The sequence below is a fragment of the Hyalella azteca genome, unplaced genomic scaffold (assembly GCF_000764305.2).
Source record: "Hyalella azteca isolate HAZT.00-mixed unplaced genomic scaffold, Hazt_2.0.2 contig4353, whole genome shotgun sequence".
Classification (NCBI taxonomy): domain Eukaryota; kingdom Metazoa; phylum Arthropoda; class Malacostraca; order Amphipoda; family Hyalellidae; genus Hyalella; species Hyalella azteca.
Window position 1 is genome coordinate 1397 of NW_025934572.1, and position 126417 is coordinate 127813.

The 126417-nt window shown below is 37.7% G+C and overlaps 4 protein-coding genes and 1 long non-coding RNA gene across 7 annotated transcripts in view; 3 read left to right on the forward strand and 2 right to left on the reverse strand.

The window, feature by feature from the left end:
• LOC108682162 overlaps positions 1 to 369 on the forward strand; it is a 1153-nt gene extending 784 nt beyond the window's left edge. Inside the window, exon 3 of the long non-coding RNA XR_001931552.2 lies at positions 305 to 369. This is a non-coding gene — a long non-coding RNA (uncharacterized LOC108682162). The remainder of the gene's footprint in view (positions 1 to 304) is intronic.
• Positions 370 to 6927: 6558 nt separating this feature from the next.
• Positions 6928 to 53545, forward strand: LOC108682148 (ras-related protein Rap-2b). Its single transcript, XM_018171265.2, has 7 exons — positions 6928 to 7002; positions 40917 to 40988; positions 49443 to 50169; positions 50472 to 50771; positions 51998 to 52138; positions 52700 to 52923; positions 53348 to 53545. The coding sequence occupies exons 3-7, from the start codon at positions 50074 to 50076 to the stop codon at positions 53487 to 53489; spliced, it is 903 nt and encodes a 300-aa protein (XP_018026754.1). The 5' UTR covers positions 6928 to 7002; positions 40917 to 40988; positions 49443 to 50073; the 3' UTR covers positions 53490 to 53545.
• Positions 53546 to 68548: 15003 nt separating this feature from the next.
• LOC108682165 lies at positions 68549 to 72982 on the forward strand. 2 transcript variants are annotated; one of them, XM_018171283.1, is made up of 4 exons: positions 68549 to 68841; positions 69542 to 69615; positions 69914 to 70462; positions 70826 to 72982. In XM_018171283.1, exons 1-4 carry the CDS (start codon positions 68674 to 68676, stop codon positions 72045 to 72047), a joined length of 2013 nt encoding a protein of 670 aa, XP_018026772.1. In that variant the 5' UTR covers positions 68549 to 68673; the 3' UTR covers positions 72048 to 72982. The 2 variants fall into 2 exon arrangements, with proteins under 2 accessions (XP_018026772.1, XP_018026773.1); XM_018171284.1 differs by having other exon boundaries at positions 69545 to 69615.
• A 958-nt stretch (positions 72983 to 73940) lies between these two features.
• Positions 73941 to 83065, reverse strand: LOC108682166 (actin-histidine N-methyltransferase-like). Its single transcript, XM_018171285.2, has 11 exons — positions 82538 to 83065; positions 80526 to 80627; positions 80232 to 80308; positions 79645 to 79786; positions 78923 to 79114; positions 78407 to 78530; positions 77884 to 77995; positions 76566 to 76707; positions 76106 to 76291; positions 75817 to 75968; positions 73941 to 75071 (listed from the first exon to the last, which is right to left on the reverse strand). Exons 1-11 carry the CDS (start codon positions 82641 to 82643, stop codon positions 74946 to 74948), a joined length of 1461 nt encoding a protein of 486 aa, XP_018026774.1. The 5' UTR covers positions 82644 to 83065; the 3' UTR covers positions 73941 to 74945.
• Positions 83066 to 84011: 946 nt separating this feature from the next.
• Positions 84012 to 90636, reverse strand: LOC108682178 (nuclear pore complex protein DDB_G0274915). 2 transcript variants are annotated; one of them, XM_018171301.1, is made up of 7 exons: positions 90265 to 90636; positions 89394 to 89991; positions 88932 to 89062; positions 88032 to 88227; positions 87173 to 87393; positions 86440 to 86696; positions 84012 to 85830 (listed from the first exon to the last, which is right to left on the reverse strand). In XM_018171301.1, the coding sequence occupies exons 1-7, from the start codon at positions 90569 to 90571 to the stop codon at positions 84844 to 84846; spliced, it is 2697 nt and encodes an 898-aa protein (XP_018026790.1). In that variant the 5' UTR covers positions 90572 to 90636; the 3' UTR covers positions 84012 to 84843. The 2 variants fall into 2 exon arrangements, with proteins under 2 accessions (XP_018026790.1, XP_018026791.1); XM_018171302.2 differs by having other exon boundaries at positions 85268 to 85813.
• Between the last annotated feature and the right edge of the window lie 35781 nt (positions 90637 to 126417).

Below are 126417 nucleotides of genomic sequence, written 5' to 3' on the forward strand. Positions count from 1 at the left end.
ACAATCACTATGACAGTGATTTTTTATTAAAATTTTGTAGATAAATCTTGAAGTGGATTCTTAAAATATTAATAAATTTTTGTGTATGTGTCGAGAAAAACTACTAAGTCAGATTAGTTTGACGGTATAGTCCCGTTCTGCTTACGCCATTGAACTCACTCATATCTCATCAAAACGAGGCATGTTACCATGAAGTTATTATTTGAACTGAGGAGAATTTCTTTTTAGGTCTGCATGTGATGGATAGATATCAGGAATGTGTGATGCATTACGGTTGTCCGTTTCTTATTCGTGTTATTTGCAGTTCCTTAATTTCTATGATCCGAACAAGACCAGCGTTGCCTTCTTCTTCACCTGCATTGTACGACATTATGAAAAAGATGTCGAGGTAAGCGAAACGGTTATTTATTTTGATAATATTTATACCATCAATGTATGAACTGATTACCTGATCTCTATTATCTACTCTCACGAAATTGGTCTTTAATAATTGCGTTGGTTAATCTTATCACTTCGAATCTGTGAAAAGGTTTGGAGTCAGTGCGTTGAGTATCGTAGATCTTAATAAATATTTAGCGTTTGATTCTTTTCAGTTCGTGTTGTCCATGTTCCGAATCTTCGTTTCGTAATTTAGTCGCGTTTTAATTGCAATATTTTTTGTTCCCAAATAACTGTCCACAATTTCGGCATATGCTTTTGCTGCTAGAGTATATTTTATGACGCGCTAAATTTCATTTGCGTTAAACTGGAGCAATTGCTGCTGCCGGCATAATATAACACTGATTGTGTCTGATAATTTACTGATATTGTTCATACGAAGACAAATGGGCGCTGAAGGCAGTTTTTTGCCAGTCATTTCTCGCAGTCATAATTTACTTGTGATTGCTTGTCCATAGGAGGATCAAAATCATCGCGGGCCTTCGTATGAGGTGGAGATGTTCAGAAAGATGTACCCCACTACCCCAGTGTTTGGTGCCTTCGTCTACGGCGAGATTTGCTTCGAGTTTATGCCTCATCCTCCCGGTGAGAATTTAGGGGCTATGTTTTTTTCCAATCAGTCTCAGTTATGCTTGGATTTTCAGTTATACTGTCAGCAATTTGTGATAGACTCGGCGGCAATTGGCAAATTTAAATTTAATTTCTAAACTTGATTTGTTTCTTTGTTGCAGGCAGCGTCGAATGGCAATTACAGCAAGAAAAAAAACAAAAAAAATTTGGCTATGTCAACTGATAGTCTACGAAATGTAATCGAGTACGACTTCTCAACTTGCATTTTATTTCTGCAGTTCGAGTGACTGCAATAAAAGTAGCTGGCGACGTCCACATTTCCATTAAGTTGGGTGTTTTATCCTGTTGCTTTTGAAGTTTGCTTTTTGTTGCTGAAGTTTGCTTTTGTTGAAATATTTCGGTTAAATAAATTTTTTTCAAGCCAAATCAGTCTTTTTTTCTTTTGGTAATCTTTTGATGGTTTACCTTATATCAGAAAATTTGCATCTAGAAAGAGTTGCAATGATACGTCCAAAATCCCAATTTTTTTCTCTCAAAATAAAGGTTCATCGGCTACTGTTATCAGGGCCCATTTCATTTCATTTTAGGAAAGTATAGAAGTGCCCTCATATTACAAACTGCAGAGGATTTATAAATGTCCACCTTTTACCGAATAACCTGGCAGGTAAATTTGCAATTTCAGATAATTGGGAATCTACCGTCTGAACCATGGCTGCAATGCTATGCGATTCCGCAGTTCAGTGCCACGCTTTTGCTCAGAGTCCATACAGAACATTGTTGCACCACTACTTGCAAGTTGCATCAAACCGTCTATATCTGTCCTGTAAAAGTTGCATCACTTGCATGGGCATGAGTCTTCCCCGCGGCCCAACTTTTGCGAATATTTTTATGTGTTTTTACGAGGTTGCTTGCTCTAGAGTTTGAATCAATATTCTATATAGTCAGATGGGGTAAGACAGGACCAAAATCACTAACAAGCATGTAGCATCTATACCATGAATAACTAAAAAACCCTAAACCTATCACAAGGTGTAGTTATGCAATGGGCTTCTAAGCTACAACTCACACGTTTCGCATATTTTCCTGTACAGATTAAAAAATGTGAGCTGGTCCCATCTTACCCCATTGGGGTAAGATGGGACCAGGCTGGGGTAAGAAAGGACCAACTGGTAATTCTTATGTTACAAGGTTTTTAATAAAAGTACAAATCTGATATTCAATATTATCCATCTAGAAACACATTATTTGATTAAACAACCACTTGTTACTGTTTTGTGTTGCGGGAAGTCAACTCTAATATCAGGCACATTGGAGTTTTTGTCATGAGAAAACTTTATTAAGCATAGTAATAGTGGGTTGGCAGCGTTGGCTTTGGTTCATTGTAGAGCACTGCTATATGCTTCATGTATATTCCATTAGTGTCATTGTCTGAAAATTTGTTCAAATTGTTAATAAAACCAATGGATAATAACTTAAGTGTCAGACGTCATGTGTTTTCTTGCTAACTGTATTGTGGTGCACTTCTTCAAACATAGCTCATGCCCTCACAGAGTTGTGATCATAATTATTTTTCATGTTTCACACAGTGATTTTTTCCCCAGACAATCTTGCACATAGTTCTGCAGCTCACTACTGGGAATAGACATTCCTATTTTCTATATCCCTTTGATGCAATTTAAAATAGTGCACTAAATTTCTCTTAATTAAAAAAGCTAACAAGTTATAATGAAGTTTGAGCAAAAGATAAAAATTTTGACCAAAATACTCAATGTACTACACAATAATATATTATTTTAAAAACTATTCTTGATAAACTGTGGGATAAGACAGGACCATTTGTGGGGCAAGACAGGACCATTTGTGGGGTAAGATAGGTCAACTTGTGTGGTAAAACAGGATCATTTAGTGGTCCCATCTTACCCCATGTCCGGTCCTTTTTTACCCCATTTTAGAATACATGTCAGGCAGTGATGGAGCAGGTAGGAATGCCTAGTATGTCTAAAAAGTTGCCTATTACTTGAGGTTAGCTGCCTACATCCACAAACCTGGCCAAAAAATTTTTTGTCATTAGACAGAGCTTATTTCCCAAACAATGTTAACTATTTTGTGACCCTTCTTTACATAGGTTTTCTTTAAAAATTAGCCAGGAATTCATTATTTGCAGAAGAGGGTTGCCACAAACACTAAAATGACAGGCAATGATTGTTCTAACATATTCTTTTGTCAAATTAAATTCAGTGCAATTAGAATGCACACCATGGGCTGGTCCTTTCTTACCCCATGAAGGCTGTGATCCTGTCTTACCCCATTTGACTATAACAGATACGTCGTTGACACCTAATCTTATTTTCAAGCATCCATCGTTCCCACTAATATTAAACATTTATTAGATTACTCAAAATTGCAGCATTATTCTATTGAATTTATGATGGAACTTTAATGTAACAATAGTTTGTCCTTTCTTGACTGCAATATTACTAATTTATTACTAGGATTCAGTGCGGTGCGAACTTTCTCTAAAAGGCAGGGATAGCATCTTCATTGGGGTCCTTCATAGATCACCTAACGATTCCTCTGGCTCCAGCCCCGTCATCGTCCTCAGTAACCTCTTGTGCCGTCATCGTCCTCAGTAACCTCTTGTGCCGTCATCGTCCTCAGTAACCTCCAGCGCCGCGCCCATGCGGCCGGCGTTCGTGCCAAGTTTCCACGCCCGGGCGCTGCGAATCTTCTTTGGAAATTTGCCCTGCGTTTCGGTGGCCTGCAAATAGAGGACGTCAGATGCCAAAAACACAACTATATTATTCACGAGTGAAGCCAAATACATCTAGATCCAAGTTAATGCATTCGCTTTATTTGACAGCCATTGCACGGCATTGCGCATCTGCAGTAGTGTGGAAGTCAGAGACAAAATTAGACTTATTATTTAGAATGGCTACTGGAACGGGAAAGAAAATTACTTGGCTGATTACCAAGCTTGTATGGCTGCCAGACTTTTCAAGTCTCACTAGTTAGTGTAACAAAATTGCTGTGAACACTAAAAATATTCAAGATTCCTTATCTTGCCATGTTTTACCGGATCCTGTTATAAATCCCATTTTTTGGCTGGCAGACCTTTAAATGCGTAAAATTTTTATTGTTGTTAGTTCAATTTTACGCATCGAAAGTTCAACATGTCTGGATGTGTACCCATAGATTCACAGTACTTAAATTTGTACTCATTCATCCTAGATCGCCTTCGTCAATATTCTTTAACGTCGTATCTATCGTGCTTTCTTTCCTTGTTTTTCTCATGTGTTCAATAATTTGTGATTAACACTTTAAAGTTATTAGGAGTTAAACTGCCTTCTTCGTTTCTGCTATCCAATTACCTAAGAAGAAAATCAATAAGCATTCTATATCCGGTAATGAATTTTAATTGTGAGATATTGCCACACCCTAATTTCATTTAAATTTTAATCATATTAATTCTAGAGCAAGATAATAATGTAGCCTATAGACTGTCATTTCATGCAGAGTCCGCTAGCAGTGTGGAATATAGCGTAATTAGTAGTGCATTCCCAATTTTTCCCACGCGGTGACATAATAAGGTTCCCAATCTTCTAATTAATTTTAAGGATCCAAGGGAGAATTTTCAGTAAAATCTAATAAGAGCTTTTACATCTCGCCCAGTAAATGAGATCATCAGTCTCTGCAGCTTAGCTCGCCACCATTATTGCCGAAACGCTAATTCTGGGCGCGGCGGCTGGCATGAATGCAGCATTTCACTTTCAACAGTACGAATATACGGAAATTTTAGGCATGCAATGTCTTACTTTGATCGTCTGTACTCGGCTCAGGGCACATTTAACATTTATATGCGTCCAATTAACCCTCTATGACATAATGTACCTTATATTCTAATGTAACCAATGCTGGAATGAAGAAGCAGATTTGATACGATTTAAAGTGATGGTGTATTATAGTTTGTATGGTGTATTGGATGGTGTATTATAGTGTATTATTACCACAAGTATATTTTCTTCCCTTCATTGACAATGCATTGAATTTAATAAAATCTTGATATTGAATTAACAAATTACTGAAATGCCTTTCATTTGAATAGTTTTGAGCTCTGCTTTGCTGCAGACGTGTAAAATGAAGTTGACGAAGGAGATAGTTCAAAGAAACGTTCTATTGCAGAGTAGAGGTCAGAATGAGACTTGCAACAAAGTTTGGAGTAAAATGCAGCCGCATTTCCCATATTTACTGGAATTTGCAGCAATAGAATCAGCCTCCTGCCATGATGGCGCGTCTTGAAATAGCTTAGCAAACGTTCCCAAAGCCCTAGCCTACAAGAAAGTCCTTTACACAAAAATACAATTGGGACCCATGATAAGTTTAAAGTTTGTTAAAAGCAATAATTTGAAAGCAAATTCAGTAAAACTCCCAAATTTAGTTCCGAGAACTCCACCGTCGACGAAGTTAACGATGTATGGAGAGATTCGCCCAGCTGATAGGAGCGGTACAATGATGCCTGAACCTGTCGAGATAACGAAGATAAGTCATGAATCAAGGGCGATAGCGACGGACGCCTCCGCTGTATGTCGCGCTTATGTTTTCATATCACATCATCATCCCAAGGAAATTTAATATTTAATTTTCATCCCGTTTTACCGTGTAAATGGGTTAATGCGCTGTGATGAAACTAAAATTTATCAAGGTATTCCTCGATATTATCTATTCATAGTGATGTATCACCTCGATACTTACAATATAAGCAATAATTCTTTGATAATTACGGAAAAATGAGCCTTCGTAAAATAAAAGCTTGATAGTCAACGTGTATAAATTTTTGGCCACGATTCATCCCTGCTGCGGCACATCATATTCCCATCGAACGTGCGCGCCTAACTCGCCCTCTTTTAAGAGGGAGAGGTTAGGTACTTTATTATTAATAATGTATGATATTCGTAGAGTATTACGTCTGCACGGAAAGTAGATCGACTACAGCGCAGCTGGCGCTAAAAACGTTGTCTTGTGACCGCCTGCCGGGCCCTGCAGGAGTCTGGGGTCCATGCAAAACATTAACGCTTCCACTCACTACACCACAACAGTTTTGTGGTGTATAGAAATGTGGTGCATAGAAACTTATTTTGTGGTGTATATGAAAATAAGTTTTTATATAAATGTGGTGTATAGAAACTTATTGTGGTGTTTTGTGGTGTATAGAAACTTGTTTTCATGATTATGATTCAATATTAGAAAGAGTAAATGAGGATGTAGATACTTTTGGAACTCTGCTCTGAAGCGACTATTATGCTATTTGTAGGGCAAAATCGGAGGTAGATCAATAATCATGTATCCATTTTGACGTGAAGACCTATTCCTAAAAAAATGAGATCTGCTGAGCTGTTGAAATCTACAAAAATCCTAAACTTTATTCTAGCCTAAATTTCTTGAATGTTTGTTAAGCTCCTACATGTTGGATGCTCAATGATCGGTTTCACGAAATTAGATTTCAACTCTTGTTATGCGTTGGTCATGAACAGCAAATTTGCACTTAAACGCTTTCCGTATTTCCGAAAATCGATGTGTATAAACTCGTCAAAACTTGCATCGTGTCACAAGCCAGAAGTCTTACGGTCCTCCATGCGAACGAGTCTCATTTTTCTGAAAATAATGTACAATTTTCACGGAAGTGAATCTCAGGCAAATATTTTCAACGATAAACGCGGAAGATACTTCCTGCTTCGCGATTTGCATCGACTAGCAAGAAAGCTACAATGCCTGAGAACTTGAGGTTCTCAGTAGCGGTCCAGTCACACTCTCACAGATCGCAGATAAGCTGTTCCAGTTCCCGCAACTCCCGCGTCACATCTTCCCTCGGAACCCAGGACGAAGATCAGCTGTGCTGTGGCGCCAGTTGCAAGTTGGCTGTGATTGAGTGTGGTAACGCAGACATCTGCTTCCTGAACTCTCTCTGTGAACCTTGTCCTGCCTTCTGACCGTTTAAGGGTAAGTGAGCATGTTTTTACTTATAACCAAGGATTTTTGTTTCTCATTTATATATGTTTAAATATCTCCTAAATTGAGAAATAAATGTCGAGATTTAAACGTTCTTATAAGCTATTGTAGCATTTACAATACTCAGCAATCAACATTGTCATGAGTGTAATTTTCATTGGGTTGAAAACATAGAGAATTTAATCATTGCGCTTCGTTAAAGTATCTTCACAGTCTTCTAATTAAAACTAAGGCCAACCCTTGCGAACGGCTGTGGGCGAGGTCTTTGTCAGCCTTGCTGGAAGTGAATTAAAATGATGAAACGTTGATCTGCGGCTGTTCCTAGTTTTATATACAAAACATTTTTTAAAATTCAGACAAATGCATGCCTCCACCTGACTGCATGCCACAGTGAATGATCTCCGTTGACATCAGGTGATTGTTTTTATTTTTCAAAATATTTAGAAATTTTATCCATTATAATTAGAAAATTTTCGTATTTCAAGACTAAACATTGTTGCTATGGATATTGCATGAATATCCTGCAAGCGTAATAGGGAGCAACATACTGTAAGTACCATCTTTTCAGATGCTTATTATATTTGAAACATTGGTCAACTATAAATGAGCAACTCTGTTATTAACATTCGCGTAGACCTCGACGCAATTTCAAAATAAAATTTCAAATGGTTCAATGACTCACGGCGGACTGTTTTATTCCGGCGTTTGAAGTTACGCACTTATTTACAGTAAAGTATAGGAAGAATATGCAATGGGAACAAAATGAAGAACAAGCGCCAGCAGGGCCTCCGTCAAGCGTGATTCCATGTCCTTAGAGCACAAACAAAATTCACGACTTCTTGTAGAGATCGGATTTTACGTTTACAAAAAATTCATGAGTTTTAATTAAACGATGTATGGATAAAAATGAATTTAAAAGCGATTATGGAACTGAACAAATGCGGTATTAATGAAGCGAAGCAGTAGATACGATCGAAAATTGAATGGCATAGTTACTACAATGAAGAGTCAAATACATAACATTCCAAAGCTAGGTGAAATGTTGTCGGACTACGACAGCACATTTTTGCTGTGAAATTCTAAGTTGGCATTCTTTTTCTTTAATATTAAAGGAATTACTCCTTCGTTCAGGTCTCATAGAAAATATCATAAGCTCGGGATGAATTTTCTGTGACTCATGATAGCCATGCACATATATCGGCGGAAGCTTTAGGGTCTGTGATCTATAATTGCATGAGAGGGTAAGAAGTCGTACTTGTACTGTGAATGGAAGGGAGAATTAAAAATCGTAATATGAATTGATGTGAAGAATTCAATAGTGTATAGTACGGCGGAAGAGAAGAAGAATGTCTTGATTATGAGTGGATAGGGAAATGATATTATTGTGAGCGTAGGGGTAGAAATCATAAGTGTATTATTATGACTTGATAGGAAGAGGTAAAAAAATTGTAATAGAAGGTAAAACTAGGATCCACTTTGCTCGATCCACTCTGAGGCGGGCACTATGAGGCATGAAAATAACTTGGCTCAAGTTAAGGCTGAGCTGGAAAACAACTTTATTGTGGAATGAGTTCATAATGAGGCCGCTAATAGCTGCCAACTTTTAACGATTGCCTCTGAAGTGACCTTGATCGCCTACCGAAAAGTTAATGAGCTCAGAAAATCCCCTCTGAGTTCATAGCATAATTTCGAAACATTTTTCGTAATTAATATTCACTATAAGTATTCGAATACCGTTGTTATTATCTACTTTTCCTGGTAATTTTTTTTTTCAAGTCCTCGCTTCATGAATTCTTTCATTAAGTAAGGAATCGAATAAAATTTACCTTTTCGATGAAGTTTTTTTTTTAATTTCAATTAATGACATCTTAATCATCAATGAAATACTGGTAAAATTTCAAGTAAAAAAGAGGAACAATAAAATAAATGATCACATAAATGAAGAATCCACGTTACATGTTGTGCATTCCCCATTGGATTTACATAGACTTTTTTTCTGACGCATTTCAAACGGCGTCCTGGCCGACAGTCAATTTAAAATGCGTTACAGATTTAAATATGAATATTAAGAATTGATTGTTTGGTAGCGACTTCCTCCCACTCAAAGCGGCCACTTTTCAATGAGCTGACCTCGGACAGCGGCGCGCCAGTCAGAAGTCATTCATTTAGGTTTTTCCATCAAGGCACTGATTACTGTTTTGTTAGGACAATATGGCGTCCGATATATACAACAGCTACGCTTACTCGTCCGGCTTCTTCATCAACACGTCAAGGCTCTTTAATTACTTTAGGGCAATGTTCATTTTAATTACTGCTATGTACGACCAAGTTAAGGTCTGAATTTGATTTTCGCTAAGCACTAAGCAGATTTTCACTTAGCAGAAAACTTCAGTGTTCTGCACACTTATGCCTTCTTTTTGAAGCGACAAGCGAGACAGCGCTGGAGCTACGCAGTATTATGTCGGGTGCCGAGGCTGGAGGTGAAGTGACAGCTAAATTAAAGCTGCGCCCGGGGACTGGAAGTGGACGCTCTTTGGTTGCTCGTGCGAAAAGCTCGGCGAAACTGAGGAAATAGTTCACTTAGTTCAGCTTAAATGTAAATACGGCGTTCGCGGTGCACGCCTTGGATGATGGAGGATTGACTTGTAATCAACAACACGATCGATAATGATGAATAAGTCGAATCATCTTCTTCATGCTTCACATGCTTGATTTCTTTAAGATCAATTATTTATCTACTCATTAAAAGCTCAAATTGTTGTTGTTCAAAAGAGATTTCTTACTTTTTTAGACCAAACGTGATTTTCAAGGAGTTTTCCGTAGATTTTTCGCGAAAACAACACAGCGGCGAGCCTGATAGGCAATCCCTGCACTATGTTATCCAAGCAAGACCTGAGACAGCCTGGCGACAGCGCGCGTGTTTCCCTGCCTCTGCATCGCAGCTAAAAGCAATCTGCATTTTTTCTTTCCACACGACTGAAGCGCTGTGATTCGATCCCCGGTCATCAACAACTTTGCGTACGTCCGCGTTTTTGGGGCGCATAGTGAAAACACCTCCTCGGCGCGTGTACTTGGTCCCCGGAAACAGCTCATAAATTGCCGGAGTTGTCCAAGCCAAACTTCCCTTACGGATCTTTTTAATTAGTTCGCGGCAACTGCGTAGAATTTGTGAATTGTGAATTCCTTATTTACAGTGGAAGCATTTAAATTTAGAAAGCATTTAGAGACATGTTGAATGTCTCTACCGATAATTCGTAACTTATTATTTACGTCGAAAGTCGGCCCATTCACCATGATTGAATCTTCAATAATTTTTGCCTAACTCAATTTTAATTAACCCGGAGTTTCAAGATGACTATCGACATCCTAATTTCTTTATCAACTGATCTTTCTGATTTCTTTTACTGTATCAAAAAGCGGCTGTTGAAATGGCAAAATCTAAAAAATGTTCATAATTGCTTTTATGACAAAGTTTCAAAGGGGACTATACTTTGCAGGATCTTTGTCCCGTATCCGGAGTTCAAAAATGTCGAGCTGCAGTCTTCTAGGCGAGTTGCCTGAAGACAAAGTCCTTGCTTATTACAGCGCTGCAACAAAAGGTCCTGACTGCTGAGTCAGGAGATAATGACTCCTCTTCCTGAATTGTATTTCAAATCCAAAATATTTTGTGATGAAGGCGAAGTGTATTCACAAATGACATAAAATTCGGCATTTATGCTTTGAATTTTTTTGAATTACTTGCATTTTTTTTAATTACATTTTTGTCGTTTGCGTTCCTATAATCAAGCGGAAACACACGATGCGTAAACGTTGCCTTCCAGTTGCGGTTGATCGAGCCTCTCCTTCAAAGACAAGTATTTGGTATGAAATATCGCCTTTAATAATAAAATAATAATAGCGGATTCAGCGTTTAGTAGGCCGTAGGCCTGTCGCCGATTCTTAACATCGCAGAACATTCTCATCATTTTGCGGTCTCGAACTCGCAACTCACTGCTATAATTTTGCTTTGCTTTACCGCCCGGCATCCTCGCCGATTCTGACCAGAAACTGGCGCACAGAGCTGGGATCGAACCCGCGCCTCTCTGCGCCAATCTTGGTACTCTGAACTTCTGGTAACAACAGTCGTGCGGATGCTTGAAATTCTTGCTAATTAGACGCGCGTTGCTGACATCGCATGAACGAATTTCCATAAAAAAGCGAAGCAATAGCTATGGCAGTTATTGCTCTAAAAGTAAGGCAGCGGCAGAATTTAAGTTTCTTGAATTATGCTCACAATTTGAATCACCAAAAGAGTGCGTTTGAACGGTCGGAAATGTAAATGAATTTGAAAATCTTACAAAATAGGTCAGATTTCTAAGTTAAAAATTTATATAAATAAATAATAAAAAATAATGTTAGTAGAAACTGAAAATCCACTAAATTCTTAAGGAAGATTTCATAAATAGATAACAACCAACGATATGATCGTTGTAATTTTTAGTGTAAACTTGATTTTAATTTATTATTTATTAGATTGTTTTAATTAAATTTTAAAACTCAAACGTATGAAGAAAATAAAAAATTTTAATATATCTCATGGGTAGCATTTGTTAACATCATTGCACTAACGATGGCCGTTAAGCTCTCGGCGCACTGCAGCGACGAGGTCTACATCGCTGCAACGTGGGCTGCGCAGCACAAGAAACTGACTTGCTAAATTGAATCCGCTCTCATGTCCGCTTCCGGTCGTTATTTCCCAATTCTTCTTAGCAAACAATTTCTCATTTAAGCTTTTACTTATATTAAACTGGGGATGTTTATAATTTTCTTGAACAAAAAAAAGGTTATTTTTGAATTTTATTGCATGGGAACCAATCACACATTTATTTCTTATTTGTGGAATGTGGAATACTGGAAATTAACTCATTATTTTTATTTCGCATGTAAACTGGCCGCATCATCATTATATGCGCGACTGTTTCACACCTGCCACCGCTGTTTTGACTGCAAATGTTCATAAATGTTATTTGTTCCCAAGGATATTCATTTGTTTCCGTGTGCATCGGAGTAAATCGTTCTCCTTACACAGGGAGTTCAGAATACAGTCTATGCCCACGAGGTGCCGAGAAACTCAAAACAAGCTCTTTTAGCGAGCTGTACATGCATGTTGAAAACTTCGAAAATACTGCAATATAAATTACAGAACGTCAATGCTGTGATGACAGCAATTTAGTTAAAGTCGTTCTCAAATATTGAACTAAATCACAATCTGGTCATTGATACGAGTTTCCGGTTGGGCAAATGCTAAATCGATTGCATTTTTCACGTGTTGTTCACGTGAAATAATTTTTTAGAACATTACTATCGTGCTGGTTAAATCAAAATCAAAGCAGAATTCTCAGAGTATAATTTTGTGGGCAAATTCTCGAGCAGTGTTTATCAAGCGTTTTATCCTCTTGTATCAAGAATACGAATCACGATGTTTATATTTAGTGACTTATGAGAAGAAAATTATTGGCAGGTGTGAAGGCTCCTTATCTCTTGTAAACTTATCCCGTCAAAACAAAACTTTAATAAATTTTATAAAAATCAGCAAGTCGTGCAAATGTCTTATTTATTTTTACGTCACCTAACTGCGCTACTTTTTTACCCGCTTGCAAGACGTAGTTTTGAGCAGATATACATGGCTTCAGAAATACACTGAGAAATAGGGTAGAGACCGAGAAATTATGTAGTAATGCACATGTGCACTATGCCAAGTAGCAATAGCTTTTTAGATTGCTTTAAACAATAGACTTGAACACAAATATATTGAATTTTTTTAAGGGTTTCTTAACTTTTCATTTATTTTTTTCCTTGCGTCTCGTAATTCCCCTTCCCGTATCGCACAATTGCATGCGTTAGATAAAGATTATCCAATTGAGTGCAGTTCGCCTCGCATTTGTGGACGATGCGTTTGGTTTCGACCTTCTCTGATACCGCAACTTAATTCAAACACGGTTCAAAGAAATGTTCCATGTTTTTCTCTGTTGTTGTTTGTGCAGTCTGGAAATATCGCCTGTGATCCAGGTAATGCCTCAGACACTTTATCAGAGCTTCATTTGAATATCGGATCGCTGGACCCTTCTATCGTTGGTATAGATGAATAAAATGAAGTAAAGATGAATAAAAATGCCAAATGAATACTATAATAAACAAACGACCAATACTAATAAAGTCAAGAATATAACCGTGTGTTCTCTTTGCTCTAGTACTTATTTTGGACCCAAGGTCGGAGCCTCTCTGGAATGAACAAACAAGAATTTATAACTTGCAACAAGAAAAAGCAGAATATAATGCAAACAAGACAAATAAATTTTAGGCTGATAATCACAATCATGAACCCCTCTAAATATCGCCACTGAATTCGCACAGAAAATTATCACAAAAATAAACAGACTAAATGTTAGAGTAACACGTACCTCCGTGGTGGATCACAGCAATGAATAAGTGCAGAGCATATCTATAATAAAACACCACTGCACTGCTTCTCCTAACACTTCCTTCGTAACCACCTCGATCAAGTGCTTCATTTTGAATTCAATTCAAGCATGTCAAATAATTATGGATAAATTCATAACAATCCATTCAAATGTGACAAACCAAGTGCCTGATTTCTGTGATTTTTAATAAATAATTCGAATGTGACGGAATATTCGAGGAATCGGTCGTTATTAATTTTGTGTTATAATTTAAAAAGTAAGCGGTCATGCGATGAAGTGTGGTCAGAGTGCAGCACTCAATTTTGCATAATGTGAATGTAAGCGCAGCGTGTAAGTTTAAATACTCATGCAAGACCTTCTTTAAACTGAAAACTTCAATGAACTCTCCTCAAGGTGAATCCTTTAAGTCGAGTAGATACTTTTGCAAGATAAACTGTTTTTTTCATAGTACCTTTCGAGACCGTCTATCTAAGACAATCTAAACTTTTTGCAAGGGTATACGAGATAACTCCAAGGCCAAGCTCTTGCGTCATTTCAAAGACGATTATCCGAAAACTTTTATGGCTTGAAGACATAACAAATCCTCACACTGTGAATATTATTTTGGGAAAACTACACTTTTAATCGTAACAGATTTTTCGTAATAATGTGCACGAATTTTATCTCACCAGGAAACTGAAAAAGCATCGGTTTTGCGAGTTTCTACTTTTTTTGTTTAAAAACATTTAAGAAAGTGGAGCTGTCAGACTAGTTCGCAGATTTGTTTCACTCAGGAAGTACCGGAAAATTATATCCGGAGTGAATGCGAAATAATCGTAGTAATTTCAAAATTAACCTTAGTGACACTTGAGACTTAATTGATTTACGTGAATTATGTTTCCAGCGAAGATTTTCAGTTGTCAGCAGGGAGCAGGTGAAAGATTTGGGCATGAAGCACTTATTTAATTTCCTAATGCGGATTGAAAAGCCGATGTTTTGTATCTAACAATATCGTAAGAATAACAGAAAGTCCGCCATAACTTGTAGATCTGGTCGAGTGACCGAAGCTTCAAGTTAGAAATTAAAACAACGATCTCGACGGCCAGTGATTGATTTTGGTCGATCGCGCGCTAGTTTTATGTTTACCGATATAATTCACAAAACGGAATATTCAATTATTATAACAAATTGAAATAGTTGTTGAAGCTTCTAAAAACACAGAAATTATAGTTTGTGTACATCGTATGGCATCGCCGCAAATGAGGGTGCAACTAATCTTCGAGGTTATCGGTGGATCGTTCTTAAATATCCTCGAGTGCTTCTCTGGCGACTGACTTTTTGCTTGAGAAATTAATTCTGCATGTAGTCGTACAGTTGGATGAGGTAACTGCGAGCGATATGGTTGCCGAAATTTCTGCTGGCAAGACTTGGCATGTTTTAAGGATTGTTGTGCAGCCTTTTCAGTTTCTCCATTACGCTAGAATTTGTATCGTTACATGCAAGGAGCTATAAATAATAAGACAGACGACTAACCTTCAGCTAACAGCAAGCACTGATGCCCAGTATAATATCGTAGACTGATCAACGAAGGCTGTCCGTAAGCCATTCAAAATTTTTTCCGTGATTTTCATTGGGGCTAGCACGGCGATATTTCCAACAGCTCCGGACCATATCCTACCCACCCACAGCTGGCGGACGAGAGAAGCGATCTTGTTTGCGAATTTTACGGAGCTCGTGTGGTCGGATGTTTTCTTTGGCAGCCTTTCCGGAGCTTTTTCTGTCAAGCTGGAAGCCTTGAGACGGTGATGGATTTAGGATGAAAGGCGTGGGATTGGAGGTTATAAGGTTTGGAAGCTTCTTGAGCTGCACATCAGCTCAGTTACGTTCAAGAGCCCCAAATTGTGCGAGATCATTGGGCGAGGATTTCCGCTGGTACGCTGACAACCTAAAAAATACGGAAAAGGCGCTAAGAAATTGAAGAAATGTCACGAAAAATCCTTTGGTTTTTGCTCACTTTATAATTTTTGCTTTCTCATAAACATTTGTCGTTCGTGTTATGCATAAACATACATTTATGTAAAATTAATGTTTACTTCTTACAGTACTACAATGCAGGGAAACTAGCACGCAACTGATGCGTTCTAAGCACGCAAAACCCGACAATGCGGACCACAGCAAATGCGTTTCTTAAGACCTGCGTGCATGTGAACGTTTCGAGCGTCGCATCTGTGCACTTTAAGGGAGGCATACACGGAGAGAACTATGCAGATCTAACTTGGATGCCATTGACTGTACATTGGAGTGGGTTGACTGAAGATCGACTCCGTCGCTCCCTATCGACTCCCATCACTTTTTATTGTTATTCTTGTCCATAGCAAGCCAGGAATTGCCTGTGGCCATTACCTGAACAAATACCTTACGGCTCATACCTACAGCATTCAATAAAATTTGCAAGTTATATTATTCGTGCTACGAGATTCTCCTTTGCTGAACGAAACCTGTAACCAAGAGCTAAGGTCTAAATTATTTTCCAGTCGATCGACGCTGTATTGAAATCCTATTGAAATATTGAAGCCTTCGAAAGCTCAACTCGATCGTAAAGAAAACTAGTGACCATTTATTTCCCTTGAGAATATAATCTATATTACCTCCCTATTATGTTTTTTACGGATAACAGAAGCTTCAAGAGTTCGAGACAATGAAGTTCATAAATTTTTGCAATGAGAGTACACGCATGACGATGAATTACAAAATGAGCCTTCTTTGTTATCGATCATTAATTTTTTTGCATCAATAAACAAACTTTTGCGCTTTTGCAAAATGATTTATTACTCTGAACAGTTCGGAATACGAGGCCCGACATTGATGACCTGCCATATAACTGTGAGAGTAGACGCCCTCAAATGCAGTCATGTCGAATAGCAGGAAAAATAAAACTTCATGTAGACTATAACTAGACATCGCATAAATAGAATTGCTTCATCTTGTCCTTCAATTATTCAGAAAGATTGACTAACGTCCTTAAAAAAATCCTGTTTGGGCATAAGCTGCTTGGAAACTTTGAACATAAGCTGCTTTGAAAATCATGAGCGCGGTCTCGATAGCTCATCGGAGGCCCTGTAAAATGCCTCGCGTCACCAGACAACTCGAAAATTTCCGTCATTGTTCATGGACTTTTTTTCCTCTGCCTGACATTTGCATAGGTAGCTTCAAAATTATGCAATAAATTCAAGTCAAGAAAAATGCCATAACAATTTGCAACGGAACATAATCTGTTACGACTTGATTATATAAGAACTTTACAAGTAACATTGTGAGCAGCTTCTGTAAAAAGAAAAACAATACACGTAAAAAATTCACATATTTCTTTATGTTATCTCGCAAGTTCATCCTCTCATAGCTTTATTTTCGGCCATAGCTATTTTTATTTCAACAGCTCCTGAAATTTCCCAAATTCTAAACAATCTACGAGTATTATGTGTCAAACTATATCTAATTGAACTGAAAGTTGCCATTTTAAAATCTGTCTGGAATTTTTATGATGCTGAACCGTATTCACGAATGAAAAATTTCGTCGGCTCTCTCTAATCTCCATTCTTTACTAGGGCTTGAAAACCTTTACTTTATCTGCTCAGCCGAAGAGCAAATATCTATAACAATACAGAATGAGTGCATTGATCGAAACGTTATAATGCTTCCATGTATATGTTTCGAGACGTCATTCAGAAAGTTCTAACCTGCGCAACGTTCTAATTAATTTACCAGTTAATCTTCCACTACGGGTTAACCTGCTACACTGGGTTAATGTCACCTCGTGCTAGCCAGCTACGTCGAGAAAACTGCTGCTGTTGATCAACCTGCATCATATTACACTTGCACCCCTCGAACAGCAAACAGCCAACATATAGTAACTCACGTAATCGTAATTAATTGTTAAGATGAATAAATTTTAATTTAGGTTAGATTTTAGATTAGATTGAAATATGTAATGAAATTAGGCTTACGTTTGTTTTTAATAGTTACAAGAATATCATCCCGACGTCGATCTATGGAGTTATTACTCGGGATTTGAGACTCCTTTCATCAAATCGTTTTTCCAGCAGTCAAATGATATAAACAGGTAATTTACCTACATGACTGACACGCCCTCGAATTACAGTTATATTTACATCATGGGGCTTCAAACATATAAACGCATAAAAAATTGTAAAATACGCAAACTATTGTTCACAATATAAAATTTCAAACATACAAACGCATAAAAATTATAAAATACGTAAAATATTGTTCACAATATAAAATTTCAAACATAAAAACGCATAAAAAATTATAAAATACGTAAAATATTGTTCACAACATAAAATTTCAAACATGCAAACACATAAAAAATTATAAAATATGTAAAATATTTGTTCACAATATAAAATAACAGACTGAATTCCTAGTACGATTAATGGACTTGCGGTGCATCGCGTCGTCAGTAAAATCAAGCAGGCGCAGGTGCTGCTTTCTTTGCACAACTGACCGGCGACCGCTCTAGAAAGTCACATAAAAAGTTCCTTCGCATGCCATGAGCATGCGAATGAAGAAATATATTTGTTGTCCCGGCCTCGTATATAATAACAAGATATCGCGGACATGAAGAAATCAATAATATTTCGAACGTTTCTCTTGTCTGTCGATATCTGAATTCACGTTAAATTATGATGAACTTTCCCGGTTTGCTGCAGTTAAGTAGACCTTTCTTTGACCATCGAAATACTCTTATCATTCAGACGAATCATTCATCTTTACTAACAGTGTTATATAGAATAAAAGTTTAGAGCAGCAGTTATTTCAGGACAGTCACGAACATAATGGATTATTCTTTATTTGTTCTGAAATCTAACTTAATAACATACGTACGTACGTATGTCATATTCATGGTGATACGAATTAAGGTTGAGTAAACAAACCTATTTGTACTAAGCCAAGGGAACGTATTTTTATGACCAGAATCTAATTCACTTTCATGGTAATAACGAATCATTAGAATACGATTGTAGATTTAGAACTGGGATCATCGAGTAAATTTAGAACTGGGATGATCGGCAAGTAAATGCAAGAATATTTTTTTTACAATTCAGTTCAGAATCTAAAGCCGTGCATAGCTCTGGCTCCGTCGTAGCAATTTTAATGTTCCAGAAGGCATGTATATTACTGATAACATATTACCGGCGTATCAAAGCTACTAACCCCAAATTAAGGGTTTTTCGGCAGCTCTCTCGATGCTCGCCATGATATTAACTTGAAGAAATAATTTCTGTACTTATTTCAGTAGTTCCTGCAATGCAACGAGCTGCTTGCTAAGTTGCGGCACCTGCTGCTCTGAAAGATACTCCAAGCCAATAAACTTAAATGACAACATTGTTAATTTTTTATTCAGAATTTTCGTTTTGTTACCACATAAGTGAAAGTAACAGTCTTGGAAAATACGTGTACGTTTGATAATTTTTGAACGGAATATCTGACTTTTAATGAAATGATAAAATTCAATTAACGTACATATGTACAATCCAACAATCATATTCATTTCCATTGACGTTATTAAATGCCTAAATCGCTGCGGTTGACCTGTACCAGGACATGTAACAATTGATATTTGTAATGTTCAAGGTAAGAAAACGAAAAATAACACAGGAAATATAGCTCGTAATTGCCAACGGATTGCACCAACGTACTTGATTTTACATTATAACGATGCTATCTAGTAAATTTGCGAGTGCAATGCAGGTGTTTTATGCTCATAAAGCTGCCAGACTCTCTTTCAGCCATGAATGAGATGATAGTGAGTAATCTTTTGAATGAGTAAACACGAGATCAAAACGTGATCGACTCTGTGCTGAAATAAATTGTGACTAAAACGTGAAGTTAAAACATTCGTGCTCGGATGAAGGAGTTTCCTGATGTAGGTTTCATTTCGCTATCAAGTATTTAATATTTGAAATAAAACTGCTTAAAATTGGCATTGCCTTATAAAAAATATTATAACTGCTCATGGTGTTGTATAAGTATTTCTCATTAGCAAGGAATTTCTGTGTAGCTATAATAATATATCCCTACTAAGTTATCTTCAGTTTTTAAATCAAAACACAATTCCTGTGACGCATTGTATAGAACAGGAATCAAAGGAAACAAGTAGCATCATGTTACTAAGGTTGCCGTAAATGCATTACATATTAAGATGCTCCTTTAATTTTATTCTACAGAAGCGCCGCTTCATATTGTTATCTCAATGTAGATAATAAATTCAGAGTATCTCGCTTGTGGGCTTCTGAAAGGACGCGCGATGGAGTAAATTTTTTAAGCATTATAAATATTTTTTCGAGGTTTGTGTTCATAAAGGGAATAAATATTCAGCTGGATTTGCTATCAATTAGCGTGATGTAGTGATGCAATAAATGTGACCCGAGTGACCTTATTACACCAGCGTGAAGATAAGGTTACGACAATAAAGGTGCGAGCAGCTGTTAGCACGGAACACACCGCCTCAATTTACTAGGCCTATCTTGTTCAAACATCGCCTGCAAACACGGCAATTGAACAACGATGTTGTGCTCGCCACGCTTAATTGACTGCCTCTCTCTTAGATTGCCATCCCTTCTCTTACATTGCCAGCATCTCTCTTAGATTACCAGCTTATTTCTTAAATTGCCAGCTTCTCTTAGATTACCAGCCCCTCTCTTACTTTGCCAGCATCTCTCTTAGATTACCAGCCCCTTTCTTACGTTGCCAGCATCTCTCTTAGATTACCAGCTTCTCTTAGATTACCATTACCTCTTAGATTTCCATCTTCTAGGATTGCAACTCACTCTTGCTCTTAACCGCGCAATTAATTCCGCAGCGCTCCCCTAGGAACGACATCAGGCTGGCATCCTACAGAAGTTAGTGGGGAATTCGGCGGCATGAATGTCCCTTGCAAAATAAATTTGCTCAAATAGCAAGCAATTCAGGCTACATTTCCGCATTCTTGAACTATACGTTACTAGATTACACATAAGAGAGAAATGTCAATAAATAATACTTTAAGCACTGGTTTCCAAAGTTTAATTGATGCGGAGTCTTAAGCGATTCGATATAGAGACATTTAAATATATACATATATTAATATTACATTAACTAATACCAAAATAACTAATTATTAAATGCAAAATAAGTAATTATTATTATTGATCAAAAATTTATTCAATAATTCGTGCTCAATTATGCCAAAAAGTATTTTAAATGTGTATGAAAAAAAAAACACAGAACGAGATTAACTTTAATATTTTTTTTTTGTTACCTTATGAAGCGTTAGAACTTCATTGCTCATTCGACATATGTAAGAAAATATTAAGAAATTTAGCCACAGATATGAAATTATTCAATAGCATGAGATTGTAAGATAAGAAAATGAAATTATACTATAGAGATGAAATTATGCCATAGAAATAAAAAATATAACATTAGTACTCACTGCAGTGAGTGACAGAGAGTGCATTTTCTCGTCGACAAAAACGTGAAGTCACGGACAGACAGACGGACGGACGGACGAGCAGACGGACAGACATGACGAGCACAATGGGGTATTTTTTCCATATATGAGAAAATGCGCTAAAAAGACATGTCATATGCAAATTTTCCAAGTTCGCGGTTCGACTACGTATGAAAAAGTTTGCGATTGAACCATGAATGGAAACTATTGCCATGCGACCGTAAAATGAGACAAGTTTACAGCGTGACCACACGTAGACAAAGCTTGTGAGCCAGACGATAAAGAAATTTAAATTTTCCGCTCGTGAATGAAACGCCAGCTTCATAAAATTTATCAAATTAATGATAATTGGCAGAAGACGTGAGTGTAAAAATCGACAATCCAATAAAATATAGATTAATAAAAATCAAAAGCTCCTGGGATATGAAAGAGCATAAATATCAATAAATATATCATTATGCATATGGGATAAATTTGTTACAATGACTAGTAACTTGAAAAATTCTTACTTTATTGGCAAATTCATGTGTTATTGATTAAGTATGACACACAGTATTATACAAGTTGCACGGCATGATTGGTAAAGGTTATCTTGCCCCCCCGAAAGCAATACCACTTTTAATATTTGAATAAAATTGCTTCCAATATTGGTTCGTTTTCGAGAAAAGCCATATTGGACACATGCTAAAATAAATATAAATCTAGGTTAGTGGTGCCCATGATTGAGTTGGAACGCATTAAGCTGCTTCTGGCACGAGCTTTACCATTCACTTTGAAGTCGCTCTTTTGAGAACACATCAAAGTATTCGGCGAAAAGGACCTAAAAGGCTTTGTTGCGTGGGTGACTTGGCAGGTTTTCTGCAGTGCGTTATCGGCAAATATTTAGCTTCTGAGTCAAGCTCAGTGGCGGATAAATAACTCGTTAGGCTCGGCATAATTGCGTCTGGTGGAGGCCGCTCTTCGCTGCGAATCATTACGAACCGTGCGAGATTTCAGTCAATGCAGAGCGGTAGAAATCCACTTATCAAATCCACAAATGTATCCACTTTCCTTATATTTGGCTAGTTGTCGTTGAATTGAAATCTATAATTCTCAATTGTAGCATACAATATTTTAAATCCAAATCTAATCGTGCCTAAAACTTGAAATCATGTTTCCAAACTCGATTGCCTAATTTGGATTGGGTTAGCTTCTATTATATCCACAGCAAATCTCGATCGGTCTGGAACGGATTCATGCGTGGCTGGTGACGCATAAGAAGTTGTGAATTGTGAAGGTTGCGTGATATTCCATTGATATCAACTGGCACCTGAGTACATTAAGTTGCAGAGTTGACTATCAATTTTTCTTCAGTCAGGCGATTAAACTGTTGATGCATCTATTGCCATTCAGTACACGTGGGTTGACCGTCACTGACTCACGCCCAATTTAAAACACTCACTACGAACGAATTTGATGGATAATATTTAATAAAACAAATTGCAGTCGTTATGGCACAAATCAGCTTTTTTTTAATCACTTAAGGGGAGCGTCTGGGTCAAAAACTAACTTTTTCATTTACGGACGGATTTCTTTGAAACTTGGTACACATATGTAAAACAAAAATTTAAGACTTTTTTGTTCGTGTCAATTTTCCACAAAAATTGATAGAAAACGTGAAATTCATAGAAAACGGCAAAAAAGGGGGTCCTCAAGAAATCTATCTCCTCCTAGGATTTTCAAGCTACAACATTGAGAGCCATATCATTCGATGCGTAAAGACCATATCTATAAAATTGCGTATACGTTTTTCGAAATTCTAATTTTTGTGGATGTGGGGTCATTTTTCGTAAAATTTTTTATTTTTCCCCCCTTCCCCCCCCCCCTTTTTGCCAAATATTTCTCAAACTATAACGAAATAACAAAAATCCATACGCAATTCTGTAGATCTCTCCTATGCAAATCGAATGATATATGTCTCATTGTTGTAGCTTCAAAACTCTAGGAGGAGATAGGTTTTCCGTTACAAAAAGTTGAACTTTTCAGGACAGCGCGACAAAGTTCCGCGCGCCTTGAAATAGTCACTCAATGTAGCATAGAGACCAAACTACAGGCTTTTGCAGCTTAATTCCACTCAAGGATGCTAGCAGCGACTTGCAGCACACCTCTCCGTACGAAGCGAACAGGGTAACTGAGCCTTGATGCCAGATACGCCGATATATGTAGTCTTAGCGAGTGAATTACCTCCCATCTATTTTGTGAAGGAACTCCACCCCCCACCCCTCTTTAAAGAGAAGCCGTGTAGGTAAAAATTCACGTACATTGATCGCAGTAGTATCGTTGAAAAGCTCAGAATGTCAGCTTTAGGACGAGACTAAGCAAATAACTGCAGTACAACTCAAGTAAAAACTATATTTAAAATGCTCAGCAGGTAATTACCTTGTATCTAATTAGTGAAGGAACTCCCCCACCCGCCCCCCGTTAAAGAGCCGTCATGTAAGTAAAAATTCACGTACAGAGATGGCAGTGGTACCGTTGGATAGGGCAGAATGCCAGCTTTAAAATGAGTAGAAAAACCGAAAAAGTGAAATTTTTCAATTTTAGGGTAGACGCTCCCCTTAAAGACGCTTCAGGGTAGCAGGTGTAAGATTTATAACGTAGCGATATAATCTTAAATTAAATAATTCAATATTCTATGAAAATTCTTGTGATCATTCCTTATGTGCGCCGTTCATTTTTCCCTAGAAGGGTGAATGGAAAACGAATTGTATGTTTTAGAATGCCATTCAAATTCAGTTTTTACGATATTTAAGATATTTATCTATTAATTTTATGGCTATAGTTTTAGGATTAGATGGCGTTATAGCTATGTCTGTTTTTTTTAAATATGATAAACAATAATTAAACTGATAAAATGTCTTTTTCCCTAATAGCGACTTTTTAATGCCATATATGTATAAAAATGATCGTCATTCATTGACCTCTACATTCATGATTCAATGACTTTAATAATTGCTACTAAATTTTTTATTAATATTAATTTTAATTACGTTAAAAATTTGCTGGGATATGCGGTTTTTTTAATTGTAACAATCATTAAATAAATCTTAATTATTGAGGTTCGTTGACTGAACGAAAATTTAAATATTTTATCAACACAGATTGCAAGAAAATTGGCATGTGTTAATTCAAATTCAGTTTATTGCAATTCATAGTGGTGCAAAGTGATTTACTAAAAAATTAAAAAAGTGACTGGCCTAACATTGTTAAAAATTCCAGAAAATTTTTGCTGGCGTACTTATAACGATTGCATCTAATTTAGAAAAACGTTTTGAGCGCTGTTTACCTCATGCAATAGCCGCTCTCCACATTTAGCCTCATTTCAGCATTTGGCGTCGTTTTCAATTATCTTCAATTTTACGCCAGATCTCTGTTTACTTGTTGCAGGTTTCCTCTCGAATATTAAACGCGAGGCTTGCCCTCTCAGTTTCTGGCGCGTAGGAAGCACAGTGATATCCCTGTGAATTGCAACTCAAATCTAGGCTGGAGAAAGAAAATTTTATTGTGTGTATATTGATTATATATTATATTATATATGATAAATTATATATAATTATAATATTATATTATATTATACATATAGTATATTTATATAATGCGCAAATATACAACTATCGAATCTTCAATGAACGCCTAGGTGATATACAATGAATGGTCTGCTGACTAAATAGTTCTGTGACTTTGACTATTCATTGTTCTTTTAATGTGAACTCAACCCATTTCACGAAAAAAATAAAAAATATCCCTTTCATTGCAAATTGATCTTGAGATGTTGTTGGTTTTTGTACTCCACGGGCGTTTTTAACTTGATTAGAAGAACTATAGATCAAGTAAACCGTACCCCATGCACTTGAAACGAATTTTTTACCTGACTTAAAAAAATTTGACGAAATTTGCCTATTTCAATCTGAGCACAGTTATCCACGTTATGATACGACGTTGACTCCTATATTAGCGGATGTTTTAGTGAATTGCAGTTTTTTCTTCGATTATGAAGTATTCCCGTTACCATGATGAAGAATGAGACTAGCTAGTGCTGTCACTCACTAGAACTAAACTCTGCCATGGAGAGATACCCCTTACGTAATGGGGCATGGGTCAATCCATCGCCAAAGATGGAATTGGCAAAGAGGTGTGAAATAAACACATGGCCGAATGGGTATACAGTTGATAAAGCAAATAAGTGAGCGCTTATACTAATGGACTTATTTCGTAGCTCTGTGTTAACCTGGCGCGGACTAATTACAGCCCACGCATTATTCCTGCTGAGCCAGCAATTACCGAGAGATTAGCTCAACTGCGATCATGCGGGGATTTCAAATGTTAGTTTCTATGATATTGTTCATCATCACATACCCTGTGCGGCCAACATTAGTGGAACAATTGCATCGATCAGGTGGGAAATTATGGTTTGCATGCGATGTGTTTTTTTGCGGAGCTTTACAGCGAAGATCAGCCAGTCTTGCATCGTAAAATATTCTATTCTGGTCGCCTTTGCTGTGCAGGTCTGCGAATAAAAAAAATTGTTCGTATTTTCTTCGATTTAAATTGGATTGGCTTAGCAAAACTGACCTACAAACGATCTCAAAAATTAAAACTCGTTAATAAAAATGAACGTATATATTATTTGTGTTGACGAAAGCCCGAGTTGTTCAACTTGAAGCTAGAGTTGTTCCGTTGAAGCGATGTAAAATATGAAAGTCTGATAAAATTACTCTGTAGCACCTAAGCTAGTGTGGTTTGGGTGGACAGTTATTGAGATTTGAGAATCCCGCTTTCCTTAATCTCATTAAAAATATTTAAAGTAAAGGGTTTTTAAAGAAAGACAAGCGCAAACTAGACTCTTATGTAAATTCAAGTGCAAACAAGTGCGAACTCTAATTCAACTCCCGTTGCGAAATTAGAAGGAAAGATGAAATTTTTATATCCCAATAAAATTGCGCGGAACAAATCAGAAATCTATTTTGTTTTCAAATAACTAATGATTCAGAAGTTTGAAATAGTATTACAAATCCATTTCGTTAATGTATTTTCCTAATCAAACTTTAAGCAAACGCACAACGAAAACCATTCAAAAATATATGACTGAAAACTGAAGTAATGCTAGAGCTCACAGCGAAGAAGATTTATGTATCTTATTTTATGCCCAATTTATCCCTTTAATTCATTTACAAACTTCCATCTCATTAACTAAGTTTTAAGTGATTTTAAAGTTTTAGAAGGAAATTATTTCATTTTTAACTCGATTGCTCATTTATTTTTCTCAGTTCAATGCACCCTGAGGCGCGCTTACCAATTTATTGAACACCGGATGCGCGGCAAGATAATGTAGAATCTTTTCCTTAGAACCGTTAGACTTATTAGGCGTCGCTTCTTGTCTTCATGCTCTGAACTCCTCAACAAATACTCAGGCTACTAAACGTAAGTAATACTCAGTCTACTACTCAACGTAAGTTATACTCAGGCTACTACTTAACTTGATTAATACTCAGGCTACTACTTAACTTGATTAATACTCAGGTTACTACTTAACCTGATTAATATTCAGCCTACTACTTAACTTGATTAATTCTCAGGCTACTACTTAATTTGATTAATACTCAGGCTACTGCTTAACTTGATTAATTCTCAGGCTACTACTTAATTTGATTAATACTCAGGCTACTACTAAATGTAAATAATACTCAGGCTATTGTTTACTGGAAGAGACCACGCAGAGTGAGAAACACGTACATACATATATACGTAGTACTGGCCTTGTACAATCAGAACCACTATAGATTCCTGGAATAAATTTATTTAGATTTCAGTTGCATTGTGAAATTGCATTAGCAGCAGTGAGAAGCCTCTCCTCTCTTTATATAATAAAACATGGCATACTTTCCCTGCTTTCAAACAAAAATAATTGAAAATTCAATCGTAATTCTCTAACAAAATTGATTGTCGAGGCCCATGCAATAACACTCTTCTTATCCTAGAAATAAGACCTGGACAATTCTAAATTACGTGCGGTCTATAACAGCACATTTCTATTCAATAGATTTCTTCCGGGTGTCGGTCCGTTATCAATTTTTCAGCAACATCTTCCTGGAAAATGGCATTCTTAGCATCGGATTGGATTACACAGCAACAATGGCCTCAAAGAGAATTGGAAATTAACGATAAAACTATTTTTGAAACGAAACAATAAATACAATTTTATTCTGAATCTAATGCAGCGAGTATGACGCGCTTTGACATCATTTGAGCTTCAGGTTTCTTCATTGATATCTTATGTTACGTTATTTATTTAAAATTTTACCGTAAATATTGACAAAATCAGCACTTGCTGCTGGTGATATTATAGATAGTGCTTATGAAAAATACTTTTATTTATTAAAACTTCTTTTATTTGACTTTGTTAGTGCTTATCCAACTTTTGAGCAGAACCACTGCGCCAACATTTATTGTAGAGCAATGAAAACAACCTTTTTAAATGTGAAATAATTCGCCCAGCACATTTACGATATTAATTAATATAGAAAGTCAAATATTTGCCTCGAAACGCGGCTGTTACCATCGCAATTATATTATCCCGGAACTATAATATATATAACATGTTGATCTCACTCACGGCTCTGCCCTATACTCAAGCAAAATGAGTAAGGTGAAAGGTGAAAGTGAGTCAATATTTAGACAATATGCCATAAATTTTTCTTAGTGCAGAGTTCAGCTGATCTCCAGCAAAGTATACATGAAGCATGGCAGCCAACAACATCATTCACAATTCAAAGAGTGAAGCAGATTGGATTGGATTGAGATTGGATTGAGAAATTGAAGCAGATTGGATCAAATACTGTGTAACAAACTCGTTTCGAAGTCTTTTCTCCACCGCATCTATTAATTTAGCGTTTGTCTAGGCACTCCGAAAGGTATTTTGAAATATAATTCTGTAAGGAACAATATTGTGCAATCTAAAATAAAGTGAACACTCGTTGGACAAAACCATATACATCAGATTAAAAAACCGTACGATACGGAGCAAATGAAACAAAGAATAGAGCAATTAGACCTGACTGCCAGAATGTTTTTAGTATTTCATAAGACGATATTAGTAGCACGACTATTAGACTATTGCAGAGCACGACTGCCTGCTTATCAGTCGTGGCAGCAGACCAGATGAAGCACTCCAACCGACGGCTGGACGCCAGCCGGCAGCAGCGTCGCAACACATGCGACGATCGATAATGTAATAATAATACAATAATATAATAATACAATAATATATTAATACAATAATGTAATAATGTAATGTTTGATTTAAACGAGTTTCTCCACTGCAGCCTAATGATAGTCGCGCAGTTAACTCGATCATCAAAAACCTGCATCATTTCAATGTTACAAGTCGAAGGTACCCTGACACGCTTATGCTTCGTAGGAAGGCTGTATTAATACGGAATGACATCGTGTGTTCGATTTTAATAAATAAACTAATACCAGCGCGTGAAATAACGAACTTCCCACGTAGTTGGCTTCGGCTGTCCAATGTATTTAGTAACAGGAAATACGATTGGTAACAAGTTGAGTTTGCTCTTAGTAACAGTTTGCTCTTAGTAACAGGTTGAGTTTGCTGCTGAATTGCTGACTTCTTTCCTCTCACTGATTTTTTAATGCACTTTCTGCATCTACAAGCCACACATTGGATGAAATTAACTAAACTTGAGATAAAAAATAAAGTTTCTAAGAAAAAGCTTGCACGTGTTGATTCCGACGACTAACCACTTATGGTATCGCGTTAACTTGACAGTTTGTTGTCGAACTAATTAGGCGAGGGTGAAACAAAGGCGCTCTGTCGCTCGATGCTTTCAACGATATCAATCGATTGTGTTAGGACAATATTGAAGACCTATGGCCTCTATCAACTTATTTCTAACTAACAAGCTTATGTTTACTGACTGATTCCATACAGAGCTTTTAAATTTCAAGAAAATTTCCTAAATTCTATTCATGAGTATTGTTATGGAAATAATTGGCATAGCAATGAATCTATACTTAGGTCTCGTGTAAACAGATTGATACGAATGTATTTTTCATTAAGAATCCATGCCATGATAAATTGAAATGTACTCACTCTCATGTACCGCATGACTACATGGGCACTAAGCTTTTTACTCGCAAATTCACTTTAAGTTTATGCCAAGAAATACATTTTGGCAAGAATATCTCGCCAAAGTTAACCATCCGACGCCTCATTTATAAATAATATATTTTCTGAAGCTCAGTGCTGCTGAAAAAATATACGTTTAATTTTTCAGTCTGCCATCGCTAGAAGCATCTGCGTTGACACTCGCACTAGAAATAGAGAATTTTTCTGGAATTTGGAGATTTTAACTATAAAGTGAACTTTTCACTGGAAAATTCTGATAATTAAAATTATCAGATTGACAACAGGTCGAGAATTAGTCGGGCATTTCTTGTCTCTATTGCACGGCATTTTAGGGAAATGTTTTATGGTAAATTTTGTATAGGAAATGTTCTAATAGTAGCTCAAACACGGCACACGAGACGTTATCAGGTGATGCGTGTTTGTCTCCATTACGTCGACGCCATTGATGTTTTACTTGAAATTAACTTTCGTAAGTAGGCAAGATAAAAATGTGTTCTAGGGATCTCAGCATGACTGATGTAACATGCAGTATATACCATATGCTTCAACATGACTGACAAGCTTTTATCAGATGCTGTATGATGTTTATGCACTCGCAAAATACCCATTATGATATGTTTGTTCCTGGTCACGATATTAACATATGCGAGGCATAGATATTGAGTGATATGTTTAAGGCAAGTTATCACCTCAGTCTAAACTAAATTCCTATCAAACATTGATCATATTAGCAGATGAAGTAGTTATTAGTGTATTAAGTAATGCCAGGCTCTCTTGACTGGTAGTATTAGTGCCATGCATTTCGTTGTTGATAGTAGAGATCGAACATCAACGAACTCGACTGGGTTTTCTGCGAAAAGGTTTTGTACACTCGTATCTTCTTGATCAAATGACTCAATACATCGTTTTTATTTTCTGCACTAATTATAAGGAAAATATATGCAATTTTAAATATTAAAAAAAAGAATTTACAAATTATTTTCTCACACGTACACAATACGTCAATTATTTAAATTTTTTCATAAAAGACATTGAGGCGGATAAATGGATCTCAACGAAAATCCATCATTTCATTGCCCCGTGCGTTTAAATATCGTCTAAATAATATTTTCTATCTACTATAAAATAAAAATTAGAGTTCCTGTTGAGCATATATATAGATTAAGGGCTAAGTGAACCAAGTTTGCTCGTCTCTCGTTAGTGACACGCGACGCTGGTGACGTACAGTTGACGATATCGAATAATTGATAACGGCTCTCAGGACGCCTATATGAAGCGAACGTCTGCGCAGCTGGCATTGCTAGAACCAACGCGGCCGCGAACACAACCTTAACCATTGTAACGCTGTCGTCAACTTAATTTATAAAACATTGCCAACAAGCGACGCAAAGACTTTTTAAGATGATCAATTCTGGAAATTAATGGTCTTGGCCGGGAAACTGGTCTGGTAAACATTGTTATCTATTTTTTTAGCAGGCTGTATTGGGATCTCTCACTAGCGAATATTAACTCAATTAAGTCGCTCAAAGCTTCAATATTCTCGAAAGTCTGCTATATTTCCACCGTTGTCCGTAATTTCCTGCGTTGAATTCCGTAATTGTAGGCGAAAAAATCGCGTAAATCCTTCCTTCGCTCCTTCCCTGGAAAATGCGATTCAAGGATTTCAGAATTTCATTTCTGCGCTCCGACAACGAGATGCAAACGACGATGAATTTAATTGCCAAAACTGCCAAAAGTTTGGTAGTTTTTCACGGCCTTTCACCAGGAGGGCGAGTGGCCATGTTTAACAGACGCCGGGACTCGCCGTGCCATCAGGTGAGCTCTGCTTTGATACATCCTTATTAATTATAAAGTGTTTCGAACGTAGCAGCCCCAGGCCACGCTATCTTTGATAATCACTTTTCTACTGAGCGATGACTTCTTGTGTACCCCGCGCTTTGTTCAAGGGAGCTCCAAGTGTTTGGAATTTAGTGGCTAACTTTTGGTTTCGCTTAACTTATTTTTGAGAAAATGCTATTATTTGGTATTTTGCTTAAACGATTACAGGTTGTCATATTGGCATGTACTCATATTAACGCGTATATAACGAAGGGATTTTATCATAAACAATTATAATCATACAAAATCTCAACAACAAACGTCTTAATGCTGCCGTTTCTTGACGTGATGATGTCTCAATTCGAATTTCCCATCAATAGCGTATGTTGTGAGATTAAATAGCGAGCTTGTTTTACAGATAAAAGTTATTCTACGCGAAACGAATTGTTCCTATAACAGTCAGCTTGATAAACAACAAATTCACACGTCCGGTTACCATATGATTTTGAAATAAAATCGTATTGCAGAGGTAGTTACGAAGGATCATTAAGTAAGCAAATTATAGCGCGTTTAATTAGTAGCGTATCGCTCAACTCGTCGCTTTGATCCGCCACTCAATCTGCTGCAAATAACATTGAATTATCAACTTAGCGTGCGGAAAATCGAACATTAAATATTGCTAGTAATTACTAGAAATATCAATGAGCTTGTCCCTCACGCTTGTCAGCTGTCATCTTCAAAGCTTCCGCTATCCCTTTGAGCTTCTGTCGTACCCGGAGCAGGTCAAATATAAAGCTAAACTCAAATAAACTTCTATAAAAACCTCAAAAAATTAATTTAGAAGTGAGCACTACCGTATTTACCCGAGGTTTCGTTCATTGAGAAATTATTATCTGGAATTTTAGAAAGGTTTCAAAATGAATTGTGGTAGCTAATCGCACCTATATTCGAATTTTGAAATTAATTGACGAGAAAAATTTGAAAACAGAAAGTTTATAAACCAGCTTAGGAAAATTGTCCCGGAAATTATTGTTTACTCATTTGAGATTGCTCAAAAGATGATCGTTTTTTAAGTATAAATACAAAATGGGAACCTTTTGCATATTTTATGCCAAGAAAAAAAAACACAAGGAAACTGCACTGAACTTATTACGAAAGATTGATGTGTTTCAACGGAAAATATCTTCTGCATCTAAATGCCGGAGAAATAGAACGAGATTAACTGGCTAATCCCTACTCAATGAACTCTGTAGAAAAGAGGAAGAGAAGACGACGGAAAAATATGAATATAAAGATAAAAACTTTTATTATTCACGAGATGAGAGCGTCAGTGGATGCAGGGGAGAGAAAGCAGCACTGCATGCAGAGTCATTGTCACTGCTGTGGCGATGCAGGCTACCCGCATGTTCATTATACTGACATTCACACAGTGTCAACCATGCATAATGTACAGTGTATGTTATGCACAGCTGGCCAGTCAATGATCGGCGTTTGGTGGCCAATGTTTTGCTCAGAATTTCTTTTGGAAGACGGCCTCTGCAAAACGTAAGGCAATATCGCTACATTTGTGCACAGGATTGCCTCCACCGGCACAATTGTCGGCATTTGCATTTAGCGCAAATTGCGGCGTTCGTGGCAGAGAGCTGCAGCGTGTACCACAACTACTAGTATACGGCAATGGCAGTGACTGTTCTTGTCATCAGTATTTATTTATCTAGTCCTTTTATTGGCCGAGAGGAATATACTGTAACTGTTCAGTATTAATGTATTAAGCCCTCGAGAACAGAATTAATATTAGCGATAAAAGCTACATGCACAGCGCGGTCTCTGTTTACAGTGCGACCAGACACTGGCAGTCATCCTCTCATTAACTTTATAATCAAAAATAGTCGGCAAGCGCAATAAATTCGCTTTAAAATCACTTTTAAATTATATGAGCAAAATGGCTGTTCACGTCTGATTTTTTGTAATTCTCTAAATTTTTTGTGTAAAATTTGCGTATTAATAGTTAAATTAAAATTTTTGCTTCATTAAGTAATAAACTAACTCGCAATAGATATATACTAAAGATCTTCAATCTCATACTCGATTCATTGCTTATTTCATATCCTAAGCGATGGTTTTGCTTTTATATTTTGAGCGCAGTATTGAATGGCTAAACAACTGCGTACATCACGACTGCGGCGTAGGTGCAGCAACTGCGCCTCTCAGAAGTACTTGCTCTTTGAAATAACTCGCGTCATATATATTTTTTATATATTACTGCGGTTGGCAAGTCGTTCACGTGAGCTTACATCAATATAGTGCGATATAGTCTGTTTAATATCTGAGAATAATTTTTTATTAGGAATCAGTTTAATATTATATTGGTTTTCTATTAAGAATATCAACATTTGAATTTACATGCGAAATTTCTTCAGCACCGTTTAACAAAATAATGGAAAGAGGTTAGCAAAACCTCTGAATACTACAGTATCCAGAGTTACAACAAATTCGATACCGACGAAAGCTCTTTTCAATTTAAAGTTCCTCCGAGGCTAGCGAATGTGGCTACCAAAAAACTCTAACTTTATTACTAGAAAGAATTCCATGAATCAGCAGATCAATGCTTTAGTTACGGAATGCTTTGTTGTTTCGTGGACCATGGAAACATTCTTTGCTGTCAATGCAAACATTCCCTAAAACTTTCCCTCCCCCTTACTTGTTCTTAGATGCGTTGCCGCATGAATTGCATTTGAAATTTTTCCTTCGAAATGATCGAGAAAAATGAGTTGCATGTTAAGTACAGTAATGAATTAGAAATTCTTGCTTTTTATTTAATCAGCTAAAATATACAGCCAAAATGCCTTGCGATGATTGCAATTCCGTCATGGACTTCATTTATTCCAACGGCGAAAAAGTTAACAGTTATTGACAGAGGAAAAATCGCCGCAAAAATATCCATCGCAACTCGGCAGCAAGCCAAACCAGCGAACCTTGTTCATAGATTCTGAAAAACTCCGACATTTGACTGGGAAAAAGCATTCTTAATCCATAATCCTCCGATCTTCCGTTTTGTTTCAAGTTTGAGTCAAGTCAAGCCTCTCATTTTTCCCTAGCAATGCTCCAGAAACAAACATCCAATGCATACCGAAGCTGCTGTGTGCTAGGGTAATGTGATGAAATTCAGTCGTGGAGCAATAGGCGGGGAGTTTCCATCTAATAAAAAGCATCTTTCGTCGATAAATAATTATTATTTTTTGCTTGTGGAGAGCTGCACGTGGAGCTATAAGGCAGAGTGGCAGGCACCAAGTATGTATCGACTAGTCGAGTTCGAAGCAATTTAATGAATTTTGATGTAGAGAGCACAAACAGCGATTCTCATTGAAGGGGCACGCATTGTCTAGCAGTAAGCGCAATATTGATTTGGGAAAATTTTCATGGCCAATAACATTAATTCGTGCAATTTAATTTCATTCATTTATTTGTTGGGCGCAACGCAATACCAGAGAAGCAAATATTATTATCGCTGTGGCGAAGCCCGCATGCAAACTCACCCAATTGTTTCTATATCCACAAGCCATGATGACCTACGGGACCTGCTAACACAGAAATCAACCCGCAAAGCTCATGGCCGCACAAATATTAAAGATGCGGTATAAAAATAGTAGAAATTTTTAAATAACACACACCTAGGAAGATGAATTTATAGGCCAGTTATTTATTGCGGTCTCCATTTCTGGGTCTCGAGCGCCTGTTATAATTAGCACAAGACTTGGTCCTAAGTTTATGCTTTTTATTTATAATAATATAATTATCGCGCAGCATCTTTAGAAATTCTTACTCAGTTATGATGATGAATCACCAAAGCATTAAAATATCGACTCGAGAATAAAGTGACGAGAAAGACGATCTGAGGTAAGAGTTCCTCCAAAAATTACGGACTCAAAGTCAATAATTTAGGAAAGAACATGAATTATATATCAAAATGAAAGTATTAAAATATCGATATGAGAAAAAACAATCCAAGTCATAAATATTGGATGCCAAAGTCATTGCATAAAATTTTAATTTTATGCAATGGGTTACTAGAATTTGAAACAAGAAGGGTCTAGAAGGGTTACTAGAATTTGAAACAAGAACCAACACCAGGGGCCACGGCTATAAGCTAAAAAAATTGCGCTGCAACTTCTCCACGCGACAAAATTTCTTCTCGCTTCGAATCACCGACATGTGGAACAGCCTTCCCGATGACATCGTTGGCGCTCCAAGTATGAACGCGTTCAAGAACAGACTAGATAAAGCTATGGAAAAATATATGTTCAGATTTGAAATGCCTAGCTCCTTATCGAACCCGGTGGAAGTCTAGTAGCTTCTTCAAACTATCGCCAGTCATGAAAAGATCCGGTCAAATGACACGAGTTTAGATTTATGAACAAGGCACGAAATGGAAAAGAATCGGCGACAGGCCACATCAGGCCTACACTTCAGAGCCGACATCACTATGTTATGTTATGTTATGTTATAACATTTTATCTTTAAATGCTCATATTAATACGTACAAATCAATACAATATACGGATTATTTCACGTAAATCAAGATAAATATAAGAATATTTTATTATTATCCTCTTTTTAGTTAATTGTTATCGCTTTTCTCTGCAGTTTTGTTGTGTATACCTAATACACACGATCGATGGATCTGACTTTCATTACCTTGCGACCTGCGATCGTCTGATGAATGATGGAGCTCGGCATAGAATATCGGTCTAAAATGAATGCCTGACTCACCATAAACATGGATATTGAAGCTCTTCGACATCCTATATTCCTTATATATAGTAATCATATATATTGTGGTTAGTATTCATTCGAACTCGGTATTGATTTTAAACTACTCTCGACCTTAATAAAAAGAAGATTGATTTTACATCGCAAACTCGTCTGCTGTGTTAATCTTGCCTTTGCAATTGTTAAACTGGTCTGCCTGGGATCTATCGCCCATTGAAAAAATGCGGGATCTCATCGTTCATTATTTCATATGAGTAACATGTCACGTAGCTCATGCGTGTGTGAGGAACATGTCACGTAGCTCATGCGTGTGTGAATAACATGTCACGTAGCTCATGCGTGTGTGAGGAACATGTCACGTAGCTCATGCGTGTGTGAATAACATGTCACGTAGCTTATGCGTGTATGAGTGACATGTCGCGCAGCTGATGCCCATGGCTGCTTCTGGTTCTGTCTGCTACTCCATAGAATGATAAAAAGGGATATATTTAAAGCCTAACAAAATTTATGCATATTTTCAGTCTAAAAGCGATCTTGTTTGAGTAGCATGAGTAGCACGTACATTTTACTATCAGTAGATTATGTTCAAACTCGTCATTTCAAAATTGAACTTAGATATCATTAAGACAAGTTTATTTTTGGCTGCTTTACGTATTAATTCTTTGATGATCAGTATTTCCAGCCACTTGCACCGAAAAGTTAATTGATTTACCCACATTAATGTGCATGTCGCAGGTGTTGAGGTTATTATGCGGTAATTAAGAATCGAAATAAAAACAAACCTATAATACCAATAAGCGAAATACTGCCATGACAAAAACCTCAGGTAATTTACTAATTGAGATCCGAGTAATTTCTCCCAGTTATGATAATTTACCATGTAATGGTATCCTCACCGCGATGACATTTCCCTTATTAATGGACAAGATATCTCAACAAGATACTATGTTTCCACGTATTGATATTCTCCCCATGCTGCTATTTTCCCTCAGAACAGCACATCCACTCATGCAATTGCACTCACAATGCAATTCGCCCTCTTGGCAGCATAATCCGTCGCAAGATGATGTAATGATATTGGCGTGAAATGATATAGTCACCATAGTGACATTTTCCCTCTGAAATAATACATCCATTCACAGCACAATTTGTCCTCTCAGCAACATCATCCGTCGCAAAACGAGTTCACCAGGTCACTTCCAACTAACTTCTTCAGGTCATTTCCTCACAGCTGTTTTCTCCGCATAAGTCACCACCCTCGCTTGTGTTTCGGACGACCCTCTAATTTTTTATTCCAGGCTGGAACGTCATGTCCGAGGGCAGCCGACGAGCGGACATATCGAAACTTCAGTTCAGCGGTTAGGAATTTAGAACTGCAAAAGTTTTATATTACGTAGCATGTTTCCTACGTTGTTTCTAGGTCTAATTAAAGGTCGAATTTCTAACGCTTTAACTATTTAGCTACAAAAGTTATTCTCTAAAACACTTATCCGAACTAAAATAATTCCTAAATTAGTGATATTCTGCAGTAAATATGGTATTATATCATAAAAATCATTTTTCTGTAAACCTCTTTAATTTATCCTGACTCGGAAATAACATCAGAAATAGCAATGGTTCCCATGGTAACCTTGAACTTGGTCGTTCCAACGGCAGATTAAATTCCGGTTCCAGTCTGACTCTACCTCCATTCAACATTTACAGGCAATTTATATTTCCAGGTATACCTGGTCTTGAAATGCGAGGCACTTCCGGTACCACTTTAGGCTAGAATTCCAAGTTTGTTTCCATTTCATTCTTTGACTCGTTCAACTTAGTTGAAACAGTTGTTGAACTCCGTTAAAACAGTTGAATTAAGTATTTTAGTATTTTCATCTCATTCATAGTCTCGTAGAACTCCGTTGAAACAGTTGAATAAGTCATTTTATGTTGCCTCTCTTTGCAATCGAAACAAAAACTGCCAACTGCACGATATACGCGACGCTCTATCATGCAATGAAACAAAAAGTGTCAGCCGTACAGCATTTGACTTACATAATTTTCATCGCAGTTTAAATAAAAATGGGAAGGGAGTCTTTGAACTGTCGGGAAGGAGTCGATTTTTTTAACTTTATTGCTATTTTCCGACATAAAATATGTCTAAAATTTAGTATTTATCAGTCAGCCAATAGTATGTCGTTTGTAGATGAAATAGTGCAGTATTGCACCGGTGCTAGTATTGTGCCTAGCACCATGCCTAGCACTACGCTTAGCACTGCCGCGTCTCCCGCACAAGGTGCAATATATAGTGAAAGCAATTGTGCATGAGAGAGCGAGGCCGAGGCTGACAGTGTCGGTGGCAGGGAGTGCCACAAGTTACGCTTTCTCAGGCCGCAGCTCGCACCAATAACATGTTTAATCACCGAGCAATCGCAACACAGGAAATATAAAGGTAATTGAATATTTGGCCCCAAAGCTCCTTGTTACTATATCCATAAAACTTTTTTGGTGAAAATATAATTTATTTATATATTTTGGTAAGTTTAGGGTGACTTGTTCAACGTAACATTGTCTGTGTTGGCATTGCGTTTCTCGGAACTTGGGTTCCATTCTATTTACGATTGACCAAGGAAGACATGAGTGGTTTACCGTGTTAATTGGAGTTTAGAAAGCCAGCTCTGCAGAATAAACATTAGAAGCTACAGGCGCACTTGCATGTGGGTAGAAAATATTTTGCTGAAGCAATAAAAAAATTGGATATGTGGTAAATTGATGATCAATTGCTGCGACTAAAATCTCTTTAAAATTAGATCATTTGACACCATACATTGATTTCCAAGATCTGAAAATTTTGACTATTTTTCGAGACATAACAATCAATTTCTGCCAATCTCCGGCCTGATTCTATGAATCAATCGAAGCCTGAGCCACGGGGATTGCCAGAAATGGATGCTTTCGAGTGGGATTTGAGCGGCGTCGAGAAAGGCTGGTCCACATCACTGAGCCTTTCATCTGTAAAAGCCAGCATCAGCTCGCTGTTTCTACTCGTAGCAGCGGACTATTTTGATCCATGTATTGTCGAAATATTCGTAAGACTAACGAATCAGAATTTGTCGTTAATGTCTTTGTTAACTCACTCGTGTGAGTTGTCTGCAAATGACTAATTCAGCGAACCTATTGCGCAGCGAACATTGAAAGGAGAGAGTGGGGAAAAGGAAAGATGTAGGGGGAGAGTTGAAACGGAATAAATGCAAGAAGAGAGTTGAATGGGAAGAGTTGAATGAGTAGAGTTCAAATGAGAGAGTTGAAAGGGGAGAATTTAAAGAAGAGAGTTAAAAGGGGAGATTTGAGAAGGGAGATTTACAGGGAAAAGTTGAAAGGGCAAAGTTTAAAGAGGAGAATTAACAGAGGAGATTTGAAAGGAAATGATTGAAAGGGAAGATTTACAAGGGAGAGAGCTGATTAAGACTACCGTAGTCTAAAGGTGAGAGGTGACGGAAGAGAGTTGACAGGGGAGACGTGCTGGAGAACAGTTGAAAGAGGAGAGTTGAAAAGGAAGATTTGTTGAAGAGATGCAACGCTGCGAGCGGCTTTGATGCAGCCTGAGCAGCTGCCCGGCTAAGCCGAGGACTTTGCATGGCTCCAATTAAAATAAATTTAAAGAAACAGTTGCGACGAGAAGCTGAAATTCGCAGAAACATTTTATTTCCCGTCATCATAAATGTACACTGCACAGTGTAGATAAAAGCAGACGTTGCAGCGCTTACATGAAATAAAATAAAGTGCTTGTTTTGGTATTTATTGTTGTTGCATTTTTATTGTTTGAATATTTTTCAATTATAAGTTATTTCTGGAATATATGCGGAATATATTCAACGGAATTGAGTTACCGTTAAAGCAAACTAATTTTAATTTGAGGAATGTCAACGTTAGATTTCTGTACACTTCTAGCTTAACGTTTATTGGCAAGTTTCTTCCGTAAGAATTGTATTGAGTTTGTCAGGAATAAGATTTGTGTGCATCTAGGCCAAATGGATTGAATTTTAATTAATAGATTCAAATTTACGTACTTGAGCAAGACTAGAGCTGTATATAGATAAAAAATTTCCATTGAGATTGTTTTAAAAACGTGCGTTTGACAGCAAAATTTCCGATATCGTGTGGCTGGCAAATGAATTGCCAAGCCTCTGGCCAAGAACTCTGGTCAGTTTCTATGTATACGGGATATATATCGATCAACTGAGAGCCATCGATTGTCTACAACTTTTGATTTGTTTTGCAATAAAATAATTTTGGTGCTCATGATTTAAATTACGAAGAGTGAAGAAATAACGCCATTTTGCATCTTGTAAAATAAAGATCAAGGGTACAGCTTTTTTGTGTATTACTTTGCATGTATATATAAAAATGTTTTGATATATACAAAAAAAAATTATCTACAAAAAGTAATAATCACTCGCTTTATTTGTTAAGGTTTTAAAGCATATTCCTTGAACAGATGTTCTCTGAAAAACATCGCTGACGATGTAACTACTTATTACTTGTGTATTCAGTAATGATACTTTTGAAAGCTCCTATTGACGAAATAACTATTAATTATTAATCGAAATAATGCACGTATCGAAATACAGTGATGGATTTTCATTTCTTCCGTCTGTATTTCCCATCAAAACATAATGTTGGTTTTCTCATAAATTGCTCCGATCAAATGCCGACCTTTTCACACCGTGAACAATTCCCTTCAGTTGAAGTAACAAGTGTAATTTTCCGCTGTAACGACCATTGTTTCTTTCAATAGAATTTTTAATGCAACTCGACTCGCAGAGCATTTTTGTTGTGAATGCAACTCCCCCTACGTAAATAATTTCATCGAGTACAGCAGTACTTGCCTCTACAACAGACGTGAGCGGGAGCCAGTATAGTGACGGTGATAGTGTGGGCCTCAGGATAGTGCATATAACTTCTAAATCTTGCGTGATTTCATAAAGACAATTTTTAGATAATAACGCACTGTCTCATGGTGACCAAAGTAATGTAATTTTCGCAAAATTGTTTTGGAGGTAAAGTTATAATTTTTTCATGTTTTTGAATGTCGTTCGTTATAAATATCTGAAGGCAATTAAATCATTTAATTTTAGGGATTCCCTTATTTTAACGAAAATAATCATAAACGATTATTTATATAAGATTCTCTGTGCAGGTCGTGTTGGGAAAGCACCTGGTAATATTACACAGCATCTTCTTTCCTTCATGACGCAGGACGCTGTTTAATGTAAGTAAATCAAGCCAATATTGCTGTAAATTAAACGATAAAGCAGGTAATCTTAACCTATGTTGTTCATAGGAAGCTCTTGACGCGGAAAATCGGCTAGCTTTCAATATAAATTTGACCTTTGCTTTCATCATGAATAATTTGTGTGATATTGACAGCATGACAGAGCCAATATCGACCAACAATAATGAAACAATGAATGCATTTTAAGATTAAGTAACATAATCGGTTTTGCCGCGGACGCGGACTGCTACGCTCTTAACACACGCATGAAGTGCCGCTGCAACCCCATGTTTCTATCCGTTGTTTTTTTCCTCAGCACATATACGATGAATAGGAAAATTCTTCTTATGTAAAGACATAACTGATACTAGAAATTACAATCAAATATATTTTTCTGGAATTATTTTGACCGGAAGGTGACGAACATTAGTCCAATATTGCACCCTACCTCCGCGAACCCTTGAACTGAAGTCCCATGGTTCCCACCAATGAATTATTCGATCGTTTAATTTATACACCGATTTTTAGCTACCAGACTCGGTCATTTTGTGACGTTAAACTCAACCATTCAGAAAACCTGCTGCAAGAAAATACAATCACTAATCATTAGAATCGAAAACTAGTAGCTGTGAAAAACAACGAATATCTTCCAATTTTGGTATGACTGCCATCAAAGGTAGTGCACTTCGCATTTCATGATATTAGCAACTCTATTTTGCTCCTTTGTGCCACACGACGCACATTTTCCTTTCAAATTCTTGGCGTTTAGGAGGGTATTGCGAGGCAAAGATAATGCGGTTCCTCCAATGGCCAACAATAAGTTTTTCAGCCACGCGCGTTATTGCTCAACCGAGTCTGAATTATCAGCAGGCCTATCATTTGTTTTATGGATCGATTCAGTCATCGTCAGCAGCCACCAATTGTCGGCGCGGGAGCCCCGACGCACAGAAAAATGACTGCGCCTCAGAGCCTCGATCATCTTGCTCCCACTGGGCCAGGTTCTTCCTCTTTTATATCGGGTGTCAATGAATGATATTCTTCGCGATTTATGGCAGATTATCATTCTTTGGCGTCCGGAATCGAAGAGAGTTTTCGACTCACCGACCGCCCCACCTCTGGAAACCTCCTTCCCGTGACCTTAATTTGGACGATCATCGGTACAATTGGACGTGGATATTTGGAGACATCGGCTGCGCATTGGCGTTTCCAGCCAATACGACCAATACGAGGCGTTGGCTGTAGGAACGCAGCTTGATTGACTGGTCGAAAGACGATCCGTATTCTGGAAATCATCCCTGCGGGCATCTTTAGCGCAAATGGATGTAAATAAGCCAAGTGCAAGAGAATCGTTTGGTTCGGGAGAAGACCACTGCCAACAATTTTGCAGTCACAAAAATGTTAGATATTGTTAGAAATAATTAATGGGATGGCATTACCAATATAGGCATTGTCGACTCATTTGCAGTTATGACCATTTCTTTCGAACAATGCATATTTTTACTACCAATTTCATTGAAATGAATGTAAACAACTTCATGCACAAGAATTCATCTCGAACGATTCAATTTTCAAAAGGATTTTAAATTTCGTATGCGATATCTAGCTGTGCTTTTCAGTCCTTAATTTGTTCAGCGCTGACAACGCTCATGCACTCCCGCCACCTACGTAGTTCACCTCCAGCTATCACGAGTCAAGTTAACTTTGTGTTGAATTCTCTAGCAGTACTTCACACGCTTTACAACTAATTCAAGAGTTTTTTTATTTTTTATTATTAAGTAATCTATATTCTACATTTATTACATAATTAAATTTATTGATTAGAATTAATAAAATATAATTTATATATGATATTATTTCCTTATTATTATAATATCGAATGTTTTGCAAGATAAATTTGGCTGGGATTTTTGCATTAAATCAAACTATAACATCAAATGAACACATGAGTGATATTAGATATCAGTGGTCTGAAATCAGCATTGTTTGGAGCTGAGAAGATGATACAGAGCTGCATTATCGACGGCTACACGAGCGCCAGTAGCCACGAGTCTTCGTCAGTATCTACGTACAGGAGAGCTCCACATGAAGGATGAATATGTAAGAAAGGATTAAATGCAGTAAATGCTCAGAAAAATGAGCCTGTCATAGTTCAAATAGTGACACACTTTTACCCACTACTCGAGGTTTGAGCTGACGTAGCACTGATACGCCTTTTTCCGCGCCAAACTGAATCAGCTTGACCCGCATAATGGACAAAAGTTCATAGCTATTTGCAATAAGAAAATATTTTTATTTGCAGAATGAAGCATTCAATTATATTTATAAATTTTAAGTACTGCGATGCGGATGTAATAAATTTGTTGTTAATTTTAAGCAGTATGACGCCTTGTAACGACAGGATTTTATGTGCACCTAAAATGTTCACCCATATACAAAGAGGTTCAAATATGAGTTATTATCAAATATTACCAAAGCTGATATATTGGTTTTCACTCTACCTTTATTGGACGAGAAATTACCCCAAGTTATGACTAGAGAATATATGCTGTTTTACGATGCGACTAGTCGTTGATATAAAGTGATGAAACTACAGAATTCTTTGATCGTACTTATAACGTCGCTGCTAAAATAAAAAATACTAGGACATTTTGTCGCATGTTATATTTATTAGCAGACAATTGCCTGCTATATATTTGTTAGCCGTTACGAAGTTTCGAACAATTTAAGTTTTCTTGTGCAGAGCAACTTCTTAGAAAGACAATGGCTAAACGTACCTACAACTTGGTAGCTCAAGTTAGATGCAAAGCTCGGCTAATAATAAATTTTTTGTTGCATAACTTCAATATTAATAATGGGAAGATGACATTTCCTGATAATATCGGATCGCATGTATCGGCTCCCAATTATTGCTATAAGGCCAGAATATTTTCGAATTGAGATGCTGCCTTCAGTTTCGGTGTTGTCTCCGCATTATACGACTATCTCAAGACAGGGAATCCTTAAGTTGAGAAATTCATCATCCTAGTTTTTTCATAAAATGTTCAAACTCAGCTGTTTTCAAATAACCGAATATCTTCTTTTTTCATTGATATATGAAATTCATATATAATCATATTTGAAATCATATCATTCATATACGAAATCATTTAAATTGTGAGTGTCGTTACAATTTTGAAAACTGCTACTCCAGTTCAACGCCGCGAATCTCTGGAGCATCGCACGGCAGTTATTTTCTGAATATGCGCCTTCTGTTGAAATTCTAGCCCGACTCCGAGACGGCCATCACCGCCAGATATACGAGTACAGTCCACCAATACCCAATGGGTATTTTTTTAACAGGGATCCAGACAAGGTTTATTCGAAACCCTCTTCGATTGATGGCTGAAAAACTAGACTTGCGAGTCAACCTTGAACTTCTTTGCGTCTTTCTTTCATCTCTTCTGAAGCCCACATTGATTCAAGTTCAGTTCCTGTAGCTGCATTTTTCAACGCTTCTGAAATTTTTGGCACCTTATGTTATGGTGGATTGTGACTATGAGAGGTTTCTGTCGCCGTCGTAATTGATCTAGCTATTCGATGAATAAACTTTTATATATAATGAAGAATTTTCTCTTCCATAGAAAGATGAACAAAATCGAATACAAGGCATCGATCATTAATCTATTGACATCAATGATTAATCTGCCATCGTCTATCAAATGCGTCCAAAACTCTTACTAATCAATATCCCTCTTGATCCCGAAGCTAACTCACTGGCTCCACAGAGAGGACAACAGTGCATGAGAGGCTCTGATAATATAGGCAAACATAACACCGTTACTACAATCTGGCGTAATTGGCAACTCCCTTGCATAAATCTTGGACGATTACGGGCGGCAAACGGTCGGCTACTATATAATAAGGTCAAGGTCAGATCGATGCTTGCTAAATTGACAAAATTCTGCACGGAGACTGCATGGTTTGCATAACAATGAGATGCGAGCCGCTGCCGCGCTCCCCATACCTAGATTTCCTCTTCAAAGCAACAGGTATAGAGTGCATCCAGAACTTCATATACGAACATTCGGATCTCAACGAAATCGTGATTGGGATCATTTGTATGTCCACTTTGAAAGTCATGGTTTGTTTGAAACATTACTGGTACTTTGATTAGTTTTTCAATGTGTTCGCATTTATTGAAATTTACTATATGAACTTAACCTTAACGATTAATTAAAGACATTATTCCTTAAAAATTGATTTTCTTCCTTATTATCCACCAAATATTGTTATGTCGGACTAATCAGGAAGCTCATTCGCACGACCGCGACCCAGAAGTTATCCGTCGGCGATGTCAGGACAACGAATGGCCACTTCGCCGCACCAGGAATGTTTAATACAAAGCAACGAATGTTAGCCTTCAAATGGCTGAAAGAGTACAAGCTATACGGGATTATATATTACTAAAAATAAATTAGCTCGTACCGTTTATTATATTTTTCAGTTTCAATTTTTTGCGAATGATCCAAACCTTCATGGTTGACTTAATAAATCAGGAAAATATCGCTTAGTGAATGCCCACGGCAATATTAGCATATCTTTATTGCTGTAAATCGCATGCATCATTTCTGTAAATTCCATGTTTTTTTGCATTAAATCACATCCACTATGCACAGGTCTAAGCAGAATAACCTGAAAAATTACGCTTGAAATTAGGAAGCTCTCTTCTATGTTACCATGCAGTCAAGTTGCCGTGCGTGTCCGGCATGCAATACCTACCCAAAAGGCGATACACGATCTGGAAACATGGACGGTATTTACGATATGCATCTCATTATTTTAGGTGGCGCATTATACATCAGACTTGATTGATCACACTCCATGAAGACGTTCGATATGAAGACAACAAAGCAGAAGTGTAACAAAACAGTAATAGTGAGGAGCAGTAGGCGTTCATTGTTGATTATTTCTCTGCGAATCACTTATATTCTTCTCGCTGAAAATATTTTTTTTCCAGTTTTGGTTATAGCCATTGCCTATCTGAAAATTGCATTCTCAATATACAAAAATGCTGAGTAATATATAATGGTAATTCAAAGACAATTTAACTATATTACAAGACCTCTCAAGAAATCGTGAAGAAGGCTGTGAGAAGTATTTATTTCTTCACTCCGAACCCTTCATTAGGCTAGGCAGGTCAAATTAAAAAATTTGCATCCTTTGTATTGTGCAGCAAGGAATAAATGGCATATTTTCAATAATTAAACCTGTTTTAAAATCTCGAAATAATTAACTTATTTGTCTTCGAGGGTGAGGCTTTAATATAGATCAGTTAAAAGGTGGCATGAAATCAAATAGTTTTGCTCAAAGTTTTGAGTGACACTGCTATTTCTTATTAACGTTATTATATTCTAAAACTTCTTGATTTTTAACCTCGCTAGACCAGCATTAAATCGAATCATTGAGTTAGATCTGTTCTATACAGATTGCTTCACCGAATACTCGTGTATATTATATATGGTCTAACAGAAGCCTTTTATTTACAATCGATGAAATAATTAATGAACTATCGTTCATTCTCAAATTTATTATCTAACAGGCGTTGCTAATGACTTCTGTATTTAAAATCGAGTTAAAAAAACTCGCTTAATCTGTAATTAATCGAGTTGAAATGATGTGAATCAATTTGAACGTGTTTCTTTAAACACTCATTCGTGTGCTCTATTTGCAATGTTAAAGACTAGAAGAAATATGAAGCCTAAACCAACACAATTTCAAAGACGATGCTCTGCACGCTATTGAATGCTGCCATCCTTCTAACTTCAAAAGAATTTTAAATTGATATTCATCATTGATTTCTTATCTACCACTTGTATGTTCAATAGACCCATGATGTGTACAAGTGTTTCGTCGATCCTTTAGATGATAGGAACGCGTTCAGGTGCAGAATCAACACTGACATCTGCAAAAGTACTGAGAGTAATCTCTTATTGTCGAATTTAATCGTTCCAATTACGAAGTTTTCATTGTGTGTTTTCTTTTGTATGTTATGCATTGTTCTGAAATCCAATGCCAATGAGCTTTCTAATGCAGTGTAGTTATTTTCCTACGAAAATTTTTTGTTGTTATGTTTCTCCGACTCCGGCTACGGTGTCGAGTATTTTCTCACAAGATCAGTATTGACCACTTATTTAATGAAATAATTATTAGTTAGATGATTACTGTGGGAATGTAAAGCGGCCGTACTATCGAAACTTGTTTGAATGCACATAGCAACATAGGTAAACATAGCGACCACTTTCTCGTCAGTGATTGGTGGGTTTAGCTTGAAAAGCCCTCAGTGATTGGATGGTGGAGTCACAAACTCGGAACTATTTCTGAGATTACGGTCACAGTATTACAATTAATGTCAACTCACGTTGCGTTCCATTAAGGCATTTGAACTTTAGACCTCGGAAGCTTACGTCACCGAAGGATTGGTTGTTTGTGGCGTACGGATTCGAATTTGGATTCAAAATGATAAACTCGTCAGAATTTTTGTTTGCTGTTCTCAGACTTCAACAAACCGATTTATTTGCAACGAAGGGCAAAATTCAAATTTTGCTCAAAGTTGAACTTGAGTCATGATTGTAAAATGAACTAACCTCACTATAAAGTTATTGGCCCCTTGTCCCACACATATCACTTACTCGTTGATGATTTATTAATCATGACTTAAATCTTTTTTAGTCATGACTTAAAAAATTCAAGCGTCCCAGCAAAATTCATGGAAAAATATTAATTCTTTAAATGTATGTATTTTGCTGTTTATTCATTATAAATAATTCGTATGCAAAATGTACAAGTCAGTCAGGATGCATATACTGCAATGGCCTCAGTAAATTGTACCTTATTGGTGTGAATTTTTCCGACCATTCTGGCAAAGAGAGGAAAACATTTGAAAGAAAATTGGTTATAGCCATTGCCTACCTGAGAATTGCATTCTCAATATACAAAAATTCTGAACAATATATAATGGTAAATTGATTGTACTTAATTGATTACCTAAATGGCTTCATAGAATAAACTTAAATGCTCAATGCGTGTTTTTAATCTACGCGATTATATAAATATAAAACCTGCTTATTCGCAGGTAAATGGTACATCGTTTCGCATCTTATAATTATAAATTCAATTAAATCAAGAAGAATCCGAAGTAATATTTAATTAGAGCTTTGAGTGACGAATCGCCCGTCAGACCAAAACCTTCCAATGGCAACAGCAAACAAATATTTCTAGTTCATCCATCAACGTCATAAAGGCTTGGCGAAACAAATTGAAAAGCCATCAATTGAACTCTGCTCGAGTAATGTCACGATAAAAATATAGCGAAGGCATGTGCAAACCATCACGTATTTGTACAAGTAAATTAACGATTGCAAGGACAAGTAAAAATGGCACAAAATTCATTAAAATTCCACCATTTATTAGGACTGCAGGCACGTCTTCTAGTCTCAGTTAATCAGGCTAGGCTCCTTCAGAGTTGAATGTCTTCCCAGCATTTTAATACACTCAGCTTTGCAAGTACATGCGTTGCGGTTTCAGTCCGTACATTAAATTTCATAATTTTCTTTTTCCTTTGTTTTATGACTAAGTTATAATATTTATTTAGTTGCTTGAAAATATTATAATGATGTTCTACTCAAAATGCCCTTTAAAACTTCGATGAACTCAAGGCAGACAAAAGTCTACGGATATTCAAGCAAACAATCCACTATCTCATCATTTAAATTATAATTTATTATCGTCAATTAAGCTAACAGGGTTCACTAGTGGCTGAGACATTAGCGTATAATGTGTAGTAATTATTCATATATGAAATTTAAATAATGAAATAGGCATTATCTTATTTCAACAAAAGGTCATGTGAACAGTAATTATTGAATAATTAACCAGGAAAAATTCAACAAATCGATGCCTTCAAAAATTCAACAAATGGCATCGATTATACAATACTACTGTGCTTAGGAAAGCGGATTTTAATGTTGCTAACATGCACTACAATGTACTCAAATATATCCAATCTGGTCCAGTGCATAACCAATGCCAATCTAGCGGCATGTGTATCATTACACCAACTTTGTCTGCTATTTATTATTCTCTGAAAGACCCTGCATGTGCTAAGATATTGTCACTTAAAGATAAAGTTATATTTACCAGCATCCTCATGAGTGGCGGCGCAGGATAAAATTTGGTCTGACAATTTGTCTGCTGAGAAATCAAATATTTTAAGCAATACTTTTCAAAAGGCGAAATTGAACGTAATACGTCTCGATTTATAGTAATATTCGTTTAATATTGCGAGACATTTTTGCGCATTTGATCCATAAAGCTTAATTCTTAACATTACAATTTGCAGAGTGTGTTATTCTTTTATGCATCACTATATATTCCCTCGTATTCATAAAATATTTTAATTTATTTTGTCTCCAGGTGAACTTACGGACCAGCCTCCAGCTTCCTATCTACGAGGAGGAGGCTTCAGTTTGTCTTTAAAAAAAATTGTTGGAAATTTGATGCAGGATCCAAATATCTACTGTCGGAAACAGAACTTCATAGTACGTGAAATATCTGCGTAGTAATCACCCCTACAGAAACCATTTTACCAGACAGTGATAGATTGATTGCAGAAAATAATTAGTGCCAGTCTTTTCGCAAAGCAATTTTTGGAACTTGTTTGATAATTTCTTATCAATTTCACTTGAGAAATAAGAGCGTAGAATTTTTAATTTGTCGCAAATAGCCCCTTTAATTTGGATTATTATTTTTATAAGGAAACTAAGGTTGAATTAAAAACCTGTCTACGAAAATTCTACGGTATTGGAAGCGCTTATTTTCTAAGTAATAATTCTAAAATTACTATCTTCCTCAAGTTTATTTAATTCCCTTTTTCTCGATCTGGTGTCTCACATCTTGTCTCTCCTTCAACGTCTGTTTACAAATTCCAGTTGTGGTATTTTATAGTTTCTATTCAACCATATTTTATTCGTTTAAATTATTTGGTGGGCGTCCCGGAAACTATTCACTGATTTTGCTGCTGAGAACTGAAGTCATCCACACTTGCATGGCCCTGAACTGCGGCGGCTGCTTCGCACTGCATGGCGTCAGAGCTCCCGTAGGCATGAAGGCGCGACACTTCGCTAGAAGATTTTCTCTACAGGCAAGTAAACATTGGAGTATTTTGCCAAATGACTGTGAAAGATCAAAAATATACAGGAAACAATTATGAAGTGACGTAGTTAACTTTGATTCGCAATGTGGAATTTATACAGATTTTTATCGTATGTAAATTAGTTGAAGAAAATTGTCGTATATCAAGCCTTTGAGTTAAGCGATCAAGCCTAATCCTGGCACTATGCAGTTCATCATGCTTCTAATTAGTAATGCTATGAGCGTAGAAGCAATATTGCATGGTTAAAAATAATCTTCATATTAATATATAATGTAATATATTTCTTCCAGCCGTTATCGCTGCCACGCGAAAACAGCACCGAAAGTTCCAATAAAGATGACAAGCCCGACCGCTCCTCAGGCGACCGACACACCAGCCATCCTCAGCGGGGCGACCGCCGCCACGCCAGCGGCAGCGCAGCGTGCATTGAGAGCACCAAAGACTGCGAGAAGTTCAAGAAGAAGTACAGGGTCGTGGTCATGGGCCCAGCCAGAGTCGGCAAGACGGCTATTATAAATCAGTTCCTTTACGACACCTTCAATCCCAAGTACATCAAAACTATAGAAGAGATGCATCATGGAGAATATGAGGTGACTGCATTTCGTTCACATTCATTATGAACGTTTCAGGTAAAATCATCTTTAATTGAACCTCTACGCTCATTATTGCATTGCAATTCTTGTTACTTTCGGTAACGTAAATTGTTTTGTTTCGATTACGCCTGGTGAAGTTATGTCCGGATTTCAGTCACCAAATCAAGTGCCGGGCTCAAACCATTGCTAAATTGCACAATTTTGATTCAGGTCTCTTTCTGTCTAATTCCTGGTTACATCTTCCTAATACGTCCCCTTGCCCTGCAACAACATTCGCTTACAAGAAAGATATCAACAATATTAACGTACGTGTGATATTCCGCATTGAAACGATTCCAGACACTGGAATATCTCTGAGCATACGAGAGCTATCATTTGAATCCAAGGTCTTCTGAAAACGCCGGGCTTTCATTATCAGAGACACAGCCTCGACACTTTCTCCTCCATTGCACAAATGGAGCTCGCCCAACAGACATGTCCTGATCCTTACAGACTGCCTTGAGAAAGAAAAATGGGGAGGGCAGCTGAATAATTATAGGCGTCACTGGATCAAATCTTTAAATGGATTCATTTAATGAGATGAATTAGACTCCATCGATTAATAATGTTCAGAGGCTCTTATGAATCAGACTGATATCCCAGATAATGATTCTTACATGTCGTTCTTCATCTCCCGCGGATCTTCACAATGACAGGCATTTTTTGTGTGGGATATTTTCTCTCCTTGAAATTTTATTTTAACAACGAATGTATCTAAATCCTGTATTTTTACAGTGGTTTTGTCAGTATCCTAAGTATTGACAGTGATCATTTCAATATCGTAATTAAATAACATATTGGATAAACTACATGCCTATTATTTATATAGGCGCCTCAGGTGATAAATTTCAAATACACTAACAAATAAAAAATATGCAGCCTCCATAACCGGTGCAAATTTATTTCAGATAACTGCCCAAAACACTATGTATCGTTAAAATTTCTGATGAAAATCTTGTAAATCTTGTTTTAACTAATCTCAATTACATGGGGTATTTATTATCTTTACAATTATTTGCATTATCTTTACATTTTTGCATTATCCTATCGACTATTTGCTCTATTTTTGAAGTTGCTTGCATTATCTTTGCAATTCTTTGCATTATTCATGTAATTATTATCATTTGTTCTAAAAATTCTTGTCTATCTACCATGAATGTAACTTCATCGCTCATTTACCGCAGATCTCCAGCATGTGCCTGACGCTCGAGATCCTAGATACGTCAGGATCGTACGAGTTTCCCGCGATGAGGGATCTGTCCGTGAAGTGTGCGGACGCCTTCATCCTCGTCTACTCCATCACTGACGCTGAATCTTTCGAGGAAGTGAGTGCCCACACATTCGAGGAGGATCCGCTCGTCCTGTCACACTCAATCATTAGTATTTTCAGAAGAAATTCGTACCTTCGTATCGTTCCTGTTGGCCAGTAAAGCATTTCTTTCAGTTTAAGGCACATAAAGAGAAATATTCAGGACTAAATAGTAAATTTTCAATATAAAATATTTGTACAATAATTTCCTTGATTGGATGGTTTTTTCAAATGAATTTCTTTGAACTTTATTTTGATATAATTACGAATGAACAACACATGCTTACAAGAATGATTTTCAATATCTATCTTCGACCTACTATACAGTTGTAGCTTTGCATCGAACCTCAGATAGACTTTCTGTGAATTATTGTGACCAGGATTCTTAAAAGCTCATATCATGTGTTCTATACATGAGTCACAATTGGAACTGCATGGTATGATATTGTTCGGTTGTACACGGTAAATATTTTCTCGACGCTGACACAATAGCTCCGCGTGCACAATGTAAACTGTTTAGGTAATTAAATGCAAACACATTAGATATTTTCCCGATACTCAAGTATACACACGACAGGTACGCCGTATTCGCGAGTATATCTTAGCGCTGAAGAAGAGCCCCGTGCCGATGGTGGTCGTGGGGAACAAGACGGACTGCGAGGAGGACCGCTGCATCGCCCTGGAGACCGCCGAGACCACGGTGCTCATGGACTGGGAGAACGGCTTTATTGAGGCCAGCGCCAAGAACAACCATAACGTCCTGCAGATATTCAAGGAGCTTCTTAACCAGGCGAAGATCAAGTGAGTGACCGTTCTGCAATTGCGATTGTGATCGGCAAAGCGAAATTTCGTTACTGTATTGATTTGGCTATTTTCAAAGATAAATTCAATGCTCGATGATTAGGAATAGAAGATACGATAGATGCAACTCCATTCATCTAGTTGTCCTAATACGTTGCAAATGTCTTAATATCAAAGTATTTTGAGTTTCCCATGAACTGACACTTTCTCCTTTTAAAGGTGCAAAACTCGCCCGTCACCTCTCTTCCAATTACAATTTTAACCGCTGAATCATTATCCATGTTAGCTATTTTAAAATATTTTCCCGTCAGAAAGCATATAATTTAGTTAAATTCTTCGAGATAACATTTAGACAACTCAATTTTTAGCAACATTCCCCCAATGCTGTTTCGTAAATTAAATGCAGGTGTGGTTACCTCTACAGATACGCGCTGAGTCCCGCAGTCAAGAGGCGCCGCCAGTCTATGCCTAACGTAGGCCTACAGGTGACGCCGGCACAACTCAACCACCTCAACCTCATCAAACTGAAGACCAGCAGCAAGCGCAACTCTTGTGCCATACAATAACTTGCCACCATTTGTCTTCCCGAGCAATTTAAATGAAAAAATGTAAATTTAAATTTTTAATTAAATTTTTTTTAATTTAAATTTAAATTTTTACACTATGCACTCAAAGAAATGAGCATGACTGGCCCGTCAAAAGCGTGCATCAGTGAATATGTGTCATTATCTGGTGAATATGACCAATTAATTCTTCAGAGCGTAAGTAAGATGATAAGAATTATAGATTTTACGCCAGATAATTTTTAGTTGATTTCTGTGAGTAAATAAGTCAGGGCAGAAACAGAATTGAAACAGCGAACGCAGATCCTGCGACATATAATAATCATGCTTCACTTATCCTTTATCTTATTACTTCTTCACGGTTAAAATATTAATAAAAATTCGTTCATCGGCTGTCCAATGAAGTGAATAAACAATTAAAAACTGCTCGATTCATTGAACAGCTCGAATTAATTCACTGCTCGATTTCAAGATATTTTTAAATAAACAAAATAATTCAAAATTCAGTGATTTATTCGCTTGTAGTTTTCCTTTTGCAATTTTTTCAGTTATAACGAAGTTTTAATTTAATTGCACTCTATATGCTCTTTATGGGATGATATCGATTCGGTTGCTTGGCAAGTTATGCGGAGAAATTTTTTTCCAGCGAGTGATACTCACCAGCCATTCAAGAGTATTTTGGGTCAAGACAGTATCATCCTTCCAAAACTCTTCCTGTTCCGTAAAACTTTAATTTAATATACCTCAACTTTAATTTAATACACCTCAACTTTAATTTAATACACCTCAACTTTAATTTATTACACCTCTCTATCTCTCTCCCTCAACCCCTCTATCTCTCTCACCCTTTTACTAGTCATTCATGTTGATAATTAGTTTCCTCACAAGCCGCTTCAAGGGGGAGACGAGGTTTACGATGACCTTAGCACGATCGTTACGATGACCGTAACGCTATCGTTACGATGACCGTAGAGCTCATCGTGCGGTTCACCCTGTGTACATATTTTTATGAGAATACTTTGTGGGTTTGCGAAAAGCTTAGGAGCATCTATAGCGGTTGTTGTTGATAAAGAATAAGTGTTTCTTATTAAATTATAAGTGACGAGCGTAGAAATCTAGTACCGCGTAGTATGTGATCAGTCTACTTCTTAAGGGTCACGGCCGTCCAAATTTATAGCTAAATTTTGAAACTTGCACTTCCAACGGTGATCAATTTTATACCTAAAAGAAATATATCAGGAAATTTACAACTTCTAAAAACTTCTTCAATATATCTGAAACGCACTAATCAAATATTTGCATTTAAATAAAAAACTATTTGCTTTGGAAAATGCCACAAGCCACTTCGCAGTTTTTCACGTCAAGTAAACGGAGAAAATTCCCCTCTTATCGCATTCCAGATCATCTTTGCAAATATAATCACAAATCGAGAACACAAGTAATATAATACTGTATATGAATTATTTATATGCACAGTGCAAGGCTAAAAATATATTTTCTATAGCAGAGCACTTGAAATAACAGGACTATTACTAAGCAGAATTTATTATCTTTGTCCACCAATGACAGTTCATGCATGTAGATTTATTCATGCAATAAGGTAGCTCTTTCCTCCATCTGGTTCATGAACAAAATGGTGGCCAACATCGCAAAATTGTTTTCCCGATTGTCATCATCAGACATAAGCACAGCTCATATTTATTCCTTATCCTGAACTGCTTACTAGCTAAGAATAGCTCGCTTGTCTTACGCGCCTTAATTAACAATATGAATGAAAGTAATTTTATGCGACTGTAACTGTTTAATGAGTCTCGTTTAAATGTTTAATATTATAATCACATGATAAGCTTAGGAGTTCCAGCTTGACCTTGAGTTAAATAAAGGATACGTGCATGGTAAATTCGATATGTGAGATCCGCCTAAGGATATCTAAGTTTTCTCCGTAAAGCCTCAATGCGATTTCGTCATTGCAGCAATGAAGTAACTAATGAATTGAAAGAACAAATCGTTAAAATTTGTAATTTTTTATCGTCAGATTTTGTATTGATTATATTCTAAATTCAGAGGACGCATTGAAACACGAGGTTCAGTGAGGTCATAATGTAAGCAGTTGGTTATTTGCCAATAATTGCTTCAGTGTTAAATCAAAACAGACTTTCAAGATTTCATAGAGTGAAATATCTGTACGAACTTACCAATATCGGATCTATGCTTGGACCACAAAATCTCTTGCCCACTGAACATCACGCGACGAAACGTGTTGCTGTGTACATAACCAATCTTCATACCAGGAATGTCTAATAAATATTTAAGTTACTTGTGTTTCCTTCCTACATCAGAAATTTGGGCAGTATTTCCTTCAACAACTCCCGCTGATAAATAGAAACATTGTTTCAACTGCGAGTGTTTCTCTTAACCCACTAAAGTACTCTTATCATTGAAGGATCCTAAGGACTCGTTGAAGAATACAGATACAACATTCACAAGAATACAGAATGCATCAACATTCCTCCATGTTTCCTAGCCACCTTAAGGTGGTGCTTGAGAGCCGCGAGCCCTCAGGCAGGCTTGGCTGGATCCCTATGGGAATCCATCACTACGTATAGTCATTATAATTCCGCTCGTAAATAAAATATCAATCTGAATTTTGTCATGCTCATTCAGCTATTTATTTACAAGTTCTCTACAGGAACAAAAAATATGTAAATTTTGTCTAACATTAGTTATGATAGAGGAAAAGGTTGTACATCGATCAATCAATGTTCATTATACTATATGCGACTTACCTAATTTTGTGAGACACAAGGATGTAGTACTATTTATTACACCTATGAGACGGCCGTAGCCCTAAGATGGGTGCTGGCTCAGGTATCATATTACAAAGGCAACAAGCTCGAGCGCAGCAACTTGCCGATCTGAACACAGAACAAGGGTTCCACATCCTTGTCGCGAATTTCTCGCTCACGGACTTCGCCGCACTGTGACGACTGGCCTTAACAGCGCCTCAATTTGTAAATGTTTAACATTGCCTCCAAAATCCATAAACTGTGGAATTCCATCTTGAATGGATTGAGAAACTTATTGGTATTAACGTGTTGTTTTGTGCCTAACGCGCTGGCATATAGAGTAAAGTTAATTTTCCTGACCAAAGCGAAGTTGCGTGTGCCCATAGATGGCGTGCATGAGTCGCTTCCATCATGTTCACTAATTCCATTAGCCGGCAACCAGAGCCCAGCTTTACTGTAGCTTAAAATCAGTTTAGTGCTCACGCCCTCACAGTAAGTAACTCAGAGCATCCCCAACAGGAAACAAATTTGAAGCGAGACAAATAAATGATAATTTTTCATGATGGTTTACAAGATCAGTGTAAAGTGCGATGCCCTGTTGGTGGACCCAGGGGTGGGTCGACGAGCCGAGCATCGAGATCATCTTACACTCTCACAATATAATTATTGCAGAGGCTGATATCCAATAAAACTTTCAATAATAAAATAACTTTAAATAATAGATAAAATAGTAGAATATGGCACGAATACCAACTATAAAAATTTAATATAATTTAGAAATAATCCTAAATATTTAGTTTTATTTGCATAAACCTCAAAAATCCCGTATAAAATTCATCATTAAAACATTAACAATCAAATTTCTTTTACTAGACGGTTAAACTTTGACGAACACATACGGTATGAGTGGTCAATAAAAAATGTGTATGTAACGTTTCCAGATATTGCGTACAATATCTACATCAATGTTACAATTCCGCAGCAAAATGCCCATATTAAAGTAGGACAACCTTGAATCACAGCCATCAGCTCCAGAGGTGCAGCGAAGTGAACGCATCAAGAAACGATACTCGAGAAGCGAGGCCATCGATTCACACACGCGGCGGTCAAAGGATCGTCGAGCCTACGATCGTTTGAAGAAGCAGATTGAATTCCGTTCCCTGTAAGGAATGCTTCTGTGCATATCTACACCTGCTTACAGACTCAACATCGATCATGTGATGACTGACGTGACGGCATCTTGTGTTGTGAATGTAGTGTTTTAGCTGCAACGCAATTGCTGTAGTTGTTGTCAGAGTTAATCTTTTGGTATATCGGAGTCATCTTCGAATCAGTTACTTTAGTTTAGCCTGCTTTATGGTTCTAATGCGTCAACTGCGAAGCATCATTTTTTTTCGAGCGTAATTTTAGGAACATATGTATCCTAACTAGCATTTGATCATGACAAAAATAGAAGGCATCCATGACAGTCTTCCTTTTTAAGACCATCAAACATCAGTTAATGGCATTGCTTCAGCCCGCACTCATAATAAAAGCCCTCTGCTTGTATCGGCTGAGCTGTAGTGAACTGAGCACGCGCATGATTGCATTCCAACGAAACAACGACTCGCAATTATCTGAAGAAAAGAAGTATCTGAAGACTTGTCTTACTCGCTTGAATGTTATAAACTTTAGCCGACAGGTGTGATTGTTAAGATATTGATCTATTCTGAACCTCTCGATTCATTTTAGCAAAAAATTCAACTCTCTTTATTATTAAACTGAATCAAATTGAAAGCATTTGGGCGCTTTGAGACACGTAAAATGTGTCAAATTAACTATTTTAATGAGATTATTTGAAGCAATTTAGAAACCGTTTTCAGAAAAAATTGTTTACGAAATAACGTAATTATTCATCTCTGCAAAATAACTCCACAGTGAGAAATGCTGCATATAATCCTAATGATTCACGTGTCCTATTTGGGTTTCCGTAAAACAAACAGACTTCAACGGTGGCCACAGAACTCGCGGGTTCACCCATCACGACCTGACGACGGCTGTGCGGCGTCAGCCAATCAGCGTTCAGCGCCTGAGTCCGTTGGCCGGTAGGACTCTGTCCCTCAGTTGGTCGCTGACCGTGGCGAGGTGAAGGTGTGTTGTGCGTTCATTACTGCACATTTCAATCCGAGACTAACGGTTCATCTCTTATTTTCGCCAGAACAATGATATAAAAGTGATGCTTGAATTTTCATGCGAAAGCATATACTATCTACCCAGAAAGCACACCGGAAAAAATGTAATATAGACCAAAATTTGATATTTCTTATGAGCCAGGAAAAATTGCTCAAAGGAATTAATTAAAATGTATTTTTTTGATAAATAAAATCATTTATTATGAACAAAATTTGACCACACTTCTAAACAAATACAGTGCTCTAGTAGACAATTATATTATATGCTTAATTTTACGAGTTTTTTAAACAAGATAATGATGAATCTAATTTAACAAACATTATCGCAAAGCGTTCCACATTCACTGAGACAACAGCGTAGGTGGATTTATTTCCGTTGGAGCTGTGAGGTATATACGATGTTTTATTATTGCTTAACAACGATTATTTACAGAAGTGAAGCAAACACATCAAGTTCCGTTACATTTCCGGCACTACGTTGTTCTGATTAATATTGCACCAGCGCTTCAAGCGTAGTATGCATCAAAAAAATTTTCAGAGGGTAGAGTTTGTTATGAGAGTCATGTGAGAGAGTGTGAGGGAGTGTGGCACCGCAGTGTGGTAACCGACACTCATGTGTGCGTGTGATTGTATATGAGGGGCACTGCAGTGTGGTCACTCATCACTCATGCGTGCGTGTGATTGTATACGTGGACACTGCAGTGTGGTCACTCATCACTCATGCGTGCGTGTGATTGCATACGTGGGGCACTGCAGTGTCTGTCTCTTATACACATCTAGATGTGTATAAGAGACAGGTGCTACGTGCTGTGCTAGGGAGTGCCGTGCTGTGCTAGGGAGTGTCGTGCTGTGCTAGGGAGTGCCGTGCTGCCTATGCTAACAGTTTGCACAGTCGTGAGGCTGTCATAGTGGTCGTGACGGACGCGCTCGTTACAGCATTAAGGATACGGCGGCACAGCTGCGAGCTGCCGTGCATTATTAACGCAGGAGTCGAGTGTAGGATATAAAATATAGATTTTATTATAGTGTTTGGGATCATTATAATTTCATGAATATTTTGGAACTTTTTTGCGTCGTAACAACTATGATGAAGTCATGTATGGCACAAGTCTCCTTCGTAACTATGACTGGAGTTACATGTGAGTTAGCTCCAGTCACATTTTACACGTGGCTTATCTAAATTTGTGAAATAAAAAGAAGTAGTACTATTAATTCTCTATTGATCGGTGTTAAATACCTATCGGAACCGACCTTCATTTTGCAGATATTTGCAGGCAAAATTTATTTATGTACGAGCATACTCTCATGTGGAGTGAAAATCCCGTATAGTAATTGCTCAATTGCAGGCGTTTTGTATATTGTGAGGGGAAAGAGACACCGTATGACTCACCTGGCAGTTCACGACGCACGGTGAAGGCGAACTAAATGAGGGGCGAGGAATAATACATGGCCAGTGGTCGGCCGAGGCCACTTAGTTCTAGCCGACCGCTGGCCATTCCCTGGCCACTTGAAAGCCACCAGTTGCCGCAAAAATGGGGTTGGGTAGGATATCATATTACAAAGACTACAAGCTTGAGAGTAGCGACCGATCGAGGATTTCACACGATGGTCGGGAATTCCTCGCTCTCAGATTTCGCAGCACTTTGACTACCAGTCTTAAAGTTAAGGTGGCCGAGCGGGCCACAATAACGAGCGGCTTTCAGGTGGCAATGGAATGGCCTGCGGTCTGCTAGAACTAATTGTCCTCGGTCGACCATTGACCATCTATTATTGAAAAAATTCTCCGATTTAGCTGTGATGAAAAAATTTTTGCCTGCTAATATCTACAAAATGGAGGTTGATTCAGATATGTGTTCACTACCGATCAGTAGAGAACAAATAGTACCAGGTCCTGATTTCTTAGAAATTTGGGTAAGTCACATATAAAATGAACAGCAATCCACTAGATTTTCCTCTATCATAACTGATGTTATACAAAGTTTACAAAGTTTTTGTTTCTGTAAAGAAATTGCAAATGAATAGCTGACTAAGCATGAAAAAATTCAGATTGATATTTCATTATGAACGAATTTATAATGAGACAAAGTAGTGATGAAATCCTATGGGGCACCAGCCGAGCCTGCCTGAGGGTTCGCGGTTCTCACATCTGAGCCTTATAAGTCTTTCTAGGAATAATAGTGTGAGATAAGCCGTACTGAGGGCAAGTCTTTAAAGTTAATGGTGCGCAAGATTTCAACTTTAGCTATAAAAACGTTTCGTCTATAGCTACAAAAAGATGCGTTTTATCACAAGCATCTTTTACCGAGTTCAGTTTAGCCTTACTGAGCTCAGAGTGCGTTATAATAACTTACTTTATTTTCCCTCACTGAGGTCGAGTTTTACCGGGAATTTATGGAATTAATTTCGCATGCCACGTAAAATTCTGTTCTAATTGCCACCAACACAAATTAAGTCCCGAACAGAATAACTTCAGACAGTCAAGCGGAAAAACTGACAGTCGCTCAAGATACTAATCATGATTAGCATCAGAGCAGATAAAATTTATGAAATGATCTATCGAAATAACGAAGAAAAAATAATTCAACCAAATTGGAAAAGTAGGGCTGGGGAACTGTGATTTTTTCTCGTATATCTATCTCACTAACTAGGAAGGGAGAGATTTACATAAATAGAAAAATACGAGAAAGAATATCCTAACGAATGAATCGCTATCATTGTGATTCTAGCAATGATCATATTATATATTAATCTTAATCACTATTAGACATAAGTGAAACGAAATTATCTTAACGTATTAAAAATCATCATTGCTGCAAAAATCATCATTGCTGCATGCGGTTTCAAATAAATTTGAGTTCATGAACATTTATCATGAAAACATAAATGAAAATTGCATGCAAATTAACGAAGCAAGTTGCGACATTTTTCCTCGCTTCTTCATCGCTATCTGGCAAAACCGGACCAGTGTTGCTACTGTAGCGACCGTGTAGCGGCTTGACCAGTGTTGCAACTGTAGCGACCACGACCGTGTAGCGACCGGACCAGTGTTGCAGCTGTAGCGACCATGTAGCGACCGGACCAGTGTTGCAGCTGTAGCGACCGTGTAGCGACCGGACCTGTGTTGCAGCTGTAGCGACCGTGTAGCGTCTGGACCAGTGTTGCAGCTGTAGCGACCGTGTAGCAACCGGACCAGTGTTGCAGCTGTAGCGACCGTGTAGCGTCTGGACCAGTGATGCAGCTGTAGCGACCGTGTAGCGACCGAACCAGTGTTGCAGCTGTAGCGACCATGTAGCGACCGGACCTGTGTTGCAGCTGTAGCGACCGTGTAGCGACCGGACCTGTGTTGCAGCTGTAGCGACCATGTAGCGCACAAAGCCTCATTTTACAGTGGCTCGTTGAGAACATAACGAGCTTTCTCGGACGGTCGTATAAGTTCATGTGGCGGCCGCAGCCCGGCCTCTGCACTCTACCGATGATGCGATGACCGTATTAAACGTAGAGAGCTGCTGCATCGGCATAGATGCCGCATTAGCATGGACTCATAGGACGCCTATAAACACTAATTGCTTTCAATGGCTTTAAGAACAAATATAAAGTATGCATACAATGAATTTGAAAAAAAAATTACCGGTGCCTCTAAGCTATCTCTATGAAAGTCCTCTATTTTCCTTAAGGGAGGTATAGATTTTGATTTGTTCTATCGTTGAATCAAAATTGAGGAAGCACGGGAATCAAATAAAAGGACAGTAAACGAAGCTAAAGCCCCTTCCTTGACAATTTACTCAAACTGAGTCCCCGTTGCACAGTGAATGTCTTCGAAAACCGTGCAAGCTTCAGTCACTGTTTGGTCATAATACCGTTAATTATCCTAGGAAGATAATTAAATGAGCGGCAAATGAAAGACGTGAGGCTACGGGCTTGGATTCACCGCAATCTGTGCGAGCACTCATCGTGGCGTGAGGGCGTGAGAAGCTCTGTTGCAGCAAATATACCGATTGTTTTTCGGCGTTTGCTGGGACTAAACAAAGCTGAGCAACAGCCAATGCACCGAAACTCATTCAGCTGAGAAGGGCACAGGAAAATTGAGAACACCTGTGTGTTGGTAAGACCAGTTAACATTTTATTCAAAAGTAGTGATGTAAATTCATTTATACGAATTAATACAAATAGCGTCACTAAAGTTCTTCAAATACTTCTCATAAAATCACACGCCGTAATAAAACGAAGACTTTACTACATTTCTTATCATTACTAGAGTCGAAACAAGAATGTGAATATGAGCGAGAGAGATGCCATTAACTCCGGATCAACGTACCTCGCAGCAACAAATAAAGTGCCCATTGACTGGAAAATATACCGGAACATATTGCAATTCTTATTTCAGAGTATCGCAAAGTAAATATATCGCATTGCGCACGTAAATGCACAGCAATCATTTCAAATAACAATATAAAAGGCCAGACTGTAGACGCTTAACAATGCAGGGTATCTGATCGCGACAACGCTCGCACAAAAGAACCGTAACTGGAGCTCTAACCCCTTTGTCTTCTTCAAAGACCTGCGACCAACGCAGGCCTTTGAGAACTAAACCTAAACAACACCATGCAACCCTGAACAAAACTATATTGCAAGCTATTGGCAATGTACGTAACAGCAATGATGGTACAACCTTAATTAAAATAGGCCCACCTATATAAATATGCCCTTAGTTAATTAACGTTAATTTTACTGAAGTCTTTTACTAGAGATTTTTTGCACGGGTCAGAATTTCAAGTTTTTGTCATATTTTTCAGGACTAAAATAATGTAACGCATGCAGGTTTGGTCCGAATGCCTGCGTAGGGAACTTTGAAAACTAATTGACAGTTTATCTATCAGGAAATAATAGCGAAATTATCTTTTAAAGGCAGATATTTCTAAATTTATTGTTATAGCTCATTGATCTGGATTTTTGGAATTTTGAAATTATAATTAATTAATTAAGATAAATTTCATTTACATTCTAATTCAATTGTATTTATGATTTTATTACTTTGATAAACAGTAAATCAAGGAATCAACTTGATTTCCTAATGAATCGTACTTTTTGAGAAACGCTATGCAGATAATCGATAGAAAAGCTTCTTAGACAATTTTTCTCATCATCAAGTTCAATTACCGTAACATCCAGTTTTAAGTGTCGTATAGAGTTTTAAAAACTATTTAAACTCGTACGTGTAACAGCGTGAAACATCCTTCGACTGGAGAGAAACTACTTGTTCGCACTACAATAAATATGAATTAGATATATTATATCGATTTCTTAACAATTAAACGTCAAAAAAATAATTTATTCTTTTAACGGCTCAGAAAATATTTTCGGCTCGGAATAAGTGTAGGCACAAGCGCAAAATATGGATCCTCTCGCGTCTTGGCCAGAGGACGAACAAGGCAGCTTTTGATGCGCCAGCACAGACAACTCCTTCTCTATTTTGCTACGCGGACCAGGCGAGCGGCTCCCAATTCTTGTACTTAGCAGTCACTACACTCTTAATGAACCCTTCACTTCTCCTGCTCGTCCACACCAATGAAAGACACCTAAAAAAATGAAACCGCCATCCGAAACCACACAGGAAGTTGTGTATATTCCCGAAACTGGTGAGGGTTGTTTGCAAATTGCGTTGTTATCAAAGTTTGGCTTATTACGAATTTGAATTCCTATTTATATAGTTTTCTTCTTACAATTACGTAGAATATTTCTACAAATAAATGAAATTTGTACATAATGCTTGATCTGGAATAAAATATTGTATCATTCCACTCGTGCTCTGGTTACAACTTACAAATGAAACAAGTTGCATAATTTGTAAAACATGTTTCATGAAGCACACAAATATTCAATAAAATTATCAAATTTTAAACAAATTTATTCTAAAGTTAACAGTCAGTTCACTTTGCACTTCTCTACTTAAATAACAAAACATGGTACAAAGACAAAAAGACTAAAAAATTTAATTATTGTTAATAAATACAACGATAATTCAATACCAGCAATATTAGTTAATACACTTCTTTAGAGACACCATATTAACTTTCCGTAAAAATTTTCATGACAAATAGTACCTCTATTTTCAATATTTCTATCTGAAAATCAATGGCAAGTTTTTTATCTTAAAATCCTAAAGTAGCCACTCATCCTGAAATTCTAATTTATTTCTCCATGTCTCTATAGTTTTCAAAAAATCGTTCCTAAATCAGTTTAATATATACACGTTATCTTATTTAACTTTTATCTTATTTATCTTTATCTTTATATTATCTTTATATTATCTTTATCTGATGGCCGCTGAAAAAAAAAAACAGAAAAATTGCATATCATCATAGAATCAAATCTTTCCAGCAGTGGATTTATCCTCATAAATTTTCTCTCTTACAGCACAGAAAATGCTTTAAAGTTCTCGATGCACATAATTCATAAAATGTTCCTCAAGTTGAGTTAAAATTACGCACAAGACGATGAAACGCACAGCAGACCAAACAAACAAGCAGCGGCTGCCTTCTTGTAACGGTGAACATTTTCTCCGGAGATTTGCAAGCGCAGCAAAATATCTTAGAGCTAATTCAACTCAAAATAATACACTATCTTAACATATAGTATTTTTCGTTGTTGTTAAATCATAGCTGATACCATCTTCATTATTTGATGAATCAATTTTATCCGTGAATTTCTGCAACAATTTATAATAAAATTATTTAAACCTAAAATAAAACAAAAACAATAATCTCACTAGCATCAAGGCAAGGTTATAGATATATTTGATGGGCACATATCAGTAATATGTACATAAAATTTTTTCTAACATTTCAAGGTAAATCACTTGAAGAATTTAGTGATAAAAGAACGTACAATATTTTTGGTGCACTGCAGAAAGCTCAAGGACAGCTGAGCCATAATTTCACCCTAAGTAACAACAAATCTAAACACTCCAGGCAAGATGCATGGTCCGTTGCGTGTTATGATAATAACCACGACGGTTGTGCACGTCTATTACAGAGCTAAAAAATTGACGTCTAAGCTCACATGCATATTCCTTTATGTGTATGAATAAATAATCAAATCTGGTGTTTGATACAGCATGCAGTTAATCTAATCATATACTTCTCCTCTGCTTCTGAACTACCAAGCGTTTTTGTCTCACGAAATCGAACGTGAATGAAGAGTCTCACTGCTTCTGTAATAAAGAAAAGACCAGAAAGAATGCAAATAAAGAATCGGAAACTATATTATTGCTATGAATACAAATAATAATTTGTAGGCTACCACAAAATTGCAATCTGGTAGCGGGACCTAAACTAAAGCAATTCAATGCCCCCGAGTTCGAGATACCGTATTATTAATTTAATTAAAATATAATGGCTACCACGAATTTGGCCCGGTTGTGATCAGCGTTCTCTTGCTCAGGATGCCTCGATGGATTCATTGATTATAGATTGTTTGAGCGTGTGGAAGACTAAAGTGAATTCCGTACCACTCGTGAACTTGAAGAACTCCTGATGACGATTGAAAAAGTATTCAATATTCGTTAGTTCTTGCGGTCTGGCGATTTTTCTCTACTGTTCCAATTGTAAGGAATTAAATGAAGTTACAATTGTGAAAAAAATACAAAATTTAAAATAAATTTTCCACTCCTAAGCCAATTTCACAAAACATTTACTTCGAGTTTTCTTGAAGAAAGGTTTACTGACTTGCCTGGAATGTGCATGAATATTTAAAGTGAGAGAGTTTACATTAAAATGTTGAAATATGAAGAGATCAAATATTCGAATGCTCACTATCTTGTCATAATTCACAATTAAATGCAAACAATAAATAAAACGATCCAAATATTGGGAAACTCAATAGATTTCAAACGTAAAATTGTATTAAAATCATTCGAGAGAATCTTGTTTTACCCTGATAAATAGAAATTTAATATTATTAGTATTCTGAAAAAGTTTATAATTCCGAAACTAAATGCAGAGAATATAATTATTCGATTAAAGATATGGCGCACATTACTCAATAATGTATTCCTCCGTTAATCGTGGAAATTTGATTTTCCTCAGTAGTTCAATAATCATATAAACTCGACAATTTGATTTCCATCAGTAATTCAATGATCATATAAACTCGACAATTTGAGTTCCATCAGTAATTCAATGATCATATAAACTCAACAATTTGATTTTCATCAGTAATTCAATGATCATATAAACTCAACAATTTGATTTTCATCAGTAATTCAATGATCATACAAACTCGGCAATTTAATTTCCATCAGTAATTCAATGATCATATAAACTCGACAATTTGATTTTCATCACTAAATCAATAATTATATAAACTCGACAATTAAGGTTCAGGATCGAGTCCCGGGACCAGCTTGCACGTCCTTATCTTATCTGTTATCATGGCGTGGGACTTTACAATTATCAAGTCTATAACAGCGTCAGGACCACCGTGCATGTGTGGTCAGCATGAAGCTGATGATCATTGCATGGTAAGAAGCGTTGCAGAGCTGTCAGCTGAGCATCGTGTCAGTTATGTATGACGTCAGAGGGCAGCACAAAGACCCCTCTGTTGCTCTCTGCCCTCGGACTTATTATCTCTGCCACAAGATACGCCTCGGCACTGCAGCGTCTTCTCCTAATATGGAGATCTTGCGAAGAAGCGTTGCGTGTCTGAATTTTATCATTCACAGCTAATTCACTTAGGAACGAACAAGTCAGCAGCAAGCAGCATGGATCACGTATTTCAGATACGGTTATTTACGCTTAAAATCGGGCTCAATTCACGAGTATAGTTTCAAATAACACTTGCCCCAATAACACTATGGGGATTGTATTGGAATTTCATTACCAACCTAAAATATTGAAGAACCGTTTATTTTTCTCCTTTAAGTCCTTTTCCAGAATTCTAAAGATCATTCCCAGCCCTGGCAAAAGATTAATAAAAGGGTGTATAAAATTGGTATAAGAAAATTCTTTGCAAGTCAAGTCTTTAATTGTAGCCGAAACAACAGTCGATTTTCTCTTGCACGTGGGCATACACGCGCCGGCTTACACTTGGTATTTGTAGCACCTCTCAGTTATTGTTTCAGGCCAAACCAGCGGAACTGGAAAAACATTTGCTGAACAAAAGCAAATACAGGGGCAGTAAAGGCAACTCAATAAACAAGAAACCGAGGGAGTCATGCGAGCTAAGACTGCTCTAACTTCCTGCGCTGAGCGACGCCTAGGCTTCAGAGCGTCAGTGAAGCAGTGATGACGCCTTTCAACCTTTCAACCCGAGAAAAAAATAGGTTGCAACTACTGTGCATTTTATATTTGCGAGCGAAACTCTGGCCGAATATATATTTATATAATTTCGTAACATGAAAATGAACATAACATAAACCTTCAATGCTAGAAAATCTATATATTTTTCACACGTAATTACATTTTAATCATATGCATGTTATTAATTCACAATCAGAATTTTATGAATGAGATTGGCCATGCCAATGGTGAGCAAACGAGGAGCTATCTCAATTGAGTTGTTCCAGACGCAGATAATATCCTGCCTGCTTTCTTATTCATGAACGAGTCCAATTAAGCATTACGTGCTCATCGCAATCAACTGAGCATGCGCAGTTATCAGTGGCAGGGTAAGAGCATGACTGATGCATTTGTCGCAAGGATCCGCTGAGCCACAACACCGCTCACATGGGACAGTATACTTCATGAGACCCGCGGTTCGTAGAGTCCTTAATCATCAGAGATGAGGTACTATGACTATCAGTAGAGCTCGGACGCTCATTTTCATTGCAAAGGACACTATCGTTTACCACTGAGCCGCGCCGGTGGCCGAGCTTCTGCCCAACAACGCCCTCTTGTGCTCGGTGCGCGGCTATCGTGACCGGCAGAAGAGCCCTCATTTCCACTCGTGTAGATGAACCACAGGATTTCTATGAACCAGATTGAAATGTGCATCAATTTCAACATAAATCTGAATTAGTATGATGTATCATATACTTTATTGCGAAGTTTACGCAGATATTTATATATCTTTCGTGATTCATGGAATGAACATTATTTTTCTATTTCAGAATAAATTTTTACTGACTGCATTTCTCGCCCAAAAATGCATTCACTTGAAGATGTACGAAATTGATTACAATCGCTTTTTCTTTCCTCAAGAACTGATAGTCTCGCCGTAACTAAATCAGGCACAATGGACGAACAGGTCCGAGTAAGAAGTTTTGCCGTAAGCAAAACCCGACAGCAGCCCTGCACGTCGTCGCCCCAGTCGCGTGCGGTCGGCCTGTTGGTTGTAGCCACCCTGCTGCTAGCGCCGGCCTCTACACCCGTCGCGGCAGAATCCCCTCAACAACTTCTGCAGGTGCGCATTTAGTTTGTATGTTTTGAGTGCTGAAGATTTCGGAAAAAGAGTAAAAACTATGATATAATCAGAGACTCCCTGCATTGATATGTTTATTATTCTCGATGTATTAATATAGTCATGTGACGCTGGAGTGTTTTAAATGAGTGAATTTACCAATCGAATCATAATAACGTAACTAAGAATCTTTGAGTTTTAAAATAAATAATAGCTATGACTTAGGGCCACAATATTGTCAGGCACAAATTTTTATAGATGACGGATAAAACGAAAGAAATACTTATACCTATACAAATGTATTTTTGAAGCCGAACGGGAATGAATTGACTTTAAGGGGCATTCATGCTTCAAAATGCGATTAGGACATCACAATAACATCATATAAATAATATCGTATTATTACCAAGTTTCTACCTCTAAACAGCGTTAAGTGGCATTGCGTATTATTGCAATTTTATCTGTTTTGACTCATGATCCTAGGGTAGACTAATAAAATGCGATTTGTTGAGCCCAAACCCGCAGAGGAAAAGTATTGTATCTAAAAGCAGTTTGTTTTACGCCCACATACAGCCTTCACAAACGGTTGTACGAAAATGTAAACTTGCACCATGCACCCAGAAAAAACATGCAGGTGTAATACTAGGAGAAATCAGATTCAGTCTAATTAATTAACTAATTATGAATATATTAACTCGACCAGCAGACGCCTGGGCTGCGTGTGGAGCGCGCTGCCTTCTCACCTCCCACGGTCACGTCAGTAGAGCCTCACCGCCGGTAAGTTTGGCGCAGGTTAACAAGGAAGAAATTATGTTCATGAAAAGAAAAATGGGTCAAGTTTCCTTTATCTTATGGTGTTTGACACAAGTTTAAGCTGCGTGGCATTGTTTTAACCTATTAATTTATTTTAAAATAATTTCATTTTTAGGAAAAAAGTATGGAAATCATGTAAAAAATGACAATTTAAATTAAAAAATTAGGGTTAATTTAATACTTTTTTACAGATATTTTATATGAAACTATGATCGGGAATATGATATTTTATTATCGAGGATTAACATCTTGTTTCTTACAGTGGGATATCGAGCATAATGCACGACTCCAACCTGCGCGTGGGGCGTCAAAGTGAAGGCCCTTACCATCCATCGTACATGAGGAAAGCTCCCTACAGGCAGCAGTCGTCGACGCTAATTTCAGATGAAGAGAACCTGTCGCGACCTCCGACCATGTACCGCTCACCTGACCCTTCAATGGACTTCCAAACGGATTACGAGGACACATTACAGGACGGGTCGCAACCTCAAGCGGAAGAATACACCGCCGGCGCCCCCATCTTGTACGGTTCACATAAGATGGATTCTAATGACGCAGTGGAAAGCCTCGTGAGCGATCGAAAACAAACATTGTATGTCGCGGACTTGGTGCGTGTAAACGATGATAATCCTGATGATGCACGAAGCCGACAAAGACGCGTCGAAAGTTCCTCTTCAATGCCAAATGGAGAAAGATTTGCGCGTCACGGCCGCTTCGGAGAAGCAGGTGGCGTCAGCGAATCAGATGAGGACGAGAGGTTCGATACCTTTGGCAAAAAAATATCCGAGGAACTGTGGGTGGGACCAAGGAGGTCAGTACAATACTCTAAACTCTAATCTAAAGTAACTATTTTTTAAAATACCACAATTTTCGGAACCAGCATTTTTGAGTTCTCACGATAACTGGCTTAGTATGAAGTGTCGCCACACGTCGAAAAGTTAACACGATGATTCCAATAAAATTTTCCGGAACAATTCACATTCCTGGACAAAAAATCATTTTATTTCAATTTCCAATTTGCTTGTTTCCGCTGTCAATTTGCAATGAGCGCCTGCAAAATAACTAATATAAATAATTCAATTTATCATTCGAGCTGCTAATCCAACTGGTTTTTTATTGATAATTCGATTGGATGATGAATATCATAAATTTACATTTGAACGGTTTCTTTCAGGTCCGCAAGCCCGGTTCATCCGTCAGCTCGAGCTGTCCGTCCTAAAAACCGAAGCCCGAGCCCCAGCAACGGGGAGTCGGAAGGGAAGCTCGTATCCTCGCGACTGGGATTCAGGAATGGCAACACGGCTATTGAAGTTAACGACAACTCATTAACAACGAACCATGAGGAAGCGCTGCAACACCCGGGATCTCGTATGCTCGGTCGGAGCTCCCTCATGAGACCAGGCCACAATCGTGGCAAAGAGACGGTCATCATACGAGACCAGGCAGGAGGTCATGTCAGTAATCCGAGAATGCTAAGACATCGTCCCCAGAACGCGCAAAGAGGTTCAGTGCAAAGCACTTTGAGCATAACAGACGTAATGGTGCAAACTAATCAAACTTACGATCAATTTTTGAGAAATCTTAGCAATGTGGGTATAAGCCTCGCACATTTTCTGCGTGTTCTGAATGACGGCGCATCCATGGAAGATGTTTTGCGACTCCTAAACTTCCCAGAGCCAAACGCGGGCGTTCCTACCACCACAATTCCACCTCACGCACAAAGAAAAGGGGGAAGAAACTGGGAAGAAAACCTTCACAATGAAGACAGCAACGCAAACGGGAAAAGGAGACAGGGTGAGGAGTTCTCCGACTCCGTCTACTCTGCCGGCGTTCACCCCGTAAACCGGCACTCCAACGACGTTTACGGATCCGAGTTCATTACAGAATCGGGAGAGATTATCAATATGCCAGACTACACTCCGGACACTTCCTACGAAGATTACTATTCTGAAGATCCCGACGATGGATATGAGACAAAACTCCACGCTCGAGTCCACACATTCAAGACACAAGAGACGTCGAATGACGTTGAAGCCAACACTCCTAGGAACAAGTTTATTTTAGATGAACCTGTGGATCCGCACCCCAACTACAACCAGTGGGACCAGATCAGCGACTACAACTACAACACTCACGAGGGAATGTACGACGCCGTAAATACCGAAGAAACTCTCGCTGTGCGCGAGCAAGAGTTGCGAGTGCAGCCGGCGGAACCGACGCTCGAAAAGAAACCCTTGACTTACGCTGTCATAGCAGCTAGTGCCATCATGGGGAGCTTAGCAGTATTTACCTTTTTTGTCTTGATTGCGTACACGATCGTTAAATGTACCAGAAAGCCTACTCTTAATAACTACCAAGTCAGTGATAAAAAACCTGTTGAAGTAGCTTCAACATAAACAAAAGAATGTTTTAAAGTCCAATTTCATTAACTGGAGAGGTGAGCAAAATGAGGTTTAATAAGAAAATTACCTTTTTTTCTCACAGCATGTAGCAATTTCCTTTCTGACTTATTATTTAATCTCAGAAAACTTCATCGTAAAGAATTCAAAAGACAATTTTACAGTCATCAATAATTTATTCTCGCTAGATTGTCATTCATGGGGGCATTTCCAGTTTTTATGCAGATGGTTACATTATTTCAGGCAAAGCATGCTGCTTTTTTGCCCTTATGTTCAAGAGAAGCGTGGGGGACTTCTTTATAATTACCAGAGGTACCGTAGTTTATAAGTTTTCTTGACCAACGTGCGTAAATAGATTACCGCCCCTTGTTTAGCTTCTAATCTAATAGATCTCAACCGTTAACATAGGGCTACCACCTTCAAAATTTGCATTCTGCTCACTTACGTGCCATGTTCTTGTTTCAAATTATCGTCATTTGTGCCCGTAGTAATTTGAGAACCCAAATTGTACACGATGCGTTTCAGATTTGATAATGGTCTTCAAGAATATTGATTAATAAAATATTTGTAAATATCGCGTTAAAATCAGGACAACAGCAAATAATGCATATCGAGCGTTAATTTCAGGTGCATAATAAAGAGAGATGAACACTAATTATTATCTAGTAACTCTAGTTTCAAACCTGGAATCTAATAAAACATAAAATATAAATTACGTAGAATTCTTACTTAAACTTGCCCAGGGGATGCAGAAAAAATACTTTCAGCACTTTCTCAACTTTGCTCTTAGATCGAACTACCTCGACTATTTGTAAGCTGCTGTTCAGTTCACAAATTCATTCCTAATGTACTGACAAAATTAATAGTCATTAATTTAAGGAAGATAAGAAGTAATTTGTCTACAACAAGCTATAAATAGTGGGGTTACATTACTGAGAGAATTATTTACCTTCATCCAAGTTCAGTCTTTACGCATTTATGAAGCTTCGTAGGCATATTGCAGCTTTTGGTTTCTTTCCAGACCACCAATTATATACTTGGGCAACACCAATTAGAAAATTCATCGTTACTGTGAACAGCGAAGGTTTAACCTTTACTACAGTATAGATTCAGAACGAAATGCAGTTCATTTTTCTCTCTCGTTTGAGTTTCAAGTGTACAAATCACGATAGGCGTTAGTCTATGCGTGTCGTCTCCATATATTATTAGTGAGGTAACTCAAGTATCGAAGATACCAATGAAACCTTCCGACTTCTATGGAACGCATTGCCTGAAGTGGGGAAGTGTACACAACATCTGGGTGGTTCTAACCTACATGAACATCGTTACACATGAGCTTAATCAAATTGGAAGATCTTAAGTGGAATTATCAGGAATCTTTTTATTGAAGAATAAATGATAAATATCTTTCGGTTATGTCAAACGTGTTTGAGCTAATCCTCTGCCCATAAAATTGTAATTACATACAACTTCTACGCAGCTTTTCCTACAATATGAACTTTCTATGTATTTTGTGCAATTAAAACCATGATCATCAGAAGCATATTAAAGACTTCTTCAATTGCGGAATTACAAATATATTCAAGTAGAAAAATCACTAAATTCTGATGTCCACCATTATTACCGCCGAGGGATTAGGTCAGCTTCACTTGGAGAAAATTCATCGAATAACCAGTCACTTCGAATGCGTATACGAATGCAATAACGTATGCAACAGACGCTCTCATGTGGGCAACGTTGCTATAGTAACTCCTTTAATACTGAATTTATTTAAGAGAATTTAGCTTCTAATTGGACCATCCTGCAGTTGCTCTTTGCTGATTACTTGCAAATAGTAGATGGCGACACCGATGCGGCTAAGACTCAAGGCTAGGAGACGGACAGTTGATCTCTCGGTTAAGCTCTTTTATTAAAACAAATAGTTTTAGTATTAATGCGGCACACGAGTTGAGAAAGCCGGGATGAGGTATTATTTTTGCCAATAAATCATTAGTAACTAAAAACAAAACAGTAAAGACGACACTGTTATGTTAGAAATCATTCAACACTTGTATAAATTCAGTTGCACAATGCAGAGCATATTCGATGACACATAAACTATAGACTGGTTACAGCCTATTTTTAATACATGTACATAATTACATAAATTGATGACATGGGTCACGCTAAAAAACTTTTTTTTGTTTTTTTTTTTTTGCAAGAAAATGTCACCTATTAGAAGTCAGTTGGCATGCGATGATATAAAGCAGTGCCTCAACGCCTGGAATTCTATTGCAGGAAGAATAGCGGCAAAAAGCATCAGAAGACGAAGGTATTACCTCAAAACATCATAGGTTATGAGCAGTAATTTTAGTCTTGATATTCGTAGTGTAAACGGGGAACTGAGGACAACGCGGGGACAAACCAAACCACGGTAGTCAATTCTTTACACATAACTTATTTTTTTAGCTTTATGATCTATTTTGCAAAATCATGGCACTGTTTGAACTGTGAGAAAAGGTTGTGATTAAGTTCCAGAGTAAATTTTTCAATGAAATTCGTTAGTCAACGTATAGAAGGCATCTATAAACATCTTTCAAATCTAACAAAAAATGATGTACACAAAATAAAAGTGAAACATGTTGGAAATTGCAACATTTCCAACATGGAAATGTTGCACAGCACCCAGAACACAATGTCTAAGAGCGCTGGTTGAAATTCATGTTAAATACTATAAAATCTCTCAATAGAAACAGGTTGAAAACTCCTTCAATATCTATTTTAGTGCACTTCCAAAATCATAACTCTACAACTAGCTCGAAACAAACCGACGACAAAACAATTAGGCAGTTTTCAGGTTCAGTAACAATTTTCAAAAAATACGAGGCGAGGCTCTGTCGGGCAGAGAGCCAATCTTCAAGAGGAGACAAAGGCAGACGAAGCGAGGCTCTGTCGGGCGGAACTGAACAAGCGGGCCTCAGCTTGGAGGGCGCTCACCACGAGCTTGTCTCGAGCGTCATCGCTGTCCGCAGGTACAGACGCCTGGAAATAAAATAAATTGCTGTGATTGCTGTGTTTCAACACAGATTGCTGTGTTTCAACAATTATTAAGTAGGTACTTGATTTATTACAACAGGTAATAGATTAATATAATAAGAGGTATATAAAAAGTATATAGGTACGTTTAAATATTCACGAAAAAAAAACATCCCGTAAAATAGCAATCCAAAAAATAACCAGATTTATAAAGTAAAACAACCATATGTAGTTGGCTTCTACAGTATCAAGTGTTTACTGGGAGCAGATGACTGAAATGCTAGGAAAGCCTGAAACTAAATAACAGCCGTTATATCGAGTGAGCCAAATGTATAAGCTTCCATCGCGTACATACTCGTATTTTTTTTATTTTTCCAAGATTCTGATGCGACCAATCAATGCTCGGTTAAAGTGCGTTGATAAAGAAAGGCTTTGGTAGTTTTATCGTAGTTCGGGAAATGGACATTGGATGCAGAGAAGGGAAGATGTATCACAGCTCCTGGGGTGCTAGGTATTTTCCAGAGTCCGTACTATCAGGAATTATTACTATTTCATAACTGCATCAGCCAATAACTAGCAGCTTTTCAAGCTAATTTCACCAATCACAAATGAGAAATCGGTCACTACGTTCAGTCGTTCACTTAGGCCATCAAGTATACTTAGGCTGCTACGTTCACTTAGGCCAGCACGTGTACTTAAGCGAGTTATGATAGTATTGTACGGCCCCAGATATCGCGGCTACGGCACTGACGGTATCTCTGCCAAGAAGCCGCTCCTGCAAGTCGAACTTCACGGTCAAGAACTTGACAACAGCGGCCCGCAGCTCGGCGAGCCTCGGGTCGTCTTGCACCTCCAGCAGCAGCGCCGCAGGGCTTTGGCTCCTACGAACCTCCTCCAGGAAATCTGGACGAGTCGAAATAGTTACCTATTATTATTTTGAAATGATTAAGGTTCAGGGCTATAGAATATTGCATAAACCAGTAGCCATTCGTACTGATCTCCAGCATGGAATTTTATACAAATGAGGCACACAAGCTAACCAGACTTGGCGCAGTAGATAACGGCAGCCGCCCAGAGAGGGGCCGTGACGGGACGGTCGCCCCACAGCAGGCGGAGAGCCTCGCCGTCCCTCACACCTAGCGCCTCCAGCAGCGCCACCTTCGCCGCCAAGTCAGCGTCACTCGTGGACAAAGGGCATCGCACCAAAGCGTAGTCGTTTGGATTGTCTGAACATATACATAATTGTAAATATAAATAATTAAATGTGTGTGGATAAGTTTATAGATATCATCATATGGCTGGAAATTGTCACTATCAAAAAATGCGCATCAAAAGTTGAACGCTTGTGAAATTATCCTCCAGTTAGATTTAGCTTCAATAATACAACACATACGGTAGCACCACAACACTTCTGGGGATTCAAGTGACAAAATAGTTAAACTTAATCACAAGTTAACGCATAAAAAAATCACATAAACGGTAAATAATTCGCAGCAAAACCTGGCACCACGAAGCCACTGAGTCTGAAGAGCTCGGCGTTGTCGCGGTGACCGTAGTGCATGCTGAACTGCTCGCCTGCCGCGAAATGACGGTTCGCGTAGCACACCAGCTTGCCTTCCTCGCGTACAAAGTCAGTTGACATCTTGCCAGGAAAAATAGTATTTTATTTGATCATAAAACCTTGGGTGGGTGTCATGAAATTCTGATCAACATTACTTTAAGAACTAATATATATACTGATGCATATACTGAACTATATACTTTACTCAAGGACTACTACACACAGGACATGCATAGCCTATGTCCAGCCTCTGCTAGCAGAGGCGATCGCCTACACTATGAAAATGCTGTTGTTTTAGTGGCATCAACAAATGATATGCCCATAATTGTTTCATACAATAGTATTACAATGTGTGTAGTAGTCCTTGGTCAGAACCATAGACTTTTTGCCAGTTTTGAAGTTGAAAATTTTGTACTAAGCAAAGTAGGTACCATTTTCCTGCCTTCATACACTGATAAAAAAAATATTTAAATGGAGTACTCCATTTAAATATTTTTTTTATCAGTGTATGAAGGCAGGAAAATGGTACCTACTTTGCTTAGTACAAAATTTTGAACTTCAAAACTGGCAAAAAGTCTATGGTTCTGACCAAGGACTACTACACACATTGTAATACTATTGTATGGAACAATTATGGGCATATCATTTGTTGATGCCACTAAAACAACAGCATTTTCATAGTGTAGGCGATCGCCTCTGCTAGCAGAGGCTGGACATAGGCTATGCATGTCCTGTGTGTAGTAGTCCTTGACTTTACTATATATAACTTATATACCGGTACTGAATGCATCACAGAGAAAGTCGCTCAGTAAAACTGCCATAGAATCTACGTGAAATTGCATGCTTTACTTTAAATGAATCAAATGCCACAGGGTACAGAGAATTTTATAATGAAATCTATCTATAAAATATATCAACCTGCGAAACGGTGAAACATACTCACGTTCTTGATGCAGTTTTTACACTAACTTAAATGTAATCTCGTCCAAATTTTTCTAAGTGAAAGAAAGAAGCAAGGTATTAGGTCAGAACCTAATTTCCATTTAAAGCAGTTATAGGAACTTGAATACTTGATGCAGCTTAATTAAAAATTCACAACATTTAGTTGCAATAGTAAATTTAATACCTAGTTGATAATCAACAAAGTTAGAAGCTCAGTTTTTCACAGGCATCGGCACTAAGAAACTTTTAGAGCTACTACTTTAAAATCGAGTTAGATAGCAAGATTAATGCGAAAATCAGCAAGGATTTATCCACCTTGCCAGGCCTGTGGTTGACAAGGTCCCAGAGCGGCACAAGCACCAGCACCGGCGCCCCCTCCGCCACAGGGACGCTGTTAACCCGCGAGCACACACAGCTCACGGACCATCTGGACCATACCCACAGTAATATTAATGATGATGTTGTTAATCCTATAGAGATGGAATGGTCATCGGACAGTGATATTAATGATGAGATTATTCATCAAATAGAGGTGGTAATGACGATATTAATCGTACAATAGTGATGGTAGTGATATTGTTCATGCAACGGCGATAGTAATGATGCACTTATTCATCTGACAGTGAGGTAATTATCACAGTGATGGTTCCATAGTATGTCCCGCTGAGTTCGTTCTTAAGCCTAGGCACAACACCTCTCATATTCAACATGATGAAGTCAAGCTTTGCTCAGCCCTTGTGCTAGTTTTTGATCATTTTTTCAGAGGAAAATATTTGCATCTATCAAAAGCAAGTAAAGTGACTGCTGATTTGCTGTACTTGATAAGGTAGGTACCAACCTGTAAGCATCGTAGGTGAAATATTCCTTGAGGGGCCAGTCCCTAGCCTCAGGTAGCGAGCGAAGTAGACGATAGAAGTAAGCATACTGCCGTCCAATGTTACGGTAGTGCTTCACGCAACTCCCTGTGTACACAACATGTTTGACTTCAGTGTTGCTTCACTAATTGCCGGCAGGTTCTGGTCAGATTTTTTTAATATGATTCAACTCATAGAAACTGAACTCATGATTTTTAGAGAATAATTTTTGATGTTCTTTGTATACCGTACTGTTGCTCAGTCATAGTCAAGAAAGTAAAGATAAAGAATAAATATGGGCATTTTAAATCATCTAATATAGCCTTAAAACAACAGTGCAGCAGGCACTGCATTGAACAACCAAATCTGATGATAAACAATACCTATTGAAAATTCTATGACAGACTAACTCAAAGAAGTTTATTTAAAATATTAATGTATATTAGTACTTGTATGTTATGGTAGATAAATATAACAGTGTATTTGAGTGCTCAGGGTACCTAGAAGCGACGAGTTTTTAAGTGTTTGTATATGGCGAGGAGTGAAGTACAGAGGAGAGACGTGCTGGCGAGGCAGGCTGCGCACGTATGGCCGCCATTCCGAGTCATCATTGAGCAGCTCCACCAGTAGGTGCAGTGCGAGTCTCACGTTACCCATCTCTTGCAACATGGGATCTCGCCTGATTAATGTCCCTGAGTGAAAATTGTATCATTGAAAAAAAATACACTTGGAAACTTATTCATGAATCTATTCATAAATAGACTTAAATAAAAAAAGCACTTAATAGTAGTAAAATTGCTCAATAGCAATTTACACTGAAGTAAAAACACATTATTATAAGTCTCAAAAACGATAGAGTTAAAGACAGCTAAAAACAAAGACATATGCTGCAACTGTCCGGTGTCAATATTTCGTACGTCTCAATTACAGATAATCTAATATTAGAATTGAGTTATAATGTGTATAATGAGAGGCAAGATTGACACTGGACATGCCTAGTGAGAAGTCTGGTGATGCCAGATTGCCACCGGACATGTCCGGTGTCAATCTGGCGTCTTATTATATTCATTATAATTATATTAGAGGTTTAGATCATCTGTAATTGAGACGTACATAATATTGACACTGGAGACAACAACTAGCATTATGAAAGATATACCTATATATATTATACAACTAAAGATAGCACAATAGTACATGTGAGCATACACTTGATGCCTACCTAAGTATGTATTTGATGCATCCTTCTCTGTCAACATGGCTGACAAAGGAACCTCCAGAGCAACTTCACCTTCATCCAGAGGTTCTCTGCATGTCAAACCATATCCTTCATCTTCATACTTAGTTGCTGCTAATTTCCTTACCTGGAAAAGAGAGAAAGTTTCCAAATCTGCAAACCTTAAATGACGCTCAAACCATCCTTGTTAGACACTTCCTCGTTCCTCAATAGTAAAGAATGTGATACTTGCTTACACAAAAATGAGCTATTAAAATATCTCTGGATGGATCTCTAAATTTATAAATATTACAGTATCTTATTAGTTTCTAGTTCATTGCAGGTAGATATTAATTCATTTTCAATTTGCTTCACAGATTTTCCCATGTTAAATTGGTCCACTTTAGTCTATGAACATCAGATCATCCATTAGTAGGTACCTTAACTACAGAGGCTAGCTAGGAATATTTCAAAACATACAATCTAGATGCAAATCAAAATTTTCTCAAGAGAATAAGATCAAATAAGATTTCATTGCTGATCCAATAATTTCAATTTAGGGTTAATAGCTTATAAAATATTATTGGGCTCACCTTAATGTTTTTCTTCTCAGCCCATTTGAACAAATCTTTCAGTTGCTCCTCTCGTGCATAATGGGGTAAGATTATATCTGTAATGATGATATAACTAGAGTAATTAGCATTCAACAATAAATGTTTCAATTATTTCATTTGATTATTCCAATCAACTTAATTTCAGTGTAATTTATTTGATTCTTGATTAGTAGAACATAACAACTTATTAAGAGTTTAAGTACATGTGAGCATCCAAATAATTGACTATTAGCAAATAATAACAAAATTTTATTAATGCATATCCTCAAATACCTTTCTCTATTGTCCTGATTTGCTCAACAATGTTGTAAATTTCTTCAAAATCTTGACACTCTTGCTTTGATGATGATGCTGGACCCGGGACTTTGGTACATTCTGAGAAATTGCCTTATTTAAGAACTTTATACATTTGAATATAATAAGTAGATTTAATCTATAAGCACATACATTGCTCTAAAATATAGAAGTGAGAATTGGAAGCATTAATTGAAATTAAATATTCAAGCAAGAGAATTGGGAATAAATCATCAATTCTAGTTCTTATATTTATATTAATTCTGGACATAATGTGAAGCAGAAAATAATGTGACATAGAATCAATTACAAATGAAACACAAAACAATAAAATGCAATAAAATGTGATTCAATTTAGAATGTTGTACAAAAATTTTCTAAAATTGCAGTCAAAAATGATGGTTTAGCAAATGACTTTTGAAAATCCTGGTTGAAAAAATGTCATTTTACTTATTTTATACTGAAGAACTTGGAAAAGAAAAAAGCTGTAGAAACAGGTAAAATTGGCCAGATTCTCAGTGTTTTTGTCTGATTTATGGGTAGCTTCTGTTCAATTTTTTCCTTGGAATGTGATTTTGAGCATAAACTTTTGCAGAATAAATGTGATCATTTATACATTATTTAAATATATTATTATAATAATATTATTTTGGTATGTGGACCACCAGGACTGGACTTTTCCCAATCTGGAAAATTGGACCAAGTTTATTAAAAATTCTGTTGAATATAGCATGCAATTTCAATCAAAAATTAGTAAATTTTTTATTCAAAAGTAAATGTACAAAAGTTAAAAACCTAAATTTACAGGCAAAGGCCAAAGGGCAGAGTAATAAAGTAAATACATATCTATTCACAATTTCTGGTGGATTAAGAACTAAAGGCTGCCTTTAAACTAGGCTTCCCGCTTCTTTTTAAAAATGTACAAGGATTCCAAAATACACAGATCAGATCATCCAATCTGTGTATTTTTGAATTCTTGTACATTTTTAAAAAGAAGCCTAGTTTAAATGCAGCATTTATTTCTTATCCACTAGAAATTGTGAAAAGATATGTATTTACTTTATTACTCTGCCCTTTGCTTGAAAATTTAAGTTTTTAACTTCTGTATCTTTACTTTTGAATCCAAAATTTAATAATTTCTGATTGCACTTGTTCTTGATTTATCTAACTGACAATGGAGCTGGTCTCCAGAGCATTTTCAATTGAGATATGCTGAATTTCTGTTAAATAGATTCATAGAAGAGTCTTAGTTTACATTAAAGAATTTGAAGTGGCTTCACCCCACTATGCAGAGGGTGGATGCAGCGTCGGCAATATATGGATTTTTAAGCCCAAAGCGTCGCCGGCCATTTTAAAGATGCGTCGCCGGGTAATTTTTAATGAAAAGCCATTTACGCTGAGTAATGACGAACTATTTACAAGCCACGAACTTATTACAAGGTTGCATGCACGTGTTACCCCAAATAACTAATTTTACCCTAAAAACAGTCCGGTTGTACAGCAAGTGTCAACTGAACAAGTATTAAAGCAGTCTGACCGCTCCAATGCGACCGAAACTACGCAATCGAAAAAATGTTGTTTACATTTTTTGCGGGAACTCATCGCAACTGATTTCCGGACAAGCTTCGCTGCATCGTAATCCATCCAACATACCGGAAACCTTACTTTTTTACTAAATAATTGGCTGAAGACTGAGAAATATATTAAATGCAAGAATTTCAATCTAAATGTGTCGGCAAGATCTTCTGAAGGCAAAAATTTTGCCGATAATGCGTCGCCGTAGGTCTTTAAATCTTTGTTCACTCTCTGCACAGTGGGCTTCACCAATAGGTAAAATTTTTTTACCCATTCTATTGAATAGGTAGGCAAAAAGAATGTCAGATTTGCTGGTAAACATAAAACAACACAAAATAAATAGACATGGTAATAAAATTGGAATAAGAAATAAATAGAAAGTCAATTTAGATAACAATATAAGTGGAAGCTCTTACTTTTAATCAACTTGTCAACAAGATGTGTCAAGTCAGATTGAACAGCAGGTGATAACTTGGCCTTGGGTGTCCCCTTCAACTTGTTAATTTTTTTATTCTTTCCCATTTCTGGCTGACTGGCTTGATAATAGATTTTCTCAAGCAAGTACTGACGACGAGTGACTGACAACTGAATGAACTGATCACTAAAGAGTGGGACTGGGCCGTGGGGACTGGGCCACTGGGACTGGGGTAGCCTGGTACTGGTAGTACCTAGTTACTAATAGTTAGGTATTCATGGATGACACCTCAGAAATCAGAATCTAAGTGTTAGCTACGTTCCATGAAGGAACGTTTCGTGATACGTAGCCTAGTTTTCTTATTTGAGGTTGAAGCCTGGAGGTGTAAAAATGACTTTCTTTGCCTCTAAGCACATTCAACTTATTGTTGTTGGCGGGTTGGACTGTTGGAGGTGAAGAAGAAATGGCACGCCACACTCTGATCTCTCGCACCATCCAATTTGGTTTTCCGACTGACACTCAGAGTCTCCGACTGTCGGACGTTCTTATCATTCCGGTAGTTTAGTTTAGAATAGAAGTGTCGGCGCCCATGGCCTGTTGCCGATCCTTGTACTTTTCGTGAGTTGTTCTGATCATGGTTGAAACCTTCTCTGCGGCAACCTTCAATAGACATATCAGTATATCACAACTATAAACGCTCAAGAGCTTCTAACAAAGAAGTAAAAGTAGAAAAGTTCACCAACGCACAAAATAGCTTACAGCAATGAGAAGACGTCTCAGACAAATTAACGGCCGGACTTGCGGCCGGTCTCGCGGCCGGACTCTGTACCTAGAATATCTCCCAAAGTACTGAACGTAGCTCGATGAAACTTGGTACACATATTCATTATGGCCTAACGGTGATGTCAAGCTCGTGACAATTTTTTTAATATCGCTTTCATTCGTGAGTTATATGACGAAACGGGCCGAAATGTGCAGTGTACCAGAGATTTCTTCTAAAATACTCAACAGATTTAAACGAAACTTCGCATATAGAAACCTAACCTCCTAACGGTGATGTTTAGCTCGTGACAATTTTTTTCCGGCCGCAAAACCGGCCGCAATTACGGCCGTAAATTTGTCCGAGACGTAATGAGAAGTAGTGTGTATATACGGACCTTTCAGTATTCATTCTTTACGCTACCAAGCCTCCAGTCCTCAACAATGAATCAGCCCACAATTCGATGAGTACGATTATTATTATTGGTCTAATTGCCTCGCAAGATCATGGATCACATCGTTTCCTGTCTTCCCCAGCAAATTCCGTGTAAATCCATTTAAAATAGATCAAATTTAGATGTTTCAGTATTCAGAAATAGATATGCTGCAGTGTGCAGGATTTATAAGGAGCATATGGTATCAAAACACAAAATGAATGTGTGTTTGGACGAATTATCGTGCCGCTTTGATTAAAGGATTGAAATTAAAGACCTGTCTAAGACTTGTAACGTTATTAATATTTAAATAAATAAATTATGTTAGGCATGCTCGAGTTGAAAAAGCAAACAGTTGCGCAGGCCGAAAACTTTTTTTGAACAAATTTTTGTCGATTTGGTGCCTATAGTAGCAGAGCACAGGCTCCGAGTTTACTCACGGGAAATCAAAATGTTAACTAATTTTAGACGTTGCCTTTACTGAGAAATTTACTGAAATTATGAATAAAAATAGATAGTGGTTACTGTGCTTTACATAATTGTCATAAAAACTTTGGTAACAGCTCACGAAATTATTATTATTACAACTATTAATATTGCAAAATACACTGAATTACAATTTGCATCCATCGATCATTGTATTATTTTGAATATCAGGACAGTTGTCCAAATACTAGAGCATCTTTTCACGATATTCCTAAAGCGTGATAAATAGTCTGATAACAGATCACTATTTTCATTTAGTCCCGAAAAATTGAGGGAGATCAAGACCTTGCCACAAAAAGAATTAATTTTTCACTGAGAGTTACGTTCATGAGATTCTATTCTTTGGTCACGTGCATGATTGTATCAAATATATAAAACTATTTTATCTTTCCACCTAATAAAGTATCCAAGCTATGGATAACTTAATACTGAACGCATCAAACCTTAAAATTACTTTTGGTTTTAGAGCTCTTTGCAATAGTTTCAAATAACCTATGTATTAAAACCGACCCTCAATCCAACATTTCTTGAACTAATTTCACGTTTTGTTCATCAACTACAATCGATGCAATCCAACAGCTCTCCTCGCCATTCAGCATTGGGAAAATAACAACTGCCCAATTATTAACTATTTGCATTGGGCTTGAGCAGCATTTCTGCGAATAATCTCCATGAAATTATTTTGAATAGATGCCAGAGGGTCTGTGAGGCTTTGATCAAGTTGCCCAGCAATGATGCCTTCTCTTGGAAGTTCAACTCTCCGTCTTTTCACACTAAGGTCCTGAACTTCACAATCTTCGCTTCTTGAGCTTTTCTGGTTCCTGCTCGGTGACAACTGTTCGTCTTCGCGGTCACTCTCGTGGGTGGGTGATTTGCGCCACACGTCGTCGATATCAACGCGATCGGTAACTTCGACATCACTCTCGTGTTCTTCATTAGCGTTCACGGTTGTGGTGTCCGAACCTAACTTTTGTGCCTGTTGGATCTGCGCTAAATGGAGACTGGACATGAGACTAAGAGCTTGAGCTTGGGACAGACCAGGTTGACACAGAGCGGGAAACTTAGCCGCCATTTGCTGGGCGACGCTGTTGAAGTGAGATAAAGGGGTCAGCGTCAGGTCATGCGAGAGGTGAACCTGAGGGCGCGACAGCAGAGAACTTGTTGGTATAAGAGCTGGAGGAGAAGAGCTTGAAGCTGCTGGGAAGTGGGCATCTGAAGGAAAGTTCGTCGAAGTTGGTCTTGACCGAGCGAAAAATGGTTGGGACTGTGGTGTGAGTGGGTGATGTTCGGTCGCTGTCATAAATGATTGATGATCCGTCGTGGCCATGAGAGGGCGAGTGGAAAGATTTAGAGCCCCATCTTCTAGAGGATGTGCCGATGGTTCGCCGCCATGGGTGATGCCTCTTGAAGGGCTTCTCGAGCACATGCTGCTGGAGGGACTTGGAAGAGATGTACCTTCCTCGTCCCCCGGGGTTAATCTCCCCTCCTCCGAGTACGGGGAATGGGACCTCGGGGATTGGTGGTGATGATCCTGGTCGCCATCCAAAGAGAATGGCCGATTGAGGCCGATTTGCTGATGCCTGCGCCATTTTGCGCGTCTGTTGGAAAACCACACCTGTGAGAGAACAAAATTAAGATATCAACGAATCAAATTCTCTTATAAATAGGGCTATCAAAAGAAATTTGCTTCAATTATGGGTGAAAGAGCCCAAATTTCAGACGACAAATATAGAAAGATTTTAATTTAGGTGAACAAATTTCTTACATCAACACTATAACAAATTCAATAGAAAATTAACAAAACTCGAAATTCGGAGTGACGGATTAAGCACCTTTAGTAATTTGATTTGTTGAAGGTAGGGTATACTATTTGTCATAATGGCTCATATTTTGCTCCAACATGAACATTTACTGACATAGCACTAAAATCTGGTCACCAGGAACTAAAACTGAGGGAATGATTAAACCCTGCAAATTGCAATAAAGTTTTAATCCATACATTAGTTGAAGAGAGATTAACTTTAGCATGAAAAAAATTAAAAATTAAAAATCTCGCTTGTATAAGAGCAAAAAAGCTCAATAGTAGCAAACGACAAATTGCGAAGTCTTGAGGAAACACTGACTGACAAGTACAAAATTATCAACAAATACTTCTAGATACTAAAAGACCTGACAACTTCTAGAAACTAGAAGATTCTAAATCTTCTAGGTAGCAAAGACCAACCTGCACTCTGGCCTCGGAAAGATTAGTTTTGGCGGCCATTTTCTCGCGTGTGGCGAGATCAGGGTAGTGGGTTTTCTCGAACTCCTTCTCGAGCTCGTCGAGCTGGTCAGCGTTGAAGGTGGTCCTGTTGCGACGGAATCTTGAGTCGTTGCTGCTGGGGACGAGGCTGGGGAAGGGGGAGCTGAAGGGCATCTGAGATGCTGCCGTCAGGGCAGGTAAGGGTTGACGGAGGGCGTTTACAGCCGCGCCCTGAGAATCTTGGGGATGAACAACGTCGTGAAAATATTTGAATTTCATGCATTTTTTAATATTCGAGTAACTTAGAAAAATTATAACTCGGTTTACTCAATCAATTATTGATATTCTTGTTGAAATTTATCCTTTATGCCAAGATTTTAAGAATAATGCGGAAGAAAACAACGAATGATCTGATTTAATAATAATTTCTGGAACAAGTAATGATACTACACTCAAAATTCATAAGTTCAATTTATATCCTACAAATTCTGTCAGCATAAAACATTCGTCAGCACACTTCACCCTTACAGTTACAGTTCACGTTCTCAGACTATATATAACATCAACTATTCAGTCTTATCGAGATGTCGTACTAATCATTCGCGTTTACTAAAGCGGAAATGACAGTATACGGGAAAATCATGAATTTAAGCACTTTTGGTCAAGCAAGGAGAACGCAATTAAATCCATTTCATGATCAGAAACATTCCCTTACCAGCGTGCAGGTTTGCCGATGGGTCTGCAGACGATTGCCCGTCACCTGCAGAGTCTACACCTTCACCAGCAGCAGCAGCAGAACCGCTTGGCAGAGATGCCAGCAGAGAGGCAGGATTAGCCCATGGAAATGCTGCAGCTGCAGCAGCAGCGTACGAGTTGTACAGACCGTAGCCTGCAGCGCGAGCAAAGTCTGCAGCAGCGCGCTCTGCAGCACGGTTCCTGCAGACACAAGTCAGTTTGTCTATGAGAGATGGCGGGAAAATCTATTGCAGAAAGAGCACGGGACTAACCTAAAGAAGGGTTTTATATGACAGAGAAAAGTAAAAAAATTTTAACGTTAATGCTTTCGTGATTTGTCTAGTAAAGCATATGAAAGTGCAATGAAGCTTAATTACGTCCATAATACATCCACGTATATGTACGAAAATGTAGTTGTAAATTATTACGTCATTAAAAATATGACGTATACATACCACAATGTAGCATTTATACATCATTACAACGTGTACGTATGCATACGACATTTCAGTTACGATGGCCGACGTCGTCGGCCGTGTACGTCGACACATACACGAATTTGTACAGTGTAATGTTTAAACCTAATAACCACATTCATATTTACCACATCCAACAAATGCCAGTCTAAATATGAACGGTAGACATTTTTGTACCCGTCTTATTGCATTGCACCGACGCAACTTTTGACTACCGTGAAATCAAGAAAATAAATATTTCTTGATTACGAATAAATAAAGCAAAATTCATGATTTTGTTTTTATTCACCTAAGAACTAGGAATATTCATGATTTTCTTTTATTCACCTAAGAATTAGGAATATTCGTGATCTTTTTACTCACCTAAGAATCCTGTTGATGGACGACACCGAGGGCGCCGTGGAGTTGGTACAGACGCCGTCGGCGATGAGCTTCTCGCGGATCTCCCACGCGAAGATGGTCGGGTTCTCCCTCTTGTAGCCTTCAATTTTGTTCACTACTTGCGGGGTGGCGACTTTTGGTTTGGAGCCTCCAATCATGCCGGGAGGCCGCAGGGAACCTTAAAATTTATTTGCAAACATTCAATTCGATTGTAAGTACTGAGCGAAACATGATCCGCATTTTATTTGAGTACTTTATTACGCGTATAGCATTGAGATAACAAGCCAATATTTTAGCCCGAAAATTGCATATCAAATTACCTTCTGAGCTACAAAACACGTACGTAATTTAATTACCACAGAATATATATTTTCAGGATGGTGCAATATTACAGCAATAACCGTACGATATTGATGTAAACAATGTAAAATATTGCAGTAATAAACGCGTACAATACAGTATAGTAATTAGCTTGCAATACTGCAGTAATTAGTGCAGTAAATTCTACTAATCAGCATATAATATTGAATTAACCCGAGTAAGACATTACTGATCATATAATATTGAATTAACCAGAGTACCACATTACTGATCATATAATATTGAATCAACAAGACCACATCACTGATCATATAATATTGAATCAACAAGACCACATCACTGATCATATAATATTGAATTAACACGACCACATCAATGATCATATAATATTGAATTAACACGACCACATCACTGATCATATAATATTAAATCAACAAGACCACATCACTGATCATATAATATTAAATCAACAAGACCACATCACTGATCATATAATATTGAATCAACAAGACCACATTACTGATCATATAATATTACAGTTATTATCATGCAGGAACCCACCGAGCAGCTTGGTGACGGCCCCCTGCTGCGACACGAGCTGTGTCGCGAGCTCGTACTGCCTGAGGGCGGTGAGCGCTGCACCTCCTGCTGGGGAGCTCACCAGCGAGCTCAACGAGGTCGCCGGCACTTGGCTGGGCAGGGATAATTAGCATTATTTAATTCAAAATAAATTATTATTAATGTACGTGTTTATGTAGAAATAGCAAGAAGCGTATTAATGGAGCTTTATAATCTTTGAGGTTTTGTTTCCCGCTAACCATACCGATTTCGTTCGATATGATGTAAAGCATTTAGTTTTTTATTGAAAATTTTCACATTTTCTCTGTGCATGCAGTTGACATGATAAGAAGCAATCTATTCATAATTTTCAATGTCAAAAATATTTAGCTAGGGAAACGCGTTTGGGAAATAATTTCAGCAGCTTTTAACGTTCTAATGTTCATGCCAAAAAAATGAATGTACCTCATCTGGCTTGCAGTCGGGGCAAGTAGACCGGGCGGGAACTGCACCAGATTGTTGGGCGGTCCAGGATTGTTCTGTGATCCAGGATTGTTCTGCGGTCCTGAATTATTTTGAAAGCCATGATTGTTAATATTTTCAAAGCTGTTTCGTAGCACTAGATTGCTAGGTGTAATGGCCGGCAAAGACAATGGCAAGGCTGAAGGCATCCTGCAGAGGTTCAGAGGAACCGAAGTCGGAGGGATGGTCGCAGTCTCAGGGCAGGCCAAGATTGGAGAGTTCGGTTCCGATGTCCGGTCACAGGGCGAGTGAAAACTTTTTGGACTCATGGAGAGACTTTGGTTTCGGGGGCTTTTGTCCATGGAGATACTCATGGGTTTGTCTGAGCTAGGCCTGGGAGAGCGATCAGGGCTCTGAACGACCTGCGGCGACGAAGTTCTGCTCGTATTTTCTCTTTCGATGGCGACACTGTTATGGCTGTCTTCAATAAGGTTATTTTTTTCCTCCCCTAATGATGATATTGGGGCTAAATCGGGAACAGAAGGAGTGAAGGGCAGAGAACTTCGCTTATGAAAAGCATGCAACGCGAACGCCGCTCTGCCTGCAACGAGAAAAATCATTGCGTTAGCTATAATGTAAAAGGGATCATTTATCGACCAATACATTGCGTATTGGTAATACACCAAGAATAAAAGTTTACCTAATTCTTTACAAATATTATTTCACTGCGTTACGCGTGATATTCATGATATAATCAAGAATATGACCATTGAATGAAATAAAACATGCTCCCCACAACAAAATGAAAAATGATTCACCGCACATTCTGATGATTATAAACACAAATAAAAATGAATAATGTGGAAAATCTCACCAGCATCTATGCCGACATCAGCTGAGCTGGTAACATCGCCTCTAGCCTCTGACATGTCAGCGCCACTGGTGTTGGTGTCGATTTTGTTGATGCTACTCATCGTCTTATCGTTGATGTTGCTGCGTTGAATTTTAATGTTGTCAGAGCCGAGGTTTTTATTATTTGTGTCAATGGTATTGTTATTAATACTGTTCGTATTTTTATTAGTGATGTTATTGCCTGTGTTGCCTAGAGCAAGATGGCCACATTCATCTTCATCATTGGAATGATGGTTAATTTGATTCGGAGATTCATGAGGTTCTGACATTTTAAAATAAAAACAATAATCCTGATGCTTAATACGCAATTCCTGTGTGAATCTGGAAATGCCCATACATTAATCATTTTCATATGTAGTCTCCACAATTTAAGAAAATTGCTAATTTTGCAAAACAGAGCTGAATGATCGTTAGTCCTCCTAATAGTTTCATTAAATAGATCAGCTATTCGTAAGCCTAGTACGCATCTATATACGAACTGTCAGTCAATATACTGTACGACAACTGTGAGTAATTATTCAAGAAGTTCAGTAGAAAGTTCATCATGTAAATTTCTTCAGAAATGCCTCGAGCGTCTAAAAATTCATTATTTAAAAGCTTGCAAGACAATTTCCTACTTATAATCTATTCGTAGCAGAATATAAAATAAATAATAAGAAAGGAACGTGGCCTCGTGATACTTAAACCTGTGTTTCAATTACCGTAGACTTTGGTGAATTTTTTTTGGAGCTTTGAAGTCAACGGATAAATAAACCGTCTGCAATCAACATGCCCACCGAGGCAAGAATTTGTATATAAATTATAGGCATTCCATATACTTATACGAAAGATGGAAAGTAAATAAAATACACAAAATGAAATTAGAATTTGAGTTATTAACGTGAGTAATTCTTGGTTTGTTGGTTAATGAAATTAAAACGAGTGCAATCGCCGCATTGCAATAAATTGAAGATGAGATTTGGTTAGTCTTAGTAGCTTAGGCAAGATTCTGCACATGCAGGCGGGAATTGGGAAGAAAAATATCTAAAGGCAGTGGCAGAACGCCGGCGTTTTCATTTATTTTAGCTTTTCTACTTATTTTCGCCAAGCTCATAAGTATTTGCAAAGCTACGCCAGCTGTTCACTCAAGCAGCCATCGACGACACGAGTTTAGTCAACAATGCCACACGCTGCATCTCAGCAACCAACACTCATGCCTGAGTACATTGCATCTAAAAAGTAATTAATTCAGCAATTAATTGATTGTTTGCAGTTATGAATTGTTGATTAATTGTACTCAATTTCGTGTTTCAGCTGTTCTCACTAAGGAAAAAATGTCCATTAATGAAATACGGAAATAAAGCAAAGAAAAGCGACATTCGATACAAGAGCCTTAAAAATACCACAAGAAGTTATATAGTTTAAATTATATATATTATACAGTTTACCTATAGTTATTTGTAATAGCCTGTCCATTATAAAATTTCCTAACGTGTTAAATGCAACATTTTGCTCCGATCACAAAGTTTATAATAAGCTTACTTCAGCTTATCTTTAGTCTGACTCGAGCTTATTGATTCAGGTATGAATTTTACTGGATTGACAGGGCAGGTTATACTATACCTTTAATTGCGTGGTGCTCGAGATTTTACGAATAACCCGTTTTTGATTCATGAAAAATAACAGCATTTAACGAGAAGTTGTTGAAAGTTAATGAAATAAAGGTATTTATTTTATTGCAAAATTCATTCTCTCAATGTCGCTTAATATGAGTTTTCAATTTAAGGCAGTTTTCACTACCTTCACACCCACAAGGTTATAGAAGATACATCGATTTCATTTTTTCTTCTATATAGTCTTTGGAACTTTCTTATTGTGACTTACCAGGCGTTTATCATTTATAATATGCAATCCTAGCAGAAACGTTGACTAATCGGGCAATGAATGGTTATAAGACACTACTATTTAAAATGACATGTAGCGTAGTAAATTTGTGCAAAATAGACACCTAGCGAAAAAGAAAGCAAGCTACAACACCGCAACCACGAGAGGGTACGACACAGCAGAGCGCAACAACCACACGTGCTCATTGAGCGGCGTCAGCCCGCACAATGAATCTGTGAGCAGCGAGCATCGAAGCTCCTCAAAGCATGAGGTTGCGCACCACGCACATACGCACGCTACAGCCTTACACTTTTGGGGTAAGTTTTGGCGACGATACACACGCATTTTGGGGTAAAATCGCGTGCAAAGCGATGGCATTATACGGCAATTTCGAAATACAAGACCTACTCATTTTGTGGTGACTTTGTACGACGGTACCTCCATGTTTTGGGGTAATTCATGCAACAATATAGGAATTTTTGGAATGGGCGCAACTGAATCCAAATAAATTCTAGCTGAAAATAATGAGTTAAAACCTTAACTTCGAGGCTTGAATTGCCGTGGCCATCGATTTTAATTACATAAAATTCATGACATTTGTACTGTTATTATGGAGATACATTGTTTTGTAAAACGTGTTTTTCGCCGCCATGCTCATTGTTCAGTCAGGATGCTCAACTCGGATAATGAAACATTTCAAAGGAAGCTCAAATGAACAAGAGACTAAAATTAGAGAATGAAATAAAATTAAATATTTCACTTGAACAGCAATTATTCAATTTTTAACCAAAAATTAATTACCTAGAGTCCTCCAGTTTAATGTGTCTAACGAATAGCTTCAATTAGGAATGCTGGCTCGTTCAAACTGTCTTCGTTCTATTTCGACTTCAGAGATGCTAGATGGCAATATTATATAGTGATGGTATATGGTACAATTTCCATGGTTACGTGATATATAGTGTGTAGTGAAGATATTGCGATGAAAAGTATATACACATGGTGTAGATATGCTATAGCTATAGTGATTATTCAAATTAAAAAGCATGTACATTCACCCGGTTCATATGAATATGAATATGAATTTTCGAAGGAAAATAAATTAATTTTCCGCTGGCAAACAACTGCATCTGGTTAATCATAAATGTATGCGACTATGTTATTCACATGATAACATAACTGAAGTATGCGATGAAAAGTGAAATAGTTCATATTTAATATTTCATAATGAATAATAATAACGATTCATAGCTCAAAATGAATTATAATAATGATTCGATAATAGGTTCATAGCTCGTAATAAAATATAATGATAATTCATAGTTAATAATGTATTAAAATACTGATTAATGTTTTAATGAATTATAAGTATGATTCATAGCACGTAATGAAGTATAATAATGATTCATAGTTCATAATTCGAATTATAATAATTGTTCAAAATTCATAATGAATTATATTAATGATTCATAGCACGTAATGAAGTATAATAATGATTCATAGTTCATAATTTGAATTATAATAATGATACAAAGTTCATAATGAATTATAATAATGACTCATAGTTTATAATGAATGAGAGCTCATATGTTTGATCACAAATATCGTTGACAAATATTGCGATGTTATCTGGTTTTCCCAACACACGTTACTTATATACTCGCACCATTTAACTTCAGCAACTGCTCGCTACATCAGTATACATTCAGGCCATGTTCGTTGCTATACCTACTATTTTCTAACGTCTAGTATAGGCACCGTCGGGCAACCATTCATGGTTATTTATATACATATACTATTTACCTATTTACTTATTGGTTATATATACATATAGCATTTGAAATATCATGTATGGCTTCAAAACTTACAGTTTTCTGAAAAATCTTTTTATTTCTTTGCAACCTGAACCGATGTTATCTTTTCAACAGGTGTGGCTGCAAACCACGTATTCGCAACTGCATTAGAAAGTGCAAGGGAAACATTTACCCGTGTATATATAATGGCGTGCAGAATAAGTTTTCAGTAAGAAAAAAGGATATATGACGAAAAAACATAGTATATGTCTAAAAACCAAGAGTTTTCGATTGAAATACGTAAATGAGTTAACAATATTTTTTGGTAGAAATAAAATAATTAACAACATATTTTCGGTATAAATAATGGATTTAACACAAAACTTAACGGGGGTTGAATTGCTCTGATTTATTTGGAAAAAGTCGTGTTTTGAAGTTCACTGTATTACGTTCATAATTAATGCCATGTTATCGAGAGCCAAACTAATGCATACACGGGAATTTTTACACCGCCCTTAACGAGTTGAAATGTGATGACTTTGGTTTTATATAGATCCTAGTTGTTAATGGATTATTTTCTTTAACTTGGAAAATGTGATAAATGTAAGTTTGTTTCATTTCTGTATCCTCCGATTAATAACACTGCGCAGATGATAAGATTTCTCCTATATAGGATAAGATTTCTCAAAAATATTCAATATGTTTCAGGTAATTGTTAATTACTGCATGATATTTGTTGCAAATTGTTCACAATTCTGCCAAAATCAATATTATTACGATCCTTCGAATTTTAATTTTTCCGAGTACAAACTTCACCAAATTTGCAACTCTGCATGCAGTCTCTGTGGTTCATTACCGATTTTTAAAGCAAGGCTAACTCTCAAGTTGTGATACCTGGAAACTTAGGTCCGGCTGCTTAATGCATGAATCGTTTATGTTGATGCGAACATGCAGACAAGAATGTATATAGTGACATGAACATGACATGCAGGAGTTATTCAGTACGTTGACATAATTTCATAACGACTGTATAATGGTAAACGGGTGTTATTCAACTCTCGTATGTCGAAAAATCACAGTCAATGCAAAATATGTCGGTCTATGACGATTGTTTGATTTTAATTTAATAATATCTCGTTTATACCTAACATATAATAGTTGGAAAATATGTTGGGTTAGAACGTTTGTTTAATTTTAATTTAATAATATCTCGTATATACCTAACATATAATAGTTGGAAAATATGTTGGGTTAGAACGTTTGTTTAATTTTAATTTAATAATATCTCGTATATACCTAACATATAATAGACCCGTTGAACCCACAAGGGAAGTTGTTATTTCCTAAGGATATTTAATTAGCTTGAGGTTTGCGGCAGGCGCCCGCCATTGGCTAGGCGCGGCAGTGAGGGCGGAGCTTGTTATATTGTGCCTCGACTTGGGACGCTCGATTGTTCATATCTATTACATTTATTAGTGTAGTTAGGCAGAAGTTCTTCATTTATACAGTTTGCTTGGTTTCGTTCGGCTTATCGAAAAAAACAATAAGAAAATCGTAAATAAAAAGTACGCTCTGGTCTTCAACCAAACCTGTATCTATTACATTTATGTAGATTTTACCTTATTTTCATTCATTTTACATGAATTTATTTAGTTATTATCATTGATTCCAATTAATTTGTTTTATTTTTTATTATGCTAGGTATGATAATGAAACTGATTTATATTGTCTCAATTTATGGTTATACAGCTTCGTACTATTCATTTATCTGGTATATTTCCTCATGAAGCCTTTTTAAACTCAAAATATACTGTTCTCACCCACACAAATCACTGATGAAATATCTAATACAGAATTTTTTTGTGAATAAACTGTAAATGCGATATTGTAATTTTGCTGCGCGGATTGCAGCAAACATCGAGCAAGTTTTTTGCAATCTCTTTTTAGAGCATTTTCTCATTTATGGAAAAAATGCACTATTGTTTAATGCAGCTCATATATGACCTGCGTGCATAGCTTTTATACCTATAATAACACCCCTGACTTTTGCCCATTGTCATTCTCATATGAATATACTTTCGTCTGGAAGTTTCATTCAATTTATAATTACATAAATTGTAATAAATATAAGTATGCATTTTTACGACTCAACAATTTTTTTCGTAAAACTCAGAGTAAATGCGACATCGTCGTACCAGCTTCAACACAAAACCAGTTCTTCACAGTTATGCATGAGAATCTTGTTTTAGGTTTGTTTAGCTTTAACCATAAGGGATAAAAAAAGACCGTAACCATGAATGAATGCATGGTTGAGAGGCAAGACAAGTATTTACCGTAACCATGAATGGTTGGGGGATAAGACAAGTATTTACCGTAACCATGAATGGTTGAAGTGGCAAGACAAGTTCACCGTAACCATGAATGGTTGAAGTGGCAAGACAAGTTCACCGTAACCATGAATGGTTAATATATTAATATTATATAATATTTTTGTAATATGATGTAATGATGTAATATAATGTGAAAACAAGCCAAAAAATTACTGTCTTATCTATTAAATTAAAATTGACGTTGCCATAAATTTAAATTTAGTCTTTCAGTAATCGATTAACTAATTTTTCGATATTTAAAAAGGCTCACACCAATGAAATTAGTTCATGATGTTTTTAGTCTTCACTAGTCTTAGTAAACTTTGGATTGAAACAGTTATTTCGTTGAAACAATTACCTCATTCAAACAACGTCAATCAAAGTCCATGAAAACATCAAACCAACGTTAATCGATATCAATCCACACTTAATCAAATTGTTTCATCATTATTTGCATGGTGGCAAGTTTCAGTAATAGAAGGATTCGCGGCACCAGAAGGTGTAAATACTACAGCATGGACAGGGATTGCACACTCGTATTGCTCATATTTCAGAGCTGCAGCAGAGAACCGTGACATTGATTAAAGTTAAAAGTTCATAATCATTGTGACGGACATTTTACATTCAGGTATTTTTTTCTATTGTTTTAGGATCTTTGCAGGCTTTATCCCACGCGTATACAATTTTTTTCTGTAAACGAAAATATCAAATAAGAAATCAAATGGAATAGAAGAAACTGCATGGTAAACTAACTGCTTGGCATCGCAGTTCGAAAGAAAATTTGATACATTCGTTTGGAAAGCAATAGTAATTCATTTATTAGTTAAACGTACTAGTGATACTACTATTCATTTGCGGTACCGAGTAATTAACATTCTCAAAGGGTGATTTGACCTGAGCAAGAAAAATCATCGCTTTTGATTGTTATTCTATTTCATTAGGACTGCAACTGTAGGTAATCTGCTAGTCCTTCATCCTTATCACTTCCGCGTAACAAGCCATCACGCTGCCGATGTGTATGTAAATTCTGCAACTCATGGACGTCTTACAGTTGGCCGAGTAATGGTGGACAAGCCATTATTAACTCTCATTGACGCTATAATTGCTTGACTTGAATGAATAATATAAAGACAATGAAATACCTAAAATGGTACGAAGAAGATCATCAAAGAGTACAAATATTTTGGTACTTCCCATTTAAATCAGATGAAATCATTAGGTTCGTAAATGACTCTGACGTAACTGCAGCATATATAGTAGTATATAGTAAAGTCAAGCGGTGCCAGCGTTCATAATAATTTATTGGACGTTGGACCTGTCGCTGATTCATAATGTAGCTGAATATTCACAGCTTGTTTCGGTCTCAGACACGGAACTCACTGTTCCGATTATACGATTAAGGTCAGCTGATGGATTAACGATCTTTTCGGCCAAGGTCTTGCCATGCAAAGACCGCAATGAAGCGATACTTGACATCGCCATTGTCATCCGAGGGGGCTGCGCCCGCGACGCTGGCAGGTAAAAGGGGCTGAGTGCCAGCTTTATTCCCATGGGTCCCATGGGTCGAAAAGTCCATGGTCCCATGGGTCGAAAAGTCCATGGTCCCATGGGTCGAAAAGTCCATGGTCCCATCGGTAGAAAAGTCCATGGTCCCATCGGTAGAAAAGTCCATGGTCCCATGGATCGAAAAGTCCATGGTCCCATATGGTCCGGCAGGGGACTTTTCGACTCGCGGTGTCGAAAAGTCCCAAGTCGCTCCTTCCCAAGTACACTGAGACACGCGATATCGACCATGGATTTATTGTCCGCTCACCGCACATCATTTTCGCATGTGGGGACGAGGATAAGCTGTGCGTGTAGTATATGCTGCATAGGTTAACATAATTGACGTGAACAAGTATATGAGGTTGTTCATGTTCAATGGCCCTCCTTTATTACGTGATGGGGTTACCTAATCAAATAGCCTGACAAGCTCAGGCAGGCTCTCCAACTCTTGATTTTCGTGGCGTGCATCGCAACCATGCAGTCGTACCAATTCAAAAAGCGAGTTCCTCAAATCCCCATTAATCGTGACAAACGTGGGAAAAACTCATGAAATTTGGCTCATGGTAATTTGACTGCTGCAACACTTGATCAACTCGAGTACTAATCACTAACGGGATGTTGATGTGGTCACATGAAGAAGTGATGCAAAACTCAGTCTATTGCGGATTTTTTCAATAATTGTTGGTAAAAATTAAAAGTGAAGAATGAAAATACCTTTTTCTTAAAATTAGAGAGTACAAATCTTGTGGCCTCTATCTCAACCAGTGCTGAATAATGGTTTATATGAATTTCAAATATGTTAAATTTATGTGAAATATATTTTCAACGTCAAAATATGTTGGTCGAAAAACACACATTCCATAATCCAACATAAAAGCACAAAACTAATCAATTTTCACCTCGTACATCAACAATAACCCTTTCCATTTCGTACGTGTAGAAACATCTTCTGAATAAGTTTCCAAGCCTCATTTAATTTTTTTCTGTCATGCACTGGGACACGTGATATCGACCCGGAATATATTGTCTGCTCACCCCACATCATTTTCGCATGTGGGAACGAGGATAAGCTGTGCGTATAATACATGCTGCATATGTTAACATAATTGATGTGAACAAGTATATGAGGTTGTTCATGTTCAATGGCCCTGCGGCGATCCATCGTGGAGAAGTGGCGATTCATCGTGGCCTGGGACTGTATACGTCCCAAACAACTGAAACAAGTACCAAGAAGATTAGTACTTTTTATCTTATACTCCGTTGATCCTCGCGTTTCGATCATGCTTGCTGTGCTCGACTCTTCAATTACAGTTTCTCTGAGCAGATCGCAACACACGACTTGTTCTTCTTGGAAGTTCCAGGAACCGAAGATGCGGCGCACTCTCATCTCACGGAGAACTGCTTTCATGACGTTTCTCTTCTTTGTAAAGACGAACAAAAGTTGCATCGTTAAGTCAGAAAATGAAAAATGCTCATGCCTAAATGATCAACTGTGTTCTAATTAACTTTTTGGTTTTGTGCCAATTAATCTTAGTGGATTGCTCGCTATATAAAAAATATTACGATCCTCCGAATTTAAATTTTCCCGAATAAGAACTTCACTAAATTTGCAACTCAGCAGTCTTTGTGATTCATTACCGTTTTCTAAAGCAATGCTAACTCTCAAGTTGTTATACCTGGAAATTCAAGTCCGGCTGCTTATGCATAAATCGTTTATGTTGAGGTGAACATGCAGACAGGGATGTATAGTGACATGAACATGACTTGCAGGAGTTATTCAGTACATGGAAATATAATTTCATAACGACTGTATCATGGATAACGGGTGTTATTCAACTCTTGTATGTAAAAAAATCACAGTCTATGCAAAATATGTCGGCTTATAACGTTTGTTTAATTTTAATTTACTAATATCTCGTATATACCTAACATATAATAGACCCATTGAACCCACAAGAGAAGTTGTTATTTCCTAAGGAAATTTGATGGATTGAGGTTTGCGGCAGGCGCCGCCATTGGCTAGGCGAGGCAGCGAGGGCAGAGCTTGGTTATATTGTGCCTCGACTTGGGATGCTCGTTTGTTCATATCTATTAAATTTATATAGATTTGACATTATTTTTATTCATTTTACATGAATTTATTTATTTAGTACCATTTATTATAATTATTTTATATTATTTTTTATGGTGCTAGGTATTATAATGAAATTTATTTTCATTGTCTGAATTTATGGTTAAATAGCTTCGTACTATTGATTTATCTGGTATATTTCCTCAAGAATTAATCCTTTATAAACTCAGAATATACTGTTCCCACCCACACAAATCACTGTTAAAATATCTAATACAGATTTTTTGGGGAATCAATTTTAAATGCAATATTGTCATTTTGCCGCGCGGACTGCAGCAAACATCGAACAATTTTTTGCAATCTCTTTTTGAAAGCATAAGAGCGCAGCTCATAGTTTTTCTATCTATACCTATACATTTCTACCTATTTTATATCTTTCTACCTATAAAACCCTTTAGTATTTCTCATTGTCATTGTCATATAAATATACTTTCGTCTACGGGTCATAATAAATTTATAATTTCAATTATCTTTAAATAAATTGAAATAAATATTATTTTCACAACGCATACAATTTTTTTTCCTAAGTGCGGTGTCGTCGATCCAGCTTCAACACAAAACCAGTTCTTCACAGTTATATGCATAAGAATCTTCTTTTAGTCAGCCATTAGAGATAAAAAAAAACACCGTAACCATCTTAATGGTTGAGGTGGCCAGACAAGTTCACCGTAACAATTGCTGTTTAATTAGGGTGAATGGTTTAGCCAGGCGCCACTGGGGGTCAACTATAAGAGGTCAATGGTCTCATCATTTCACTAGTTGTTACTCATCACGACGCCAATTAATATTTAAGGCCGACATATCAGTGGCCATTGAATGGCCGACGATCAGCTGTCGGTTGTACTGCTGTTCACGTCGTGTAAGCGCCTACAAACCTAACGAGTTCACAAGTGTTCCTTTCACTCGCATTCACCCTTTCACTCGATATCTAGTGAATATATAACCTTCGTTCACTATCTTCATCGCCGTCATTCATCATCGCTGTACTTATGCACCGTTCAGGCCACACACTCGAACATTATTTACATGTCGTGATGCCATCACACCCATCACACTCTTAGAACCCAACACGCCCCTCGCACCCATCGCACACCACACACCAATCGCGCGATCATCACCCAGCCATCACGCACATATCACACACATCACTCCCATAACACGTCCCTCGATCACTCACCACACCCCTCACTCCCATAACACCCAACACACTCAAAATGAAAACTTTCAACCACATGTGTTGAATTTCAAACACAGTTATAGAATATTGCAGTATACAAGGTTATTCTAAATGATGCAACAAACTGAATAAATTTACGTTTATATAAAAATTCAAAATGTTTAGTTTATACACCAATAGAAAGAGAAAGATCCAGTTGTTTTGTAAATAAATAAGGGAATGTTCAATATGCCCCCTTATTGGGCTGCATGGCAAACATCTTAACGGTAGCCAAACTCGTCCCACACACGAGAAAGCATATCTTCTGTTACTGAGTGCACCGTAGCAGTGATACGGTTCTTCAGATCAACCAGATTTGCTGGTAGAGGCGGGACGTAAACAGAGTTGCTGGTAGAGGCGGGACGTAAACAGAGTTGCTGGTAGAGGCGGGACGTAAACAGCTTCCTTGACGTAACCCCATTAGAAACAGTCATATGGGGGTGAGATCAGGTGATCTCGGTGGCCAGAAGGGTATCTTCCTTTCCTATGCGTCCTACCCAGGCTACCCAACGCTCAGGAAGTCACTGATTCAAAAAGTTAAAATAGGTTAAAAATAGGTTATATAGGTTAGATATAGGTTTAAAATTGGTGTATGCATTTTTCATTTGGATTTATACTCATATGAATACGAATTTATTAAATCGGGTCCATCATTTAGAATAACCCTGTAGATCCTTCGCGCTCCGTTGAAAACGATATCCTTAATTAAAGAGTCGTGGATGGCTAAGTGTCCATGATCAATTAAGAATGATAATAATTAACAATACTGATTGAATAAATGATAAACTCATCAATATTACGATGCATGAGTGCGGATGAAACCTACATAGACTCATGATGTTGACTCATCGTACATTTAACGAGGCTGAAATATGAACGCCAGATGTATATTCGTTGAAACAAAGGCCGTGTTGATAACAGTCTTTTGAATGTTGCAAAGCTGTTCAACATATCAATAGAGGCCCATAAACATTCATTCTTTGGTCACGCCTAAGTTTCATTCAAGAGGCTTCAAATAATTAATTCGTGGAGCCTATATCATGGGCGGCCTATTGCGTCTTTGATGCATTTAAAGATCTGCAATAATTCATTTTTTCTTTTTCTAATGAGTGTAAAAATATCTCCACAGTCTCGAGAACAACAAGCGAGTTCTGAGAAGAATCTTCATTTCGAGAGATATTTTGCAAACATCTGCAGTCTTGCAATATCAATGAACATATTTGTAATTGCATTAATATTAAAATATGAAACAAATAATTTAAAAATTACATCAATTTAATCATTTTCTTTAAATTTACCATTTTTCAAAAAATTACATAACATTGTATGTTACGTAACCATGAATGGTTGAAGTGGCAAGACAAGTTCACCGTAACCATGAATGGTTGAAGTGGCAAGACAAGTTCACCGTAACCATGAATGGTTGAGAGGACAAGACAAGTTCACCGTAACCATAAATGGTTGAGGGTGAATGGTTTAACCAGACGCCACTGGGGGTCAACAAAGAGGTCAATGGTCTCATCATTTCACTGGTTGTTACTCATCACGACGCCAATTAATATTTAAGGTCGGCACATCAGTGGCCATTGAATGGCCGACGATGAGCTGTCGGTTGTACTGCTGTTCACGTCGTGTTAGCGCCTACAAAACTAACGAGTTCACAAGTGTTCCTTTCACTCGCATTCACCCTTTCACTCGATATCTAGTGAATATATAACCTTCGTTCACTATCTTCATCGCCGTCATTCATCATCGCTGTATTTATGCGCCGTTCAGAACACACATGCACTCGAACGTTATTCTCATGTCGTGATGCCATTACACCCATCACACCCCATCACACCCATCACACCCATCACGCTCTTCACACCCAACACACCCCTTACACTCACATCACTTCAGTCACACGGTCACACCCACCCATCGCACACCACACACTCGTCGCGCTCCCATCACCCATCCATCAAGCACATATCACACTCATCACTCCCGCATAACACATCCCTCGACCAAGACCCCCATCACTCCCATATAGCACCCATCACACTCAAAATGAAAACTTTCAACCTCATCATGTGTTGAATTTCAACCACAGTTACAGAATATTGCAATATACAGGGTTATTCTAAATGATGAACCCAATTGATTAAAATTTAGTTTATATATCAATTAAAAATGATTAGTTTATACACCAATAGAAAGAGAAATAATCAGATGTTTTGCACATAAATTAATGAATGTTCGCAATATCCCCCTTGCATGTGCTGCACGGCCAACGTCTAAACGGTAGCCAAACTCGTCCCACACACGAGAAAGCATATTTTCTGTTACTGAGTGCACCGTATAGCTGTGATACGGTTCTTCAGATCAATCAGAATTGCTGGTAGAGGCGAGACGTAAACAGAGTTGCTGGTAGAGGCGGGACGTAAACAGAGTTGCTTGTAGAGGCGGGACGTAAACAGAGTTGCAGGTAGAGGCGGGACGTAAACAGAGTTGCTGGTAGAGGCGGGACGTAAACAGAGTTGCTGGTAGAGGCGGGACGTAAACAGCTGTCTCTTATACACATCTAGATGTGTATAAGAGACAGGGTAGAGGCGGGACGTAAACAGAGTTGCTGGTAGAGGCGGGATGTAAACAGAGTTGCTGGTAGAGGCGAGACGTAAACAGAGTTGCTGGTAGAGGTGTGACATAATCAGCTTCCTTGAAGTAACCCCATAAGAAATAGTCACATGGGGTGAGATCAGGTGATCTCGGTGGCCAGAAGTGTGGAGTCTGATCTTCATTTCCTATGCGTCCTACCCAACGCTCAGACATTGACTGATTCAAAAAGTTAAAATAGGTTGGTTAAAAATAGGTTAAATAGGTTAGAAATAGTTTTAAAATTGGTGTATACATTTTTCTTTATTCATTTAGAATAACCCTGTAGATCCTGCGAGCCCCGTATAGATAACGATATGGTAAAAGTGTCGTGAATGGCTAATTGTCCAAGATCAATTAAGAATGATAATAATTAGCAATACTGATTTAATTAAATGATAGACTCATCAATATTACGACCATGAGTGCGGATGAAACCTATATAGACTCATGTTGTTGACTCACCGCACTTATTATAATGAGACTGAAATATGAACTCCAGATGTTTATTCATTGAAACAAAGGCCATATTGATAACAGTCTTATTCATGTTGCAAAGCTGATCAACATATCAATGGAGGCCCATAAACATTCATTCTTTGGTCACGCCTACGTTTCATTCAAGAGGCTTCAAATAATTCATGGAGCCTATATCATGGGCGGCCTATTGCGTCTTGGATGCATTTAAAGATCTGCAATATTTCACTTATTCTTTTTCTAAGGAGTAAATTTCGCCAGTCTTGAAAAGAACAAACGAATTCCGAGAAAAATCAATTTATTTCGAGAGATCTTTTGCAAACATCTACAGTCTTTGTAATCGCATTAATATTAATTTTTAATTACAAGATAAAATTGCAATTACAAATTGCAATTTTTTAACATATTTGTAACTGCTTTATATTAAAATATGAAGAAAATTATTTAAAAATTACATCAATTTAATAATTTTCTTTGAATTTACAATTTTTCAAAAATCGCATAACATTGTCTGTTCTTGAAAGGTTTAAATTCCAATTAAATCTCAACTTTACAGACGTACCTCATACTCAAATTATTTCAATTTCTCCTGTCTTTATTATGAGATTTACTCATATAATTCTGCAACTAACCTGCCCTCATTTAACATGGATTTGCAACGCGATTCACAACATTGTCGTGTGACTTAATATATACTATAAAATGTCCAAATATTGTCGAGTAAAGTTACCCTAAAATGTGTAGGTATTGTGGCCCGAAGTTACCCCGAAATATTCTTGTGTGTCGAAACAAAGCTTAAATGGCATCGCATGTGCGGCATTTACGTTATTGATAATTACGCTTTTTGTCTCACAATTGCGCGTCACAGTGCCAGGCAATAATGAGCAATCAATAGAGCTTTCACGAGCTCACGGGTCACCTCTGTGTCACTGATCAGGACTTTCGCCAACAAAGCAACTTGTTCAATTAACACATTTGTGCTGAAAGTGTGATGTATATACCAGCAATTGCGTCGAAAGTTTGATGCATAAATTCCAGCGATTAGATTAAAATTGTGATTATGAATTATAAAAATTTCAAGAAGACCTCATACACTCCTCGCACAAGTGTATTAATTTAATGCCTTGCCAAGCTTATTTGGTCCTCGCAAAATTTTCATTACTATAGCTCGTCGCGTCGACCTTATCCGCAACTCGGGAAATCGCGGGCCTGTTTTGCTTCCGCGCGGCGACGACCGTTTGGACGGCGCTGGAGCCTCTGCGGAGAACATGTGTCGAGCATCCGGTGTGCGCTTCCTCTTCACCCCTGCTCGGCATTCCACTCCTCGGCGGGCGCTAAAATTTAGCCCCAAACACGGCAGGGATTTGAGCTTCTTTGCCGTGAGAATCGCGGCGCGCCGGAAGAGCGTGATTCGAGTTTTGCGATCTCCGGCCTCTGGATCGTAAATTAGTAATGAAATGCTGCTGCTTTGTTAGGAATAAAAGTTTTTGGTTGCACTACTCAAACTGCAGGTGAAATCTGTAGAGGCCATAATTACGTGTGGGAAATGTGCTTGTGTTTTTTGGATAGATACGCAGTGATGTCAAATGTTTAGTTTCTTGGGTGATTGATGATGGAAATTATATGGGAATGGTAATAACCGGTCTTATATCAGTTGATGTTCCGGTAGAGATGCAATGAAAATTTAATTAAACCTTTGAATTTAGATATAAATTTCTTATTAATCAACGTTACTCATTGTAAATAAAAAATTTGTGGCAGAATTTTCGTTTTACTGAAATTTACATTTCATGAGTGTTCCTAAAATAATTTTCTCTCCTAATAGGACTAAAAAATTTAATAAAATAGACTAAATATATGGTTTTATATTTATACAGTTAAACCGTCTTTGCGCACTAAAACGATGAACCGACCTCGATTTGATGAACATTATTACAAACAAACACAAATTTTGTACGTTTTTGAAAGCTGTAATGCACAAAAATTTTACTTTAATTTTTTAAATGCAGCTGCGAAAACGATTCATCAAACATATCGATCACAATACACTTCAGTTCTAGCAAAAACATTTTTAAAAACAACGATATGCACAAGTGCGAGCAACACGCCACATACGACGTTCTGTCCCGATCTCTTAAGACGATTCATGAATACGATCGATTTTTACCGATTTATAAGAATTTGATCGACCGCCACCGCGTTTATGCAAGAATTGTCATATGATCGTACATTCATTCATTTCACGATGATCGTGTAATGAAAATTCACGCATTCAATTCAGTAATTTTAGATATATTTCTGTGAATTGTGCATGTATATACATATAGTCGAGAGTTTTTGTTTCACACCGTAAACTTATATAGAGATTGATCGAGCTATACGATATATCAAGTGAATTAATCATGCAGCTACAGACCATCGAGCGCAACAGTACGACACATTATTCCTAATGAAAATTATTAACAGTCGCATGAGTCGCCAGGTTTGCCAACACACACAAAGAAGAGAACGAATAGATAAGGCGCATGACAAACGATCGAGTATCTCTGCGTCCATTTATACCGCGTACGAGTAATCGATGACATGAGTGCGATGTCGTGCGATTTCTTGGGAATGTTGTCAAATGCGTCATTAATATACCACGTATCAGACTGCTTTCTTCTGAAAATTGATACTGGAAATTAAAACAGTAATGTTGATGGGAATGAGATTCGGTTTGCATTGAGAACTGTGATGAATTAAAGCTGCAATTTCTGCATAATGAAATTTTCGAACATGCGCACGAATATATAAATATATATTCGTAAATGCCTGGCAAAATTCACATCAAGCTTCTAATCAGATAACACCCCTACTTTTGGATTCTTATAAACTTATATTTTCAGGCTCAAAACTTGCTAGATTATTCAAAAACATCTACGGACTTAACTATCAATCGTCATCTGTCATCTTTTCAACAATTACTCACATTTAAGTCTTAATTTTGACTCGTGAATGGTTAGGAATTTTTTTATTCGTGTGCAGAGGTTGAAATTCTTGCTTTGGTGCTCTTTGCATAAGCCGTAATTATTACGTCTTTTCATAGTTGCGTACAGATGATGGGTTCATTGTCCGATGAACCTCTGGTGATGGGTTCATAGTCCGATGAACCCTGCTGATGGGTTCATTGTCCGATGAACCCTGCTGATGGGTTCATTGTCCGATGAACCCTGGTGATGGGTTCATTGTCCGATGAACCCTGGTAAAGGGCTCACGGTGGCCAACACTTGCCCAGCTCGCTGTTTATGCGGACACTGCAGGTGGCTCTATTATATTGACGCTACATGTACATGCAGTTTAGCTCAATATTGATCGTCCAAAGGGGATTTTCTTTTAAATTTAGTGCGCCAAGTGTGCGCACCTTGACGTGGCTTGCAGCCGGGCAAGCTAGCTCGTTCATACTTTATTTAGACTTTTTTAATCGTTACATTAAAATTAAAAAAATATCAAGTCTTGCGTTAATGCGCGGTCTTCAGCTTTTCTTTGCCCTTCATCAAGCACTGTAAAATAATTACTCGGTTTTTGACCACTTCTGAAAGCACTTAATTATTTCTGCATCAACTGCGTAAGTATTATACAAGTATTGATTGTAAGCATACCTTAAAAATGTCCATCAAAAACTCAGTCTATGTATCAAAAGAGCAGGTATGTTTTATTCCACTCAAAAATCTGGTCAATCAGCACCATTTTTGATCGTATACAGGTCGCGATCATTAATAATAATTGTATATATTAAGTACTATATAGACAATGCTTAAGTAGCTGCAAATAGTACAGGTATAAATAAAATGTCAAGATAAAAATTTTCTCAATAAAATTTAAGAAAAAACCTTCACCGGTGTAGATCTCGGGAGCCATGCGATCGAGAAATCTGTTTTAAATAAAGAGCGTTTTCCGCCGATCTCAGCGCTCGAAATTGAAACCTTTAGAATTGCCTCAGCATTCTATCAGGTGACAATTAACCTTCAAGGCAGTTAAGAAAACCTTCAAGCGTGTGTGAAGACAAAAGAACAAATGACATGGCGGGGGGAAGTGCGTCTAAAATGGCGGCCTTCTAAGCTCCACAAGCTCGATCGCGTCTTTGTCTGCGGGAGCGGCGGCGCCGGTATACACGGAGCAGTTCATGGTCCGCTGCCTGCCTTGCCTGCTACGCCCACTGCGAACACTCTGTACAAAGAATAGGTCATATTGTCCAAATAGTGACCCACTTTCTTACCAACAGGCAGTGAAGGAGTTGGGCCTAGCACTGATACAAGGTCCCCGAATTTACTATAATTTGAAACAAGAACCAACTCCAGGGGCCACGGCTATAAACTAAAAAAACTGCGCTACAACTTCTCCACGCGACAAAATTTCTTCTCGCTTCGAATCACCGACATGTGGAACAGCCTCCCCAATGATATCGTTGGCACTCCAATTATGAACGCGTTCAAGAACAGACTAGATAAAGCTATGGAAAAATATATGTTCAGATTTGAAATGCCTAGCTCCTTATCGAACGCGGTGGAAATCTAGTAGCTATTTCAAACTATCGCCAGTCATGAAAAGATCCGGTCAAATGACACGAGTTTAGATCTTCTGTGAACAAGGCACGAAAAGGAAAAGAATCGGCGACAGGCCACATCAGGCCTATACGCTTCAGCGCCGAGATCTCTATGTTATGTTATATCGGGCAAAACTAAGTCAGGATGGCCTTTACAAGGGTAAAAATTGAACGAAGTGTCATTCATTTATCTATAGTGTGTCTAATTGTATCGGGGCTCACGGCTTCTGCAGTCGAGAAAATATGGGACTGGCACTCTGCGGCTTTACTATATTGCGCAAATAAATAATATATTAATATTATATAAAATATATGTAATATAATGTAATGATGTAATATAATGCGAAACACAAACCACGAAACTACTGTCGACACGTTAATTATTAAATTAAAATTGACGTCGTCATTAATTTAAATTTAATCTTTCAATTATCGATTAATTAATTTTTCCTCAATTAAAAAGCTCACCACAATTAAATTAGTTTATGATGTTTTAGGCTTCATTAGTCTTAGTAGTAAACTTTGATTAAAACAGTGATCACGTTTAAACAAAGTCAAATCATGGTCTATCAAAACATCAAATTCGATATCAATCCACTCTTAATCAAATTGTTTCATCATCACTTGCATGGCAGGGACTGCACTCGAACGTAGCTACGTTTCAGAGCTACAGCAATAAACCGCTTGACTTTGATTGCAGTTATAAAGGTATAAAAACTCACAATAATTTTGACGGACATTTAACGTTGAGTTAATTTTTTCAATTGTTTTTAGGATCTCTGCGGGTTTTATCCGGCGATTACACGATTTTTTCTGTAAACGAAAATATCAAATAGGAAATCATATTGAATAGTAGAAACTGCATATGGCATCGCAGTTCGAAAGAAAATTGGATAAAATCGCATGGAAAGCAATAGTCATTCATTTATTAGTTAAACGTACTAATGATACTACTGTTCATTTGCGGTATCGAGTAACTTTCTCATAAGGTTGCTTCAACCTGGGCAAGAAAAATCATCGCTTTTGATTGTTATTCAGTTTCATCAGGACTGCAACGGTCGGTAATCTGTGCTATGTCCTTCATCCTTTAAATCACTTCCGCGTAACAAGCCATCACGCTGACGATGTTGTATGTAAATTCTGCAACTCATGCATGGACGTCTTACAGTTGGCGGAGCAATGGTGGACAAGTCATTATTAACTCTCATAGGCGCTATATAATTGCTTGCCTTGCATGAATAATATATAGACAATGAAATACTTAAAACGGTATACAAATAAGATCATCAAAGAGTACAAATATTTTGGTACTTACCCATTTAATACAAATTATATCAGTATAGTTCGTAAATGACTTTGACGTAACTGCAACATAGTACATAGCAAAGTCAAGCGGTGTCAGCATTCATTATAATTAATAGGACGTTGGACCTGTCGCTGATTCATAATTTGCCGAATATTCACAGCTTGTTGCGGTCTCAGACACGGAACTCACTGTTCAGATTATACGATTAAGGTCAGGTGATGAATTAACGAACTTTCGGCCAAGGTCTTGCTATGCAAAGACCGCAATGAAGCGATACGGAATAGCCACATTTGTGGTGGAACTGTTTAAAGATTATTCATTTCTATTTATTTTAGAGGAATGAACGCAGTTTCTATTCCTTCGAAAAAAGAATTTTACTCGTATTTGAGTGGGTAAAAATGTTTGTGATCAATATCGTTCAATAAAGGAAACAGACAAGTTAACATCGCCATTGTCAACCACGAGGGAGCTGCGCCCGAGACGCTGGCAGTATGAGGGGCGGAGGGCCAGCTTTATTCCCATTGGGGACTTTTCGACACCGCGAGCTCTTTAATTACCAAGTACACTGGGACACTCGATATCGACCCCGGATTTATTGTCTGCTCATCACACATCATTTTCGCAAATGGGGGAAGAGGATAAACTGTGCGTTTGTTGAGTAAACTGTTGAATAGGTTAACATAATTGATGTGAACCCCACCTCCCAAAAATGGAGCTGCCACGTGAAGTTGTTCATGTTCAATGGCCCTCTTTTATTAAGTGACGGTTTAACTAATCAAATAGCCTGACAAGCTCAGGCTCCCTGTATATTGATTTTCGTGGCGTGCATCGCAACCATGCAGTCGTATACCAGTTCAACAAACGAGTTCCTCAAATCCCCATTTAATCGTGAACAACGCGGGCAAAACTCATGAAAATTTGACTGAAATTTGACTGAAAAAAATTTAACTCATAGAAATTTGACTGCTGCAACACTCAACTCGAGTACTATAATCACTAACGGGATATTGAGATGCTCACATGAAGAAGTGATGCAAAACTCACCCTATTGCGGATTTTTGCAATCATTGTTGGTAAAAATTAAGAGTGGAAATTGAAAACACATTTTTCTTAAAATTAAGGAGTGCAAATCTTATGGCCTCTGTCTCAACCAGTGCAAAATATTGGTTTATGAATTTCAAATGTTAGCGCCAATATTTACCTCAAGATATGTGGCCATTCTTAAATTTATATGAAATATATTCTGAACGTCAAAATGTTGGTCGACACACATTCCATATTCCAACATAAAAGCACAAAACTAAACAATTTTCCTCTCGTACATCAACAATAACCCTTTCCATTTCGTACTTGTAGAAACATCTTCTGAATAAGTTGCCAAGCCTCATTTAATTTTTTTTGTCATACACTGGGACACGCGATATCGACCCCGGATTTATTGTCTGCTCACCACACATCATTTTCGCATGTGGGGGACGAGGATAAGTTGTGCGTATAATACATGCTGCATAGGTTAACATAATTGATGTGAACAAGTATATGAGGTTGTTCATGTTCAATGGCCCTGCGGCGATCCATCGTGGGGAGGCGGCGATCCATCGTGGCCTGGGACTGCTACGTCCCAAACAAGTACCAAGAAGATTACCAAGAAGATTAGTACTTTTATCTTACACTTCGTTGATCCTTGCGTTCCATGCTTGCACAGCTCAACTCTTCAATTACAGTTTCTCTCAGCAGATCGCAACACACGACTTGTTCTTCTTGGAAGTTCCAGGAACGGAAGATGCGGCGCACTCTCATCTCACGGAGAACTGCTTTCATGACGTTTCTCTTCTTTGTAAAGACGAACAAAAGTTGCATCGTTAAGTGAGAAAATGAAAAATGCTCATGCCTAAATGATCAATTGTTTTCTAATTAACTTTTTGGTTTTGAGCCAATCTTAGTGGATTGCTCTCTATTATCTTGATATCTGGTCAAGATATTCGTAGAAGAAATAATTTAGCTTTTTTCGCCATTAACTGATCTATTTCACTGGCATGAAGTACATTTCGCGAGATACAGAGTCATTAAATTATCGACTCAAGCTCTTCAATGTTAAATTTTAATTTTTGAACACATCATTCACAACGCCAAAATAATTAATTCCACATAATTATTTCTCTTTTCAATGCAACAAATTATAACTTACACAACAATTTTGTGTAACGTAACAGCAACCTGCTATAGATAAAAGATATCATCGAAAATCATGCAAGCATTCATTCGCGCTTGTATTAAATAACTTTCAATCAAGTGTTGGAATAAAATTAAATCAAATTCAGCTCAAGATTTCTTCACTAACTTAATACTTAAATTGGATGTATGAGAAATAAAGATATTCTACTGAATTTGAAGTCTAACAGTAGTAAACAGAAAAAATATAACTCAGTACACACTGCAGTGAGTGACAGAGAGCGCATTTTCTCGTCGACGAAAACTTGAGGTCACGGACGGACGGACAGACGGACGGACAGACGGACAGACAGACGGACAGACGGACAGACAGACGGACAGACGAACAGACAGACAGACAGACGGACATGGCGAGAACAATAGTGCATTTTTTCCATAAATGAGAAAATGCGCTAAAAATAGTAGATGGATCATATTGTTCACATTATGACACTTCTGGAACGTAGCACTGATACGCCCTTTTGCCGGGCCAAACTTGGTCAGATTGACCCCACACAAGGGGCAAAAAATACATCGCTATTTGGACAAAGTCTGAGTTATTTATATGAGTGTAGGTTGCAAGATATTGCTTGACGTCACAAGACGCGCGCTGAGCTCACCTGCTCCTGCAGGCGACGCCCGCATGCCTCGTCTCGCCTGCCTCCAGCTGCCAGACGAGTGACAGCTGCTGGCAACACTGACGCTGCCGTGTGGCAACACTGGAGCTGCCGTGTGGCAACACTGGCTCTGCCGTGTGGCAACACTGGCTCTGCCATGTGGCAACACTGGAGCTGCCGTGTGGCAACACTGGAGCTGCCGTGGCAACACTGGAGCTGCCGTGTGTGGCAACACTGACGCTGCCGTGTGGGGCAACACTGGAGCTGCCGTGTGTGGCAACACTGGAGCTGCCGTGTGTGGCAACACTGGAGCTGCCGTGTGTGGCAACACTGGAGCTGCTGTGTGTGGCAACACTGGAGCTGCTGTGTGTGGCAACACTGGAGCTGCCGTGTGGCAACACTGGACGTCTAATGAGACGTCCAGAGATATTCAAATATCTAATGAGATATTCAGTGTTGCTATTTAATTCGAATGATTATTTATAGTTCGATTTTTGCATTCAAAATAATTGAAAATAGCTACTTAATGATGTTTACGAACTACTTATATCGTCCGTCTCGTTAAATGGCATGTTCTCTAAGAATTTCAAAGCAAACAAAACGCTAGATAAATATACTATATCGATATTTAAAACGTATTAACAACTGTTTACGAATTTGCATATTGATAGAAACGCCCGAGAAAAAAATGAACTGAGGGATTTCACAAATTAAAAAGCAAAACTGTCATGTAACTTATCTCCTTATATTACTATAATTAGCTGAAGAAATAACTGGCGGCCATTGAAAGTAAATAAGCTCGATGCGTGATATTAAATATTAAAAAAAGCAGTTTTAATTTTTCTTGCGTTTAGATTAAAGGCGATGATCTGAAATGTAGTTTGTGATTTCGATATATTGTAGATTGTGTGTACGTGATTTTGACATTGTCGATGGAGGTCAATGTGTCATACTTAAACTGTTATTTTAATTCTATCACAGCCACCACCACCACCACCACCAAACCATGCACCACCTCAAACAACCTCACCACAAAAACAACCCCAGAAACACCACCACAACCCACCACCACCACCTGCACGGTGTGGGGGTGAGGGGCGCTTGCAGGTGTAGGCTGAGACGCTGCCTCAGCTGCTCCAGCTGCCTCAGCTGCTCCAGCTGCCTCAGCTGCTCCAGCTGCCTCAGCTGCTCCAGCTGCTCCAGCTGCCTCAGCTGCTCCAGCTGCCTCAGCTGCTCCAGCTGCCTCAGCTGCTCCAGCTGCCTCAGCTGCTCCAGCTGAGGCTTGTAACCTGCCACCACTGGCGCCACGGTGGCGTGCAGTGGCAGGCAAGGCTTAGCCTACGGTGGCAGCTACCATTGACTCCGTGGCAACAGTGGCAGCTCACAGTTATAATAATCACCGGTATAAATAAGTGGTCACTATGTTCCAAAGGCTAAGTTGACAGGAAATAAATCACTATTGGATTTTGCATGAACTTTTAATTCTTCACTTTATGTAGCACTCAATACTGTAGCAAGTATAGAAACTTTTACATCGTAGAAATTCTGCACAACGCATTGGGCGAATATATATACATCGTTATCAGCCTTGCATTAGGAATGATTAAAGAATGGAATACATTTCTGTCAACTAAAAATCTTTACTAAAAGGTCTAATTCGTGGGCATTTAAATTAAAACGAGGAATAACAAACGGTGAAGGTCAAAATTACGTTCACATTACATTAAGTTACATTGCAGGTCAAAATAACGTTTGTAAACCTCGAGATAAAACGAGATCGAGAGAAAAGGAATCCTACAGATGCCCGGCAAATCTCTGGCGCTTTATTATCACAGACAAACACCGGTCACTAAAATCTGATGCCATTAGAGGTGAAAAAGCTGCTTCTCCTTCCCGTGTTTGGAGGCCAAATTGCCGCGTGTCTCCAGCACCTGCGCCGTGCTGCCGTAATGCGCGCCGCAACACCGCAGTTTAGCGGCGAATTTCTGCCCTGGCGCGGCCGTGGATTCTGAGGCCTTCTTAATTGGCAGATGCCCTTAATCAGGACGGCATCATTGTTTTCAATAATTTATACTTTTTAATACCGATAAATACTTTGATAAGCATATTTTAAACCTAAGCATTCTGTTGATATTGTCTTTAAACGAGAGCTCCTGAAGATATTGTTCGCTCTAAGACGTAGCCACTTATTGTGCATTTTAGATTACACTATCGAATTAGGGGGTTAAGTATAATTTTTAATGATCTATCTACTTTAATGATTACTATACCCAAATTCATGTTATGAATAATTTAATTTGGCGCGCCTTCAACAACAAGAAAAATAATTACAGAAGAAATAAGAGAACACTTATTCTACTTCTATTTTATTCACTCTTTACCCACGATCAACTAACCGATGTTGCTAAGGTAATGATGTTAGGGTAAAACTTGACTAGCTCTATGATATCTGTATTAGTCGCAAATTAAATAATGGAATAGGATTTATTAACGGCAATAAAAGGTATATTCTAATGATCTGCGCTATGACAAAGAAGTATAGTTTTTTGCCAAGCTATAGCAGCAAAAAAAATAACGCGCACTGAGATGCACGCTGCGTCGCGGCCGATCCCTCCACCTGCCTCGCACGCGCTGCCTGCTGCCGACCGCACTCGCTCCTTCTTGATGGCGAAAAAAAGCATTGCAAAAACTGATAGTCACTTCACTGAGAATATCATACAATATAGTTATCGGAATTAAATCGTAAAACTGAATGCTGAGTCTGCTGCTTGATGCTCGTAAGATACCCGGTGAAAGTGTTTTATTTTGTGTTTTGGTGTTTTTAGTGTAATTGTCCTTAGATTCTTGAGCTGTCAAATGGAAGATGATAATTGACTACTTGAACATAATTGACAAGTGACATGATTTTTTAACATAAATAATTCGATAAAATAACTCATCGTTACCTGCGATAACGATGAGGAAGCTTATATGAAATTTTAGCGCACTTCTGCAAATGTAAGAAATTTTTCCATTTAAAAAATTTTGTCTCACTTCAAATTCTTCCGCACTGAGGTTCACGATCGATCTTGTTAACAAAGTTCTATATTCGTTATCCAGAAAATAAATAATAAAGAGAAGTAATACACAGTCGGTGATAAAGAAGAAAATGGACGCATACATATGACAGGGAATGGAAAATATTTATTTCAGAAAAGCCTTCAGCGATATGAAATAAAATCGAACTAAAAGTATGAAGAGCCGTAACGGGTGAGAAGAGCTGCTACTCAGACCTGACCATCAGCAGGCCATTATTTGTCTAACAGAGAAGTGATTAGGAGGTCTGAAGCAGACGTGACTTGCACCTTACGACAGGAACTCTTCCTTAATTGGGTAGCCCGGGACGCAGTATAGACCCCTACATAGCCCTTGCCCACAATTCAATNGGGTAGCCCTAGCAAACGGAAGTTAGGGGATTCCAATCACTTAAAAAATACACTCGATCAGTCGTGAAGGCGGATTGCTTAATGGAATATTATTCCGAGTCAATGATGTCGTTTCATTCAAAGGGAAGATAGCTTAAAATCTGTAAGCGCGGGCACTTTTAATGTCTGTAATTCAAAGAAAGTATGAGCCAAATTTCATCATCAGTTTTCAGCAGGAAATTATCATTAGGGATAACAATTTGAAACATGATTCTATTTGTACACACCTTACACAAAATATTTCATTACACAAAAACTGTAATAGCCAGTAAGTCAGATCAGTTGATGAGTTTGTGAGCTATAAATCACAATATATTATTACTTATGAGCCAACTCTTCAGGTGCGAACTGCTAAATTTGTGTACAAATAATATTTACATTCGTGTCTGGCATTTATCATTATTCAAAATCATAGAACAAAACATGAAAAGATGCATGTTCTAAAAAACTTATGGTGTCAAGTAGAAGACTCGCAAAGACGGCTGATCCTAAGTTTATCAAATCTCTAATCGAGGTATTAATTTAAGTTTCACTTTGGTGAGAACAATTTTACAGACTACGGATGAGTTAAGTTGGTCAGATCTCGAGCCACTCTATTGAATAGAACAGCGGTTTGGTCACAAAGAATTTAGCAGTGACTGCTTGCCCTAAGTTGGTCAGATCTCAAACCGTTTTGTTGCATAGAGCAGCGGTTTGGTCACAAAGAATTTAGAGACGGCGGCTGGTCCTATAAGTTGGTCAGACCCCAGCGCAGATTTGTTGATGAATCTTGACTTCCGGCAGCTGTAGGACACTCGGTCTGCCTGCCTCGGTCTGCGCAGCTTGCAAATCTCGACCCTACCCTGCCCAACCTTGCCCTACCACTACCCTGCACCACCCCGCACCATCCTGCACCGTTCTGCACTACCCTACGCCACCATACGCCATCCGGCACCACCCTACACCACCCGGCACCGCCCTACATCACCCGGCACCACCCTACACCACCCGGCACCGCCCTACATCACCCGGCACCACCCTACACCACCCGGCACCGCCCTACATCACCCGGCACCACCCTGCACCACCCTACACCACTCTGCACCGCCCTACACCACCCTGCACCACCCTACACCAATCTGCACTACCAAGTCCTGGGGCCGTATTATCGTACATATTTAAAAGTTTATTGCTCTTTAATTAGCCAATCACTGACGACGTTTTGAGCTAAACCCACCAATCATACACGAGAGTCGGCCGCTACGTACGCTTAGGACGCTACGTTTACTTTAGCAAGTTTTGTAAGTATACAAAACCACTTTCCCGCAGGCAGCGCTTCTCTGCGCCAACGCAGGCGAAAGTGCCAGAGCCAATTGGGCGAGCCACGCGGATGCCACAAAATAATAAAAAAATGTCTGCGATTTGTGTCACAAATCGCACAAATCACAAAATGCCGCAAAATAATAGAAAATGTCTGAGATTTTTTATGGGTGGCAAGAAAGGCCGCAAACCTGGACTGTGGCAGAAGCTCGATTTGTCTCCAGGTAACAGATTTTAAGATTAATTGTAGGTGCCAAATTTTTTTGTATTCGTATTTGTTATGTGCCAGTAACAGATGAAAGTTTATAAATATGATATTCTGCTGAAAGGTGGTGAAATAAATGATGCACTGCAGTGATAGTACGAGTAGTAGGTGGTGAAAGTTGTGCTGGCCGGACTTCTGCAATTAATGTGGAGGGCGATCGAGTGCAGAAATTACTAACTATCGCGCGAGCATAAATTACTCTGAAAAATCTACATAAGTGGCCATCATGGCAGAAAATCATGTAGATCGATAACCGTATTTTCTACACCGACCTTATGCTCAGCATAAAATTTTGCATTAATAATAATAATAATATTATTATTAATACTGTTATCTTAGACTATTATTATTATTACTATCATTAAAACGATTTATTTCCGTAAGATACGAAAAGAAATAGTTTTTATTTCCAGTATTCGCATCGTCGCTGAATTTAAAACTCAAATTCCTTATCGAACATTATTACTATTATTAGCTCATTGATTGGTGCGACACTTTCAATGATTCCTGATTCGATCATTGCTAGATTGTTCAATCATTGCTTTCGAATAATGGTGATTATACTAGTATTAGCATCGTGATTAAACATCATCGGTGCTGTTCATCATTCACCTACGATCGGATCAAAGAAAATAATTGTGATTTTTTACTCCCGTCAGTAAATCACGGTCAACGTTAAGTTTCAAGCTGAGTCCTGCAGCTGCAGATGGGCGGTTGTAATGTACGACCAACGATCGAAGCACCACGAATATTTCTGAGTAAGGCGGATGCTCAATAATTGTTCTACAAGAATAGTTTTCATAAAGTAGCTTTAGATTCCAGCAGTTGAATTTACACGGATACTTATGTATCTCGCAGCTAATCACAATAGCCAGAATACGGTTACCAAATATACCGCCAACATACAGAACATTAATACGCTACGTAACACCAACGCCCAAAGAAGCCTCTGAAGCGACAAGAGTTCGCATTCATCGTCATCAAACCTGGCATTATCGTCGTCATGGTCGCCATTTTGTGCCGTACCGACGAGGCAGGAAGCGCTCGAGTTTCCGGCCGCTCGTCGAACTTGCGTGCGCCTCGCGGGACGCGCGCCGGCGGTTGGCGGGACGAAGCTGCGCGACGAGCGCATAACGAGCGGCTTCCTCCTGAGTCCGGCGCTGCGTGGTCCGTGATAATGGCGGCGTCGGGGCGCTGCGTGGTCCGTGATAATGGCGGCGTCGGGGCGCTGCGTGGTCCGTGGTAATGGCGCAATGGGTCGGGAGTCCATCACTTATCAGAACAGACTATCACTATGGAAGCATCACTAATTAGCCCAACCCTGATTCTTCCGATACAGTGGACCGGAAAATCTCCCATGAGCGTTCTTCCAAAAACTTAATCAAACCACTCAAATGGTCGAGCCTATATAGCAGCACCATAAATCATGAATCATTATTTATTTCCGTATTACATCGTAAAGAACCATATCTCATTCACTGGTTGAAATTGATACATAATCGGTACAAGCACTTTCAGTACATATAAAAACACTGAAAGCGCATTGGAATGTCTATAATCCTTTTTAACTAGATCCAACAACATATGCAGCCCTAGACGAAGCACCTATTAAAATTAATATAACCACGCGTTAATTAAGCGCCTCTTTCGTCGCTTACTGTCATTTATCTGCCTCACTCAATCATCTCTCTGGCTACATTTTGCCACCTTATTTACAGCACTTCTCTTTAATTTCCCTTCTTGCTGTTTGTTTGTTTGTCTATTTGTCTTCTACGAATCTTATAATCGATATTTAACACTCTTCTACCTGTCCAATCGATCTGAAATTTTGAACACTTGCGTTAAGTATGCACATACAATGCTTGAAGCAATAGATAGAATAAATAATAAAAAAAAATTTTAAAATTTATATATTAAAAACAAAAAAATTATTTTTTTAGTATTTGAAAATAAAATTGTACATGTAAATAATACATTGTAAATAAATACATTGTAAATAAAATAAATTCGTTTTACATACAGTATGTAATATCAGAGACACTGCATGGCCTCATTAGAAGTGTTGTCTTTAAGTAGTAATTCTTAAACGCACATTATTTCCCCTTACTTATATAGTGCCACCGCTGAACCACTAAATTCCCGACTATAGCGTATATTTTTTTGTGATATTTATTCACGAGCTTCGTAACAAACCTCGCAACAAAGTACGTAACACAAACTGTTTATTGCCTAGTAACAACATATGACACTGCCGAGAATAAATTAATGTAGCTTCGAACGTATTTAATTTCTAAGTTACTTTTGATGTCGTTCAAGGTAAGTATTGAAAATTATTGCATACTATAATGCCATGATCGAATAACCCTAATTTGGTGGATCCATTGCATTGAACATGATATGCATTGAAAAATATAAAAGAGAGTATGATGTGCAATCAAACTCTTAATTGTATCCGCACGTCGGACGCATGCAAATCTTTCGTTGACAATCTCTGCGCCCGTGTGCCGCGTCTCTGTACGCAACTGTATCGCTCACCTAGCATTCTGCAGGAGCAGATGCTCCCACAGCATCCGGTGATGCAAAGCATCTGCACCGAATGATATAAGGTAGAGGCGTTCAAAAAGATGGAGGCAGGGTCATAAATGAACATTGTAGACTCATCGCTATATTAGGTAAATAAGTTAAGTGTGTGAGTAGCTTGAGCAGGAGTTAAATATAGCGGACAGGCAGGCTTCGTTGCTTGCCCAATAAGAATTTGAGAAGAAGTCTAGGGTGTGTGAGATGAATCTGGAAATGCTATTGCAAGCGATTGTTCGAATGAAAATCACTGGTATCCTCATGTTTGCAAAACTCTGAATACATAATTTATAATAAATGAGCATATAGAACTGCAGATAATAATTGGGTCTTGAGACGTTAAGGAATGGATTACCTATATAGTTGATTATTACATGAAGTAATCTAGGCAAAACAGCAATAAGGAGGCATAAATATCCATGTGCGCATGTGTTGGTTGTCATAAGAGGTGCTCGAGCCAACGCTGTACAATATAAGGCTGGTTGCATCAAGTCAATTAATCGATCGGCAGCCGCGATGAGGAAGGCCAGGTGTGAGAGCAGCACCGGCGTGGCGGCCCCTAGACAATGGATGGGCGGGAGCCTGACTCTTCGTTAGCAGCAACGCGTTCTCCCTATCCGCAACCTCGGATATAAGTGTTACTCAAGCGTCGGCAATTACCAGCTTTATTGCTGGCTATAATGTCCTAGCGATATATCGATGCGAGTACGTTCTTAATTGCTGCGAGGATATTGCGCATGTTACATACATTGCTAGATTTTTACGCCGAGACTGAGCCACACCATCACTCGAGCTCCTTTGTCACTCTACTGTGAACAATTCAAAAAAAGTTGCTTCTGAGTTCAATGAGTAATCAGGATCGCATTTGTTCCACAGAAATAAGATTTTTCATGTCTTTTTTTAGTCAACTCACCTACGCTGGTATCTATAACCAACCTATATGACCGGCGCCGATGCTAAATTATTCGTGACCAAACCACTCATCTATTAAATTAAACGGTTCAAAACCTGCCAAATTATAGGGGATCGACAATATAATGAGAAATGTCGATCGACTCCTTTTGTTCACAAATAGATCACGCATATCGCGCTTATCTTTCGCGTTGATGGAAACGCCCCGAAATAATTCCCATAACTTCTTAGAGCGAGAAGAACAATTACAGAGTAAAGATGAAGTTACTAAGAGCAGCTAGCAGAACGTTCACTTCTGGAGGCGCAACAATGAGGCAAGACAACCGATCACGGATGTAACTAATTAAGAAGACGACCATGCATGCATGTAAGAGGATGCAGGCGAGATCGATGGGTGTTTCTAAAGAACTAATTACGTGAGATTCAATATCTAGTGTTTGTCGCTGCTGCTGGAGAGAGGCGCAGAGATCCTTGCGTTAAATTGTGCCTCATGGAAATGAGTCACCGCGCGTGTAGATCACCTTTCCATGTGCCTTGCAGATTCAGCTCAAGAATAACCTTAAGTTGATATGAGTCCGCTGGAAATGAATCACGGCGCAGAACATCTTAATTTCATCTCCGAGTGTTATAATGTTATCCAGTGTATCGAAATATCGAATGCAATCAATTATTTTATTATGAAATGTGAATTTTAAATGCATTAATAGCGATGGACCCGCAAAAATGAACTATAGCAAACTATTATCGTATAAGTAGGACGCCAGTTAGTCTTACGATTCCACTTGTGATGCTGTCAACGTGTTGATCGAAAGAATCTATATCATTGCTGAACCTGAACAAGATTATTCGGTAATTTACCTGGAAGCCGAAGCTTCTCATTTCGAATTATAAAAAATAAAGTGGGAATTGTATAATGAATACAAGTTCACCGACATTAGTAGGAACTAAATTTTTGCGTTTGTAATTTACAAATTTAGCATTTAATTCTTGTCTATACCATATATGGTAATTGTAACTCAAGACTCTTATATTGGACTAGCAAATCTCCAGCCTATCAATCTCTAAGCACAAACCGTAAACAAACTGACAAATTAAAACGGAAATCTTTCATCTCTTATGAAATACAATTTAATAATAAAGGCAAAAAGCACTCCCTCTTTAAGATCTTTGATAAAATAAATGATCCAGTGTTAAAACGCATCCAAATTTGTAGCAGCATAAACAGTATACCCGGAGATTCCGTATCATGAGCCATGCCTAAAAGGTCCATAAGTTTTTCACAATAATCGATTATCTGAGACCGTCTCAAAGCTCGAGTTTTTATTACAAGACGTGCGCAAGAATTGGCCTGAGGCGCTTCAGGTCGTCCCGTGTCCTGTATGATCACTTGACGAAATTGGTGACAATTTCTGGCCAGAGAATTGCAGAGCTGCGGGCGGCCGCGTGGAGAGGCGAACTTGGTCGCGTGGCGAGCGTCGGGTCAAGTCAAATTCAGGTATACAGAAAAATTAATATAAAATTTAAATATTTGCAAAATATTTCTAGTATATAAGCTAGCCTATATATAACGTCAAAAACTGATAACAAGGACATTCTGGAGGCGAATATTTTAAACTCGTGAAACTTAAACTCATGAATATTTTAGTTAAAAAAATAACCAGAAATTGAAATATAGTTAAAATATTGTACGTATATAAGCCAGCCTATAAATAACGTCAAAAACTGATAACAAGGACATCCTGGAGGCGAATATTTTAAACTCATGAAACTTAAACTCATGAATATTTTATCTAAGAAAAATAGCTATACATTTACTATACATTTAAATATAGTTAAAATATTGTACGTATATAAGCCAGCCTATAAATAACGTCAAAAACTGATAACAAACACATTCTGGAGGCGCAGCAAGCATAGGGTCAAGTCAACTTAAAGGATATTTTAATACAGTTAAATTGAGATAAACTTTAAATACTGTCAAAATATTTCACGTAATCAGTTTACATAAAATTTCAAAAACTGGTAACAGAGGCATCTAGACGGTGACTTGAGAAGGATGATGCAACTATTCTGATAATAATAAATTTTATTGCACGGGGATTAGTCGGTTTTGTTAAACTGAGTCATACTAATTATAATAAATGATTGCCTGGCTATATATATAGAATTGGCTGAATTTATAATCTATTCGAGAATGAAACTAAACTGCTGCTATTTATTGACAAACTTCTGACAGCATGGTAATTTTATCACGAGTTTATTGAGTTGGTAAAAATTATTATTAATTATATGATCATTGATTCATTATACACGTTAATTTCAAATATGCGATTAGACATGATCACGTGATTTTTGCATTAAGATAATAAATTTCAATTTGGAATCTTATATGGTAAAAATGAATGTTCAATCTGAATGAAACAATATCGTGAGTTTTAACTATGCATAAACTTAACCACGTATACTTTATATAATACGACAATTATGCCACGTTCAAGTCGTATTTAAGACTAAAGAAATTTCCAGTATACTTCCCCACTATCGGTAGAAAATTTCTGGGATCGCTCTAACACAGTGGATCGTCCTGGACAAATGCTTCAAATTTATAAACTCTCTCCTCAGCAATAATTGCTACTATCGTGTTGTGAGAACTATCGTGTTGTGAGAACTATCGTGTTGTGAGAACTATCGTGTTGTGAGAACTGTTGCGTTATATGAGATCCGGGTATAATAAATGAATTAATAAATAAATGAATATATTAAATACGGCGTAGAACTTTTCGCTTCCTGTAGTGTGATATCAAAACCAGTCTCCTCCTAAATTAATTTCCAATAACATCAATGCAGGGGCAGGATATATTATGTTAAATAATGATGCCTACTAACGATAATAGTTTTTACCGATAGCGTCACCATTGCCTTAATTGATAGCATTGCGTGGACTTCTCATCATACTCTGCGGACTTACCAACCACAGTTTGGGGGACACCGCTGTTCGCTGACAGACTTTTGCTGGCGTCTGTATATAGGCCAACACTTCTGCGATGGCGTTTACTTTCAAGTTTACTTATGAGATTACTTTCAATTTTACTTACGAGGTTACTTACTAGTTTACTTACTTACTTCATTTATTACGAAGTTACCTACACGTTTACTTACGAGTTTACTTACGTTAGTTACTTACGAGGTTAACTACACTTTTACTTACGAGTTTACTTACGTTAGTTACTAACGAGGTTAACTACACTTTTACTTACGAGTTTACTTACGTTAGTTACTTACGAAGTTACCTACACTTTTACTTACGAGTTTACTTACGTTAGTTACTTACGAGCTTACCTACACTTTCACCTATGAGTTTACTTACGAGGTTACTTATGAGGCTACTATTACGAGGTTTCTTATGTAGGTTACCTACAAGTTTACTTACGAGGTTACCTACAAGGTTACTTATACGAGGTTACCTACAAGTTTGCTTACGAATTTACTTAACAGGTTACCTACAAGGTTACTATACGAGGTTACCTACATGTTTGCTTACGAGTTTACTCACTAGGTTGCTTACAAGTTTACTTACGAGGTTACTTACTCGCACATAACAGGTTAAGCTTACACATTTTCATGAGCAACGCGTAAAATGATGGAATCCGTCATTATAAATGTAATGAAGTGTTGCTGCAAATTTCCCACTACTGTATGTCAGACTACGAAGTTTAAGTAGGACTGTCTCTGACGTCGGTGTTAAGTTCATTATAGCCGTCAGATACTATGCCGATCCCGACTTGCGTCCTGGTTCCTCTCTTATAGGATTTTGACTCAGACGCCAGGGTGAGTTGCTGCTTTGGTGGTGAAATTTAGCTTGGAATACTTGATGGAATATCGTGATTTTTGTGTATATAACGACTTGTCATGCGTAGATATTTACTTTGTTTTCTGTTGTAGGATCGTGCGTCTTCTCAGATCTCAATGCTCCAGCTCTCTCCTCGCATTTTGCTCATCGCGCTTTAACTTCCTCCGCATTTAACTTGTTAGTTCGTTTCATATGCCGCACCTCTGTAAATCATTAGTGTTATTGGTTTATATTTATTTGTCGTATATAATTAATAAATAAGAAAGTTTGTTCGAGTAACTATCCGCTCCGTCCAAGCTCTTGCTGATAAAACCAATAGGGAAGTTGCATTTAATTTCCGGTCATTGGTGGACGTGACAATTAGACCATCCGAACTTTTGAGGTGACGCGATTAATTAGCTATTATTCAAGATTAGTTCGTCACAATAAATAAGGATTCATATAATCAACGGTAGTTTATTAAAGCAGCTAATTTGTTCAGATTTACGAAAATGAAACAATCAACTTCTAAATTCATCTCTAATTGACTTGTAATTCATTTTTAATGCTAGGAGAATTGTTCCTTCGATCTGCAAAATTTATTCGCCGCCACCTAAGTATTTTTATCAGTATTATTTTAGGCATAATAATAAATAGAATATGATTTTTCTCGTTATCCCTGTTGTCTATGTCACGACTGCAACGTTTGAAAAGAAAAACTCTAGAGTTATTCCGAACAAATAAAATTGTTTTAAAAATTCATCTCGATAATTGATCTCAGGAACTAGTTCTTCTATCAGCTGTTTCATCACACCAGAATATCGAGAAGAATGTTACGAGTTTTATATACATACATAACCCTTCAAACTGCTGATAGCAATTCAGCTCACGACTGTTCGTGGCAACGCCGTGCAGTACCTGGCATACGCACGCATTTACCTCTTATTTGCCGTTTTATTTAACATCGAAGACCCTGGACTGGAAATGAGCGCAGACATCGCAAGGCGCTATGCAAATTGCACTCA

What these genes read in the sequence shown, in the direction of transcription:
- LOC108682166 (XM_018171285.2), bottom strand. Translation starts at nt 82,643, where the DNA reads ATGGGAAAGAATAAAAAAATTAACAAGTTGAAGGGGACACCCAAGGCC. An exon ending in TTCACCTACGATGCTTACAG is followed by an intron (nt 77,996 to 78,406) that starts GTTGGTACCTAC and finishes GGTATGGTCCAG; the next exon opens with ATGGTCCGTGAGCTGTGTGT. An exon ending in CAGTGGCTTCGTGGTGCCAG is followed by an intron (nt 76,292 to 76,565) that starts GTTTTGCTGCGA and finishes GTATATGTTCAG; the next exon opens with ACAATCCAAACGACTACGCT.
- LOC108682148 (XM_018171265.2), top strand. Translation starts at nt 50,074, where the DNA reads ATGGCCCTGAACTGCGGCGGCTGCTTCGCACTGCATGGCGTCAGAGCT. An exon ending in TGCATCATGGAGAATATGAG is followed by an intron (nt 50,772 to 51,997) that starts GTGACTGCATTT and finishes CATTTACCGCAG; the next exon opens with ATCTCCAGCATGTGCCTGAC. An exon ending in ACGCTGAATCTTTCGAGGAA is followed by an intron (nt 52,139 to 52,699) that starts GTGAGTGCCCAC and finishes TACACACGACAG; the next exon opens with GTACGCCGTATTCGCGAGTA.
- LOC108682165 (XM_018171283.1), top strand. Translation starts at nt 68,674, where the DNA reads ATGGACGAACAGGTCCGAGTAAGAAGTTTTGCCGTAAGCAAAACCCGA. An exon ending in CCCCTCAACAACTTCTGCAG is followed by an intron (nt 68,842 to 69,541) that starts GTGCGCATTTAG and finishes TAACTCGACCAG; the next exon opens with CAGACGCCTGGGCTGCGTGT. An exon ending in TCAGTAGAGCCTCACCGCCG is followed by an intron (nt 69,616 to 69,913) that starts GTAAGTTTGGCG and finishes TGTTTCTTACAG; the next exon opens with TGGGATATCGAGCATAATGC.
- LOC108682178 (XM_018171301.1), bottom strand. Translation starts at nt 90,571, where the DNA reads ATGTCAGAACCTCATGAATCTCCGAATCAAATTAACCATCATTCCAAT. An exon ending in TGATGTCGGCATAGATGCTG is followed by an intron (nt 89,992 to 90,264) that starts GTGAGATTTTCC and finishes TTCTCGTTGCAG; the next exon opens with GCAGAGCGGCGTTCGCGTTG. An exon ending in TCCATCAACAGGATTCTTAG is followed by an intron (nt 87,394 to 88,031) that starts GTGAGTAAAAAG and finishes TTGTGTCTGCAG; the next exon opens with GAACCGTGCTGCAGAGCGCG.